The sequence below is a fragment of the Pagrus major genome, chromosome 7 (assembly GCF_040436345.1).
Source record: "Pagrus major chromosome 7, Pma_NU_1.0".
NCBI classification, from domain to species: domain Eukaryota; kingdom Metazoa; phylum Chordata; class Actinopteri; order Spariformes; family Sparidae; genus Pagrus; species Pagrus major.
Genome location: NC_133221.1, coordinates 13,857,467 through 13,972,114, shown reverse-complemented (window position 1 = coordinate 13,972,114; position 114,648 = coordinate 13,857,467). Strand labels below are relative to the sequence as shown.

Sequence of the window (114,648 nt, the reverse complement as noted above, 5' to 3'; positions counted from 1 at the left end):
TTGAGAGCAAAGGACAAACGTTTTGTCCCACGTCAGGCCTTCATCGGCGCAGATGATTAGCAGTGAAAAAAGCCTGACCTACAGGATAAAGAATGTTTGTAACTGTGCAGCCAACAAAAGGACAAAACAATTACCAAGAGAGACTCAGTTAGGGAGCTGGTTAGCGTGCCAGTTTGTGCCTGTTTCTGCGCCCTGGGCTTTAATCATTGAAACCATTGTTTATTCATCAGTTTTTAACCCTTTGCTGTACCATGAAGTTTTTGCTGGGCACATGCTCAGCATGCATTCATCTAGAAGCTAACTAGCATAGCCACAATATTCTGCTGCTGGCAATTTAACAGCTGAAGGGGGGATTAGGGCGATTGAACCTCAACATGTTTTAGTAATGCCTTAAGTGTCTCAGTATCAACACTTTCAGGTTGTTTACTTATACTTTGATTTGATAGTTCATGATGTTAATCTGAATTCTGCCAGTTTTACAGTTTTATTTAAGCATAACATTTGGCTTCTTTAATTCATTTAAAAAAACTTTTTCTAAAAATCATCTAACTATAAAGGAATCTCTGTATGTCTGTCTGTATGTTATTCACATATCTCAAGAACCTTTTATCCAGTCTTCTTCCAGACTACACATTTGTCAGGTTTACTGCTGAGGACCCACGGACCCAGTGTCGAATTTGGTGCAATTTGGACGTGTGTTGCATAAATTTAAAAAAAAAATCTTATATAAAAGAATAAAGAGCGTTCACCGATCTGTGCAGCAGCTGGGGGCATGACTTCAGCGCTCTGGCTTCATGGCTCTGCAGACTGAAGCTGGGCTCACATGTGGTCCCTCTCACGTGATCTCATGGGGAAGCAGATGTAAACAAAATGGAGATTAGCGTGGTGGTGCTTCAACTTCCTGTAGTAGTGTGTTGCAGTGAGAAAAAAAACAAAAGCTAAAGGTGTCTGGATGAGTGGGGAGACGTGGTCAACGCAGGTTTTCTAATTCTTCGGCGAGAACTCCAAATATTCAACGAGACCTGGAGGTGAGATTTCTAGTTTCTGTCAACAGTATTATGCTAGCTAATGCTAGCCTCAAGGGCTAGAATACAAGGGGATTAGCATGGCACAGCAACTTGCTCAGTAAGACGTAGCCGTGATAAAAAATTAAAATAAAAAACAAAAGCAGAAGGTTAAAGGAGTCTGGATGAGTGGGGAGACGTGGTCAACACAGGTTTTCTCATTCTTCAGTGAGAACTGAAAGTGAGATATTAAGTTTGTCAACAGTAGTATGTTAGCTAACATTAGCCTCAAGGGCTACAATGTTGACCGTTGCTTGGCAGCATCTTCAGCTGCTCCAGGATGCCTCTCTTCTTGGTTGTTGTGGTGCGGCTTGGAAAGTATCCAGATTTTACATTGTAAATATCAAACATGTTTGATATTATCAGGGTGGCCCCTATGAGTTTGTGAGCAGTTCAGGAGGCTTGATCTGTAAACCCCTCACATTACCAGATAATCTGTGCCAAACTGCATGTTATAAACCGGTACTGCACTAATAATTATTAAAGTCAAGTATTGTTTGGCACTGGTACTGAAAATCATGTTTTGCAGCTGCACTTGTATCAAATTTTAAACAATACAGAGCTTTACTGGGGAGTCATCAATTCACTGCATTGATAGTGGATGAAAGACTGATGACCCCCTTTTCACAAGCCCACAGACTTTAGGATATCAGAGTTGTTGCGTAGATTATTTTCCACCAGCAAGCAAGTCTGAGTGTTCACAGGTCTTTGCAGTTTGCATTCAGCCATAATCTAAATACTCAGAATTCTGGTTGAAGTACTACAAATATTTTCAGGACGGGCGCTGATCATTCATACAAATACAAAAGTCTTTGCACCATCACTGCAGCACTGCTCTAAATCTTCGCTTGGTATTATACTGCAGAGTGAAAAAAAAAAAGGAAGCAGCGGTGTAATTTACATCTGTAAGAATAAAAGCAATTCAGGCAGATGAATAGAACAAATACATTATGATTTATATTCTATAACACACATCTGAGTCTGGGGGGATAAAGGCAAAAAAAAGGGAAAAAAAAGATTCTCAAGGTTTTGTTTGTCTGCACATGCCTATACACATTCCAGGAATGTGGAGAATGGCGAGCGGGCGACAACAGAGGCCTTGTATTTTGTAGGTCTATCTCCTGCCCACCCTGTAGATTAGCCTCTTATCTGTTAAATGAGACAGTGCCGACAGATTTGGACAACAGGACTTTGGCATCGGCCCCACGCTCCCTGCACTGAGAGCTTTGCTGTATCACAGAGAGTCCCTGTGCCAGAGCTAAGCAGCACAGACAGCCTTGGACCAAGCAGTGGGTGGATACGGGGAGCCACATAATAGGCAGCTACAGATGCTGCTATTCCTTCTCCTTGAACGCAGCTGATGATTTCTTTTCTCCTGGTCGTCTCTTATCATAGATATGACGATAACATGGGATTATGAGTGATACACCTGAGAATCTAGATTTAATTCACACTTTCCCCTATATCACCTGGATGGACGTGTGGCTTTGATTTCCGTAGCTGTTGCCTCGTTCAATCTCACTCTGCGCCGTTGCCATGTGACCAGCCAGGTAATAAGGCAGGCTGAAATGCATCCTGCAGTTCTGACTCATGATTTGATCTAGCTTGTAGTCTCCCTCACCCTGGGCCAGAATTGATAGGTAGCATTAAGTATACACCTGGGACCCGAAGTTGGGTCTCGGCGCTTTCTCCCTATTTCCATCGTCCCCAAGCCCAGGGCGACATTAAGCAGGAGCGCTGTTCCACACACTTGGCAGCCCATGCAAACTAAGTGAGACAGAGCTGCCTGCAACGTTAGGCGTGAGTGCCAGTCACCGTCAGGTTCAATGGACAAACGTGGAGCACATTCCTGAGACCTTACACGTTGTTTGCTAGTTAATAAATCTCAGGCCGCCGAGGACAGAAAGAACAGGAAGGTGATGATTATCTCGACTGGAGGTAACAGGAGAGGACACAGAGTCAGGTTACACTGAACAGGCTTGTCACTCTGTGCAGAGACATGACTCCCAGGATATACCAGATATGTAGGCCACACACTGAAGGTAAGTCTGACAGGTACAGTTACGTACCTGTAAGGACTGTATGAAGTAAGAAGATTTAAGAAGTAGTAAGTGAGAGATCCTTTACTTACACAAAAGTACTAAGTACATACCCTGCACGCAAAACCTTATTTGAGTAAAGTATTATCAGCTAAATTTACGTAAAATATCAAAAGTAAAAGTACTCATTGTGCAGTATAAAGGTCACGTCACTGTTTTACAATCGGATTAGTACTGCTACATTAATCAGTTTGCTGCATTTTGCTGTAGATGTTTAAGGTTGGGCCAATGTTAACCACTTTATATACTACTGGTTAGTTTAATCTGAAGCAATACATCATATTCTATAAGATCATAATATGTTCTGATGACTGAGTAAGTAAGAGATTGAGTAAAGTAAGTAGTAACTAAAGCTGTGAGGTCAATGTAGTGGAGAGGAAAGTACATTATTTTCCTCTGAAATGTAGTGAAGTAGAAAGTATAAAGTAGTATAAAAAAGTGTAGTACAAGTACCTTAAATTTGTATTCGAGTACAGCACTTGACAAAATGTACTTGGTTACTTTCCACCCCTGGAGTCTACAACCATGCTAGCATCTCTGTGAGGCTCTAATCGCCTCCAATGATGTTACCCAGTGGCTAAGCTGCATTGTGGGTAATGTAGGCACCAGGTTTTGAAATGTAAGACAAAAGCGTGGAATAAAAAAGGAGATATCTCTGTTTCTGCTGTATTGATTTTCATCAAACTGCCCACAATTTTATAGTGCAACGCTAGACCAGTGGACTGCTTTTCAAAATCTGGCGGCTACATTACCCACAATGCAACTCAGCTACTGAGTGACCAAATTGGAGACTTCCTCTGGAGACACAAAGGGCTTTATACTACTCGTATGCAGTAATACTCCCCAAGACCTGTAAACACTCTTCAATGTGTAAAAGTGATGGCAATCCATCAAATATTTGTTGAGATACTTTAGTCTGGACCAGAGCAATGGTGCTTGCAACGCTCATGCATGCAGATTTGTTTTGTTCACCCGCCATGTCACAGTCCCATCATTGTTATCCTGCCAACACTCCATTCAAATGAATTCTTTCTCATTGAGGAAGAGTCATAACTGAACTTAACTAGGTCATAGCTATTAAACTGATGACGTTGCTCCAAGTAGGGAATTGCTGAGAACTGGTATCATAGTTGATATGTGTAAAGGGTTTCCAAGGACTAAAACTCAGGGCTGTGTAATCACATTACTGCTGATGGATTGGGTTAAGGGTATTTGACACGACTGGTAAAGAGACACAGTACACATTAAGGGGGTATTGAGAAGGTTTTGATTTGATTTCTGCTCTTCATTGGGGTCATCCTGTGGCCATTCCATTTGCTGATTTCTATATTTGCTGATGTGTCTGAGAATCATTACGCCTGTTTGTCTCTGATAACAAAACTATTACCCAAGTCACAGAGGCCATTAGGCGCTTTTCCTCAGACTTCCATTTAGCACGAGGAGCTGCATGTTTACCCTATAATGGAGTGGCCTGATCCGCCACTGGTCAAACGTACAGACCTGCTAATGACCAATCCCCTGTAATTGCCTTCCGGGCCTGTGATGGTGGATTAATTATGCAGTCTCATTTTGCGAATTACCAGCTAACTTGCCTCAGCAGAATGGATTTAATTTAAAGAAATACATGTGAATATGACAAGATGAAACTACAAGTCCCAATTTGATTTTGAATAAGACACATTTGGTAAATGATTAGGTTTTTTTTTTTAACACAACGAGGCTGTTTTCAGAGAGCACTGTCTAGGCCACACACCTTATCAATAAAATCCCACAACTGGTAGGATTGTTTCCTCTGAAGTTTGATTTTTCACACATGGCATAATGAGTATTGATACCACAATCAATATTCCTATTGACAAAGAAACCTGACTTGAAAAGACATGTGTTTTGGAGGGGAATGAAGAAATGTTTTGAAGATAAAATGTAACACCGACATCTCTTTTCACACGCACAAACAGAAAATGAGTCACACTGTTGTTAATCATTAAGGGGGCTCTGTGGATCTTCTGCGTTGTGCTGGAAGCCGGTCATTAGTTTACGTTAGAGGACTCCATTACTAAACTTAAGTTAGCTTCTGTTCCTCTCTGTTCACGGAGCAGAGAGAGGCACTGAGACGAGGCACTTAAGAACGTGAAGACGTGGGCTGTTGCGGAAAATCTTACCCAAGTCATTCACAAAGAAATCCCAGCGCTGTCATCCGGATATACTGTTAGCAGTTAAGGTTTTTGCAAACCACAGATACATCCAAGGTTGTACCAATCATGGCATCTCACATTCATATTATATGCTTATTAGCTGACTTTTGGAGGTGGAGGGGAAGGTGGAGGTGTTGTTACAAGGCTGCCAAGTGAGCAACTGCAGTTCAACTCTGTGGGGAGATTTCGGTCTGTGGGGAGACTTCCAGACGTTTTTGTGCCGACCAAAGCCAGCTATTTTACACAGGAAGGAGGACCATCTCCAGTCACTGTTGTGGCGACAAACCTGGGTTTTTTAAGGAGACCTGGGGACATTTCCAGCTGTTTTGTGGCGACTAAAACAGATAGGCTATTTTAAGACAAACCATGATGTTTTCCTAACCCTAACCAAGTGGGTTTTGTGCCTGAACCTAACCAGACCACAAGAACAGCGTTGTGACAAGAGATCAATTGAAAATGTAACCCAAACAAATCACGCTGGAATTGGTAGCTTCCCCTGTTCGGCCATTACTGGTGTGGGTGCCAGAACAGGAGGATCCTGCTCTCGTGTCTTCTTCGAGCAGACAGGACTGCCTCTTTATGGAGTTCTCTGTCCTGATTGGATAAAGTGAGCAGGGATACCAGAAAATGTCTTTTTTCTGACATGGGTTACTGACCAAACACTCTATAACACTGATTATACAATAAAACTATAATGCAATGATTTATTTAGGGGCATGTTAAATATGTTACTTATAGGGGTATAGCCACTGCAGGACGTTAATGTAGGTGGAAGAACCATCATCACAGAGCAGTGGCTCACTAATAGTCTATTTGAGTGTAAACATGCACAAGTGATGATGGTACCTCTTGGAGAGGCTTATTTGTGCTGAGCAGCGTGAACAGATAACTGTGGGCAGGCACAAACAAGAACAGTACTCTGAAAGGAAATCCTCCGTGTTCCTGTTCTATTATGAGCTCAACATAACAAGAGACAGACTGAGCGGACATCCACTGCAGACCGAAAACAAAAGTTTTATCAGGTAAATAATGTGTTCCTGGTACATTCTTTAAAGCTTTTCAATGCTCCTGCAAATGACTGTAGCCCTGTGCCTTTTCATGTGAGAGCTATACTTCAGGGCAGCTGAGTTATGACTGTGACAAAAATTGTGGGTGAAAAGGAAAAAGGATCTGTGAGCACAACGTATTAAAAGCAGAAAGGGTCTTTCCATTCCTTATTGAGCAAAGCCGAGAAGGCTTGTCTAAAGTAATCTACCATTGTGAGGAAGGGGAGATTGGCTCCATTGAGGGCCTCACTACTCAGCCAACCCCCCTCAGCGGTCCAACGGTCCGCTCACACTAACCCTTCTAATAAGTCACTTGGAAGAAAATGTGGGGAGTCAGCTGATTCATAATCCGCTCTCTTTCTCGGTCTGTGCTCACACATCAAGAGTCAGATTGATATGTGCAATCACATGAAAGCCCACCCTGCGGTGGGGCTATCATGGTCTAGTAGAGCTGCAGGTGTTTTTTTGTTTTTTTTGTTTTGCTTACTGTATGTGTGTTTTGGCAAATTGAGAGCTGGGTGATGCATTTGCAATTGAAATCCCTCATCCATAATAAGCCTCAAGTGTTAAAAAACAGGCTGGGAGGACATGGCTAGGAAATGCATGTATTCTCAGCCTGTGTTGATACAATTTACATATGATGTCCTTGCTAATGGTGTTTTTATTAGATTTAGACACACTTAAGAGGAATAATACAATTACAACGTGCTCCTCATTACTTTCAACGGTTTTATGATGATTTTTTTTTCATGAAAATGCAATAATTTATTATTTACATGTATCTGGAAACAAATCTGAATCTGAAGGAATTTCATCATCTGTGCATGCTCACTTTAAATGAAACATTTATTTGTACTCTATTTCAAGTCTAAGCGCAGATTCTACATGCATGCTCTTTTTATCATACTGTCGCCTTGCAGGGGTGAACATAGAGTCAGTGCGCTTCAGATGATTGACGGGTCTGTGAACTATTACAGACAGGCTCCATTCCTCTATCTTAAAATCCTAATCATGCTTGCCAAGGGGTTTATTAGTCTATGAAGGCCCTTTCTTTGTTGCCATGAACAGAGTCAATTTTGCTCTGAGATATTCACGCAGCTTATAGTTTATGATAATGTATGATGATGGCATCGTATAAATGACAACACATATTTCACGCAAATATTTTCCGCGGAGTAAAAGACATCAAATCATTTGTAAGGAAAAAGCGAATTATAAGAATGCCCATTTCCACTGTGTTATTTGTGAGTATAATGATATCTATGATTATTGTTTCATTTTAATTTTTTTTTTTTACTGCGCCTCCTCTTCAACACTGACTGTCAGTCTGGGAGATGTTCCTCTTTCACCAAACTTTTCCCTCCTCTACAATTCTTGTTCCCAGTAGAGCTCATGCCCCATTTTAAAACCATAATAATGCAGACTAATATAACCAGTCGTTCATATAAGCTAAAGGAGATTTCAGTAAAGAAATGTCACCCTCTGTGTTTGACTCTGTCCCACCTTAAAAGGGAGAAGGAAGTCATCAAGTTGAAGAAAACGCATCTCAAGAAATCTTTTGCAGGTTATTTCCTTGATTGTTATAACACTAATTAATTAAAGGATAAGTTCACCAAAAAAAACAAGATTTCGGTCAATATCTACTCGCCCCCATGTCGATGGAAAGTTGGGTGAAGCCTCATAGTCAACAAAACATTTCTACACAGCAAAACAGTGTTGCAGCACTCTTCAAAACAAATGACGTAAATTGATTTTGAAGACATTATTTCCAACCTTGAGGAGCAGCCAAACTCATACACCCACTTCAGACAGGGCGCGCGCTAACGCCTTTAGCTTAGCAGCTACAGAGACTATTTCAGGTGTAAACAACTTCTTCAAATCAGTATAGGATCTGTGGGCTTCCAGGAGACTTGGATTACACTGGACCAGAAGTATGGAGCCATTTTATGTTTTTATTTGCCATTTTTAAAAAATATTTTAAAACAAGTCCCCATCTACTTCAGTTGTTTAGGAAAAGGCTGTAACACTGTTTTGCTGTGAAGCTCCAGAAGTGTTTTGAGAACTACAAAACTTCCGTCGGCACAGGGTCGAGTAGAATAATGACTGGATTTTCATTTTTGAGTTTCCTGTTCCTTTAAGTACTAGTCAACTTTTTTGAAGCGGAGTTCATACGCAGACTAGACCTTGACTAAACTGAACTAAAATTTTAAATATAATCATTTCACCTGACTGACAACAGCTCATCCGTGACCTTTTGAACACTTCAACCACCACATGCTTGCACCTTGTGACTAATATCACAGTTGCCTTCACTCAGCAATCAAGTGTTTCTGTGAGACTGAATGCACTGATGCAAACGCACACGACTGCAAACTCTGTGCAACATGGTTGTTTGATGATAAGCCTTCCTTGCTAAGGTACCCTACACACCCCACAATATTCCTCATCGGGCTGACGTTTGCTTCCTCTGGAGTTTGATTTTCACACATGACACTGTGTGTATTGATGCCAGAATTGATATTTTTGTATTGACAAAGAAACTCTGAATTTACATTTTGGGAAATATTTTGAAGATAAGATTAAAACTCCGACACTATTTTTCACCTGCACAAACAAAATTAGTCACTCTGTTGTTAATCATTTCAGCACAGAACAAATATAACCTTTAGAACGTGAACGGCCTTCATCTCAGCTGTGACTGGAGTTTTTGTTTTCAGAAAACAAGAGCAGCACTTGACCTCTTTTTCCTATAAACGCACTTGAAGACGGTATAAAGCACAGACGCGGTATCAGAAAGATCTTTTCAAGGGTGTATTTTTACTTGTTACTTCTGAAGGCACCATCCCTTTTCAGTTAAATATACGTCCCCCTACTTACATTAAATACAACTTTATTAGAAGACTGTCTTTCCACAACATGTCGACATACACCTATATCAAAAAATAAAGCAACCACAGATTCTTTCTGGACTTGTAGTTTCCTTACTTCAGTCCAGACATTAGTCTGGATCACTACTTTCTTCTTTTCTAAATAATAATTAGCCACCATACCTTTTTCTTCCAAAAGCACCCTAATAACTTACGTATGTACTCTTCTGGCTCTCTTAACGGGACAAAGACAGTTTCCTTCCACCTCTTTTGGTGTTCGCCCTTCTTCCAACACTTTATTGTACAGCCTCAAAAGCTTCCGGAGTCCGTTTTCACTCAAATTCTTTAACATTATATAACATACGGCATTTGATCCGTTCTTGCATTCTTTAGCTCCCCCGAGATAAATGGGACATTGTACTTGTCGCTGTGTTATGTTCCCGTTGTAAAGCCTCAGCATTTTGTTCTCTCTCTTCTTCCTTCATCTGACCAGAACCCTACAAAAAGTGTTTATGATTGATTGAGCTCTCTCTATATTGGAGGCTGCAGTTTGATCTCCATTTGTTAGGATTGGATAGCTCCTGTCCCTTCTATCACCCATCTCCGCTACGGGTGTAGTGCTTCCAACTGAGTTGCAATACTTCCTGAAATATGCTCTTTTTGTCTGTCCTATAGTCCCTCACACGTACTCAATCACCTGCTGGTAGTTATGACTTCTCTTCATTACCATGAATGCACGTTTTTCTTCACCACTTGGCTATCCAAAATTTTATATCACAATATTGTCCCGATCAAGTATCGTCAGGTGAGACTGCAGATTTGTGGTGTTGCCCCAGTTAGTTAACACCAGGCGACATGTAGCCTCATTCAGGTCACTTGGCTCGCCATTTTCTCACGCTTCAAACCTGAAACGCTGCAAAATAGGCAAACTGGCATTCTTCTTTGAAACTCTAATGTCTGTATGTTAAAGTGCTGCATACATTCGGATTCGTCAATATCACAATATTCGATAATATCTAATACCTGCACAAGCCTATTCACCATGTCTTTGGACTTTTAGTTCATTCATCTCATTTTCAAAGGTTTTCTTCCTTTTAATTTCTTTTAGTTAGCTAGAAAAAATCCTGTACCTTACAGGCAACCATTAAGGCAATCTTATTAGAAACAAGGTCTAACACAGACTCCTTACCTGGACTAACATCCACACCAAATTACCTTCATTTAATACCTCCTCTACTCGTTCACTGCAGTCTAACTTTTTATTTTCCCATAAGGTGTAATTAAGTCCCTGCAACAAATAAAATTAGTTTCTATTTCTTACTCTCAAACCACACCTCTACAACAACATATTCCTGATCCTGACTTGTCCCAATACTCTGCATGGTATTTCTTTCTTGTCAGAGTGCATCGTAATCACATATAACACAATTGAACTTAGTTTTTGACCCAGTTTCTCTGGATATGTAAGATATCTGGCTTCTCTCTCCTGCTGTCTATGAATTGTTTAAAGTCTTCCCCATTGCGTTCCACTGTCACTATCATCATCAGTAGTATTATCCCACACATGTCGACTCTTGGCTTGACTGGATACTGAGACCATCTCATATTTCTTCCCATTTCATGCCAAAGTGGTTCACTGCTGCCTTTACAATGATCTGAATCCTTTCTGTGTTGGGTTTCACGTCCACCGTTGCATTTTCTACTCTTGCTGTAAATGTAACCTCACCCTTTCCTCTGACCTTTGTTATCTCCATTGCATCTCGCTCCCTCCTGGCACTCCCTTCACTCCTCAGCTTTTTTTGGACAAGCCCTCTTTACTGCCTCTGCATATGACACCTTTTCTATCACTCTTTGGATTCCAACTTCACATTTCATTACTTAATTATGCCACACTGTGCTCCCATCTGCAACTACAGCACTTTGGTCTCACCCTCTCTCAACAATGGCCATCATAATCACCCCCTCCCCTCTGCACATTAGCAATATGCCAACATTTCTGACATTTTAAACACTTTATTCTTGTACGCTATACTGCATGAATCCGAAATGGAGCTGAGAAAAAAGGGGGAGTGCATGGGCTTACTTTTGGCACACTCACACCGAGCCAAGAATGCAGTTAAAAGGCCTTGATTAGTTTGGGACATATCTGAGTAAAAAAAATCATAAAAGGAAAAAAACTCTGACCGGTTTCATCCCATACTGGCTCTTACTAATGGCTACATGAGTTTCTTCTGTTTTCTACACCCTTGGTCATTCGTTTGGCACTCCCAATTAAGTTAAGTCAAACCTCTTTCTTTTCCATAGATCACCCACCTACAGTGCACCCTGCCGCCCAGACTTGCTAACCCTCATGATTTTCCCAGAAGACTCCTTTTTTTCAACCCCCTCCTCTCCCTGTTTCCTCCCAGGTTCACAATGCACTCATATTTCTCCCAATTTTGACAATTTTCACACCTTTTTGTCCCTTTTAGTTATTTCTGGCACTGCACAGCATGTAGTCAACTGAAGACATTATCGGCTGATGAATCCCACAGATGTATCTGTGATAGGCTTTCTGGTTTTAAAGAACACAGTTCGGAAAACGATGCTCGGGGAGATTTATAATCATTGATTTCAAGTTTATTTCAGTTCACTGATGTCACTTTCGAGAACAACGTTGATTGTTAAACTGTAAAATATCCTGCGTTCATTACATACCTTCGTCACAAGTGTTTGATAACCACATTTGAGGGATCACAGCAAAAAAAGCGTGTGTTTATTGGCCGATATATCCATACTGGAATTTTTAAAATTCCGATATTGGTATAACATTGATACCAGCCCCAAAAACTGCATATTGGGCGGGCTTTATAGTCTACGGCACTGTTGCGCCTCGTTGTCCTCAATAGTTAGAGCCAGACAGAGAAATGTAGAAGAGAAAGAAATACTCCTGAGGACAAGAGTTGTTGTTTCTCGCTCACATTTTGTAAAGGAAAGCGGCGTGCATTTTGTATAAATGAAAACTGATGAATAATAGTTCATGCCAGAGATGCTTGCAAGTTTTTTTTACGCCAGAGGGGCCAATTATTCTGACCCTCTTACCTGAGAATGAAAAGTAAAATAAAAATGTACCTATTGATTTGTGTTATTTTCATTCCTTTAAAGGGGCACTATGTAATTTTGGAGAAGAAACACAAACTCAGAAGTTAAATATTTGCAATATTAATGAGGTAAAAAATGCAAACACACTATCATTTCCCATCCCATCTGAGGATTTTTTGTCAATTTCAGTGGATTTATGTCACCAGCCATTATCTTTCTTCTTCTCTCTCAATGAGGCCTGGCCCCCTTCTCCCACCACTTCTTCTCCCCCAAAAAAGCCCAAAGTTTTATCCAGCCTGTAGCTCGACTCCACTGTAAGAGCAGATCCAATCTAACCTTCACCCACAGCTCCTCCACCGTTGATCTTTTCACCTGCCTGTCTCCCAAATAAAAGGGAGGCGGAGTCATGCTGGTACACACGATTGGCCTCAACCTGTAGACCTGTCTGCGAGGAGGACAGAGGCAGCCGGGGAGGGGTTGCCATCGACATAATTACAATACAGAGCAGTGAACTATATGCCGACTAACCCAACCGGGGAGATATCTCTTCCCCCTCGACTGTGCTCCGATACTCCGCTTACCAAAAATCCTAGATATGTGTCTGTGGCGCTGAAGGGAAAGGCGCATGTTTAATGGCATGTTGGAAGTCTCCGCGGCGCTCTCCGGCTACAAGAGGAGACGTTACGGCGCGAGTTAGCTAACGTTAGCTCGCTAACAAGGTCAGTTTGAATTTTGGGTTATGTCGCTGTTTTAGCGCTAGCAGCGTCAAAAACGCCAGCCTCGTCATGTTCGCTAACTCGGCTCGTTTGCGGAATTAACACGGGACTCCCGTGCCGCTGACAGGACAGGTAACGAGCCATTTTTTTATGTCATCGGCGTTACTCTCTTGACGTTAGCTTGTCGGCTAGCCTCACTCGGTGGCTATTGTCGCTCCGTCCACTTCGCTCTTATTCGACTTTGCTGCTCGACGTTTTTGTAAAGTGATGGGAGCTGGGTCACGTTAACACGCTCACGGTGGGGGGTGTTAATGCCAAGAAGCGAGCTTTTTTCATAGCAACAGCAGCCGGACAGAGTTAATGTTAGCTGCATAATTTTGAGCGAGGCAAGGCATTTGTTTTGTGGATGCCCCAGCGGCGGCGGTAGCAGCTCGTTCCGCCTAGAATAAAACAGGTGCATCTCTGCGCTAGCGATGAGCAGATGTAGGATAGCACTGAGCGCAGCCTGTTACCGGATCTGCGGGCTTTTCGTTTTGTGGCAGGTTAAACGATTAATATTCCCGTAAAGACTGAGTTTACACAGCGTGGGCTGATACATGATTAATGAAGGTTGAACGTCGTAGGTGGCGTTATCATCTATAAAGGCCTCGTCTGCCGACTCCGATGTAGCTAAACGGGGGCAGAAACGGGCCCGGTAGCTAACATTTAGTTAGTTAGCTAGCGTTAGCTATGAGACAGTAACTGGGTACCAATCTGGCTACTGGGACACTGATTTCTGTCAATCCTGAAAGATTTGATTATGATATCGGTGTTTTTGTTTAATTACACGTCATAAGCTACATCAACCATAGTGTTTTTAATGGTGTTTGTGTTAAATGTGGACGGGTTGGTTTAGCCTAACTTAGTATTGTGTTAGCGTGGATTTCCCAACGTGTTTAACGTTACAGCAGCCTCTGTAGCTTTTGATTTAGCGTCAACCTCACGGTACATTTTGTGGCCAGTAACCTCACAATCATAATCAGCGATTTTTAACTGGATATAAGTTTACACGGATTAAGAAAATCAACCTTTTTAACTACATCGCAACAACTGCTAATCTTTTCGGATACACATTTCACTCGTTGGTCAGAGATTTTGGCGTTGCTCTCCTTTTTTTTTCTCTTTTTCACCTCAAACTTTACATTTTCTTCATGCTTCTGGCTCCTTCTGAATTCACAGGAATACACAAAAGTGATTTGTTGACCTCCAACACTTGGTTTTTGACAGCATACAGTAGTTTTCTTGTAGCGTTAAACGAGTTGCTCTCGGGTCATCATGCCAGGTTAGACTTTCACTCAACCAAGGCCGATTTTGTGTTTTCTCTCCTCCACACATTTCATCACTTTGTCGAGCAAGTGTAGAGGGCAACACAAGGGAAACATCCAGTTGCAAAGCAAGCTTGTCTTGTGGATATGTTTGTTATTCAGCTCATGCACTATCTAGAGGCTGCTGGATGTGGTACGTCAATTCAATTGGCCCTGAGTGCCACTGTGCATCGGAGCCCTAATTATTTTTGATGGTTTTCAAGTTTTAACTACTGTTGAACTGCAGACAGTGTAGATAGCATGGTTGTAAACGGTTTGGTTCCCCCCCCCCCACACCTGGTAGTGCAGGCCTCAGTGTGAATTGGGCATAAATCAGCCTGTGTCATTGCACTCGGCTTGTCATAGAAACAATGAGGTTTTAATAAGTGTTGAGTGGAAAATTAACGCTTTTTTATTACACAGGACACTTTAATTACCTTTTTTTTGTTTTAGCACTGGGGCTTTTGAAACCACATTTCTTAAGTGTTTTAACAAGAGTGGCATACAGCTCAGCCCCAACGCTGGTGTAAAGAAATGATCATGATGATAACAATGAGGCATAATTATCCCCTCTATTGGCAATGAGAAATATGATTATTGCAAGTTGTTTTTACCAAAATAAATAAAGAGAGGCTTTGATGTGCGCCCTATTCTTAGACTACTCTACAAGCAGAGTGATTGTGATGAAGTAAAGGCTTTTAAGGACAATCCTCTCTACAACAGGCAGTATGGCGTCATGCATACTCTTTTGTTAAGCCATGTTTTGATTTTGCTCAGATGACATTCCCCCTACCACTGAGGTTTACTCATCTCAAAGAGACTCTGTTATGCAGATGTTTGATTTCAATATTTGCTTTGTTTATCATTTCGACGGCACGTTAGAGCGCTGCAAATCGACATATTAAAACGTTTCATATTTCTTAATGAGCTGTTGTTTTAATTGGATTCTGAATTACTCACACTGTGAAATGAGAACGTGATAGAATCTAGGACACATTGTGGAGAGCTTACTTTGATGCTCAGATGTTGCTTTTTATCTCCGTGTGTGGCAACAGCCTGAGGTAAGGTGTAGTGCTCATTCTGAATTAAATTAAGCATATGGGCAATACCTATTTTCATGTTAATGTTTGGTTTACATATAAACAGGAATGGACGGATGAATCAAGCAATATGTTTAGTCTTTACACTCAGTTTGCAAATTGTCAGTCATTGAAGATTCAACATTTAAGTAATCTTGTATAACCGTGTGTCTGAAAGAGATTGCTCAGTGTTTGGGGTTTTTATGTCAAAGATAGTCAGACTCAGAAGAGGGCTGTACATGGGGTGACGGGCGTGGGGTAAAAAAAAATCCCCTGGAACTGACTCAGTAGATAAAGATGTCAGATAAGGGGCATGTCTCAGCCTGGTTAATGGGTTAGGTGAGACATGATTCAATACTCTGTATTTGTTTTAGTCTGCAAAACGTCAGAATAACAGAACAGATAAACAGTGTGTCACTGCTTTTTCCGGTTTAAGAGTGACTTGTCTTGTTTTTATTATCTTAAGGTTGAAATCGCTGAACTGAGCGCAGCCTATATGCTGTTACCATAGTTATATCTCTCTCTCCACAGCGCACGGCACAAGAAAAATATAGCATGTTATTATCTGAAAGAACACATTAAACTCTATCAACAGAGGATGCATAATATTTCTTTCTTGTAATGTTACAATGTGAACAACAAATCTGGTTTGAAGTCGGCAGGAGGCGAGCTGGTTAGCTGTTCGCTAGGAGCAGGCAGCCAGCAGAGCCCTGTTTTGTGTTTGGCTAACAAAACTAACAGCTAATTGGGCTAAAACACACAGCAGGACTGAGCATTTCTATTCAGAGAAACATGAAGTGTTACAACGTGAACTGCAGTTTAATGTGACAACACAACAAGTTTACTTTTTTCCTGAGTTGTAATGACAGTGGACAAACCAGCTTCAAGGTGCATGGTGGACTTGAGTGTAGCCGTAGACTGGCAAAATAAACAAAACTAAATTGATAAAAAAAAAAAAAGACTGCGTTCTTTCCTTGATGTATTTTCTAGCAGATTGCCCAATGTAATGTGTTTTCTGTAAAGTAGTACTGATATTAATTCCCTTCTTTCTTCTTCATACCTGTTGCAGTCTATAATTACATGTTTGACAGTTTCTGGTTTATTACGGTGTGTGAATAGTCCAGTAGGATGGTTGCCTATTCTGTCAAAGTTTGTTGATTGGAGGTAAAAATACTTTGAATGTTAATACTTTGAAATAACAAGTAAAGATTAAGATGCCGTTTTTTTGGGACAGTTCAGGGACAGTGGTGGAAAAAGTTAGTCTGAAGCCTTGCCATGCATCATTTCAAATATGTGCATGATGGTGGAGGGAACAGGAGCCCTGTGGATGTGAATTGATTGTATGTAGTAATTTTCCCAGCTGGCAGTCAAGTCATAACTGCCCACTTCTGTGCCAGAAAAATCCCCTCCATACCTGCAGTAGATACTTATAACATATAGGTAACACAATATGATTTCAGTTGTTTTGTCGTGCATACGTTAGCCTACATGTTTTACAAACCATAGATGATCTACTGACACAATTGTTTTTCCAAGCAAACAACTAACTGCAGCTGCCTTTGTATGATTTTTTTATTTTTTATTTATTCTTTTGGTCTAGTGATGAATCATACATTTTTAAATGAAAAAGCAGTGGGTTGGCCTGTCTCAGTAGCGCTGGCTGAGCTGCATACCACTGTAGAGATGTTGGCTCCTTACAATTCTATGACTAGATCAGAACAATGTGTGTAGGTATTGTAAAAGGGAGTGAAGGAGTGGGAGTGTACTTGCATCCACACAAACCAAAGTTGCAAAAGAAGCAGTTGTGTGAATTTAGCAGGTTAACAGCAGGCTAAATATTGACTCGTCAGGTCAGAGATAATGTGAACTAGACAATACGTGATATAGAAAAAAAAAGATAATTAAAAAAGCGTTAATTTTCACAGATATTGCATTTGCGATATAATTCATGATTAGTGGGAATGACAATTTTTCATCATAGTTTTCATTTTCAAAGTTGCCCAAAAAGCACACAATGGGTTTCTGCCCAAGTACAGTCTGTGTGTCGGAAACACGGTCTGTACCAAACAAACATGTTTTGTTTTATCTGGAGAACAAGAATCGTCGGCCAGCGCATATCTGCAGCTCTACAGTACATCATTTTAATACTGTTTTGTCACACATTTTACCTTTATCAAATAATCACAGCTTCTGCAGTTTGGATTGCACCTGGCTGTGATGCCATCTTGATAATATTTCGATTAATTGTACAGCCCAAAATGTAGGCTATTCTCTTTATTGGCTTTTACAAAGGCTGGGCTGATTTTGGTTTTAAAAATTTGACTGACCGTAAGTTCAGTATGTTAAGGCATAACTTTAACAGAAGACTGTTTTGGTTAGTCCCATAGGAGTTCTATCTAGTCTATAACAAAATTGCTCATTAGGCCTCAAAAACGTGTTGCCCTTTGTTCACATCCTTTTGCAACATTAAATGGGCACAGGTGCTTTGGTATTGTAGCTGAAGGTTCTGAAAAACCTGAAAGTTGGTGCATGTGAGGACGTTCTTTTTTACTTTGAGAACCAATTTCAGCTACTAGATAGAGGACTGCACAAAATCTTCAGGAATTATATCTATTACTGACAATTCCCACAGAGATTTTGATCACTCCCACCTGCGACAATGTTTTCCATTGAAAATCTTTCTGCCCCATTCAGCAGGGAAAATACAGTCACTCAACTATTTGATAAGCTGCCTTTGGAGTACATGACTTTTAAATGAGGCTTATTAAATGAGATGTAAAGGTTAAAAAGAAACTGCTTCTGACAGTGGGAACTAAAACTGAATGAAAAGGTTATGAATTTGGCCATTGTATTTTTTAGATACCTGAGTTAGAAACCAGATGCTTGAACATCAGAGCAGCAGTGCTAATGTTATTGTTAGGATTAGAATTGTAGTGGTTATTTTAGTGTTGAGTTGGTTTTAAAAATATGATAAATTGTCTGACTAGAGAGAGAGAGAGAGAGAGACAAAGACAGCGAGTGGGTGAAGGAGAAAAACAAACTAATCTTCTGAAACTTGGCTGTACTTGTTGGTGTATTTGGAGTTTATTGGAAGTGCATGCATTCGCCTGCATGGTTGATTTCAATAATGACTGCTGTCAGTTTGCTCATTACATTTTGTAGCTTATCCCCAAAGAATGAGGCAGAGTTCCCATACATGTATATTTTCTTATTGCAACATTAGTGTTTGGTTCCCACGAGATCCCTATCCCATTTTATCGCAGCCCTCTTGTTACTGGCCGTTTCTTCTATGAATCATCCAAATATTGCATGGGCAAATTCAAGCATTGTATAAATTAGCCGTTTTCATGACACAGATTCTCGCCTAAACTGTTTTCCAGTGAATGACAAGTATTTCACAAGATCCTCTTTAAGAAAAATCCTCCTTCTGGGTTTGGAGCGGTTTAGAGCAGGCAGTATTTTGTTTAGTGTATAAGTCGACGTCAAAGCCTTGTGCCAGTCAGGCATTAGGATTCCAGGCAACTGGATGACCCTCCTCTGCCCGTTTCTGAGTGCTACAGGATTGGGGTTGGCTGGGTCAGCACAACGGAGACTCTTATTCCAACCCCCAGGGCACCTAATTAAAACTTACACCCAAGACAAACAACCTTTGACACTCATGCGTCCCGTGAGAATCGCTATTACTGAAAATGCCATGACAGAGAAGTGAAGATCGGTGGGAGATCAGCGTGTCCTTTTTCATAATAATGTTTATGACTTTGAAACTACAAGTGTGTAATCTAAATAGAAAATAGAAATATATTTTACGCTACTGGCACAAACAACCCTGTGATTTGGGTATAATTTCAGTAGATTTAGATAATTGTATTCATCCTAACATTTATAAATGGCATGTTTTGAGTTCCGTGTTTTTACGGTCTCCAAATATTGCCTCTGTTATAAATTATACTTAAAAAAAAATGCACAAAATGCTCTAAAATGTTGGGTGTCAATAGGCAATCTGATCCCAAATATAGTGCACTAGATGATAAATGGGGATTTTGGACACAGCACAAGTACGTTGCAGTGTCAGTATCAAGTCTTTTTAAATAATAGAACCATATTCTTTGGCACCATACACCATTTTCAAAGTAGAGTGCTTTTCCATTTGTCACTTTGTCACACTAATGTTTGTTTTTGTATTTTTTCTGTTTTCTCACACAGCTGGCTGACATGGCTGTCTAACGGGCTGCCAAAGATCTCTTCATGGATCACAGAGGACAACAAAGAGAAACAACTGCATCTGTGAGCAAAGCCAATAACTAGGGGTTTTTGACCCACAAGCATATCATCAGACTGACTACAGTGCATGTGGCCTCTTAAGTTGTTCACAGACATCTGTTGGGCAGCCCAAAGGCCTATTGCTATGCACTATAAACGGAGAGACATGAGCTGTGGGGATGCTGGGAGGAGCAGGCCTCTTTCGTGCAGGACTATCCCTCTGGTACTAGGGCTTCTGGTGACCATGGCCCACAGCACCATGCCCGAACAGCAAGAGACACTGGTGGAGATTTTATCAGTGGAGCTAGAGGCTTCTATGCAGTCCTCTGTGCTCTCTGAGCTAAAGGCTGCAGCGTCTTCGGTTGGTGAAGGGCCGCCTACAGCTATCCCAGATTGCTCTGCAAAGAATGGGGGAGTGCACACTGGCATACCTGATTCCTCGGCAATCGTGGGCCAGGTATTCCAGTTGAAGGTTCCACCAGGACCTGCCAACGCAACCTGTAGTGTCCATGTAAGTACACTGAAGATTAGACATAACGGGAGAAATTCAATGTTGAGATAAATGTGCTGCTGATTTTATGTTGGAAATATTTGGCCCGCAGTATTGAATCCTCATAATAATGTGTTGGTATTTACAAATAATAGCATGTAAATTATTTAACATGAATTAAATGAGGTCGGATTTAATTGGTGCATAATCAGAACGGCATTTGTGCTGGAAAGAAAGACTCAGAATAGCAAAATGGGAAGTATAGGAGGACTTTGTAGTGCTGATGGGTTGATTTTATATAGCCTCTAACCTGTTATCTATTCACCCTGTACACGTTTTATATCTACTAATGCCAAATAAAATATGACACGCATAGTGGGGTTCCCTGGGAGGTATTAAATTATATTTTTAGGATACAGAATAAAATCAATAAAATTCTAAAAGTTGAACTTGAGGTTGTTACAGTATTAGGTTTTTCTAATTGTACTGAAAAATATGTATTTTGGACTCAGCTACACTCTACAAATATATGATACAGATATAGGTGAACTTTAGTGTGGTGAAAGAATCAAAATGGTAACTGAGAAGATGCAGTATGTGCAGTTTTCTGAACTTGGAACATTTACTACCTTTTTTATTGTTCTTTTATGCACCTTATGTGGACTACAATGGCCATGTAAGCCGGAGTAGTTTTTCTGTTTAAATGCATAATGTATGGTATTTATCTCTTCAGTTTTGATCACTGTATCACTGCTGATTGAAGCAGACTGGTGCAATTTGCTCCAGTCTGACTTATGAATGAGATGAGATTATTATTGGCCAGAGTGGTGATGCAGAATGATATCCTGTCACACTGTAATAACTAAAAATGAATAGTGATGACTCACATAGTTATTATGAATAGAAGCTCACTTTGCTTCCTGTTCATATTTGGTGAGATTTGATTAGCTGAATGGGGAGATGGTGAAAGCATTTCTTCTCCAGATATAAAGATTTGCATTAATCTTTTTGTTCATTTTGTGTGTGTTTTCTTTTTTCTAGTTGCTATTTCACTGTCATTATCAAAAAGAGATATTAATTCAACAAACTATTTCTTGTTACAGCTTCACGGCTGCCAATACTTACCTGTGCTTCTTTTTCTCTTTATATTATAACATTAGAATTCCTGGTCACACTAAAAGTAATTTTAAGACATCACTTGGGTCCTGGTAACTTTTAATAGCAATTCGTAATCATTTTTGGAAATGAATTATCACTTTAATGAAATAAGTAATGAGTTTTTCCTTTTCAGACTCAACTTAAATCTCAGAAGTATCCCTATAGTATTAAAAAAAGTAAAAGTGTTTCTCTTTTCCTCCCATAGCTCACAGAGATGGGAAAGGAGACTTTACCCTCCTGGCTATATTGGGACAAAGAAAGCTGCATTCTGAGAGGTTTAGCCCTGGACCAGGATAAAGGTGTGTATCATATCTTGGTGTCTGGAGAGGAGATAATTGAAAAGACTGGCAACCAAGTGTTCCCCAGTACGGTCTTCTCTATTGAAGTATACCCAGAAGAACGAGCAGACTCAGAGCCAGCCCTGCTCACTCTACAGTCTGATATCAGTGGCATCCAACCTTTCACCTGTGGCTCTGAAGAGCCTGTCACCGTCCTAACTGTCATCTTGGATGCTGACTTGACGAAGATGGTTGCTGAACAGAGGGTCAACTTACTTGGCATTATGAGAAAATTCTCACATGTGCCCTTGGAGCACATGAGGGTCGTCCCTGTTGTCAACAATCGCTTATTTGACATGTCTGCTTTCATGGCTGGACCAGGGAATGCCAAGAAGGTGGTGGAGAATGGGGCCCTACTGTCATGGAAACTTGGATGTGCCCTTGACCAGGGCAGTATCCCTGACATTAGCAGCGTCCAATCCTCAGCAAAGGATGGGACCATGTCGGCCAGGCTGGGATACCCAGTGGTTGGCTGGCACATTGTCAACAAGAAGCCCCATGGAGTGAAACGGGTCAGACGGCAGTTGTACAATACTCCTACTCCAGTGCCCTCCTTGCTTCCGCCGACTACTCATCCAGAGCCCCCTGTGCGTGTTGTTCCCACACCAACATCGCCCTCTATTGCCCCAGCAACAGACCATTCTGCTCCCCCTGTCCGAGGCCCTTTGCCTCTTCCAGTGAAGCCCACTATGAGGGTCAGAGACCAGATAGCCCACACACCTGTCTTTGGACCTCCCCAACCCACAAGAGTACTAGGAACTACAAGCACCATCCCTATTCAGCCTACCATGACTCGGCCTACATTTGTGGAGGCCACTGCTTTGCCAACACCACCAAGCACTACCAAAAGACCTAAACCGTCTGCCACAAGGAAACCCAAGAAACCCAAAACCTCCACTCCAGCTCCCCGAGAACCCAAGTCCACCACACCTAAACCGCCCAAACGCACCACTGTTTCTACCACGCTGTCTGTGGTTCCAGACATAAATCGAAACCCAGAGATCCGCAACGCCATTGATCAGGTGAACGCATGGGTCGGCACATACTTTGAGGTTAAGATTCCTCCTGATACATTCTTTGACAGGGAGGATGGTACTACTGATAAGCTGCGTTTGACTTTGAAGAAGACCCCCAAAGAAGCAGTGAGTGAAACGTCTTGGATCCAATTCAACAGCACTATCCAGCTGTTGTATGGCCTTCCAGAGGAGCAGCATGAGGGGAAACATGAGTACTTCATGTTGGCCACTGACAAGGGTGGGAGGAGCATCATGGATGCATTTGAGGTTCAAGTCAACCGTTGGTCTGGTAATGACAAACCGTCAGTTGTGTTTGCTGCTCGTTTCCATGGTGACCCTAAAACTTTAAGCAATGATGTCCATAAGAAGATTCTTTTGACCAAAAAGTTGGCATATGCCCTCGGTGATCGCAACAGCAGCACAGTAACCCTGAGAAACATCACTAGTGGCTCCATTGTGGTGGAATGGACCAACAACAGTCTCCAGCAGAGTCCTTGTCCAAAGGACCAGATCACAGTTCTCAGCAACAGGATCTCTGATCCCCGAGGAACACCTAAACTGGCCTTCGTCAAAGCCATGGAGCCTGAATTCAAACCCATTAACATTTCTATTCGTGGCACCAATAAATGTCAGAGCTACACGTTCATCCCACCAGGAGAGGTGCAGATGCCTGCTCTTCCTACAGCTACACCTTCACCTGGGACAGGTCGTAGGAGCACCGATGATGTTTACCTGCACACTGTCATTCCAGCTGTAGTGGTAGCAGCCCTGCTGCTCATAGCCGGGATCATTGCTATGGTGTGCTACCGCAAGAAGCGCAAAGGGAAGATGACCATCGAGGAGCAGGCCACTTTTATCAAGAAAGGAGTCCCTATAATATTTGCAGATGAGTTGGATGATTCCAAGTCGCCCCCCTCTTCCAGCATCCCTCTTATACTTCAGGAGGAAAAGCCCCCACTTCCCCCTCCAGAGTACCCCAACATGGCTGGCCCGCACAGTACCCTGCTAAACCAGGATCTGCTGGAGGAGTATTCTGTTTATCAAGATGATGATCCTAATGCCCCTCCTTACCAGCCCCCACCACCATTTACTGTCCCGATAGAGGGCAAAGGCTCTCGCCCCAAGAACATGACCTCATACAGGTCACCACCTCCCTATGTGCCTCCCTAACGCACACTCGAGCTTTCAGTTTGGAAAGCAGGTGCAATGTAGGGATGCTTGTTGAAAACTACTACAGGAGTAATTTTACATGTGTTCAATGAAATGGCTTTGACTTTGTAGAGGAGCAGGCAACCATACCCATATATTTGACCATCATGGCTAAGAAACAGTATCGTAAAATTCTTCTACTGGCACAGGGCAAACGGATGGGGAACAGTTTGTAATTCCAGCACTATTTTTTTTTGTTGTCCTTCAGATCTGCTTTTCACTTCTTGCATATTCTTCTTTGTCTGTTTTTGCCAAGAAGAGTCAATTTTATCTTCAACAATGTTCTATTTCTATTGTATAGAAAATAATAAAGACGCAGGAAAGACTGAAGCCCACAGGGCCTCTGAGCAGATGTCACCATGACAACAGACTTGAGGCTCTTCCTCACAATGTTAATCTTTATGAGTTCAATATCACTCTTATCTGTCCTTCAGCTAGGTTTACTAAGATTTTGCACCTGTTATTTCTAGAGGGGAATGAAATACAAAAAGCCAAACTGAAAGCATGAAACACTTTATTTACACAAAATCTGTTTGTTTCTTAGACTTTGATCTTTCCGTGTTCTCTCCTATGCTTTGCTCCCTCTTGACAATAACATGCAAACCTTGCACTTATGCAAATTCTTGTTAAACCTTGCACTATGTGTCATGCGCAGAATTGAACGCAGTAAGTGGTAGTTCATTAAAGAGGAAAAAAATATTCTTTTGGTATCTTTGAACTCACGACATGACTGAGATTCCTCTGGTACTTGATCACAAAGGACATTACACTGATCACGCCTGTTGTACATGTAGCCTCATTAAGTTACAAAACAAATAATGACTTTTTTTTTTATTTTAATTTTTTTTAAAATGTGTGTGCCACTGAACCTGCCTGTGAGATGACGAGGCAAACCTTGTGGGGTTGCTACAACAATAATGAAGGGGCCAATGGAACGCTGTGGTTCACAGCAGGGTGAGACTGGCATCATAGTTGATGAGGTGGATCCACTGTCTTATATTCAGTTGGTTTTGTTGGTATGAGGGGTGGGTGGGCTTAGAGTACTGTATTATCACTGCTCTGCCTCTAGGTTTTGCACTTATTAGTGCAGTGCCTGTTGTCAGTCCAGACGGGGCATGGGGACAAGGGGATGTACATAATTGTGTGCCTGTGAAATTAAACAACTCCATAATGTTAGTGTTTTATCAGTAAACCTAGTCGGGATTGGGAGGGCCAGAGTGGGAAATAATTTTATTTTTTAATTGTATGTCTAGATTTCTGATCACAATCATTGAAGAAAAAAAAAGACTTTATAGTTTGTGAGGGTGCAAAAGAACGTTTCCGTGCCCATCACAAAAAAATAATGCATTATCTCAATATGATGGGGAACAAAGAAAACCACAACATGTGAATTATGTACATTTCATATCTGATATCACCATAAGAAAAAATGGTTAAAAATCTAATGTTTTTACTGAGTTTTTGATACAGTCTTAAACTTGTTTTATGAAAATATATTAATAAAATGTAATACTATTTGTAAAGCCTCAAAGATGGTGTAGAGTCCTTTTTTATTTGAGAACATGGAGCTGGATTAAACAGTATGTTTCAGTATATACGTCTGTGTGTATAGGTGTATGAGGGGCTGACGAACACTGCTTACCTGTGTCATCAGAATGTAGGGCTGCACAATATGGTCAAAAAATCATATTGCAATTATTTTGACGGATATTGCGATATGATTTAGTGGGAATGATCATGTGTGTATCACAATTTTTACTGAAAAAACTTAAAATCATGATTGTGTGACATTTGCTGGCGTCTATTAAACAAACATGTTTTCTGGAAAACAAGATGCAGCACTACAGTACTTTACTGTAATGCTGTTTTGTCACACGTTTTACCTTTATTATCAAACAATTGCACACCTCAGCATGTGGATATTGCACGTGGCCATATTTCGATTATATTTGATTACTTGTGCAGCCCTAATAGACATCAAAATGTATGAAAATGCAAAAGCAGTAATAGGCTTTGTTATCATAATATTGATTGTGAATTATGAGATATGTCAGTGTTTGTAGTTTTGAAAGTTGAATAAGTAAGTTTGAAGTATCTCGCGCCCCACTTTGCCTTCCAGATTTATTTTCCCTCTACAGTACATAATAGCAAAGACCTGTGACCTTTTTTGTATCCTTGCTTTACGATATGTCACCACGTTCTTGACAGAGTTTTATAAAAGCAGCCACCGACAGGGTCCAACGCTTGGCTGGTTTTGGCTATAACATGAGCTATACACTCTTTGTCGTAATAAACCAAATACGCAGCAGGCAGCCCCCCGTGAGACAGTGTGATATTTTAAGAGAAGTGCTCTCGTTCTGTGGCATTTAGGTGGGCAGTTTTTCTTTCTTTCTTTTTTTAGGCTCTTTGCTCCTACATCTCTCGAAGAAATATCAATAACAATGAGTAATCTCTGCTCTCAAACTCTTTCAGTATGGAGTTTGTGTAATAATGGCTTATTCAGGAGGGGTCAAAAACACTTCTATTGGTTGGTGACAAGTTGCCCACCCGTGCAGCCTTGACAAATGTACATTTTCACTACAAATTGCAATACATCTGTTCTTGCGTAGTCGTAGAAAGAAATCACTGAACTGCTGAATCTTATTTTATCAGTAATGTGTTTTTGGTGAAAAGTCAGTCGAGGACTCAACAAGGGACAGAATATTTTTCCTTTTGTACCTTTTTAGGACGAGCATTCAAACCCTGAAACTCAATTGTGGTGAGGTTAAGTTACTCTTCGAACTCATACAGATTCACTGATGATAATAGACTCATTTTTCTAGACCCTGACTTATTACAAAGAAAGGAAGGTCTGTCTTATCAAGGTGTATGCAGAATGCGTACCGTTGTGACTTTGAATCAGAAGGACTCAGTTTTTTATTCTGTCATCATCAGTGCTGTAATTATGTTCTCTGCCCTGCTTTCATTTGCTCAGTCTTGCTTATTATAAGATAATTGCTAATTATGAGTGGTTTTATATTGCAAATTGAATGTATCATTTATCAATTAGCCAGCATCCATCTAACTGTGGGCGACCGACTTATTTACAAGAGACGCTGGACTTAAAAGGCTCTATTTCCCCACAGACGCTGACTGTGTGATTAAACACAGCTCACACTGTTTATAAACAGACTGAAATACTGACATTTTCACCGCTTGTTGCATAAATAACAGACATCAGGTTTTTATTGACATGGTTGTGGAGTACAATCAATATATACAGTACATTACAGTAATGGCACCTGGGGAGAATGAAGTGCAACATAAAGTACTTCAAGTTGCAGAAAAAATGTGGTTTATCCAGCTGTAATAAAATAGATTTTGAGCTGCAACAATACGTCAATTAAATCATTAGTTGACAGATGAATAAATCATTATTCATCTTATTGTTAAAGCAACATTATGTAGAAATTGGCGTTTTGTGCAACACCGCTGTCGTAAATACAAATCCCAGGTCTGTAACAATTTGTCATACGTAATGTAGGTGCTAGCTACAAACAAAACTCTACATCATTACAAAGTTATGTGTTAAAAACTTGTATCTAAAGTAAACATGTATGTGATGCTGTGATCCTACCCTCTCACTGAAGTTACATAGCGCAGAAACAAGTAACATGGGGGCGGAGTAGCTGAGACAGAGACACCATTCACCCTATTGTGAGACACTGTACCATCAAAATGATTCTGAAGCTGATATTTTAAGGTAAATAAGTTACATCATGTTGCTTTAATGGTATTTTTCAAGCACAGATCACAAACATTTGATGGTTCTGGGCCCTCACATGCAAGACTTATCCTACATGTCAGATAATGTCACCTTGGGACAATAATTGAGACAAAATTCAGCAGGCAAATAAATAGGTTGCAGCCCCAAAACAAAGATGGTGGTAAATATCCCTATTATTCATCATGCTTCGTCCACATCACTCAGGTAGTTGTCAGAACAAAGGTTGCAGCATTATAAAGGCTGTGATTTTGACAACATGCAGTGTAATATATCAGCCCCTAACAACTGCAGAAATGATCACTGCTATCTTTCTCTGTTTGACACCTCTGGCACAAAGTGAATAGGCAGTTATAGGATGATATTTTAGTCTGGGAACACATGGAGGAGTTGCTGACCACTGACAGGCGTGAGTCTCATCATATGAGGCGACTGACAGCAGCTCTATGAGGTTGAGTTTGGGAGAAGGCACAATAATGTGCACCACTAATACCAAGTACAGTTGTGATTAGGAGCACGGTGTGTGCCTGGTTCTTGCAGCGACCTACTGTGAGCTTTAAAAAAGGGATTTTATTGTTCAAACTGGATCCTGTCAGATAAAATGCATCAAATGACGAGTTTTAATGTACCACAGCCAAGGTTTTATAGGACTTCTGCAGTACACAACCTACCGTAGTTTTTGGAAGCACTTCGACTGTATCGATGTATGAGTATGCCTTCTATTAATACTTTCCGCAAAGGATGATCTAACCGCTTCAACAGAATCTACAAATGGAGTTGAGCGAATCGATAACAGCAGCCTGTAGTGGGTAATGAGGCTGTATCAGAATGGGGAGTTGTGGCTATTTTATGCCCTGCCAATCTCTCACTTCATCAACTTCCCCTCCAGCACTCATTAATAATGTATCAGGAATGAAAGTTAATGTATGTAATGAAAAATGTATAACCTCGTGAAAACCTATAGGAAGAACTGACCTTTCAGTTGTTGGTGTGTCTGACGCACTTGGAAAACCTGCTGTTGTGGATGCTTGAAACCACCAGGCTCATCCGTCTCACGACTTTTAATTTCTGAAATATTAGTATACCAGATGAACTACAGACGGAAAGTGCATTGCTTTGTAATTGTTTGAAATTGCTTTACAGATTTCTGCATTTTCCACACTCGGTGTTTATAGAACACCTGCTGTACCTTTTGTAATTTCAGATACTGGCTGAGCACTAATCAAAACTGGTGTTTTGTAAGCATGTTTATAATTCCTGGGGTCATAACAAATTCTAATTAGGCTTGTAGCCATGCCAGACCAAATTCTCATTGCGAACAGGAGAGTAATTATTTCCACTGCACAGCATTATTGACGCAAACTTTTCTTTTGATTAAAAATGGAAAACTAATCAGTCTTTGTGTGTGCTCGAGGAGGCGGTAAGATGATCTCCTACTTAGCTGTGGAAAAAGGAGAAAGGGTATGACGGTGGGCAGCACCACATGATGTGGACAACTCGGTAATAGGCCTCATTAGATGCCTAGAGCCCAAGAAATGTGGCACTCTGTTTCCCATTAGGCTGAAAGCACAGTGATAAAAAAAAAAAAATAATAATGATGAAGGATAATTGTCAGGGAGGCAAGGGGGTATATATTTCATATTTTATTATAACAATCCATAAAAATGTTTTGCATATTATACCATTTCAGACTATTCAGAATGTCCTCTTAGAGTCCATCCGTATTAATACAGAAAGACAGACTTAACTTGTACGCTGGAGACATATTGATATAATAGAAAGTTAAAGAAATCTTTACCTTATTAATTTAAAAATATTAAAACTGTTCAAGACCAAACCAAGCACTAAAATGTGCCAATTTCAAGCAAAAAAGTGTGGCACTGTTCTGTTAATAACCCACATTAAGCCAAGGGGGGAAATGTCCACTATTTCTAATAAATATCCCAATTTCAGCGAACACTGACCAGCTTAAATAGAATCTCAGCATTAGCTCATCGATTAGCCGTCGTTGCACTTGTAGGGAACAAAAAAATAACTGCTCCATTAACTCTACACTCTTGTGTTTTTCGTTAAATATTTATAACAAACAAAAACATTATCAACTCTCTAAAACAGGAGCAGGGATATTTGAATTTAGGAGGCTAGATTACTAACTGTCTGCATCCTGCGAGCTAACTGCACACTCAGAAGTTAGCTTAGAAGTTAGCAAACTAAATAAACAAACTCCCTTCCTTTTTATGACTGAACAAACAAACTGATGTTAAAGGACAACACAATTTAATACTTTTAAACGTGTCCATATTTGGCGGACCCTGCCACCTTTCTAGCTTCAAACAGCATCCTGGGGACCTAATTTTCCTCTGAGAACAGCTTGTTCATTCAGTTATGGAATAAAAAAAACTACGTATTGTAGTGCCCCTTTAAATATCATCTTAGCATTAGCTAATCGATTAGCCGCTGTTGCACTTATAAAGAAAAACAACAACCTGCTCAATTAACTCCACACTGTTGTGTTTCATTAAATATTTATAACAAACAAAAACACGATCAGTTCTCTAGAACAGGAGCAGGGGCGTTTCTTTATTTGAATTTAGGAAGCTAAGTTAGCTAACTACTATCTGCGTCCTGCTAGCCTACTGCTAGTTAGTAGCTTTTTGGCCAGCTACATAGAAAAACCCCAAGCTAGATTGAATTAGTCATCAACTGAGCCGCATTCGATGAACCCAGTGCTTCAGTCTTTCTTCACTGAGGAGGTGAGCTTCAACTGTGAGTAACAATAACACATTATTAGATTAATTAATAGAATAAACTTGGATTATCTCTCTGTTGTAGGTTTTATAAGTGTACACAAGAGGTTCAGTGGTAAGATGTGCTATCTCAACTAGCTAGTTGCTTGGCATGTGTGTGTGTGTAGATTTTTGTTTAACATGCTGTGTGTTTACTGTGTATGCTTTTATAAATCACACTGTTAGGACAATAATCTGTTTACATGTGGATAAAAAGACGATTCCCATGAGATAATTCAGGTTATAGTAAGGTAGAGTTAGGCATGTAGAGTTTTAAGTTCAGTATCCAGGGAATTAACTAATGTAATTCACTATATTGCTCTCCCAGGTGATAAAAACATGTGTATGTGTGTTTATATTCTCTTGCAGTTACTGTGAATTATCATGATGAAGTGATCTCAGGATGCATCTTGTCCCCCCCCAACCAACAATGACTGCAGCGCCATCTTGTGAAAGAATGAAGTAAGTTCATTTGAATGCTTTGTGAGGCTGACACAATGTGCCTGCTTTTGCCCTGAGCGCTGAACAGGAAGTCTTTTCAGAAGTACATTTTGTCATCTGTCAGTTCTGCTTGTACAGATCTTACATTTTGAGACAAGGTAGGGAGAATGCCGGGATGTGAGGCAGGAGGAAACAAGAGAGAAACACAGAGGTCGCTGCAGTATCAGTAGATGGCAGTAGCATCACACCATGGCAAAGGCACTGATTAATAACCTTTGCAAGAGATCATAATATCTTTCATAGACAAATAACAAGTAGCCTTAAGCTGTGGTAAACAAAATACAAACTGCAATTATCATTTATCAGATGCAGCGTGTATAGGCAACAAGAGCCTATTATAAGATGTTTGACTTAGTTTAAATTCATTACCTTCCAGGAGGGACGTGGTGAAGCTGCATGTGGATCAGTGAGTAGTGAGTGTATCACTGATGTTTGCTATTTATTATACAGCGCATCTGCAAAGACGCGATCCTTCAGTTAAATCCCCTCCCGATAATAAAATGTGTCGTCTCTCTCTCAAGTCACACTCATAATTAGAAAGTGAGATAACTTACAACAACTGCAAGACGCCATAATTCAGTCACAGATTTAGAAAGTGTGGACTAATTGCATTTTGCTTCTTATCTCATAAATTGGATCCGTCTCAGAGGTGGAACAGGAAATCCCCGTCTTCAGTCATGGAGGGCTGCTGTTTGCGTGGATGCTGTTGATTTTCAGAGGCGTTGCAAAACCAAAGAAGTTGGGAGGAGGTTTGAAAATCACCACAGATGCTTCGCTCCTTGCACTGGAGTTAATGGTGTGAGCAGCATCTTAAAGCTCAGGCTTGCTGCAGGCGCAGTGGGCAGACACTTGACACATGAGAGGTTATTAGGAACATTTACATGACTGCATTTGAGTGTGGAGGAGAAACAGCAGCAGCACCGAGGTCAGGTGAAAAACCCTCTCGCTGCTCCGTCATGTCATGTTGAAGCAAACCCTCCGCCTGACTTGCAGAGATCAAAGCTGAATCAACACGTTGTTTTTGCTCTAAATTATACACAACGCAGCAGTTGGGATCACTGCCATGCACCATACACCGTATTCCTCTCTGCGGTATGCATTTAGCTGGAAACACTTTGCCCTCTGACAACACACAACATCTCAAAATAAAAACATGAGGGTTGCTCTGTATGCGGTGGCTTTACACCATTTCTGCCTTTTACGGGCATTGTCTGATCTGCCAGTTTCATGTTAGCACAGGATGTTTGTGCAGAGCTTTGGTCTCTGCATCCCGCATGCTCCCTGCTGGCCCAATGACCAGATGGGTCAGTGACTGTGTAGTCGGGGCCCCTTCTGTTCTCTGTGTGGGTCCACTCATGGGATCAAAACCCCAGAGACCAGAACGATAGGAGCTGGATCATAAGGTAGATGGACTGCAAGCTGAGCTGAGCTGAGACGTGCACACACACATATGCATTCAGCGCACACACACAAAAAAAAACCCCACACAGGTACATCGAGGAATATGTGCATTACATTTCACACTCCTGATCTGTCAGAGGACATAATGTTTTTACTGATTAGCGGAGGAATTAACAAAGGAAAATGTGATTTTATTTAATAAGCCAGAAGCAGACCGGATCTTTTATCACTTGTGACAAGCTGTTCAGGAGGGTTACATTACCAAAGTGAGATTTTTCTTGCCATGTCATGTGGAAATTTAGTCAAGTCATCTTCAACTGTTATTGCAGTCCATTAACTCCATTGTGAAGATACATAATTGATGCAGCCTTTGGGTAGAGTTTAATCAAATGGAGAGTGCTCCGCACTCCACCGCCAACTGAAAAATGAGACGCGCGATCCTCAGCGATGTAGTTTGCGTGGTAAGACTATAATTCACACTCGGAATTGATTTATAATCATTTGACTGCACACTTCCCGCAAGATGCCCAAAGCCAAAAAAAAACTCTTGGCTTTGTCAGAAAGGTGGATTCATGTAAAGGATTTATGTGCCTGATTTATGACCCAGTTTTTTTAAGAAGAAAGACTGAATAAAACACCAAAACAGCTGTTTTATTTTACTAATCCGCTCCCAAACAAGCCAACGAGTGTGGTATGTCATTTATTCTCTGCACCTTTTTATTTGATGTGGATTTCTATCACTCACCCTCAACTATCCATTTACATTCCAATGTTTTGTTTCTCTTTAGGCATTTACTTTTCTTTGAAATAACAGTGATCTGCGTGGGATGTGGAAACGCATTGTTTATGCCGTGCTCCTTGAAATCAAGGGCTTAGCTCTCTAGTTAAATTTCACAGCCAGCCAGCACTTATCTCTGTCAACTCCTGTTCAAGCCACAGATGATCTGCCGCGGTTTAAAATGCAATTGGCTTCTGTTTGTTGCCGCGTACCTGAGCTGCGATTCAATGCTAAGAAACGTGCTACTTTTTTCTAAAAGTAAGTTGTATCTTTCATGCAGCCAAAGCCTAACAAATATGCAACATATTTGCCAGCACTCTGTACTTCTTTTCTCCATGAATGCATTTTTTCTGACAGGGGAAATTGGGGGAAAGCAGCAGATTAGTGCACCTACTCAGCTGCGAATTGTGAAGAGCATTCGTCTCACTCAGCCGTCTTAATAACACAGCAGTCAATTAAAATCCATGAAGTCAAGATATGTAATTTTCAAATAATCATTAGCTGGGGGGAAAGATGGAATTAGAAGTTTGGATATCGGATGAAGATGGGAGGGGAAGATGGCGAGAGAGAGAGAGAGAGAGAGCCATCGCAGTCATTACAGTGGAGGCAACACGTACTAAATCCCCCAGCCAGAGATGAGTGAAGATAAAGGAGGTGACTGAGCTAATTGTGTACTGTCAGAATCCATATCTCTAACGACTGTCAAATGAGCAAATTTCAAATGTATTCACTCCACCCACCCAGCTCCCCCCAGGAGTAAAAGTGGTGAGAGAGAGAGGAATAAATACCAGGAGACACTAATGTGATGAGAATGATGCCTGGTCTCTTCTGCTGATTAAAAATGCAATAACGCTGTGGCAAAAACACACACACACACACACATACACAGTCATTGTGCAGCCTGAGCAAGGCTAGGTCTGTGGACCCACAGATATCAAACAGCACCCGGTGACCCCCAGACTAATTTGTTCCCTCAGAAAACGAGGCACTGTATCTTTTTCTTGGATCGCTCGTAGTAAAACAAACATTTCAGCTGCAGAGTCTGTTCATAAAATGTACTCGTGAGCTTCCTCTAGATGATAATTAGTGCCTACAGTATTAGTAGATGTGGATGTTATGATTCATGTCTAACCAATGGCTATTTTACTGTAACACTAATTATAAGTCCTAGTGTCATTATGTGCTGGTAACAGTAACTGGCCTGGTTTCTGGAGAACGGTGTGAACACAAAGGAAGAGGAGGGAGGCCGGTAAACACAAAGTGTCATAAGAGGGTTTTGAGTGCAAGGTGCAGTGGGGAGGGAATAAGAATAGTGAAGAGTGTCTTTATCCAGCCCACGTTTATATCAGGCCTCAGTTGGTTACTGACGGGAAGCAGATACGGCTTCACTCTGGCTAGAGTTGGATAATTGGACATTTATGGAGAGATAGGAGAGCCCAGGGCCCAGGAGCCATGAAACAGAGCTAATCTAGACTCAGCATCAGTAAATTGTCTGTGAAAGAGCGCATCAGGAGTTCTGACAAGATAAGAAAGGCTTTCTTCAAAGCCGAAGCCGGACCAAAGTGACACAAAAACTCTGATAGAAGAAAGCTTGAGTTTTTTTTTGTGTTGTTGGTGGGACTTGTGCATGTCACAAGAGGAAATGTATATGACATGTAGCAGCTGTGTCACCTTGTCACCAAAACTGGGTCACGCAGACTTGCGATTCTTCACAGTCCTCAGCACAGCTTTGACAACCTCAGCGAGCCCGCCATGTTCATTTTTTTAAGAGTCTATAAATTCTATTTATCAACTTCAAATGTTCCACGCATAAGAGCCTGCGACTGAAAGAGAGTTTGAAACATTTAAGTCCTGGTGGAGTGCGGCGCGCTTTCAGTCCACCATGATTAGTTTCCTCCCTTTGATGTTCTCCCTGTTTGATTCCTCACAGGAAACTGCTGCCTACAGAACAGGTGCATACCGAGCAGGTGGGCTCTTACGTAGGAGCCCTGAGAGTTTGGAGCTGCAGCAAACCATCCCTCACAGTATCAGAGGCAGGTAGAAACCATTACTGAACATGCCATGTTTCGATTTTTCAATATCTGATGCATATGAAAGAGCTTGTCCGGATCCAAAATTCTATTTGCTGCTTTAATATATCTTCTCCTTTTTTGCTGAGCTGTGAATCTAAAACTCTGTGCAGCCCCTACTGATTACTTGCACACAGACACTGACACACGCAATTAATTTGGTGGGGGAGAGGCTAGTCTTAATTGGGCATAAGTGGGATTTTTCTTGGCCGTGTGCAACAGAAAATGACAGACTGTGCGTATGAGAAGTAAAGACCATCTGGTCCCACAGGAGCTGAGTGAGATGCCAGACGAATGGAAAGAGAAACAACAGAAAACCTGTGTGGGTAAGTTATCTCATTCCCTCTTTTTCCCTCCCTCTCTCTTTGCCTCAGACACACACACACTCACACACACACACACACACACAGGCCAAAAAAGAGGAATCAGCATCTCTTGGTCATATATCATTTGCCCATGTAACAGCCTAGAGGGAGATGCTTACCGCACGAAGAAACAGAAGTCTCTCATGCGTGGCCTATTTATGTTTTTATATAATAATCAATATTGAAAATAGTAACATTATGCTTGCAGGCAGGCGCGGGGAATAAAGAGCGGTTAGCTCGTAAAGGCCCGGTCATCAGCAGGACAAATTGATCTGACATGTTAGATTATTCATGTAGGGGATTGGTGGGGGAGACTTGGAGGGAGCAGCAGCGAGAGAGAGAAACAACGAATGAGACAGAGAGGGCGCAAAGGGTGAGTTAAGGAGTCAGCCAGTGGACATCGTCTCCTCTCGCAGGGTCTCATCTCCTCTGCATGACAGCGCTGCTCAGCGAGCTCGCTAATGCGCCCTGTCACGGGGGTGAGACAGTAAACGAGCACATGACATTTCCATCAGTTTACAGAAACCCCTAAACAACAGCAGTGATTAATTGTACTTATTCAAACATCAGTTTAAGCTGTACGAAAGACTCACACTCACAGACATTCACAGAAAGAACTATGATATGCTGCCTGGTTTAATTGTATAAAAGATAACAAAATGATTTTATTACATGTTCATAATTTGACAGACATCACAAGATACTTGCATGATTGCTCTGATATTAATGCTTCCCACACCATAAGTAGGCAATATATACCCAATACGAAACTATATAAAACAAACATGCTTGCAGGAACAGCGGGGGGGTCAAGTCAACACACAGATTAAAGCCATATTCTGTCATTCAGTGAAGTTCAGTTCTGGTAAAGAAAACAAACTGCAGAAGGATGCTGAAGCTCATTATCATTTTTCAGAATTTATTTCTCTTTTTTTTTTTTGTTCGTTTACATCAAATAGAACAGACATACATTGGCACATGCAAAGTGAACACTTTGTGGTGCTTTTCGTTACCATCCAAACCCCAAATCAACAAAGACTGGATATCTATTTTTTTTTGTACTCCAAACATGAAAATACTCTCAAATATTTACAAAAAAAATATACTTACAATGCCCATCACTCTAACATAGTAATCATCTGGGACTGATTCGAGTCGGTAAAACAAAATACTGTGTGTGGCAGAGCTTGCTGTTCAAGGTAATTAAATCAACTGCAAGAAAAAAGAGGCACAGAAGAAAAATCACTTAAAAACAATACAAAACAGAAATCAGATAATGGGAACCCCAAGAGAATATGGCTTTAATGACATTTCAAAAGAAAATATCTTGAAAGCAGATCCACCGTCCCTTTTTTTTTTGTTGCGGTCGTCCTCGTTCACAGTGACCCCTTTTAGCAGGCAAGTTGTTCTCTGTTGGAGAGAAAGGGGGGCCACAACACAAGTTTAAAACCTACAGTTTGGTCTGTGAGGCCGACCCAGCCACACTGGCCTACAGCTGTGCTAGTCTCTGTCAGGACTCATGTATCATGTCTGGATGAAGGTCGGATGCTATCCACAGTCCTGGAGTGCATAGGTACTGCAGGTGGTGCTGGGATGCCTGTGCTCGCTTCTCCTGTTTCTCTCTGTGCCTCTAGAGCTCCCTTTTCAATCACAGATAAAGGACAAACACCACTCATTTTCAAGCAGATCAGATCCTGAGGTTGTTGTAACTCACATATGTTTTCTTGGTTGCCTGACCTGAGAACAGAGCAGAAGAAAAGAAGATTAACATTTACTTTGAGGATTACTCAAACAAGACAAAAGAAGAAGGAATCTTGCAGAGGCAAATAAAAATCATCCGCTTTTGTAAATTCATCCTACTGTGCCGTGCATTCTTATCACCAGCTGTGTGCAATCAGTAGCAATATTTTCTGGCGTAGCTTATCATTTCGACTCACTATTCCCCCCGTGTAAAGCCTTAGTTTCTATTTTCAGATGCTAACTAGAAACACAAAAAAAAAACACAAACACCACACAAGTGAGCACCGAACAAATGCTAGGGCATGCAATGTGATCCCAGTCTGGATTGCCATGGAAACATATCAGAATGTGGCTGAGTGCCTGGGCGCTGTGTGTGTGTGTGTGTGTGTGTGTGTCCTTGTGTAATATCTGTCGTTATGAGAACCAATTTGAGTTTCAAATCCACCGAGTGACAGCGTCTTTTCGTGAACGGAGGTCATCCTGGCTCAGCGTGAGATCTGTAAAAAGGCTGTTTTTGGGTAGGGATAATGTCTGGAGTTAAAATGAGTCTTTGGTTAAGGTTGATTTAAGTACAGTAATTACGCTGAGAGGTAAAGTGGCAGTAGGCAACATAAAGTGTGATGTGCAGACAGTACAGGAGTCTGATGGTACAGAAAAGCAACAAAAAAAAATCCCTGATGCATTGAGGTGAGGTTTCTTTTTATTTCAACAGGCGGAAGTGTTTTAGTTTGTTCCGCCTTGTGTTCACCTGAGGTAGTTGGTACAGCCTGTAATGCATTAAGCAGTTAAGCGTGACCATACTCTTGCATAGGTCATATTTTTATGAAGGGCTGATGAAAAACAAACGTAAAAATGTGATGTAAATGCCAATTGCTTTGGTAATGTCTGGCCCTGACTGTTTTCACATTTAGAGGCTGCTTAAAAACAGCAGGGATATAAGTTGTTCGCCTCAACTCTGGTGATTGACACATGTGGGGGAAACTTCTAATATTCATGTTCAACGTGCTGCATGTAACACTATTATTATTGCTTAGCCCACTTAGCAAACGCTTCTAAAGCCTTGAAAGTGCCGCCGGTACATCAGTTATTATAATATTTCGCTAGTTCCGCCGGGCACCGGAAGTATCAGCCAAAGTCGTGTCCTCAGTGACCTCCCCGGTACGCCAGGGGATATGAGATGTTATTGACCGTCATAAGCAATATTATATATATCACTCCATCTCTGTGATTGGCTTGTTAGATCCTGGCTAACTAGCTGATTGGTTGTTTCAATAAGACCTAGCAGGCACTCACAGGAAACAGGCAGGCAGATTTTTTTTAATTTAAACAGGAACCCTTACATGAAAGTCATTTTTTATTTAAACTAAATAAATAATGAATGAATCTCGCCTACTGCAGCTTTTAACATTAGCCTTACGTTCATGTTGCTTTTAGGGCAGGTGTTGCTGCTGTGGTGGTAGAGACTGGGATGTGTCTGTCTGCAGGTGCGTTGTCCTCTTTGTACAGTGGAGAAGGTCGATGCACACTTTCTTCATCACAGACATTGCTATAAATTCTCACTCTACTGCTTTAATGTTGCTATGGCGACCAACTCCCATGGGCTACGTAATTAAAGTCGGACCGTCTCTTTACAGCTGCATTTTGTAGTCTTGGCCGATGAATAAAACATTAGTAAATGTACAACAGATTCTTCCTGTTAACCATAAATAGTCTTCAGGAAGATCTGTCTGTTTTTTGAGGCAGGATGCTGTGTGTGTTTGTGTGTGTGTGTGTGTGTGTTTCTGACTAAGCCTAGTTTTGAGGACATAATTCATTAAAGACGAGTGAACTGGGGACATCTTCCCCAATTGGGGACAAAAACTGTGCCTCGAATCGGATAAAGCAGATTTTTGGGTCAGTGGTTTCGGTAAGGGTTACGCAATTAGTTGTTATTGTGAGGAGGTCTCAAGGGAAATGTCCCCGAAAGTAAACATTTGTGTGGGTGTGTGTTTGTTTACTTGTGTGGGGTTGAGAGATCTACCTACGGTCTCATCTTAATTTGTAATATCAATAGCCAATTATTAATCTCATCCCTTAACTTTTCTTATCTTTACTCCCTTTTTTAAGGTTGGAATGAAATTGATCTGAAAGGCATTAACTCATCCACACATGCCTGTCTTGGTTGATCTGTATTGAAAAAAATAACTACTGTAACACAACAGGACAGTGAAGAACTTTTAGCATCTGTGATTTTGCAATTTAAATCTGTCTGTTAGGGGCGTAATCATAAAGACATTATACCATATCAATACCAATGCAAATCTGCAGAACTGTTAATGCTCCTAATCCTATAAATCACTCAGAGCCATCTCATACAGAGCTGATGGGCCCTGAAAGGGAGGTATTTGGCGCTCTGACGGTTACAGGAATTGACGGACAGTCTCCAGGGATGGTCGAGGCACAGTTCAGGTTTCGGGGCGGTCATGCACATAAATTCGCCATTAATAAATGTCACTTCTCCTGCCGCTAAAAAAGAAGGGCAAGGGGAGGAGAGGGTGTGCAGAGAGGGGAGACGAGGCGAGAAGACACTCGTGTAGGAGAGACAGAAGGTGAGAGACACACGACGCAGATGACACCGTGCACGTTTGGGAGGGCCTCCCGAAGACCACGTGCCTCCTCAGGGACTTTTTGATGTGCTGCTGCGACAGATGTTAAGGTTTCACCCTCAATGCAGAGTATTTTGCTCATTGAGCCACATGTGTGACTGGCATACTGTAGGCTCCTCATCCCCTGATACACTTGCATCAGCTCTCTGACTTATACGTGCGTAGCTCACACATTCAGTCACACACAGATACACACACTCAAAACGGCACGCACAGTTGCACATTCGCAGTGGTACGCTCACACACACACACACACACACACACACACACATGCGCAAGCTCATTCGGCTCATGACAGATGAGTGTGACAACTGTTCGGGTGTTTGGAGAAATTCCCGGGAAAATCTGTCATTTCACAGGCGTAATTCAAAGAGGGGTTGAGGGGCTGGTGCACCTGTGGGTGCCATGATCGCTCTGTGTGATTAGCAGCATTGCGGGAGAGGAGGCCTTTGGAGCCTGTGATGTGTGATTTGCATGAGCTGTCAATCATCTCTGTCTTCCTACTGACAACTACAGAGGAGCAAAGAGCTTCCATGGCAACACTGGTCTAAAGCCTCTAAAAACATTTATAGCGCTGCCGTTTCTCACCCAAAACAAACACTATAGCACCTAACTATGGAAGTATGTAGGCTTCCCCACTCACATACTAATATCCAGCATTATCTTTGCTAACAGGATCACGCTTACTGCTTCAGATGAAGGGTGGTATGAGTAACACGCAGCTACAGGGACAGATTATCTCCTACCCTTCCCGGCAACAAAGCCCTTCGTCTTCAAGTCTCCTCAAAGAGCAAGTCCCCCATCTTTTTTCATGCTGACCGCCGTGCACTTGGGGTAAAGGTCCAACCATTTATCAGGAAACGAGATAACTGGGTCCATTCTATAGTACATTATACATACTTTATACCCAAGGAGCCATCCAATTAAACTGCTGGAATAGGACTTTATACTTCAAGAAAGGGAATATGAGAAAGATATGAGAGAGTACAAAAACCCTCATTCTCTGTTCTTGGGAAAATAATAGTTGAAGCCGATTGAAAAGTCCATAGCAGACATATTATATATATATATATATATATATATATATATATATATATATATATATATATATATATATATATATATATATATACACACATCTGTACATCTTAATTCCTGGTTCTTTGTGGTCTGATTAACACCTTGATCTCTATACAAGCCTTATCACTTCATTGTAGACAAAATGGACAGTCACTGTGCCTACTGTAACTCATCAATACATAATGAAGTTCATGTGTGTGATGTTGGCTTTGATTTTATTGCAGCCATTTTGACAAATGGTGCATAACTTGGGTTGAAAATCTGAAAGTTTTACTTACTTATTAGGTGAGCAAGCATTCATTTAAGGTAACAGAGTCTTTTTTAACGACAAAATAATCAAACTTAATACATTCAACAACCTAAAATTACCTCCAGCAGGCTGACATAAATATTAAGTTGATTTTAATCTAACCTTTAAACTGTCTCTGCCTCCACAGGTAGTCCACCAAGTGCTGACACACTTTACAAAACAACACTCCTCCGTCCGCATAAACATCATCGGAGTATTCATTCGCCTGATCTCCTGCAGTTATCCGTGCTGACAAATAGCCCCTCCCTTAGTCCCCCTGTGGTAAATCTAATTTTTGACATATTGTCACACTGCACCGCTAACTTTGATTTTAACGCTAACTGAAAACAAAACGCTACTGTCTCTCACAAGCACAATGGGGGAGGAGATGTGTTAATGTTAGTTTTACCAGCAGCGTCTCTATTACAAATCACTAAAAAGATATGCAGAGGCGTCGTAAGAATTCTGTGGGCACAGATTCTGTGTGGGTTTATTGCTAACTACACCGATCACAATGTTTGTTTACAATAACTTCCGGGAAGAAACCTCCCGCATCAGGCATTAGCTTACATACAATTTAACTGGCTTTTTTCACAATGTTATTCCAAAGTGTATACTAATAAATTATCTAAAATGGATGTTTAATGCTTGAATATATCATTAATAACAACACTTTCACTCACGTAACATTGGAGACTGTCAGGCCACAGATTAAAGATAGAGACAACCTGAGTTTACCCCAAACTAGCAGTCTGAGATGTCGTTGTTGTGTAGATATCAAAGATGTATCAAAGACGTTACAGTTCCGGCTGAAAATGACAACAGAAATGAACAAGTCTGCTGATTTCATGCATCTCCACAATGCAAATCAATTACACGTTTTCCACCTGGAAGTGACTGATGTTGTTAGCGCAACATCACGGTGATTCAGTCTATTGCATTGTGGGCTATAAACTAGTGGATCCCATACTCAAAATGAGCATGAAATGTGGTCCGATGTAAACATAAACGAGCTGGGTTCTTGGTGTGTACGTATGTGGCTCTGAGGCTTTGTGACTCTTTCGCTAGGTTACTTACTCATGGGGTCAGCAGCGGGGTTCTCACACAGCTCAGTCTTAGCCTCTCCGTTGGGCCTCTCATTGGGCTTCTGGGACAGACGCGATGACATTGTGGCAGCTGTGACAACAGCCTTGAAGCTACGCTTCCTCTTCTGTACGTTGAGCTCAGGGTGGAAGATAATGATGTACACCTTGGGCATGTAGAGCATGCCCAGTGCTACTGAGGCACTGAGGTTCATGGAGATGGTCAGGGTTGTTGTCTGAATGTACAGCTGAAAGGAAGCACAGACAGGTGAAAAGTGATTTTAATGCAGACTGAAAAATGTAAGTGGACAATTCCTATGTACTTTGATTTGACAGCTCTATGAGGCAGTTAAATCAGGAGCAGCATTTAAACCCTTATCGAGAAAAATGAGCGACAAGACAGCTATGATGGCTAAACATCTGTAGCCAATTACAGAACAGTCACACTGTTGTGCACAGTGATGAGGCAAAACCTAATAATATCCATCGCCCGATAACAAAATATGAGCACCGAGCGAAAAAAGTTCATTGGTTGTGTGGTCCTCCTGGAGTGTAAATGTAGACGTGTCCTGATCTGCATTATTAGATGATATATATTGTTTTATATACTAATATAATACAAAACCTCCTGATAATAATTGAATATTTTTCAATAATCTAACATTGTTATCAGATATGTAGGTGGCTCACATATTTGCTATGTGTAGCTGTGGGAAAAGGAGCAGCCATGCGTACAGTAACATAATCCAGCAGCATTTATTAAAGCCTGACCTACAGCTACCCAGTCAAGTCAAAGACGGTTCAAGCGTATTAATGACAATTGCAGAGGCATCACCATGACTTTATCAAAATGTCCTCACATGGCCTCCTTTCTACTTCCACCCGGACCCTTGACTAGATTGATAGACTGCTCTGTCGGGCCGAGGATCTGTCCGTGACACGCCGCCGTCACCTCGCCTTTCCCTTCACATCAGATGTTTTATCTCACCGCTCAAGCATTCATCAGACCAATCTACAGCCTCTGAGCTACCTCTTCCTTCACTAACAATTTGTGTAGCCGGCTGCATTTTAATGTAAATTCCTCCTCGAGTACAATATACTCATCTCCATGGACTAGGAAGACTGCATCTGCAGTATACAGCAGGTTTGTTTTCCTGCAGCTCTGCACGCAGTGGAGTGCAGCCTGTGAAAGGCTCTCAGGGTGTCAAGTGGTAAGATCATTCAGAAGATTGCCATTCATGTGAGCCCTACACAGGTAATTTCTCTCAAATGCTCCGTCCACGACACTCTTTTTCAGGGGTTACATAATGCCTTTCACATTGTCAGGCTGTGATGGCGGGCTTACATAACACAAATTTTATATACTGACTTCATTTAAAGGTAGTGATTTCACTCAGAGGTGGTGAAGTTAGTTATTCCGACACGCAAGAGCCTCTTGTTTCATTTAAGGGTCTTGGAGGAGAAAAAAATCACTCCAAGTGAGGTTTCAAGAGTGGATCATCGAAGCCTCCTCGCTAATCTTCTGCACTTGAAAGCATCAGATGTCACTTACACAGCCTTCCTTCCAGTCAGCCGCTGGTGATGTGGATGGGGGAGAGGAGACAATTGTAAACACATTAGCCACCACAGTGTATCTGCAGAGCAGTGAAATGCTCACTGATTCAGTGAGAGGAGGAAATGTCACCATTTGCATACAGTTTTTCTTGGTAAATAGCACGACTAATGGTAATTTCTTTCATACAAGATTCCTCATTTACATGGCAGCCATGCCTTTTGTCTTCCAATCTCCACCAATAATTCAGCCGCCTGATATCATCAACATGCCAATACACTCAACTGCCTCTTTCTCCCCTCCTGCTTCTCTGTAGAGCAGCATCAGAGGCACTGATCTGACTGGCGCACCGTGCATTAATAACTATATGAATATCACAATGCTCTTGGTGCACTCTCTGTCGCTCGACGCTCGGGGTGAGAGGAAATGTTTGTGCTTCCTCCCGTGCCGGAGCTGCGAATTAGCTGCGTTTATGATTGGATATTGGTGCGACCGTTCAAAGCATTTGTGAGGGGTGCACATAGCGTCAGATATAATCACCAGAGAATCTCAGCCCGGCGCTGTGTGTTTCCATGTTTGGTAGTTGTTAACCTGTCTGGTATCCATAGCAACACAACAGAGTTTGGTGCGAGCAGCTAAACACGGCTTGGAATAAGCTTTTAATGAGATTCTGATACCAGAGACGCTGCAATGCTGACCCTATCAGAACTGATTTATTGACCATGCAGGGGAGTTGGTTGGGGTGCAGGAGCACAAATAAGCATTAGGTGCTTACTCATACTCATCACACACAAGCAAAAACACACACATACCAACACATGAGAAAAAACAACAATATGGAGATGTAAGCATTCAGCTACACATGCACGCGCGCACACACACACACACACGCCAAACCAAATCCTTTTTCTTACTGCCTCTAATCAGCGAGACAGCGTTTTTTTTCATTGTGCCTCTTTATGAGCTTGACCCAAATTCGTAGCCCCTCTCACCCACCACTCGAATGTTTAGCTTGTCACAGAACATTCATAATTAATTCCTGTTGCTTTAACATAAATAAATACATGAAGTCATTTTCCCAACTGCGTGGCAACCCTCTATTTATAGCCGCGGTAATGATTTATTAACGTCCTCATCAGGAATCAAACACTCGCATTTGAATTTTACATCTCATTGACAAGCCAAATGCCAACATCCAGCCACAACAAACGACATGTCTTCCATTTAGACAAAAAGCCGTTGAGAGTAATTCTGATAATTATACCCACCAGGGATATACTTACTGCAAAAGCAATTTAGTTGGGTATGGCTGAGCACCATAAATGCACGGAGCTATAAGGACTTGATTCACTAACTGACAATTGGGATGCTCTCTGCCCCGTTAGAGCATGCCTTCAATAATGGATCCAGGGGATTTGCAGTCTGCTCTCGACTACCTGGATGTCTCTCGTTGTTTTGGGTGGCCTACTTTCTAGCCCAGCTCACATCATGAATAACAGTCTGGCTTTGTGCTGCAAAGCCCTATTCCATATTGGAGACTCTGCTCTCCAAGTGGATGGTCTTCCCTTCATTTTGGCTCTGCACAGGGGGTCCCTATTACCAGGCTTGAAAACTGGTAGATAAAGAGGTTGTGACGCATACCCGTCCAACCAGCTCTGCACATGTGAGAGCAGGTCATTAATAGTCCAAAGAAATCTGAGGACGTCACTTTAGATGTTTCCTTGAACATCATTTGTTGAAATTTGTGTTGATATCTTTGCTGCTGTAGTCAGGGTATGCATTAATCAAGCGTCTCAAAATTGGAAACCAGCACTGACTAGGAAAAAAAATCAAGGGGCGTACGGTGCATTTTTGATCGAATATTTAGTGCCAGGACTAAAAGCATGTCATCTTTCTTAACTTAGGAAAAAGACTTCTATCTGGGCCAATACCAGGAGATGGCGCTCATGCAGAAACAATCTGCGAGATGTGACATTTTGGTGACACTTATTAGAAGATACTATTATTTATAAAAATACCTTTTTGTGACTGACTTTGTAGAAGTCAGAAAACACATGCTGTCTCTGCAGAAAACCACTGTCCTTACAAGGGTTGATGTAGTATATTTCACGGTACGATAACCGTCTTAGAAAATATCACAAATATTATTATATTATAATCAGTAGCAATGGCCCTTAAAGGAATGAAAACAGAAGGGTTATTCATAAATTATAAATTCACAAAATATTATATCCTGGCAGACATGAAACTTGAGATAAACTTCAAATATATATATATATATATATATATATATATATATATATATATATATATATATATATATATATATATATAGTATATAGTATATAGTAATATATATAGTATATATAGTAATAAATCTAACTTTGATCGCATTATCTTCATACGGTGAGATGATTGCTATAAACGGCAAGACAAGAGCGCTTGTATATCAACACAATTCTAGGGACGGAGAAATTAAAGATTTTTTATTGCGAATAGCAAATAAAAACACAATTTCCAATATCAAGATACTCATAAATTGGGATAATCCTTAATATCCTAAAAAGTATCCTAGAAAAAAAACACCATTTGGTTCTGTTCGCTAAATGGTTTGTTTGATTTTCACGTAAAAAGATGTCGACTGAAAAAGTCCTATTTGTGATGGAATGAAAAATATTTGTTTGTAAAGGAATTCCAGTATGTTTTAGTGCCATCGGGATAAAACTGTGAATCGCAGTTATTCTTGCCACGATTGTCGTGACATGAAATTTTCATATCGTCCCATGCCTTCACAATTCTGACCCCCCTAACCGCTTAACTGTCTTGAAGGATCTCTCGATGTTAATGCAGCAGGTAAAATCTATCTTGTATTTCAAATTACAGCAGAGCTACAATAACCAAGAGATTTGTTCATATTGTGACAGTATTTCCTGAGACTGGGTGACATTACAGAAATAGATTTCCTCACTCCTACAGGGGACCTGAAGAAGAAGATTTCATGTTCTCCGTGGAGAGGCGTGACACAGCCCACTGCGGAGGGTTACCAACATCATTGCAGTGTGTGCAACACTGAACAATACATAGACAATGTGGCATGTTTTGTCACGATGTGGTTGGATTGGGCTGATATGATAATTTCATGCAGCTGAGTCAAATTAACTGCTGTTCTAATTTGCATACAATTTTGTAGGACAGACGAGTGGCTTGTCTGTGTTTACTTAAAGTCTACATTGTAACTGGCATATTGGTAAATACTACAAGGTTTAAGCTATTCATTAAGTTATTCGTCTACACTCATTAAAAACGTGTTTTTTTATATTTTCTGCTTTTCGTTACTCCAAGCTTGAACTATCAGAACAAGTACAAAACATCATCACAGTTTCTACTTTGTTGTCTCTGAGTGTTGTACAACAGCGACGTTAGACTCTCTCAGGCTCAGGTGAGCGTACCCTTTTCATCCTGAGGGATGTTCATCAACTATCTTCAAAATATTAACTACAATCTTCCCTTCTTTCCACTGCTTGTGACCAGTTTTAGCCTTTTGCCTCCAGTCTGCCTCTGGTGCGATCTGTTTAAGGTTTCAAGCATAAAACAAGTGATAGGCAGGGGAATTTCGCACAGAATTTTCAGAAGACTGCACATCTCCAAAATAAGTGTCAAGTCCAACTCCCATCAAGTATTGTTTTTTTTAACAGAGAGACAGGAGGATTAGAAGCTGCAATTTTCATTGTACCTGCTCAAGGCTGGAATATAAAAATTCTTGTGTAGTGAAGTTAGAAATAGTTAGTCATTACTAATGATACTTGGCAGCATGGTCTCTGTTTAAGAGAGCTTGTGGGTACAGGAGACATCTTACAAGAACCTAAGTGGTTTCCAGACGTGTATTGAGCAATGTAAGTTTTCATGACATGAAGTTCTCCTTTAAGCGTGACTGAATCTCATGGGTGTCTCCGTGCCTCAAGGACATTTTTCCTGGTGTCTTCATCCTACATTTTTTTAACCGTGAAAAAAAGGTTCAGTTGTGTGGTCGAAGACGCTGAAGAATAAGAGAGTCCTCGAGTTCAGAGACACCTTTAAATCTATCTGCTAGTTTCTTCTTTTTCTTACTTTATTAACACTGTTCTGCACATTTCCGAGTTGCCTCGCAGGCGTGGAGTTTGTTTCAAAAGTCTCCAGGCCTGAGGACCGCAGAATTTGAATGCTTGTGACTCTCACACTAATTAACATGAGAGTGTTGAGTAGCTGAATGAGCACATGCAGGTGCACAGGAGGCTGTGTGATCTTTTGTTACTGTTTTTGCATGACTTCCCTTAACATGAGTTTGAATGGAAAAAACAGAAGGGGAGGGGGGAGAGTCACAGGTGTGGAAAATAAGGGGGCATCTAAACGGCGTTGAGTTAAAGAAATTCCATTCAGTGCAGTTACAACTTCTGCTACAATACCACACGGCAAAACAACGTCAGGGTCAAAGAGCCACCTGAATTGTTTTGGATTATCGCCGGCAGCTGGCGTCATATCATCTCAGTGTTTTCATAAATCTTTTGATATTGGACGACCTGGGGTGAGGGAGATTATTCAAACCTGTGTGGGTGTTTTGCCACATCTGCACTTTGCTTCTAAGGTGCTTTTTAAAGTGTGGATACAGTGGGATTCATTACATTTAGCCCCCAACTGTTCATTCACATGAGGATCCGTGCACATTATTTTTGTATTTTTGTATCTGAGTAGGGATCCTATGAGCCAGTAAATACATCTTAGCAGAAACAAATGTGAGGGATGTGTGTTTATACTGAAAACTTAAGTATAAGTAGGCTGGAATGGTGGCGATGATTGCCTCATCTCACCTAAACTAGAGTGCAGAAGCATGTTATCAAAACATGCAAAAGCACTTCTCACCAGCAGCGGCCAGGGAGTAAGTCATAATGCACCCACAGAGGCCATTACGCCAGGATGCTGTGGTTTGAACTTTAGGTGAGCGTTAGTCAGGAGCTGGGGTGATGAAAGAGTTAACTGCATAAAGGGGAAAGATAAACACATTACTGCCTCACTAGTCGCCGCGAGTAGCATAATGAACTCCTAATCACTGCTGAGGGTGTAATTCATCTATGAAATCAGCAGCAAATTGAGATGGGGAAAATCAGTTTCTGATCCATCTCATGCCGTAGCTTAGCAGGAAGGATATTGAACGGTGTGCCTCTCAAAAGGTTAGGAGTAACACTTTCCTGTCAGCATCGATATTCTGTCAGTAGAAAACTTCCCCCTCCGCGCCGTCTTGTAACCGTGGCCTGGCGAGCAAGCACGCGTGGCTCGTAAGCCCGACAGATGAATGCATCTGTATTCTGCCCGCTGCTGCCCAGATAAGCAATGACTAGCACATCAGGTCAAAATGTCAGATTCTCAATCAACTCCAGTAGCACCCGGTGTCAAATGCTTTGTTGAGTAGAGCGCAGCTGTCAAGAGATGGAATGTGTTGAATCAAACTTCTATTTACCCCCTATTTCTCTCTGCCTTCCTCCTCCTCTAGCTCCTCATTCTCATCTTCCTCCACCTCCTCAACACGCTTGTCCCACTCTCCAGAATAAAGCACAATAGTATGTATGGAGCCCAAGGCATGAGAACTAAGATAATGGCTTCTGGAGCTGCTGGCACCCCCACCCGTATCACTCCTCAGGCATTCTGGTGCTTAACATCAACCCTTCCTCTGGCTTTATATCCCTATTTCTGTCCGTGGTGGTCCTAGTGTGGGTTTCAATGCACACTGAAGCCATGTGAATATGAAATCAAAAGAAAATGAACCCATAACTTATACAGTCTCGAGATGGGTGTGTGTGTGCTGCCTTTATGTACGGTTTGTGTTTGTACAAATATGCATGTGCGCATGTGTTTGGACAAGATAAAAACACGGCCGAAGGAATGAAAGGGAAAATTTGTGAGAGGAGGGAGAGAGACAGACAAAAGAAGGGTGGTGACAGAGAGAGAGAGGAAGAGGAATGACTCACCTTCTCTGCCGACTGGGCCGTGCCAAAGAAGATCGGGATGAAGGCCAGCCAGACTATGCAAGTGGTGTACATAGTGAAGCCAATGGGCTTGGCTTCATTGAAGTCTTCTGGTACATCCCGTGTCTTGATGGCGTAGATGGTGCAGGTCACCATCAACAGGATGCTGTAGCCCAGTGAGCAGATTATCTGCAGGTCTGTGATGTCACACTTCAGCACGCCACGGGCCAGCATGGGGTTGATGGTTTTCTGCTCATCGTAGTCGACGATGGTGTTGGGAGGGTCCACGGCGAACCACACCAGCACGCCCAGCAGCTGCACGCAGATCAGACTGGAAGTGATGGCGATCTGGGAGGTGGGGCTGATGAAGCGTGGGGCCGTGACCGTCTGCTTGCCCTGCTCGAAGATTCGATAGATGCGGTTGGTCTTGGTGAGCAGTGCGGCGTAGCTGATGCACATGCCCAGGCCCAGGAAGATCCTCCTGAAGGCACACACGGCTACGTCAGGCTTGGCGATCATGAGGAAAGTGATGATGTAACACAAGAAGATGCCAGTAAGCAGCACGTAGCTCAGCTCTCGGCCAGACGCCCGCACTATGGGCGTGTCGTTGTAGCGTACAAAGGTCGCCATTACGAAGATGGTGGCGATGATGCCAAGCATTGCCAAGAAGACGGGGATGATTGCCCACGGCGAGTGCCACTCCAGCTTGACTATGGGGATGGGCTGGCAGGCGGTTCTGTTGGGGTTGGGCCTCATGTTGTAGGCGCACAGTCTACAGGAGGTCTCGTCGTACTGGTACTGGTAGCCATCACACAGCTCGCAGTGCCAGCAGCACGGCATGCCCTTTACCCTCTTCTTCCTCTCTCCTGTTTTGCAGGGCAGGCTGCACACAGAGATAGGCACCTCCTGCTCCCCATCTGGCCACTGAAGCTCCTCCAGCTGGGAAAGAGATGACACACAGCACAGGGAAAGAGGGTTAGCAAACGATAAGCAAGAGCTACCACTGAACACGAGAGATAATAAATATGTTCCAATAAAACCTATTAACCAGCCACTAATTACTATGTTCACTTTTTGATGAAGTTACATCCAAAAACAAAGTGCAATGAAATCTTAAAAAAAAAAAAACGATTAACCTAATACACTAAAACAGCTTCCTTGCCAATTTCTTACAGGGATTTTCTAATACTTGAAAGTAATTGAAATCACCATGGCAACAGAGCTTACCTTTGTTCGGCGAAATAAAAATAAAGAAATGTGAAATGCAGAAGACATTATGTTTTAATACAGGAGCCAGTGAGGTATGAAATATGTGATGATAAGGAAGGAGAATGGGATTTGGGATTGCAAAGTGCCTCTTTTAGACTGTGCAGAGCTTTTTCTATTTATGATCTTGTCATCAGAATGAAAAGTGCAGTATACAGACACACTAAAGTAGTATTGAAAATTCACTCCAAAGAAGGCCCAGAGGTGTTCAATGATTTAAGATCAAACTATAGTCTTAACATACAAGTCTGCTTTTAAAAGGCCATGAAGAAATGGAATATTTTAGGACTTTACTTACATATTTTGTTAGGCCAAGTCAAAAAGCTACGATAATGCTCCGAGCTGCTCTTTCGATTTAATACAAAAGTGTACTGATCCATGACTTTAAAGGCTGCAGAAGATTAAAGATACTTCAACATGGTTTAGGCAGTTGCACAACAAATCAGCCGAGTAACTAAAATAAATCACTTGGAGTCCAACAAACAAAAAGAAATGAGAAAACTACACAATCTAGTGCTTTGATTATTAAACTGATTTTATCGCCTTATAAAACTGTGCGGGTGTGACAGATTTAAAGGTGCTTTGAGACAATGAGTGTATAACAGCCTACATTAAAGTCAAAACGGCATAGCGTAAAACTAAATTATATTGGGAATGAACAGGAATTCATTTTGGTGATACATTTTTAGTGTGCATTTTGCCTTGATGTGAAGTTAATTCGTGACTCAAAGGCACCCTGTGGTGCTTCTGGCATCTAGTAGCACTATGGAGCGGTTGTTTTTTTTTTATGAGTGTGTCTGTTTTGTTTGTCTCATGCATGTTCACATGATGTTCACAAGGCTGCACATGCACATGACACGACATACAGTCCTGCCAATAGTTTCACATTATTCCACTGACATTAAGGTGGCAGTAATACGCCTAGAAACACAGCGACGTGCCAGCAAAGCCAGGGAAGAAGACTGCATGCTAGAAGTCACCAATACAAACAATGCATGATTTTAAATACTTTAAAAAAAAAAAAACACCTTTGCAAATGAGAAATGTGATTACACATTACACACATTTGCAACATTCTTTCTTGAGCAGAGGACGGGAATGTGGTTAATTGTCGGCTAACCAGCGTTGTCAGGAATTGACTCATAAAAATAAGAAATATAAAAATACCAAAGTACACCTGAGTTGGGCTTAAAACATAACTTTGTTAACAAGAAATTCCACAGGTTATTACAGTAAATTGTTTTCTTGCGAAGAGTTAGATGGTAAGAATGATACTACAGCTGATGACTCTAGCTTTAAATATTTAATGGAGAAACATTTAATGTTTCTCCATTAAATATTTAAAGCTAGAGTCATCAGCTGGTTAGTTTAGCTAAGCATCAAGACTAGAAGCAGGAGGAAACAGCTAGCTTGGCTCCAAAGCTAACAAATCCCCCTTCCAAGGTGTCTACTCATTACTCACTAATTAGTTATCTTGTTTGTGTCATCCGTTCAGAAACAGCATGCTGGCTACCTAGGGATGTCATGGTGACTGACTGACAGATAAAGCCCATGTCAGTTATTGTAAGGGTTAAACAAACAAGATATATTTGCTTATTAGTGAGCTGTTGAGTTGCTGGTTGGCATTTATTTTTTATTTTTTCATCAAGTTATTGAGCTACGCTATTGGTGTAACTTCATATTTAGCATAAAAACATGAGAATGCTATCAATGTTCTCATCGAACTCGGTAATAAAGTGAATAAGTGTATTCCCTAAAATGCCATATTATTCAAAAATGTACTGTTGCTCTTCACTGCTCATCTCACTGTATAAATATCCACCAGGTACAAATATCACCACATACAATGTGAGTGCAGCTACGGACACAAACAGCAGATACAGAGCTTCACCTTTGCAGCACGTGCGCGCGCACACACATTCACACCTACAGTGTGTTGTTTGTGTTGTGTGTACCTGTATGACAAATGTGTTGTTTCTGTGGTGTCTGGATAGATTATCATCTGCCATTTATCTGGGGGCATGAAGGTGCCATTTGTTATTTGGACAATGAATGGCGCTCTCTGGAAAACCTCCCGATTACACACAGTGTGGAAACACTAATGAGACCAACAGCTCTGTTGCCATGGAGACAAGAAGCAAGATTTTTGACACCTTGGACACATACCATAGTTTTCATTTTGTTTTCTGCTTTGGTTTGTAATTTTACACATAATTTGAGCTTCTGCGAGCTGGAACGGCGTTTTATTGTACTTCTCTGTCGATGATCGCAATGTGCATCACGGTGCTCGTTCTGGGTTAACCTTTAAATGAAACTGCTCTTTATGTGTTACTGAACAAAATAGCAATTGCATTGGAATATAATTGCGCTGTAACAGCATTTGGTTTGTAATCACACTAAAACAGAATGAAACACAAATCCCCAGCAACAGACTTTGTTGCACCTGTGCTATCAAATCCACTGGGTTGAGTTTAATTCTGGTGATCCAGAGAGCCATTATGCAAATGTTAACTCATCTGTATGTAAATATCATGTTTTCTTTTTTTTTTTTGTAATCTGAGTTCCAGAAAAAAACCTAGAAATTTCAGCTCAGGTTTCATGCTATCACACAGCATGCGCAATTTCAAACCATGTTTGCCTTGAAATGAAATCAGTCTCTTTATTGTCCACATGAATCACCCAAGCCCATTCTTGCGTTGTGACAGTGCGATCTATCACCGTGGCTACAAACCAACACCTTGCTCTTAAAAAAAGCAGCTCGGCAGCTGTCCCCACCTCTACACCAAACACTGATATTAGATGGTATTTTTTTTGTATGTAGATTAAAGTTATCTAAAGCTTGCATGAAATAAAAACTGCCTTATCCATGTTCTCATCCCAGGGGTTCTTCTAAAAAAGTGAAATAAATTACATTTTTGCACACTTTAGTTTCCTGCAAATCAACCAGAGCTTTCATATTATTTTTCTTGCACTCTTGGGGGTGTACCTTAAATTACATCTGACAAAATTGTGATCATAGATTTAGAGTTTCATCGTGTAAGCTAAAACCTGCACGAAAGCTACAAAGCACCCAGAGCAACATGGGAGGTGTGTATTTAGGTGTCAGTTTCCGACAACATCAACATCTTCCGCAGCTCCTCGGCTGCCAAATACTGAACATATACAGTCTGACACTTGGGTTAAAAACATGTTCTTCCTCTTCCTCCCACTCTCTTTCACCGTCAGCCCTCCAACCTATGCAGTGGGAGGAGAGCCATCTCCAACAACGGAGAAACGTCGTTGTCTTACTTATCTTACTTCTTTTAAGTGCTGAACTCTCAGAGCTCTTGCTGATGTTTTTAGTCCTGCCTCAACATCCTTTTACAGGTGGAAACACTTCAAACTTCTTTTTAATAGCATATGAAATATGACAGACTAAAATTATCGCTTTTTCAGGACCCCCTTCACACGCTGGTTTTAAAAATCCTCTGTCAGCTTAATTGCACGTTTTCTTCAAGCAGCCGTTGGGACATTTGATAACCTTTGATAAACCATGTTTCAATTATGGATAGAAATAATTGTCTTATTAAATGAAGTCTAAAACTCTCTAGGACTTACATTTGTAGGCAACGCATTGACTGACTGCGTGAGTGTGAACATGTTCCTAAAAGAAAATATCAAACCTGAAGAATTGTGAACATTCATCTTCCGAGTAAAAGATTAGTACTCCCTTTTTCTTGCTAAATTGCACAAACAGAATCATTTTTTGCATCTAAAGTACATCAATTATACTGAAAGTAAAACACATCTGCACCTGAGCTCTCTCTGTATTTGAGATGCAAATAATGTGCACCCCCTTGTTGCATAAGAGATTTCAATCTTTGAAAACACAGGAAGTATTCATGCTTATAAATGTTGAGCATCCCTCTGTCTAGACACCCTGTTTTGATACAAGCGTTTAAAACATTTGACATTCTGTGTCTGTATTCTGTATTGTCATACCCTGAGCTGAAGGGTCTCCACCCACTGTCCTACCACCTTATACTCTGGGGTGGAGGAGTTGGTCATCTGGAACTGGAACAGGTCATAGCGTCCTGGAGCATCGCCATTCTTGTTAAACACAACAGAGGTGCCGGCACTGCCTGTACAGAGCGAGAGAGAGAGAAAGAGAGAGAATGTAGCAAAAGGACAGCAGGGTAGAAAAATGTTAGACGCTGCTGTGACAAGGTACAGCATCCCTTCTAACAAGAGAAAAATATGTTCTCCTAACCTCTTGCCACGTACTGTGCGGTGGCCTACATGGACAAAAAGCACTGCAGCTTGTTTGCTAAACCTCCAAACACAATGACCTATATCTTGAACCTTTATGATAATCACGGCAGAGGGGCATGCTCCTAACTGACATGCATAGCACTTCCTCACCTGCTTCCTGTGCATCACTGCAGCTGCGCAACGGCCGCTGGAGGAATGTATTTTAACATGCAAAACATAATCAGGTATGTGGACTCTGAGCTGTGCTCTAATATTAGAAATTCAAAGCGATTCTCAAATGCACGCCTCCTCAGTAGAGCATCTCCGTCACTCAGTGGACAACAACGGGAGATATAGGGAGGATACACAGGTCAGCCAAAGCATCATACGGTCCCCATCTGCTCTCAGTGTGCAGCAGCCTGCCTCAAGCAGAGCCCTGAAGAGTTCACTAATTAGCTCAGAGAGGACGGCAGACACCTGAAACATTAGGTATGAGAAAACGAGTTGTTTAAATATGTATTTGTGCGAGCTCTCGAGCCTGTCAGTTGTGTCCACACTAGTATGTGTTGTGGATGTGTGCTCAATTATCTGGGCCTGATGGCTGCAAAGTGTCTGCAAGGCAGTGTGTTAATGCAGATGTCAGTCAACATCAGATCTCCCTCGCAGCAGTGAATGCTGAATGGCATTAATGGGAAAATCGGTTGTACTTTATTTTATACATGAGGTCTGCATTGTTGATGAGGTCATTTTTTATCATCCCACAATGCTGGAAGAGAATGAGAAACTGCTGCATTACACGTCCATTCACCTTGGCACTGCATTCAGTGGATCACGAGCACGAGTGGAGATACCATTTTTGAAATGGGACGGGGGGAGTCTGATGACACTTGGCATGGGAATTAAGTACTTTAATAGCTCTGGCTATAAAAAGTGTACGGAAAGGACCAGGAGCATATGTCCAAAACACTTTTGGGAACATGTTGTCTTTTGTATCTAGAACAGAGCTTGTGGCTTTTGGATGGAAGGCCGTTGCACCCTTTCCTTAGTTTTCAGCCAGAAGGGAATTTCATCTCCCTCCAGTTTTTTTTTTCCAAGGACATTTGTCATTGAACATTCTACAAAAGTTTCAGGCTGAAATACTCTTGTAAAACAAGAAAGGCAGAGGGAGCAAGAGAAAAAACCCATTTCAGGCAACAGACTGGGGGGTCGTTTTCATAAAATACTGTAGACAGTATTCCGTTCCATTTTAAAAGTGGAACACTAATTCGTAGGTATCCATGTGTGTCGGCAGAGAAAATGAAGCAGGGGGGGTGTTCGGAATCTATTCAAGCGTGCTTGTGAAGCCTGTAGTGAGAACTGTCTTTATATGAAAACCAAACCAAAACTCGGTGGGTGGCAGTCACCGTCCTGTCACTTCTGCTTCCACCAAACAGACAGTAGACTTGTTGACACAGTGTACAAAGATGTTGACAAGGTATTGACTCCTGTGAGCGAATGCTGTGACAGGGTTACCATTCTTTCTCCACGCCCCGGCAAAAACATCCGCAAATAAACAAACACTCAGAGTCATTCAGCAAAGCGACATGACTGATTGGGCACTTGGCGCTCTTCAGCTTTAGAGCAAATAATTAAGTGGCGTATCTGTGTGCGCAGATAAAAAGGCATTCGAAATTCCTTTATATTTTCTATTGACTGATATTTTCAGGGGAACAAAATGGTCTGTGTAGACGCCTTAGTGAGAGCACTGTCTAAGATGAAAGATTTATGCATTTGCATGTGGCTCTGAACTAAGACATGACAAAAGTGCACTGCTGCTGAGCTGTGCCGAGCAGTGTGGGTGGACTGGGGATCCACTGCTGTGTTTCTCTCGCATCATTATTCTCTCCTTTTTTTTTTTTCTCCACTGCCTCTCACTCCTCAGCTCTGTGACTCCGGCGCAGTGGGGAGATCAACAAAGGAGGCTTACACTCCTTCGCTCTCAAACATACATTAGCAGTGGCACATACACAGGATAATGTGCGTGGCTGCGGTCTAAATGCAATAAGGGGCAGTGAGATATGCCTGAGCCACAGCACAACATCCTTTGCCTGCCGGTAGTGAGGTTTGAGAATATAATAGCAAGACAAGGCGAGGTAGAGGAGATAGAGCAGGTAAGGATCTTATTTTTGGCTCAGGTGAAATGAACCTATTTCTCTGTCGCTGCCACGCTGAAGTGAATGTTTTTCGGAAGCTGAGAAAAGTCATCTCAAACCCAGATGGTTATAGAGATTGGACAGCAGATTCTCAATCCCATGAAAGAGTCTACACTCACTTAAGGTCTCCTTGAAATCTCGGAACTGCTCAGGAAATTGCATATATTCTGCTTCTTTAGTTCCACCTTAAAATCCCAGGGCTTCTCGCCTGCTGGAACTCTGCACTGCTGCCATAGCGACAGAGTTATAGAAAGGCACGAAGCTCTTTAGCCTTTAGATCACTGACTGAAGTTTGTTTTCACACATATTTGTATAAGTAATTTGTTTATTCGCCCTGTTAAACATGATCAATGTGTTGCTTGCACCAATCAGCAGCACACAAAATGTGCATATCAAATAAATCTGCAACAAATTGCACTCACTCATAGATACCAGCCACTTAAATATGCCTGATTTTATTTTTTTTCCCATCAAGACCCATGCATTATTCCCTGGCAAATGAATACAAACGTTGAAAAAAAAAACCTGCACCAAAAATGAATGGAGTCTATCCTGAGCTGAGACACATCTTCCATCCGAGTTTAGTGGAAATCTGTTCAGTAGATTTTGTGTAATCCTGCTGACAAACCAACAAACCAACAGACGAGAGTGAAAACATACATTACCACGCAGGTAAAAACATTCCTTGAAAATAGTCCCAAACAAATAAGCTGTTTGCTCCTGTTTGAGTTAGGTTTGCTGAAAACTACAGTCCTTTACTGTTTTAGAAAATTACTGAGGCTCTTTTCAAAACTATATTTTGACCTGTTTCAAAACATTTCCCTCTTCAGTGGGAGGTAATGGGCTTAGGGAAGCTGCAGATGGTGGTAGGAGAGTCAGAATGTATCGGCAATAACAAAAATATAGATATATTCCCAGCCTTGCTAGAAATTTCAGAGGCCGGTTCCAGACCTCTGAATCACTGCCCACATCTTTGGTTTTTCAAATAGGTCGGTGTCGTTGGCTGGAAACTGACCAAGCCAGTCATAGCTTAGTTGGCAGAATTGCTAATGGGGAATGGAGTCATCTTAGTGTGCCGGAGTCAGACAAACAGCTATGCCCATGAAAAAGTGACTGAAATAATGGCTACAGTACAAGCGTGGAAGGCATCGATGCGGCTGTACAGCTGTTGTAAGTCGATAACTCTTGCCCGCTAACGTTAGCTTGCAGCTAGTATACAGTAAAGTAATCTTGATGTCTGGGGAGAATAAACATGAATGATCCTGCAGTCAAACTGGCTTCGCTGGTGGTGAACACACTATTAAACAACCACCATCGCTGATGAGTCAATCTGACATGTCAGACCTTCTGTCATGAAGGTGACATGACTCTAGAGAGTATATAGGTTACAATATAGTATAAAACTGGGTATTTATAGTGCATAGTTTTGAGTTTATTGTAGTACCGAGACCACATCGACAGAAGGGCGGGATTGGAAGATAAAAGCACAATCACACATCTGTCTAAGTTATTCAACTAACAACCCCTTTCCCCCTGCACTCTCTCTGGGATGGAGGAGGGGGATTACATCTCCTCCTCAAATCACCTACTGCATCTATCCCAGTAAAGTACATTTAAATAAATAAAACACACACATCGGAGTGTTATTTTAATGCTTAAGAAAATGACAATGAGCTGGGTCCACCTCTGAAAGTAGGCCACTTTTGTGAGCAGATTACGCTGATTCTTTACTTTTAACAGCTGAATCTTATCTAGAACATTTTGTGAAGACACACTGTACCTCAGAAGAGCCTCTAATGATCAGAGGCTGACATACATGCCGCCACATTTGTAATGACAAAAGGCTTCTCTTGTTCTAAACTCATCTCCCATTTGGCTCTCTTCCTCCACTCACTTTTCAGAGCAGTTGTCATTAATAGCTATATCCATTAATTGTTAAGTATCTTCCACATCACTTTCTGTACGGGACTGAATAATGTAGAGGTTCAAGTATGGGCAGACCCATAATATATCATATTGGCTTAAAATATTTCGCAGATCCAGAAAGTGTTGTGGCGCTTTAAGCTATGACTGAAACTGAATGTAAATTTAAATCGTAGCCAGCGAACAAAATGCATATGATGAATAAAACAGAGCAGTATCTACAGTATCAGCTAACCCTACTTTTTAGTATGAACCAGAGATGACTCTGGCTCCTACATCCTACTACTTTTTTGTTTTTCTTGAAATTAAGTTTTAAATTCTTCACACATATTTTATATACTCTAACTGTATCAGATATGTTGTCATTGTAGTCTGTATTCTCTGTGATTTTTTTGGTCCGCTCTGTACACGCGGCATCTATTGCACGTCTGTCCATCCTAGGAGAGAGGAACCCTCCCCTGTGGCTCGCCTTGGGTTTCTTTCTTTCCCTGCTACAAGGTTTTTTTTCCTTACTTGAATTTAGGGTGTCGTTCATTGTGCACATTGTGAAGCCCACTGAGGCAATGTGATTGTAATTTTGGGCTATATACAAAAAATTTACTTGACATGAAATTGACTGCAAGTTAGACTTAAATACTTGAGTATAAAGTAGTGGTTCAGTAATAGTTAGGGTTACACAAAGACTGAGTGGTAAATGGCATTTATCTACCGACTGCTGAAAACGCTTTACAACACTTGTCACATTCACACACACGCTCTTACATTGATGGCAGACGCTGCCATGCAAGGTGCCGACCTGCTAATCAGGAGTGATACAGCGCTTCCTATCCAAACCACCCCACGATATTTCTACGCTCAGTCATTCACACACACTCTCACTCACACACACACACACACACACACACACACACACACACACACACACACACACACACACACACACACACACACACACACACACACACACACACACACCAGTGAATAGCCATCGGGAGCAATTTGGGGTTCAGTATCTTGCCCAAGGATACTTTGACGTAAGCCAGGGAATCCAGGGATCAAGTCACTGACTTTATGATTAGTGGCGACCTGCTCTACATCCTGAGCCACAGTTGCGAGACAGCCCTTATCACTGGCTCCCCTGATGTTTAATGAGCTCATACCAGAGACTCAAGCATGTCAGGGTTTGCTATATTTTGAGCTTAATGCCAACATTCATATGCTATAGTTAGCTCGCTAAGATGTGATTATTTGGGGCGATCTGCGTAGAGCTTGATGAGAAGATTGATACCACTCTCATGCCTGTGGAGAAAATCATTCGCTGGCACCAGGAGACCGATGGTTTAGCTTACCATAAAAGCTAGAAACGAGGAAACGCCTAAGCTGACTCCGTCCAATAATTAAAATATCTGCCAGCAACTCTCAAGCTAATTAACACATTGCATATTTTTTGTTCAGTCTTTACTAAAATGACAATTTACCATTATGCTGTAAAGGAGGTTATGTCCTTAACTACGTCTCCGCTTGTGCCTGGCAACTGCCAAGAATTACCTCAGTACATAACCTCTCCGTAAAAACCACAACTCCTTTCAACACTTTGTTTCCAAACAAAATATAACATGTTAATTAGTGAGCTTTCAAGGTGAGCCACGCTTCTTCTAGTGTTTCCCCCGTGTTTTCAGTCTTTATGATACGCTAAGCTAACCAGCTGCTTGCTGTAGCTTCATATGCAACACACATGAGAGTGGTATCGATCTTCTCATCTAGCTCCCGGCAAGAAAACCAATATATTTCCCGGAATGTTGAACTATTCCTTTAACTAATGTAGTAAGGACAGAAGCCTCATTTCACATTCATGTGATTTTTTCCCTTATGTTTATAGGCGGTTCATCCATTAGTTCATGGATGTTTATACATTAATTTAATCTTTTGTATTGCTCTTATCGAGAATCGTTTGTTCTTATTATTAATTAATTTTCATTATTCTTATCTCCACAATACGCGTTGAAACATAGTCAGATGTCCTCCAAAACTCTGACTAAAGTGATAACGTAACTAATTTAACTTTACTTATCAACACATCCTGTCACTCACCGTTGAAGCTGGTGTTGCGTATGTACTTGAGCAGCGTCTTTCCTTCAGCAGTCTCCATTTGTGGACAAACGCCAGGATGATCAGGACATAAGTCCCTCTGCATGTTGTGGAGAGCGTGGGCCATGGCGTACACCGCGTCAATCACAAACTGCACCTTCCCTTCCTGCTCGTACTTGGAGTCGATCCCGATGCGCTCCTGGCCTGAGGGAAGAGAAGGAAGAGGAAGAGATTTACAGCCAAATGCACCATAAACTGTAAGACATTACATCCTCTCAGCGCTGACTATCATCTCCGGCTTCATTTTTATTCCTCCGTTTACTATTCGCTGCCAGTTAGTTTAGTTTGGATTTTGAGGGAATTACACCCAAAGGTACAATGTGGCATAAGAAATAAGAAGACACATTTAGTTCCCACGTGGAAAATATCAAGCTGAGCTGTGAGACAACGTGTTTGTGTCAAATAGAGCAGACTCAGATTGAATTACTGCGGTGCATTTCAGAGTAATAGGCAGCAAAGAACGGACCTCACTTGTCCCATCTTTAAGGTGATGAAGATCACCGTGAACTTTAGTAACATACTCTTCTACAGTGGCTTTCTGCTCTTTTATATCCTCTTCCCACTGTACTGCCCTTTCACTTTGGGCTGCAGTAAAGGTTTTGCCTCACACTGCTGATACACTGCCTGAATACGTAATGTACATCCTCTGCTGGGTTTTTGTTTTTGTTATAATTTGAATTAGCTTTTTTTCCGAAAGTGGCACTTCCAGGAGTGAATGGAAATTAAAAACAGCAAAAATCCTACTATTATTTTAATAATAATAATCATCATCATCGTGATCACCATCATTATCCTTGTGATTTTAATATTCAAGCTCCCAGTAAACAAAGAAGCATCAGTGAGGAAATAACAGAATACGAGAAGACAATTTTCCCCTCAGTGATAGCTGTTCATAGTTCACATGGACGTCTCAGCGGAGGAGCACATGGTGTTAATAGGAAACATATAAGAATGTGGGAGACTTGCATAAACCGAAGGAGGTCAAAAGCAATCTGCGCTGACATTTCAGCCCATTTCTCAGAGCTAAACATACATTTCAGCACACATATAACCTTTTTTTGCCTTTCGCTGCTCACCATATGGTGCTAAATGGACAGTCTTTGAATTCAAAAGCCTCCCGTTTGTATTTAACATTCATAAATATCAGCTCGGCTTGTGTTATAAAAAGAAAAAAAAGAACATAAAGGCAGTGGTGCAGCCATTTTCAGTTGAATCGAAGAGAGGATAAAAGACGTTTACAGTCGTTTTATAGAGGGTTTGCGGGGCTCACGGAGTGGACGAGCATCTTCTGTCTTTGATACATGATAAAAGACGGCAAACAGGAGATTATAAAGGAAACGAAATCCTTTAGCAAACAGTAATTTGTGTCACGCTGCCATTACCATCATTACGTATGCAAGCAAGATTAATACAGCATCCCACATCACAGGCATCATCCTTGCAGATAATACATGCAGTGTAATGCCTGTCACACCGTTGGCAGTCAGAGTTTAGGTAATACGAACATGCATCACTGTTAGCAACCACGCAACCATCAATGTTACCGCAAAAATGCAAATAAGGAACGGGGGCATAAGCAGTATTCACTTAGCTGTCTGTCATTTTCCCAACCTAAATAAAGTCTACCTTGCCTCTGCTCAGTTAGTACACACTGCACGACTGTGCTGAGCTTTCAAGGTGACTGGGTTAAGGGGGAAAAGAGGGAATATGGGATTTAAGAGTTACAGGACATTAGCCACAGGAGCAGACGGTCTGTAACTGTAGCATGACTAAGAACGTGGTGCATTATTATTCTAATAATAAACTCTGCCTGTCCTGCACCCGCTGGGTAGAAACACCTGGTGTTAGACTTTCTGGCTGTGCCGCAGACATGAGGGCTTGAATTAAAACCCCCAACAGCCTATCTGCTGCTTCTAATATGGACAAAAGGTTGAGTTCACATCGATTTGACTTAGGAGGGTGAAAATATGCATCATCTATTAGTGTAAAACATAAAGGTTCCCACTTTGTTCGTGTCAAAAATCGTGTACCTGTGCATTTACGGCTGGTGTCCTCTCTCTTCGAGGCACTGAGGAGCCTGCAGTCAAAGTTTTCCTCCCAGAACTCTGCAAACCACACGTTTCTGCGATTGTTCTCCAGGGTGAGCGCAGTAAAGTATTCATCAAACCCTGGGAATAGAGGAAACAGGAGAATGGCTCAGTTCCGGACCAATTACCAACCAATTCAAACCTGGAGGAAATGAAGCGAAACTTTTGTAGCAGTGATGTTGTGGAGGTGGAGGTGGTGTGGCGGAGGTGGCCGCTAGGTGTTGGAAGCACACCAGCAAGTACTACTTCATCAAAATTTGACCACAGTGGTTCCTCTTCCTCTCAAGCCCCATGGAACTTTAATCACTTCTTTCATCCAGGAAATTACATTAATTAAAAAACAGGATGCATAATAAATAACGATGGGATGTAAGTGGTGCCGCAGCTTGGCGCCTGAGGCTGCGAGGTCTGGTAGGTGCTGAACAGGTTTTCTTCACTTCATAAAATCCATTACAATAGAGATGATTGAAAGCATGATGTATTAGCTCAATGTTAATTTCGACAGGGGCTTAGGTGTCTGTATGAAGCAGTGGCTCGAGGAGAGCGCCAAACAAAGGGAAAAGAAAGCCTGTGTGCCCAAATTTGTTCTTTTGTTTGTGCAACTTTCCCACCCAATGTGGGTCAGGAAACTGAGCTGGGACAAAACTTGACTGCAAAATTCATTATGCAGTATTTTTTTTTACCATTTGTTACAGAAAGACAATTTTCACATTTTAAAGCCTGCGTCTGTCTGCGTCTCCTGTTATCCAGTCATATCAGCTGAGTCGTGGGTAGAGGTGATAATGGCTAATCAGAGCTGAATGACTCAGCTGCTTTTCTTTTCAAAAGACCATCAATGATGCATGGAGGATTAATAATATTCTCACAGTCTCCGGAGTGTACATTCGTCCTGGCCAAACCTTCCCTAATTAAGGAAAGCTTCATAAAACTCCGACTTTCAAATTTCCTCGATTGTGATGATGAGCGGTTATTAGGATTGTGACACTGGACGGAACTTAAAAATAGATGGTACATGCAGAGAATATTCTATTTCTGCTGTGAATTTGTACACGTCTTTCCAGGGAGTATGATTCCCTCGTTTCGATTCCCCCTTTTTGTTGTGGGTGGATTTATTTAAACTCGAGTTTTCAAGAGAAATCCACCCCTAAGCACTTAAAAACAACTCGTAATGGTATTTCTTTTGGAGTGTAATTACAGAAAATGTTAAAACGATCAAAAAAACCCTATGCTTAATAATAAAAACGTAATTAAAGCGTTCTCTCAGACATATAATTCTGTGTCCCTTTCAACAATGGTACAGCAGAGAGCAGAAATAACAATTTCTCCACAGACAGCAGGCGGAGAATGGATATTCTCAGCCTAAACAAGGAACACCACTCTGATGAATATATCTGCGCCGAGTGCAAAAGGTGACACAGTTTACATCTAAAGCAGCCAATTTGTCCGAACTGACTTTAGTCTGGTCATGTGCAACCCAAGGCCAAATGCAACAAGGTCACACTTGTTCTCTGAGGAGTAAAGTCATTCTGAGAAAGGTAGAAAATTGCCAGCTGGAGTAGAAATAGATGAGGCAGGTACATGAAAAAGTAAGATGGGAATATGCCATCATAAAATATCGCATTAAATGCATTCATTGTCACTGATGTTTGTTTATTACCTCCGCCGAGGAGGTCAGATTCATCCGTGTCCATCTGTTGGTTGAATTGTCAGCTGCATTACATAAAAACTACTGAACAGATTTCAACGAAACTTGGATGGAAGATGGGTCTCAGCCCAGGACAGACCCCATTAACTTTTGGTGCGGATCAGGATAAAGGGACAGATCCAGGATTTTTTCTCACTTTCTTTAACATTAAAAGATAGGGGGTTTTTCAACATTTTTGGAAATTTATCAGGGAATAATGCATGGATCTTGATGAAAATAATCTATGAGTGAGTACAATTTGAAGCAGATCCAAATAAAAATCCAGATCTGGCCAATTGAAGTAAGAGAGCTGAGTCTTAATTGAAATTGGATTAAGCTTGATTGAATTAAAGGGGACTGTTGGGCCTTGGTGAAGGTATGTGCTCTAATTCTAGTTTGTTTGTTGGTTTGTCGGCAGGATTTCACAAAAACTATGGAACGGATTTCCATGTAACTTGGTTGGAGGTTGCGCCTCGGCCCAGAAGAGACCCGGTTAACTTTTGGCGCTGATCCAGATACAGGGAGGAATCCATACATTTTTTTTCACTTCCTATAACATTGCAAGTTTTTCAACAGTTTCATTAATTTCTCAGGGAATAATGCTTATATAATAATGCTTATGCTTAATAATACTTTTACTCCCTACATTTTGAAACAGATATCTGTACTTTACTTCTTAGATCAAAGGAGGCAAACAGGCATGTTTCTTTAATGCATTAGAGGGGAATCAGCAATTATCTACAACGCTTTACCAACCCCAAATGTCAGTATTTGACGTCCTGGGAATGAGACTCAATAATCAACTATCTTTCTGGTGCGTTTATTAACAGCTCAGACAAATCCTACTGATTCTACCTTTAAGTTTAATAGTCTTTGAATCATATTTATATGACGTGAGGTTCAGTTAGCTTTGCACAGAAATGGCTGGTAGAACTGTCCTTCAGAGGGATACTTATTACTTTTATACTTTGAGTACATTTCAGAGCCTGTACAACTAGAAATCGATTCTTTTAAACAAGTATCTGTACTTCTACTGCAGGAAAGAATGTGTGTACTTTTGCTGGTATTTATGAGTGAGTACAAAAGGGGGACTTTTTGGGGTTTTTTTGGCGAGGTTTCATAATATATGAATATATTTTCAATATTTTAGGCCTTTGTACATTGTACAGAAAGTGTACACTTGTTTAAGTGAGTCAATTATGCATGTTAAGACTAAAAAGAAAAAGAAAAGTTTACATTTTATTTCAAAAGTTTATTTCTGGGGGGTCATGAATGTGGATTTCTAAATTAATGAGTTTTTAATGGGTGTTTTACCAGTTTTGAACTACTTCTAAATCTCTTATGTATATAATTTAATTACACATCTTATTGCTTAAGATAAATGACTCTTTATATAATTCTCTTTAATGCATTTTCAGTTGTATATGTTGTTTTCTAAGGTGTCAATAAGCTAAAATAGTGACTAAAAAAACAATTATTGCAGGTTTATTTAATTATTTATGTAAATTTTATGATCACACACACAAACAGGTAAAAAAAAACAACCTTTAAAAAGCAATTACACCCAACAAAACAGCAGAGTAGAAAACAATACAGTAACACAGCATGTGGTGAAGAGTGCAGAGTGCATCTCTTTGTGTGTACTGGTGTATGCGTACCTTCAATGGAGGAGCGTTTGGGCAGTATAGTGACTGCCCCCACCGCAACGTCTTCGAGCTGGTGGATCGGGCTGCTCTTGGCCCCCCAGCTGTCAGATCCAATCCACAGGAAATGGCCCACCTGATTGGCCCTCTTGGTGGCATTGAGAACTCCCCTGCAAGGACATCCGTGTGTGAATTTGGAGAAAACACAGGAGGTGTGTGCAATCTAATATCTATTACACAGAGGCACAGCTAGCTTTAAGCGGTTGTTTGGACATTACAGCTCATGGTCAAGTATTGTTCTCCGGTTTATCTCATTAAAGCTGAGAGGACACCGAGAATCTTTGGATATTGTGTTTTAAGTGGTGCATGTTTTGTGTTATTTTTATCTTTTGTTTGAAGATAACAGCTCCGTTTTCTCACTCATCTACTTTTTTTCCGAATAAATCCACTTTTGTATTATTCATTCGGAATTCACAGGTACTAAATGTTTTATTCTGTGTTTATTTGCAACAATTCCCATGGGCCATTGAAAATGAAACATATCTCTGTTGTTTTGTTGTGATCTGTATTCCCACCTCTCCTCCGAGGCCTGCTTGTATTTGTGTTTTTGGAGGTATGTTTGTGTAGTACACATGGTAAATCTGTGCCTCGAGCTTGTCTTCAGGACCTGCTACTCAGAGATTAAAGACCACAACATGGCAAGCCATCAGCGCGCTTGAGCAACATGGATGAAGCCAGAATGAGATGCGCTCCTCACCGTATGTCTTCCTCACTGGCGAAGATGATGACTGCCCGCGAGTGCTGCGTTTCCAGCAGCTGTTGGATTGCTTTGTCATAATCCTCCAGCTTGGGGTTGTGGGGAATTTTCAAAGACTGGGCGATGCAGATTCCACCTTTTTAATGGGAAAGGAGTAAGAAATGATCAGGCCTCTGGGATGATCTCACGCATTCACTCACTCGGATACAAATATATATGCATATATACAAAAGCCTCGGGTCACAATAGCTGCTTTTTTTCCAATGGAAATGGAAAACATGCGTACACAATAGCAAGTCTTTGATGATGCTGTCATGTGCGCTACAGTGTCTAAATGATAGTCTTACAGTGTATACATTTACATTTTGGCAATGATCTGAAAACCACAGCAGCGTGCAATATAACACTCAGACTGCGCCCTCCGACTGAACACCAGAATCATTTCGCAGAGTGGGAGAGTTATAAACAGATCGGCAGTAACAGATTCAATGGTCCACTTCAACAGGGACATAAAGCTACAGATTTCACATTATGGATTCCAGAAAATCCAACAGCGTGCCATTGACTTTTCATTTAAAGTCATTATCAAACATCTCTTGTTGGACCCTGAACCAATCAGATAGTACAGCCGGTGATAACAAACAAAGAGGATATTAATACTGACAATAAATCATTCTCAGACAGGTCACCGCTAATGAGTTTGTACAGGATGAAGGGGACTGATTGCTTCCGTGCGTTACTAAATACTTGCTAGACATTTGGCACAGTATATTATTACAATTGGCTTTTAGCAGTTTCCCAGGTATTGTTGTGTTCGGGGTTACATTCAACAGCTCATTATCGGGTAGAGGAGCTAAATTATATCCCGCAAAAAAGAATAATAGAGTTTTGCTTCACTCTGGTATGGTAATGATAGGTGTGGAGGACAAGCTAACCTCAGAGGCACTTTGGATAAACAGATAATATGATCACCTGTGCAATAGAATATCTTCACTACTGTAGGCCTAGACTTGAGGCAGTAGCCTGTGTCAACAGCAACGCTCAACCCAAACCAATTAAAATTTCTCCCACTCAAGCATTTTAATAGCCTACCCAATAACCTTTCAGTTTGAGTTTTCCTGAGTACACGGAGAAATGGAGGGAAAAGGAATCTCCTAATTGCCAGTCTCCTCAGGCTCATTACTTTGATATAAACAGCTTTTAGCTGGCAGATCACACATCTCCAGTCACGGTTTACTGTGGCATTTCTAAAGGCAGAAGATAGCGAAATGACGACTGCTGAACCTCCTCTTAACCATCCATTTTTCAAGTATCAGCAGGCAGAATTAGGAATTTTTCATAATGCTAGAAAACATCCAGGATGAGCCAAAAGACCTCTGGGATGGCTGCTGTTATCCTCCCTAAGTGGACTAAACATAAAAATGGAGATCCCGCAAATGGCCTATCTGTTGCTTAAGGGTTTGTGGTATCCTGTTAAAATGAAACGTGCTCGGTGTCATTTGTGCAGAGCAGCCAGCGTTGTAGGTCTCCAAGGGACGACACTAAAGCTCAGAGATTTCAGTTGATTTCATCCAGAAAGCCTTTGGTATGACATACTTTAAGGTTTCTGTTTCTAGGAAACACTAGCACTGTAAAATATCTGATTCTGGCGTATTAGCAGCACCTTTCAGTTCCAGGTATCACACAGATTACTTCTAGAAAGGAAAAAAAAAGGAAAAACTGTCTTTTTTTGCTGAGAATTTAAATCTCATGAAAATGCATTAACTCAATTTTGAAAGAAAAAAAAACCCTGCAGGCTCGTGTGAAGAGTTATAATGGTATAAAAGTCTTGGACAGAGATATATTATAGGTCACAACAGTCGATAATACAGTCAGAGACCACAGGAACCACTGATGAAGATAAGAAGCATTTGGAGCAGATCCCATCTTAAGAGAGAGAGAAAGAGCACCAGAACTGAGCACGCTGCAGGCTTAAGACTGCCGTACAGGCTGCGGACCAGCAGCTAAATTATTGAATGCCTGCAGAATACCTTATCTGTCCTCAGTCAGGTGGTCAGTCAGTCAGTTTGTCAGGGAGGCAGGTATGATGGAAATGTAAGTATTGTATCTGTACTTCCAGAGTGCTGCGCTGTGGGTTGGACCGCCTTCACCTGTCACCAGAAGGCACTGTGTGGACTTGAAAGAGTCCTTGACTCAGACAGTGGGTTTATGGAAGAGCCGCATGTCTGTCTTGGCTATAGATATTTGATGTGAGGAAGATGAATGTCAGGCTCTGAGAAAAGAGAGTGTTTTACTCCAGCTCATTGAAGGCTTATCCAAGAAATAGGATTGTATAGAAATACAGTTCTGGCTGCCACTTAAGTCACCATTATACTTGATCACAACTGCTTTGTCAAATGGTGGAACAGCGCTGGAAACCCACCACCACCAGCTTTCTGATGGAGGCAATTTAAATGGGAACAACTGAGTGCAACACTGAAAGCCTTTCGGGAGAGGCTGTCAGAAAATGTGCTCCTTTATCCACATGTTTAAACGGTTCTGAATAGCTAGACACTCTTTTTGCTTTCCAATGTGGTCCGGAGGGTTGGGCTTATGAAAAATGTTTCAAACCAGTATGTTATTAAGCCAAATACCGGACCAGTAGTACCAGACTTCACCACTTGGTTTTGTATGTGACTCGCTCTGGAGCCTGTCTACAATCCATCAGGACAACTGTGACACATCGTGTTTTTTAATTCTCACAATCATTCAACATAGCTTTTCTTCTTCTAAAGTTTAACATCACCAACATAAAATAAGACTTTAGCCTAGATCACATTGAGAAAAGATGGCAGCAGCTATATTTCAAGTGCTAATGTTAACTTTGCAAGTCAATGAGTTTCTGCAAATGTTTCAAAATTAAAGCTGTCTCAAGAAATTAAGGGTTTCCGTCTACTTGATCGGGATAAAAAATTCACACAGCGGCCATTTTCCCATGGTGTCACGCTAAACAAACAAATTGTTGCCATTTTACAGCATCCTGATGGATCAATAACTGACAACGATGGATAGTGAAAATCTGGAGGGACATCGGGCCACATTTCAAGGTAAAAGAACATTTTTGATAACCCACTTGTTACCGTTAGAGCTAAAATTGGCATACAACCACTTCTTAGTGTATGAGCATTACACAGAAATATGTGATCCACTGAATGTCACATAACTTTACTGACTAAAGCAGAACATTTCTGAGGTCGGGGGAGGAAATGGCAAGACAGCTAACGCATAACCTAATGGGTTATCAAATATGTTGTTTTACCTTGAAATATGGCCCTATCGGAAGGCACTGAAATGGTAGTGGTTTGTCAGATTCCTTATATTTATATGACTTTCAACCTAGAACACAGCAGTACGACTTTATATCCTCTGAATAACTGCATTTGAGCTTTCCACCCTTAGCGAGATGTCAGAGGAAGATGGTCGCCGTGTGAATATGGTCTATAGGGCTTGTAATTTGAAATGAATATCAGTAGTAGAGTTTGCATTAACAGCATAAAGTAAAGTAATGGGAACGGATCAAAATGAGCTTTCGTACTTAAGTATTGTAGCGTGTAACATATCATAAACATCATCAACTCATTACTGATGTTGTTAGCAGCCCTGTGTGCACAATTCTCAACTCTATTACATTACAGCAAAACATAAGGTTAGGGTTAGGCTAATCAGCTACCTCCTGCTAACTAGCCACATCCTGCTAGTGCTCTCCACCTACATCTGACAAATGCTGGACCAGTCAGTCATCATAAACTCAAACCAGTTCTACACTGGACCTGACTGGGAAAGCCACGTTGTACAAAAACAGTCAGGAGCGTGAAAAGAAAATGGAAGTTTGTCTTGAATATAAATACTAAAAGTGGAGAATATTTGCTCACATTAGAAAATGTGCTGGTGTGTGACACTGAAAGTTTAAGCTGCACTTAATTAATTTACCTCTAATCCTACAACATAATATCAAACCTATATGCACCGTGAACCCCTACCCTCTGCCCCACATTTGATTAATATATCAAAGACAGCTTAATGATCACGATGGCCAAATTCATCAGGCTCTTGGAAGTTCTCTGCTTATCTGTCTGAGTGCCATAGGTCATGCACTGCATTAACTGCTTCAATTATTCATCCTCTATGCCCTCGGTTCTGAAAATGCACTCCAGGGCGAGGAATCCTACTTCCCCATCTTGCTTAGTAAAATACAAATCCCTTTAAATTAGAGGCTCTTGATGGATTCGACCCCCAAACCGAAACCTCCAGGGGATCCATAATGCTGCAATTATATTTATCACCTCAGCAGTCACGAGGCAGACCTGCCCTCCCCAGAGTCTCCTCGCATGAACATGTGGGCGCACATCAAAATGGGCTGACATGCAGCTGACATTTATATTCTACTTTTGTGTGCCCTTCCATATACTCTGTGTCTTTCAATGTCAAAATGGCCTGTGCAAGTAACGTGGACTATTTTACAGTGTTTGCAGATGCATCAGGCTTCCTCCCCAATTCTGTCCTACTGCTGAATATGAGTGCTATATTTTACTGGTACATTTATTTCCCCCCCTCACAGTGTCAGACTGAATCCAAGAACGCATTGTGTTGGCAACACGCTGCAATCAATTCCACAGTGATACTTTGTGGGTGGTTTTCCTCAAATGCGAGCCTTTTTATCAAATGGGAAAACTGAACTCCATCGCTCTGGCTTGAGTCCAGACAGACACAGAAAAATACAAACAAGATTAATCTCTGCCAGCTTCACCTGGAGCCAGGATGAAGGTGCACAATGGAGCAGTGCCTAAACAGGAGAGAGAGAAAGCAGAGCAATATATATATATATATATATATATATATATATATATATATATATATATATATATATATATATATATATATATATATATATATATACTGTATATGTGTGTGTGTGTGTGTGTGTGTAGAAGAAAAAGAGAAGAGATCAATACAGGCTGGCCATCACTCCAGTCTCAGCTTGGGGTAATGGGCAGCCATATTGCATTAGTCCGCTAGATGGTTCTCCTTGAAGTGGTGAAGCGAGAATCCTGGTAATGCATCTGACATTTCACTGCAACCAAACAGAGCAGCCACAAAAAAAAGGCTCATGTCCTCAAGGATCAACTTGCATCGATGCTAAAACATCCACCAAACAATGTAGTTGTTGTTCCGCAGTTTAGCAATTTCTTAAAAAGGATGTGTGTTTAATACATCTTACAGTATTTTCCAAATATTCTCTATTTCTATATTCACTAAGATGTTTGCTTTTTATGCTGCTCAATTTATTCCAGGCAGTTCTGCTGCAGAACTACTGCCTTTGAATGAGACCTGTGAATATACAGTTATGCTATTACATAAATAATGTGTTTATTAAAGATAAGATGCCTTGGGTACCGGGGGCTTTCCTTCAGAGGAAATAATTCCCATTTGTATACAAATACAGAATATTGCAAAGTGACTGCAGCTCGGTAGCAGCAAGATGAGTCAACAACAACAATGGCTTATAATTTCATACTCTTCGTGTAGCCGTTCAAAAGTCGTAATAATATCAGTGTGTTTACTGCTCTTTGCATAAGAAAAAAAAGAAGTTAAATCAGTGGAAAATGCATCTGAGAAAACCAGCTGGAAGAAACTATGTTAATCACAGGACACAAGATTAATTAAAACTTTCAAAATAAGCCTTAAATCAGGAGTTTTCCTTATTCGCTCCTGCACAGCTTACTTTCTCTTTCTCTCTCTGCCGATGCAAATTTCACAGCTACAAACAGCGTCTTAAAGTTTTAATGAGTGATTACACTGGACACAAATGTACACGGATAAAATATTAATGCTTGCTGGACTTCTGATCGGTGCCTGTGGGATATCATTAGCTTTCTTCATTTTCAAGGTTTCCACACATTAGTCTGTTAGAAGAGACAGAGATCACTCCCTGCAGATTCACGGGAAATGGACCGGGATCCGAACAGTTTCAGGTGAGAACTTGCAATAGACTTGTCGTGAGTTTCATGGATGTGCCGTCATGAATCATGGAGTGGGTGATTTTTGCAGCTCAGCCCAACATTCCTCTGAAAGTGATTCTTTCACAAAAGGTGAAAAAGTGATCCTGAACACACAGCTACTGCCACCTCTTGTGCATGGAAAAGGTTCTTGTAGTCATGGTCAGTCATTTCAGACTGATTGCAATAAACTGTAAAAATGTATTCCTTTCCTCATCTTGCAAACAAACGGGAAAGTCTCTACAGCACGTCTCAAAAGCAGCGCACAGCAGACCACATGATGCGACAAAGATAGCCGACACATTGTGTCGTATAGCAACTGAGTGTCTCCAGGCGACAGCGATGGCTGCTGACACTCATGTACCACCACATGCCAACAGCATCAATGTGGAAAATACGGGTGAGTCAAGCAAGTGCCCAATTTTCAGCCCAGTTAGAGGCAAAACACCTTGTCTGAATGCAAATTTTGGTTGTAAGCACTCTTCAAGATCCTTATTCTAACCTCCCAAAGCCCAAATGTTAACTTAATAACGTAGCTGTTAGGCCTGGGAAAAGGATCATTGCCACTTTAAACAATCACCATTAATGTTACATTACAGGACCCAGCAAACAGGACTGATTCTAATAGCTTGTCTTCTAGACCATTCAGCGGTTCGTCTCTCTCTGTTTAATCATTTGGTTTCTGAGAGAAATGTCTGGAGACATTCACTGAAGAAGGCCAGCTCCTTTTCAAAAAAGACTAAATATTTAAAACCCTGCTGCCTCTTGCACACCACCAGACCAGAGCGGTTTGAACCGACTGACCACAAAACTGACTGACCATCATTATCAACCCTGCACTCTCACTAGCAGGGATAAAAAATGAGGCTGACTGAAACAGAAAAGGCAGAGTGTAAAACAAAACTCATGTCTCCCAAACGACCAGTTGGCAGACCGATCTCTCTCCTCTCTGTTGACTAAAGAGAACACATCAGACATTTCCAAACAATCCTCCTTTTAAGTGTGCACGCAGCAAAAATCTAAAATGGTTACATTTAAAAAAGAGTGGGTACATGCAATGCTCATTATTGTGACATGGAATCCTCTCTACAAGCTGTTTCTCTACATTTCCAGTAACACTCAACAACTCACAGGGGGACTGAGGCTGAAGCTGCCAAACAGATCAATAATTCATCCGCCCAAAACAGATTTTTACGACGAATTGCAAATGCAAAACTGATCTGCCTCTGGAAGAAAAATGCCTGTGTATGTTTACATCAAACAAAACAAATAAAAGATTAAGATTTTGTTTCGTGCCCATCACTGGTCACCTTTCTTTACCTGCTTCTTTGGAGAGTTGTGTGAAGGCCTCCACTCCCTTCTCTCCATAGCTGCCCTCTGAGGCGATGGTGGAGACATAAGACCAGCCCAGGGCTCGGATAATGTCCACCATGGCCTGGGCCTGGAACGAGTCTGGAGGAACCACCCGTGAGAAGAAGTCGTAACGCCTGTCGTCACTCAACTCCGGGGCGGTGGATGCGTAGCTGATCTGCGGGATCTGGAAGAGAAGAAGGGAAGGGAACATTGTTGTTGGTACTATTCTGGTGCAGCGTCTTAGGCGGTTGCTCAAGTGAGTGCTCTAAAAACACTGTGCAGATGTGTCAGAAATCAGGTGCACAACATGCCCTCATTTAATTGCCAACAATGGAATAAAAAAGTAGTGTCCATGGCATGTATGCTACATTTTTGCTAGCGATCCAAGATTATGTGTCACATGTGATAGATGCAGAAATTACCACACCTGCCAGGGTCAGCTTTTTATGAGCTCAGAGGAAAGACATTTTAGGAAATGTGCTTATTCACTTACCTGCTGAGAGTTAGAGGAGAAGATTGAAAACACTCTCATTTCTGCTCCTGGCGAAGAAATGGTCCAGAATATGACCCGGTTATAAACTGCTACTTGGCGTTTTTTACACTTAAACAAACGAGATACCAAGTGTTAATTAATGAGCTCTAGTGTTGCTGACAGGCAGATTATTTTACCTTTGGGCAGTCCCAGGCTAGCTGTTGTTCCCTGGCTTTGTGTTAAGCTAAGCTAATTGCTGCTGGCTGTAACTTTATATTGAACAAACAGACATGAGAGTAGTATCAAACTTCATATTTAGCTCTTGGCAAGAAAGCTACTGTATGTCCCAAAATATCAAACTACTCCTTTAATACCAACATTAATTTTACTTTACAGCTTTACTTTTTTTTTTCTGAACTACTTTCCCATGGTTCTCACTCATATAAACAATATCTGTCCCGTTAATAAAAGAAAAAGTCTGACTGAAGACACGAGCGGCGCTTCTTTTGCCGCTCACAAAGGCAGATGAAGGCTGAGGCTGACAACAAATGAGGGATACACTGTTCATATGTTTCACATTATCTCGTCAATTATTCATCTGAGAATTTATTCATATTATGTAACGCTATATTTCACATAGCCTATATTACGTCTGTTACCCGACCAACCTGCTCTGCTGTCACTTTCTTCTCTTAACATATCACTGAAGACTTATTGCAGAAATGTCTTTGCAACACTTTTTACGAACCAGCAGCACAGCCTTGTATAAGCACTCTCTTACACTTCCCTCCTGATGAGACCCACTCTGTCTTCATCACCATACAGCATATCCAAATATAAAAGAATTCAGGGTCTGTGCTACTTTTTGTCTCTTCCATCTCATTCTGTATGATCTACAGAGGAAAACAGCAAAGCTAAGCTCACATGAAACCGACTCCATAGTCTGTGTAGATCTGGCCTTGAAACTTTCAACCACATCTCAAGGTCTTTTTAGGAGGATGGAGTGCTCAACAGACCATAGTCACATGGCGGCCATTTTGCAAGTTGTCTTGCTGAAAAGACAATAGTGAAGATTAGGAGGGACATAGGCCATATTTAAAGTTAAAACAACATATTTGATTACCTATTAGCTTCGGTTAGACAACACCTAACATTAGCATTCAGCCACTTCCTAGCAAACATTACTGTTTGAAAATGTTACATGATGTGATAGGAAGTCGTAAATTAACTCTAAAGTCTAAACACACATCTTCGACACATTTATTTAAACCTGTAAGTAAAGACCATTGGATGTAATCAAACAATTGATTACATCCAACAATTAGCGAGGAGGTGGGTAAATGCTAATGTTTGCTAAAGGGTTATCGAATATGTAGTTTTACCTTGAAATATGGACCAATGTCCTTCCAGATTTTCATTATCCATTCTCTTTTAAATTGCTGATCAATCACGCAGTGGTGAAATAATAACGTAAAATAGAAAAAAAAAGTAACTTATGGTCCATTTACATGCCTTTCTAGAGCTTCCTCTGCATCTCCTTCTGTTGCCAAGCTCAATAATGAACCTTCATGCTCACTTGATTGATATTTTTGTGGGGAACTTGTGAATTCAGGTTGCATGTGTTGACTACTTTCAGCAGCATAATCACACTTAATTACCATTATCATTCTAACAACTGACACATACTCTACTATCAACTGAACGGTGGGCATATAGATAAAAGTATCTCATAAGGATATACAACAGGCTATATCAATCAAACTCTTCAGAAAGATGCAACATAGTCACTTTTCTTAATGTTCAGGAAACTCCTTAATAGCCTGCAGGTGTTCTTCTTACCCCCAAACACCCTCTTTAAATTGCTCAGGATTTTTGGGCAAAGTAAGCAGTATTGCTCTGGGATGGAAATGCTGTTCAGTGAGATGGCCTCTCTGTCTGTTCCCTTTGAATGTAATGCTACTAGGGGGTTAACATTTATGGCTTTGAATGAACTCTGGTGACTCTTCTAGAGGCCTCATCAGTTTGTTTTTTGTGCTAATTAGCAACGGTTAGCATGCTAAGACACCTCATACCTGCTTTGCATTAGCATATTGTTACTGTGAGCATTATAGCATGCTGACATTAGCATTTTGCAAAGCACCACTCTAACCCAATGATAACTGCATTTTCAGACAGAACTCCAAGCAAACTTTAGAGGGGTGACTGCTTACAAAGTCAGTGGATAAATGCAAAATCACTTAGTAGTTTGAGTTGAAAATGTTTCTACATGAGTCAAATTAATCTGTTTTATACAGACAGGAGAGGACAAAGGAGGCAGACTGGAGAGAACCAACAAAGAACCAAGGTTTCTGGTGAGAGGCTGGACTGAACAAAAACAGGAACGTTCCCACAGACACGGTCGGTATGCCAGTTATTAGCTAACTAGCTTACTAGTTAACATCTGAACAATTGGTACAACACATTGGCCATTTAGGGCATAAACACAAATGGTTCAGTGGTCATCGGCCACTTTTAGGCCCCATTGCAATACACCGCTTGCCCCTACTACTAATCTCTAGTCGTATAAATGTATTATGGTCCTTTTCTTTATAACAAGCATAAAGCAATCACTAGTTTGCTGATGTCTAGGTAGCTCACTAACTAGCAAGCTCACATTACATTATTATTGTTGATTTGTGCATGTCTCTCTGTGACAGTGACACATTTTTTGTTGACTTTCCCCCACTTTGATGGCATATGACACCCGAAATTTAATTTAAGTGCAGCAGCAAGGTTGCTGGACATGGTACCACTCCTCTAATATCAGTGCAGACTGGCAGGGTAGGAGCACGGGTTGCTAATGTTAGCCTATAAATCAATGCTAGTGGCCAGTGACCTATGAAGTAGTGTTCTTTTTTGATTGAAAGTGTGAAGTTGTGAACACACTGCAGTGTCCACCTCCATTAGATAAATGGCAGATGGCACTGTGATAATACCAGGATTGAACCACAGATGAAACCAAAGCTGAATTTTGATAAATGGCATCAATGACAACTGATGAAGTATGAGGATCTTGAAGGGTTACCCCATTTGATAGGTGGAGATTTTAACCGTTAAAATTGGAAATGGGATTGAGCCTTATTTTTGTTTCATACAAGCTAAAAGAAAAGTAGGAGGCAGGATCAATCTAACTGACTGCATTCAGGAGCACTAAAACTAATAAATCAAACACCCAGTATAAACTAAATCAGTTGATAAAGGGATCTAGTATTAGTTTGTTCACAAGGCTGCATGATAAAGGCCTTAACATCTCAGCAAAGTTTATTTAAGGCTTTGAAACTGCAATCCCAACTGGTTGCGTGTCTGGGATCAAAATGGCTACCTCCCAGACAGGTGGATGCACAAGCAAGGTCAGACATCATTTTCTCTTGAACCCTGTGCAGAACCTCATCACACAGTCTAATCTAAGCACTGTATGAGTGCCATCCATTTCTGTTAGAGTGATCAAAAGGAGCCGGACACTGGGGAAACACAGGAATGAGGACACAGCAGCTCGCTGATGGGATTGCTTCAACTCACAGAGTGTGAGTTATAGCTTTGACCCACAACTCAAAGGGAGTCAACCGCTCAAAGCAGACAAATTGAGGAGCAGAGGAAGAGGTCAAGCTCAAGATGACTCAATATGTTTCATGTTACCAAAAAAGATACCAACTACAACAAAAAAAAACAACAAAAAAAACAAACAAAATCTTTGATGCAATTAAACAAATTCACAGGCAGGAAATCTGCTGCGATGTCACAGGTTAAATCACTTCAGGGCTGCCTAAATTGAGTGTACTGGGTCAAAGAGGGAATACAGCGCAGTAATGGAAAAGCAAAAGCAAGAGTGATTTGCATTTAAAAAGACTCCACTTTCCAAAAAGTGAAGCCTCTATTTTGAACATTTCAAATGGGATGTATCTTACCAGAGCTGCTATAGTAATACTACAGAGTCAAAAGGTGTTATAGGTTTGTTCAATCGCGTCGCATCTCCGCCCCAGCTGGGAACCGAAAGCTGCCTGAACATTTGTCTCTCTGGAGCTTATTGCTGCAGGAAACCATTTAAGATGGCGATGTCTTTTTGCTTCATACCAGGCTTGTACCCTGTTGATATAATTTCTCCACTTCTTATTCCCCAGGAATCTACACCTCCTTGAAGTACACACATTAACGTTTTCAGCCGGTGCGTTTTTAATTACCATTTTGACCTCCAGGTAACAAACGTGCTAAATCATGATTGAGAAAATGCTGAGGTGTGAGGATTAAACCAGCTGGAGTTACGATACAGGGAGATGCTGACTAACTTATGATTAGAATCTAAGACACCTTTGTATTTTTCTCTTTGGTCGCTCATGGGCTTAAAAAATAAAGTGAAATGCAAGTTAGAAATTCAACCATCTCTCACCATGAAATAATTAAATTGAAATCTTTTGAACTTGATGTCTTCCTCTGTACAAGTACAAGTGACAAAGTTTAGCTTTTCCACTTGAGTTGCATGATTGATTCCCAGAATGATTTCAGCCAAATAAGCTCTTGTTGCAACAAATTGCAGCAGAGTTGATAGTGCAGAGATAATAAGGTGGGGAGAATGGGTGTTTTATCAACTTTTTTTAATCATTTTCTGTAAATAATTAGTTTGGAATGAGTGGAGGATTAGTTTGTCATAATCCTTCATCTATATTTGGAAATTGCACGTCTCACAGTTACACTTGACACTGCTTGCAAAAATCCATCCATTTTCTTTCACCTATCCGGGGCGGGGTTGTGTCGATTTTCCAGATCTTCCTGTCCCCAGCAACGTTTTCCAGCTTCTCCTAGGGATTCCTGAGGCGTTCCAAGGCCAGATGAGATTTAAAACTTGAAATATATAACATGTCATGGCATCACAAATGACAAGATGCGCCATGCTCCAGTGCCAAAGAAGTGAAAAGGTGATGCAAGCAGTAAACATCCACTTCAGTGGTCATGAACCGATTATGAGCAACAGAATTCAGGCCAAGAAAGAATGATTAATGATGCCCCCTTTCAGTATCACAATTACCCAAAGCTGATGTCTGGCACCTGTCATCTGTAGTATAGATCAAAGTTAGGATTGCTGAGGGTAATCGCCTCGCTTGCTCTTGAATGTATCTGAGCTGACAGGATCGATGGAAGGAAAACACAGAGGTCTGTTATAGGGGACACTGTTCTATTGATTTACCACCACAAAGTGCTGCGGCCGCCCTGAATAAAATTTCTCTTGCTGAAGTCCAAAGAAGGTTAAGAAAAAAGAAGGCTGGGGTGGGAGGTGGCAGGTACAGGGAGGAGGGTGGTAATCTGCTTATTGACATTAAATGAGACTTTCAACCTGGGTGTTTAAGAGGAAAGTTGACTTAGCGAGGTTGTGTAAAGGTTAGACACGTTCACAGTAAGCGGGAATGCCAGGTGAAGTTAATTAGAGCGCCTTGGCCTTTCCGTTGTTTTCACATACAGAAGCAGCCCACAAGCACCATGGGCAGCTCTAAAGAAAGGTGAGAGACTGTAATGTCGGTGCTTTAACTGTCCTGCTCCGCTAATGTGAAGGTGATGGTTCTGACTAGCTGAGAGCAATACTTGAGATACAGCTTGCTGTGCTGCTCTGCCCTGTATTTTCTCTCATCCGCTTGATGCAAAAAGAAATGTTATTTGAAGAGAAAAAGGCAGCATATGGCGCACGGCGACTCTCAGTTGGGGTAATGGCGACCATCTATCCTTGCCATCTGAGAGGAGGAGAATCCGCAGATATGACACGACAGGTTGTCTCCACAGAAAACAGAGGGGTATGACAGTCGCCGGGTTTTTAAACAGAAACAAAGGCCATCTTTCAAACACAGGGCAGGCAGCACTGAGTCGACATCGTCAGTGTCAAAAATTAGGCTCAGAAAACTACAGTGTGGTCCGGACTGGGTTTGGTACCCATTAATCCAAAAGTCGACACTCAAAAACATTGCTGCAAATGAACTGTGAGTGGCAGAGCTGAAATGTTTCCCATGAATGGCTTTAACTGGAGGGCGGGGAGCCAGCCAGTTTCTGTTGCAGGGATCCCTGTGCCTCGATTTGCTGCATGATTGGCTTCTAAGTATATCTTGACATCAGTCAGCTCCACTCGGCTGTTTGCAACAATCTCCACAGTGATGGCGGAAATGACAGCGGGTTCTGACAGACCCGAATCAAACCCCACGCAGTCTGTGGCCGGACGCCAATGCACAGATTGTCCTCGTGACACCAGCACAATGACATGCACACACAAACTCTATGTATGTTCCTGTGAACTAGCCAAGGGGCCATTTTGAGAACAATTCAGAAACTACACACCCCACCCATAATGGGATAAATATTTGCTCACAAAAAATATCCCCAGTCAGAAGATTTATTTGTGGCTCCGCTGCTCAGCGTTGTAAACCAGCAGCGGTCGATATCCTATAAACAAAATAATACAGTACGATAAACGGGCCTATAAAGATATTGAGCAGTTATCAAGTTTTACATCTTTCCTGTTAAATCAAGGCTCAGAAGCTCTGAGACGAGAGGCAGATCAGACAGCCATCGGTTTGTATTCAGACAGCAGTGCCATTTGTTAGCAGGGCAGAGGTAATGACTGTGTCCGTACATGCAACCCCGGGCTGGGCTTTGGTAATCTCTCTTCACCAGAGCACGGCGCTGCCAACACAGCCGAGGAGGCAGGGAGGAAAGGCGGGGGAAAACCGACAGCTTTCCCTCCCTCGCTCTGTCACTTTCTCCCCCTTTCTTCCTGCCCATCTGTGTTTCTCACTCTCATTCAAACTCTCCCTTTGTGGAGGCTGCGTTTCCTCATTGTGCCCTTGCACAACCTGTGACTTTTCCGCCTCGCTCCATTGTTCTCCGCCCCTCTGTGAGTTCCATCCCCGTTGGAGAGAAACAAGTGAGTCTCATCTTCCTGTGCGTGTCCCCCTCCCTCCCTCATCTGTCTGCATGCAGACACGCCCACACAGATGATCAGCAGACACTTCCTGCCCAGAGAGGTCTTCTGGCTGCCAGTTTCCCCCCAAGCCGATACAATCTGCCCTCAGTCATTTGCTCACATGCCATCAAAATTTCCTCTACCTGCTGGTCTTTGTTTCTCTTGTCTCTGAAATTTTCTGCGTTTATTTCATTTAAATCCTCACTCCTAAAGAGTACGCACGGATATGACTAATTTGCATTAGCATATACTTTTCGTTGGAATTGTAATGCCGGCGGGATTATGTTTAAAAGTTATTTTAATCAACGTTTTATCTGCAAACTGTTTACTGCCAATGCAAAATCTTATCTGTAGACGGTTTAGTGTCAGCGCATTTAATTGATTTTCCCTATAATATCCGCTTGTGGCAACTCAAGTGTGATTAACAGTTTTATTATAGTCATGTTTAAGGAACTCAAAGCACGTGATTTAACCGGCATTAATAGATTTCTTGCCAACATGGGAGGAGCACAACAACCAGTGAACACAACACTGTCATACTATCACCTCATTAAGTTCATATAGAATGTGTCAGGAAAGAGTTGCGTATTTACACATCCAGCAGACACAGAGCGACGTTTACATTATTTTCTAGCGATATTGGATCACGGGGATGTAATTTGCAGACGTGCTGCTCCCTCCGCACTCCTTAGATTGTGTTTACCACTCAGCCCTGAGTTGATTACCGGTGATAGCTACGATACACAAAACTGTTTCTTCTATAATAAGGTCAAGAGACAAAATAATCACTGGTATCTGTTTGTGTTTAAAGCCCTGAGGGGAAAATTACAATCGTATATCATATCTATGTTGCACTGGTCCACTTTAAACTCACTCCAGTGACTGGCTGGTTCTTCAGGTGCCTCGTAGCAGGCTTGACCTTGATGGGGCTGCTTTTAGTGATACTGCCTCATGGGATTTCTTACAAAATGACCTAAAACTGTATTTGCTTGGTACTTAAGGCTTTTACTTAAAGTGCGTAGGTCCAGTGCGTGCATCCAGTGTGTAGGATTTAGGGGGATCTATTGGCACAAATGGCAATAATATTCCTAATTATGCTGTTTTATTTGTCAAACTAAGAATTGCTGTGTTTTCGTTACCTTAGAATGAGCCTTTTATATCTACAGAGGGAGCAAGTCCTCCTCCAGAGTCCACCATGTTGCACTGCCATGTTTCTACAGCAGCTGCAGGGGAGGGTAAGATGAGGGGTCTTCAGTTGTGTTCACCAATCTGCAACCAAACCCACTAGATGCCGGTAAATCATACACACTACAAATGTAATAATCATCCACTATTGGCTGGTAACTGTTTAAGTTAATAATGTTGGTTGTTTTCTATGCTTGTATTTTGACTTTGACTGGTTTGCTTTGATTGTTTTGTTCATGCTCGGCTCCCCTCAGTTGATTGTCTTAAAGGTTTGAACGAGTTAGTTAATGAATTTGGAGCCCTGTTTAAGTTTTGGTTCCCACCAACCACCTGAGAAAAAATATCTCGCTCTTTACCTGATAAATGCTTCACTTTGTTCACCGGCTCTTCATTAAATGTGTCTGTCTGCTGTTTGGTGTTGGGCTATAGAGTGAGGGTCAGGCCACATTTTTTCTGTCCAAACCTGACTGAGTCCGAGATAATAGCATCCGAGCCCAAAACAAACTTGTCAGGCCAGCTGGCTCCTGACATCTGAACCCGACTTGAGCCTCACGCAGTTAATGCAAGCTGAAGCACTGATTTTGGGTTACCTCGTCACGAGGAGTCCCACACAAATGTTTGCCGCCTGGAAAGTAACAAGTAATAGCAATATATTTTCAACTGAAGAACTTCAAAGCACCATGTCAAAATTGGCTTTTGGTTGGGTATTGATGCTTTTTGATGCTTTTTGATGCAGGAAAAAAAAAGAGTCATGGTAAAATATTAAGAAAGCCTCTACTAGAAATCATTACCAACATCGTCCCTAAGACTTGAAGGAGAGGAATGTCACGCTTCCTGGATTGGAAAAGCATTACTAATGAAAAGGTGTGTCACAATTTCCAAAATCCTTTTTTTTTCTGTACCAGACTAAGGCCATATGGGAAAATTCAAGTAATTTATGTAAAATGTAATAATATTTCACAAGTCAATTGGAAACCAACTGTTAAACACAAAAACTAAAAGAAGAGTCCCTAGAAAGCTACTTTACAACAACAGCTTGAATTTCCTCCCCTGCAAAACCCATGTTTTGCACAGTTTGTGTTGTGGTAGTTTTCTTCAGACACATGCCGGACACATGCAAGTAGGCGAGCAAGGTGAGAAAAAAATGCTAGTGGGAGAATTGCTGATCCTGCTCTGGATTTAGAAAACTGAAATTCAGTACTTACTTGGATTGATTTTCCATTTAGAATTAAAATCGTGACACCCCAACTAATGAATATAACCCAGACTGTAATTCTGTTTCTCCAGTCGTAATTGGTAAACAAAATAAGGCATAAATAGATGTTTTGTGCAGTAGATACTTCCTTTTTAACTCCCTCTCCTTGAAGCTCTTTTCCAAGACCAGCCTCTCACATCACACTCCTACTCCATCGCTCCTCCATTTTACTGCAAGTTATTCTACAAGACCTTACCTGATAGTGTTGAACCAGCCTGAATGTTTACTGTAATTTACAGCTTTTTGCTACAGGAAACACAAACACAGCCCTTTCAGAGTTGCCCACACCACTGAACTAGCCTCAGTGTTACATGACAGAAAGTTAGGCTTTCATAATCCTTTATCTAACATGACCTTCCACCGTCTCCTTCTTTCCACCCACTTCTCTTTTCCCAGTCGATTCCCTCACCCTCCGTCTCTCCCCCTCGCTCCATGCCAGTCCCCTGGGCAACTGCGGTGCTTGGTGCCGGGCCTGAGCTTTTGCATGGCTGCCCTGCCAGAGTGTATTTTAAGACAACCAGCATGTTCCTCCATGGGTATAGAGGCTAGGTATGACTCACAAATCAGATATTTGACCAGGAGAGCCACACAGTAGAGTAGAGCCGGAGCGTGGGAGGAAAGTGTGGATAGCTCATAAAGGGAACCTGACCGACCTCCATCTTTCCATCTGGTAAACAGACTGCTATTTCAACTCTATTGGTGTTTTAAAGAAATAATGGTTTCCCAACACCAAAAAGCTCTCAGAGCCTCATCTAAGACGAGTCTGTAGACAAGAAGAGGCTCAACATCTGCGCGGTTTAGTGTAAAGGTGTAGTGTTGCTGTTACAACACATGCCATAAACCGAGCCTACTGACTTAAGGATCTCGCCTTTCGAGCTGGCATGACAGCTGAGCTTTTATGCTGTCACTCACGAGGGTTATTTTGTACAAACACAGAATCTCTTCAAGTCATTTCGCAAGGCTTCTTTTGACTTAGTCTTCACACAAAGCGAGGCCCTGCAGAGAACAATGGAGTTCAGCAGCACAGCCTTGATCATCGTGGCTGTGCTGTGCGCTCTCTCCAGGTGCGACGGAAACTCACGGAGTCACGGCAAGAATAAAACATAGCCTGCAGAGTTATGACTAAGTGTTATCAAATGTATTCCTTTGTATCCACAGGGTCTCACATTACAGATGGCTGTATTGATTTTTCCTGACTGCAAAGTGCACTGGACTCAGCTCTGTTATCTCGACTGTGTTCTTTCACAGCCTGCATTATAACTTTCTCTCTCGGAAAAATATGAAATATCAATAAACCAATACACGCCATCATGCCTTAAGTAAGAGAAATACAAGAATGCTCTTTCAGGAGAGACATACAAATACAAACACCCGCGTTTTGGGAATTGTTGTTGTGTGCAACATCTCTGCCTCACTGCTCTATCCAGTCCGAATGTGGTTCTGACATATTATTCACCACAGAGCGACTGTCGGTGCTTCTTTTCCCCCACCTACACCTGAAGCATGCAGTGTCTGACACATTTCATTGTCAGTTGAGCACCTGCAACACTCTGACCTGCATCCCAATGATTCCCTCTGTACTACCCCCCATCTCTCCCTGTATAGCTCTCTCTTCAGACTCGACGGAGCATCATCGCCAGGCCCATTTCTCCCCTAATAGCGCAGACAATGCGGGTGAGCCTCCTCGATCTTATCTTTCCTCTCCGTCTGCTCCTCACAAAGAATTCTTGAGCAGGGCCATGTAATTACGCACTGATCACAGCAGTGGAAAATATCACAGAGATCCTATTCCTTCTGTTAGTGCGACTGAGCCCCTACTCGATACTATGCACTTGAGACATACAATATATGCACTGGTTTAGAACAGAGCATTTTATCAGGCAGTTATCCGCTCATTTGGCATTGCCTGTAGTGCTGCCTTGAACCTCTCCCACAGCTGAGATTATAGTATCTTATCAGCAACACCTGCATTCACAACACACGCCAAATCCACTGTCAGCCCGGATTCATCCGTGTGTTGGAGAGGTTGCAAATGTGGACAAGAATGCACAGATGAATTCACTCTTCTTTAATAGTCTCAAACGCAAATTTGAATAGCTAAATCTGATGTAATGCATGCTGTGTTGTTAAATCGATTATACTATGCCTCATCACGGGAGGTGTTTGGAGATGAACATAAGCGGCCATAGTGCAATTTACACAGAGCTGAGATTCTTGTGTTGAGGGAGAGATGCAGAATTAGCTGCAAGAGATATTCACACTCATCGACCTGGGCTTTACAAAACAAAGAGCATTAAACTCTATAAAAAGGCAATAAAAGAAGAAAACACGTTCACAAGAAAAGTAGTTAAAATGAAATGAATAAACAGATAAAATATAGCAGCATAAAACCAAGAGTGGGCAAAAACAAAAACAGTTTAAAGCTGGTGATAAAAGTGATTTGAAAGACAACCTTGAGTGTGCTTTAAAAAAAACAAAAACTTCAAGGTAGGGCGCATCACAGTCTCTAGCTGCACAGGAAAGACCTTCCTCCAAGGCTTTGTACAAATCTCGCCTCCTTCGATAGGATTGGCAGAGTCTAACTGGCCCTCACATTAACCATCTATAACCTGAAGCATCTGATTGTGGAAGTAAACAGACACAGCCTGGGAGGTTTCGGTCAGGGAATTAAATTCCCCCTTAGTCTTCGGGTCCTAATGGCAAAAGCACAGTCACTTTTCCTCTTCTGTCAAGATGGGGCACTGTCAGGTCGAGGGTGAGTAATGAGGAAATAAAAGCTCTGCGAGGAGTTGATGTGATCCGAAATTCAAAAGAAGATTAACTTTAAAACTTGTAGCCACTAAGCTGATGATAAAATAAAGGATGTATGGCCTCTTAATGGTTAAAATTCTGACTGTGTGCACTGTTTTAATGACTTGGATGCTCGAGGCTAGAACAGAGTGAAAAAGTTCTATAAATGTAGAAGCTAAATGTCTGTGAAGATATGGTCCTGGTTATTCTCGCTAATTATAGTTTTACTTTTAGCCACTTTCTGGTCGTGCTCAGTCTACCGCGTCGGTCCTGACAGAAATATCTCAGCTATTGGATTAAATGCCATGAAATTTTGTACAGACATCCTCAAGATACCAAGATAATAAATCCTACTGATTTAGTGATAGCCTGACATTTCCTCTGGTGCCATCAGCAGGTCAGAGTTATCACTTATCCAGGGAAATATCTCAAAACCTACTTGATTGCTTGCCATGAAATTTTGTGCAGACATTCATGGTCCACAGAGAATGAATCTAAGTGATTTATTTTGGTCCCCTGACATTTGCTATAGCCTCGCTATGATGTTGACATTTGAGATTTAGGATCAACAAACTATCTGGTGGATTGCTATGAAATTTGGTAAATTCAAGTTCCAATCAGGATTAATTGCAACCACCTGTCCCCTGACTTCTCATCTAGTGCCATCACTAGGTGAAAAGTTTGCTGTAATATGTCTGATACTTAGTGGATATTAGCATGCTAACACGCTAAACCAAGATGAATTATAAAATACCATGGTATTGATAAGCTTTGACCTTACTGGTTCTTTTGTCAGGACTTTTTTACGTTTTGGTGTCATTTCTGATGTAATGTAGGTGCTACGTACAAATAAAACTCATTACGTCGTCACAATGTTATGTGTTGAAACTTGTATCTTGAAGTAAACATGTATGTAACGTTGTGATCCTGGCCTCTCACTGAAGTTACATAGTGCAGAAACAAGTGTTGGGGGGCGGAGTGGCTGAGAAAGAGACACCATTCACCCTGTTACAAGACACTGTACTGCCAACATGATTTCGAAGCTGATATTTTAAGGTTAAAAGGCAAAAAAAATATTTAATAATGAAAAAGAACCAAACCGATAACGAATAGTAGTATTGATAAAATCTTAACGATACCCATCCCTATTTTTGAGACTTTATTTCAAGCTTAATTTAACAACTCTAGTAGTTGACTGAAGGGATTTGGGCTTCTCATTATGTTTATTCACTGCACTTTGAAGGAGCATACCAATGGTTTTGCAAGCACATTTACTACAAATTATGTGTATTTTTTAATCACAGCTAACCATCAAGCAAACCCAAGTTTAACTGCTGTGTTTTAGAAAGTATTTCTGAAAAACAGTTTTTAACAAAATGCCTGATGAAGGTCTGATACCAAATCCTGGCAAATAAATTTAGTTTTGCAAGTTACTGTGCAGGAGTTTGCTTGAAACTCAAAGTATTTCTTTTTACCGTTACAGACATCCATCTCTTCTATCTATTTCGTACAGAAACTTTCTTGAGTCGTGTAATCCATCACAGTCAACATCAGGTCTGCAATGATTCTTGTCAAAGTCACATTATGGTTATGTGGTAACACAGTGCAGACTCTACAAACTAATCTGCACTACACCTTTGAAGCATTTTGTTAGACTTTTATTACTTTACTACAGCAGTGAGGTATAAAGTAGAGTAGCTGTTTTCTCACTTGAAGTAAAGCTTATTATAGTCTCTGTATGTCTGGTATCTTCCCACCCCGCGGCTCACACTGACTAATAAAAATGATCCCTTGTCCAGTCATGACCTGGCCACCCATGGACTCTCTGTTTCTCTCTGTGCTGCTGGTCTGGTGCATCACAGAGGTCATCTGACCTGGTATTCCTCTCAGCAACACACTGCTTCTGCTGCAGAGCCAGAACAATGGACAATTGTCCACTGAGCAAAAGAAGCTTTTTCCTGTGATGCACCGAATAATGTGCCAAGTCTGAAAGAACTGGACACAATCCTTCAGATAGAGCTATTTCGTGTAAACAGACTCTCATTCTCACTGAGATCATGATTCATCAGAGCCAGTGTCTCGACTAATGGATCGGGGAGATTTATGTGGAATGTGTTTTTGTGACACGCACATTTCACATAACTTCCACTCACAGTGAGACAAAGTGTCAGAAGGCTGCACGCTGACATGTATTTCAGAGCCAGAACCAGAGATGCGCAACAGACGCCAGATCAGACAATTACCCTCAGACAAGTTAACCAGCCGAAACAGGAACGGGCCCGGTCGAATACAATGTAACTGTCACACACTGCTGCTGAAGGGTTATCTTTATTTTCAACCAGAGCATGCAACTTTCTCAAAACAACTCATGTGGAGCTCAAGTATGCCAACGACACAATCTGTCAAATGAGCTGAAATAAGACAAATACCCCAGAGAAGTTCTGAAAGCAAGATTTTTAAATTTGTTGGTTCATTGATCATCCACAATAAAAAATGTAAGAAATGTTCTGATCTATTTTACTAAGTATTTCATAGTTGAGTTATACTGAGTAGATATTTTCTATACAAATTGTGTTTTTCAAGAACTTCAGCGCCAGCGATTTGATTCAAGTACCAATATAAATGAATTATGGCATGGTTCATAGAAAGAAAACCCTTTGACGGTGGTATTATTGAAGCTAGACCTCTGAATACAATAGCAAGAAAGCATTATGTGAACCACATACAGCCTAAACAGATAAAAGTTGAACATCATCATCGCAGTGTGTATTGGTACCTCAACGGCTAAGGCTGCTCCAAGCCACAGACTGAGTGCATTCAAGTGCCTTGTGTTTATTTATTTCTTTATTTCATTTTCAGAGAGCATTCAAAATCATAACCTCTGTGGATGAAATAAAAAAAAATGTGTGCTGCCCTTCCAACCGTGCACAGGGACTGGGAAATTGCTCGAGCACTGAGAGTGTAGGATTATTGCCACCCTAAAACACACATATACACAGGTTTTTTATCACTTAGGAGGAAATTGCGTGGATGTTCATTCTTACCCTGGAGGCTCCAGCCTCACCTCAACCTTTACCCCAACCTTAACCTGAGCCAAGGAGGACCCATAACTAAATATTAAACCTTGTGGGGACCAGCTTTTTTTTTTTTTTTCTAAAGCAGGCATCTTTAAAAAATTTCAGGCCAAGGACAGTTTAGCTGATAGATAAATGGATCAGGGACCCCCGACTGCATATACAGTATGAAATTCTGTTGCATATTAAACTAGGCCAACACAAACGTGTAGAGTGGCCTATAGTGCCATGTATAAACAAGTCGTCAGCAGTTGCAACATAGCTGATGTTATCTTTTTTGAAAACTATTTTACTCTACAAAACAAACGTGTCTTTGTATCTATTTCATTATTTTTAAAATAATTGCTAATTATATGCAGAGGTTGGAATAAACAAAGTACAGATAATTTGTTTTTATTTTCACTCCCTAAATTTGAACATAAATATCTGTACATTTTCAAAACAGGCTCAATACTTTAGTTTCAATTATTTTTTTGCATTTTTGCTTCCCAACATCACAAGTCTGATTTCCCCCCCATCAATGCATACCACGCACAGCGGACGTAGCGAGATGAAATGACGTAAAAGATATAACAAGACAAAAACAGACAGAGACGGGGAGAGACGGCGTGTTAGTGTGTTGTATCTGCAGAGACCCTGCAGCCCTCTGCCTGGATTTTCTTATTTTCTCCTTTTTTTTGCTCTGCTCGGGACACTTTACCAACCTGAGATGTCAGTAATTTGACCTACTGGGACTGAGACTTAACAATCAAACAATCTTTCTGGTGTGTTTTTGACCAGCCCGGATTAATCCTACTGATTCTACCTTTAGGTTTAATCATCTTTTATTATATGAATGTGACGTGAAGTGCTATCTGTCCTATCTAAGTATCTGTACTTCTACTAGTAAGACTGGGTTTACCTTTGCCACCTCTGATAATATGTTGGATGTTCTTGTTAATGTGTATTTTTAGAAACATCTGAATTAAAAAAAAAAATTACAACTTTCACAATACCATCAAATATTAATGTGGTGTCCCCCCTGCAGTAACTCTGAGGAGACCCCAGGGGTCGGGTACCCCCTGTTGAAGACCCGGGACCTGAACAAATAATCCCTGTAATGATCAATACAAGTATATACTGTATTTAAGCATACACACATGAACACACACACTTGTTTTTGTCACATGCCCTTCCCTGATCTTGATTTATAGTTTTACATTAAGGAGTTAACAGCATGTAGCCGCAGAAGCTCTGCTGTAGGCGACGCCAAAGGCTATCTGATGCGTGCCTCTTCCACAATGTTGGGACTACAGAGATATCATGCGGGGACTGCAAGAACAGTGGCATGTCAATTTGAGGTGCCTTTGTTTTTGATGCTAACGGAGATAGTGAAGGCAAAGTTAAGGAAGTTAAAGACTCGGTAGTGTTCCTCAGTATCAAACATCTAGCTAAAGACATTTCCACTCCAAACCCACTCACCTCGACCCTGCTGTGTATCACACTGAATAAATAAATGTAAACGTGGCGACTGAGCCGGGAGAAGTCTGCTGTTCAGTAATGAGACAAGGCAAAATAGACATTTAATCCCAATGTAACCCCACCTCCACTGTACAAGTATTTGCATAGCCCACCATCGCTCTATATCACAATGAGATTGGAGGAACAGCAGTTTCTGTAGGGAATACAAATAAATCAATATGCAGCCTGAACTCATACAGTACATCCATGTACCGCAGTGGGGACATCAACAAATTATTCTGACACTGATATATAAATAAAAACCTTCACCACAGGTACCTACAGCAGGTCGTTAACCCCTTGTGTCAACTGTAAATCTGGCTTTACAACAATTCTCTTGAGACTTGTCCTAACCCTAACCACAACCACTACAAGGCTAACCCGACCCTGACTGTCACCTGAGCCAGAAACCAGATCGCAGCCCTAAAATTTACTGGTTAATCTTGTGAGGTGCAAATTTATGTCCATATAATGTGAATATTTTATCAGCTTTTAGTCCTGATGACATGACCATCAAAATCATACATCAACAAGAGTATTTGATCAGAACTGTACAATAGTAATCTTACAATAAAACGTATGCTCTCCTTCATCTTCCTTTTTAAATTGGGGCTGCAACGAACAACTAATTTTTTTTTTACCATCGATTAATCTTGCCAATTATTTTAACGATTTATCGATTAATTAAGTGTATAAAATGTCATAAAAATGTCAAATCATTCGTCACAATTTCCCATAGCCTGAAGTGATGCCTGACTTTTGACTTTTCATCCATCATAAATCACAAAGAAAGCAGCAAAATGACTGAAATGATTAACCCATTCTTGTTTCTATTCCACTGCTGTTTGTAGCATTTATGTAGCACTAATTTATACTATTTACCAAATTGCAATATTACTCAATATTGCAGTAGTACGAGGCCCATATGCCAAGGAGGTTATGTTTTCACCCATGTCCGTTTGTTGTTTGGTTTGTCAACAGGGTACACAAAAATGACTTAACAGATTACGACAAAACTTGGAAGGAGGATGGGTCTCAGTCTGAAATAGAACCAATCAACTTTTGGTGCGGATCAGGATAAAGGGACTGATCCAGGAATTTTTTCTCACTTTCCTTAACATTGCGAGATAGGATGTTAAAATTTTCGTTAATTTCTCGGGGAGTAATGTCTGGATCAGGAGTATTTAGGTGGCTGGTATCTATGAGTGAGTACAGTTTGATGCGGATGCTAGATCTGTTGAGCTTAAATTATGGGTTGTTTAACATTTAGAGTGATACTGCACTATTGAGTTTGATACTGACTGTTGGGCTTTGGCGGAGGTATGCGCTCTACTGAGTGCCATTCTGGTCAGAATTGTATTCAGTGGCAGGAGTGCAGGGAGAATGATGTTTGACTGGCTGATGCAACACACAGATGTTTTTTTTTAATGTCTCAGTACCTTAGCAAATATCACATTTGATTGGCCTTCGACCTCCAGGTAGAGAGCGCATGACAGCTCAATGCATAATCCATTGATAAATGACACGCTATTGATCCTCCGAGCCTCAATGTCGACCGCACGTGAGTGCTCGAACACTGATAAGGCAGTTAAAAAACACTCTGTCACCGATAGCTCCTGTCCGACAGTCAATTGTAGTTTAAGCAACCCCATCTGAAAGGAAAGAGCTTCCCTAATTTGCAGAATGTCAATGGTGATTGAGGTCTTCCACAAAATCAATGTAACTGTCAGATGCAGGCGTTTCAGAGAGCACTTGAAATCCTAAGGGATTTGCATCTGAAAACAGTTATCCCGTCAACTGATTTTTTATGTATGCTCCTGCTGCTGCAGCACGGTATACATTTCAAGCTCAAAAGAGCAGAGACACACAAAACTTGTTCAAACAGCACTCACACACCACTGCACAGCCAGCTAGAGAAAAGACAAAAAAAAAAACCACATACACACTCGCCAAACATTATCTCGAGGGAAATACAGACAAAATGAAATTGAAGCTAATGAAACTGCAAGTCCCACTTTTTCATTCTCACATGTAAAATCAACACGTATTTTTACATAACTACCCGAGGCTCATGCTGCACTCTAATAATTTAGTCTTCATGTAAAGGTCCAGACTGTGTTGGCTGATATAATGGTTATATATTACTATCTGTTGTTAGCAACTGATGCACCCTCAGGCCCTGCTGTAATAACACAACCGAAGGACAAGGAATGAATCCCGATGACAGTTTATTATGTATACTGTGAGAGAGCCCACTGGGCCCTGACATCTAAGATACAAACAACACACGCCGAACACACACACAAACGCACGTAGTGAAACACACAAGAACAAACAAACACAAATGTTGAATTCTACATATTTTACATGCATCAGTTCACTGACTTCGAGCCATATTCTACTAAGATTTACCTTTACTACTACTACTGTATGCGATTTTGAGCGACTCCTTCCTTAAATTATCGTACTTTTTACTTAACTACATTTGTTTAATAATTTTATTCTCCAGTTACGAAGATTTTAACACATAACCAACTCGGATAGGTCCTCCCAGTTCATGTCATGGGTTTTCTTGAAAAAAATCTTATAAAAACTTCTATTAAATCCACTGGACCTTGCAAAATCCTGTGGCTGTACAATTACTTTTGAAGTCATGAATTTTTGAAGCTCAAGCCTCTGAGCTAAATTTAATAATTTTTGTGTTTCTTTGTATGTGTTTTCTAAGCCTCACCACTTACTTTTCACTGGACTGGGTTGAAATTTGTCCTGAACATCCAAGAGACCCTAAGGATACTTGGAAACAACTAACAATAGTTACAATGATTCAATTATTAACAATAAATCATTTTTTACCCAAGTGAAGAATCTTTTATTTTCAAAAGTTCATGTCTCCTACAATTTCGACTGGCTGTGATATTACACTCAGTGGTTTAATTTCATAGCTACATATTTGTATTGTACAGCTACATCATTTTTCATGGTCCCAGGAACTTAATAGCACCTTCTGCATATTGATTTTTCAATCATATGAACTTGGTAATATTCTGAATTCTGGGTTGGTTGGCATGACCCGTAAAACATATAACCATCTTATTGTTTATATTATTGTCTTTTTCGTAGATTAAACTACCGAGCAAAATATAAAGTAGTTCAAATTAGCTCCACCTTAAAATGCTTTTTTAATGCATTAGTAATAGTGATCTAATAATATGATACAAACACTTGCAGGACGAGTTTTTTTTGTTTTTAATGACTATGTTTATGAAAGGTTTTGATACTTTAAATGCATTTTACTTCCATAAGTTTCTTAATGCAGTATTTCAACTTGTAATGAACTATTTTCTGCATTGCGGTATTGCTCCTGTTTTTAATGCTGCTTAGATAATCCTTGTGCATACTTCTTCTGCCACTAACATTTCTGCCTCCACCCCAAAACAATGGATGTGAACAGGATTTCGATTGTGGTGCTGACTGAATTAAACAATTACTTAAAAGAAAAAACAACAAATACCTGTTACCAGAACAGTGGAGAAGCTGGAGCACATAAAAGTGAAACGACCCTACCTGCATCGCTCAATACCACTCGAGGTAACTGAGAAAATACAAACACTGCAGAAGAAGGACCATTGTGGTTTCTCTTCCCTCTCTTGCAGCTCAAGCTGCCGTGCGGTGACTCCCTGTCTATTTCTTGCTGCTCTTCAGTGGCATGCCTATCTACATTAGAGCCCTCACATGGATATGCAGTCCAAACACAGCCTCGTGCCACCAGCCTCGAGGGACGGCAGGGAAGCCATGTGAGCAGTGCTCCTCCTGTCCCTTTAAAGTTGGCAGCACACAACAAAAAGTTGACTGTGCTTTAAGTACATTGTTGCATAAGTCTTCTTTTTGCATATATTTGGCTGTTACCCTTAACTGTGACACTGAAAATGTGCAGAACTTGAACACGAAGTTGCTGTTTATTAGTCATGCTAGTTTTCAGTCTACCACTGAAATATGTCAGCAACCATTAGATTTCCATGAAATTTTGTACAAATATTTGTGATCCCCAGTTGACTGAGTCCTCCTGACGTTTCATCTAGTGCCACCATGGGGTTGACAGTGAAATTTCTTAACAGCAATTGGACAAATTGACTTGCATTTCTATAGAGCTTCTCCAGTATACTGACCGCTCAAAGCGCTATACAACTCTTGTCACATTTACCCATTCACACACACATTCATACACTGATTGCAGAGGCAGGCCATAACCTGCTCATCAGGAGCAATTCGAGGTTCAGTATCTTGCTCAAGGATACTTTGACCTACAATTACTGGACAACCCACTCTACTTCTACCTCCTGAACTACAGGTGGATTATCATGAAATTTGTAACACATATTGGTGTCTACAACAGGATGATTAATAACCTCGGTGATCTCCTCTAACACCATCATCAAGTCAACACTGTTAATTTGTCCAATTTGCTTTATGGCCAAATTCCTGCAACACTGATGACATTCCCATCAACACCTGCTGTAGATTATACTGACATTGCAGCCATTTTCCTCTGATGTCACAGTCTGGGTGGGAAGCTAATATTATGCGGTTGTGTTTAAACTTTTAAGTCATTTCAAGGTAAAGAATCTGACAAATAGTTACATTTCACCACTTGCTGATTGATCTGCAACTGAAAAGATAATGGATAGTGAAAAAAGGGATATATTTCGAGGTAAAACAACATATTTGATAACCCATTGAATGCTAACTTTAGCTAACAGGTTATCAAATATGTTGTTTCACCTTAAAATATGTCCCGATCATGATTTTCACTAACCATTAACTTTTCAGTTGCTAATCAATCAGTAAGTGATAAAATGACAAGAATTGGTCAGATTCCCTGTGTTTATATGACCTGTAACCTGGAACACAGCAGTACGACATGAGCTTCCCACCTTGAGCATGGTGTCAGAGGAAAATGGCTGCAAACACTAGCATGCTTACATGCTAAACTAAGATGATGCATTAACATTATACCTTATAAATATTAGATGACAATGCACAACATTAGCATTTAGCTATAATTAACACCGTGCTTAGGTACAGCCTCACAGAGCCACCAGCATGGCTGTGGTTTGTCTTATCGTGTCTAACTGACACATGGTGTCGGCTAATTGTGGTCACTGATTCTTGTCTTTTGTGCCAATTAGAAAATGTTAGCATTAGAGCCCGACTGACATATCTGTTAGCTGCTATTATCGGCTGATATTGGCGTATCACAGATATATCGCATGGGTGTATATGTTGTCCGATTTGCGCCCCACTCCCTAATATTGGTAATACCACAAATTAGGTATTGGTTGGGCTCTAGTTAGCATGCTAATGTGCTAAACTAAGATGATGAACGTGATTAACAATACCTGCTAAACATCTGCATGTTACACTGTCATTGTGAGTGTGTTAGCGTGCTGTTAGCATTTAGCCAAAGCAATACTGTGATTTACAGTATGCAATTTTTTTTTTCCCCCAGGAAGACAAGGTCAAATCACATCATCTATCCAATTAACATTTTTGACATGAAACCCTTTAATGCCCACCCGAACAGCCAACCCTAAGCTTCCTTGCACCCCAACTGTTCTAGCACATGGCTGTAGAATCAGTTCGCTCCCGTTTTCCTTAAAATACAACACCTTTTATCTGCTGAGAGGGGATTCTCCCTGACAAGTAGATCCACAGGATTAGTCTTAAGTACAATATAATTTCTAAGGTGCCATGTGATTTCAGAGCCAGATGGGGAAAGTGTTGAGAAAGCGATAAAACCGAGAAGAAAAAAAAAAAAAAAAGCACAGAATCCAGGTCTGAGAGGAACCACAACACATGCCTCCTTTTGAAGCAGCAGACACTCTCACTGGCAGGCTCAAAGCAGCCTTTTAACAAATTCACTTAACTCATTTAGCAGGATTTGAGGAACTGTGAGAAGAGAAGGAGTTTGCCTGGTGAAAAACAGATCATATTTAAAAGGCAAATTTTCTTATTGATCTATACAGACATTTTGTGCAATTTTTTTCCGGCAGAAAACAGACTAAGATGTTTTTTAATCATATAGCACAGAAGTCTACTATGGCTGAGTGACTTTGTAATTCAAGCTTTGTCCGGAATGTGGCACGGATCACAGATCACTGCATTGAAACAAACTACAATGAGCCCTGTGATAATGCTTTTCAGCCGACACTAGAGCATTTTCTGCTGAAGCAATGGGGACAATTCTCCTTTTGGAGGGATGAGTGAGCGGCGACCAGCAGCCAGCAGAGACCTCCTCATGCTTCTCCACTCATCCCCATAAGAGGATCGGACGTAATGGGGTTTCCTCTTCTCGGGCTCCTTCTGCTCTCCAGATAAACTGCAGAAAACTTCCAACAAAGTCTCAGAGTGCTATTCTGGTCGCATTTTACAGTCATACCGACGACGAGGTTTGAAGGAACACTGGTGTGACCTCATGTGAGCACAGCTAAGCTTTTAAGCAGGTGCCCTCTTCCCTCCTCTGATGCCCTGTGAGGAAATGGGCCTGACTCGGGAGTGTCAAGTCAAATCTTCTTTGCTTGACGATTGCAGCAGGGATGACACCTCATTTAGGAGACTGTATCAATATTTACAAGCTATAAGTGGACTTAAAACAAGCTAGGAAACGTCTGAGAACAAATAAAGAACGGAATAAGAATGTGCTAGCTGCGTTTTCATTGAGAAGCATTTAGTCATATAACACGCTACCAGGAAGGGGAATAATAAAGTGCACCACCCCCTCAGGCTTGTGGGAATAGCCGAGACATTATTATCAGGCTTGCATGGTTTCTCATATTCTCCCTCCCGTGGCGGGATGCTGACCCAATGACCTCATGTCAGCAGCAATGACAACGTGTCTAACAGGGATATTTTATTCATTGTATTAATATTGCATTAGTTGCTCACACTGAATAGTGTTGGTATACCTGCTCCACTGAACATGAACTCTCTTCAAAACACCGCCTCTGCCAAAAAGACCAAAAGGATGAAAATTTTAAAAATCAAGCTCGCAGTCAACGTTTCCCTGTGCAATTATTTAATTATTGCCTCTGCAGGTCTGAATTTTTCTAGTGCATGCTCTGAAAACAGTTCACAGTTTCTTCATCTCATACAATGCCAAAATCAAATCTATGAACCTTATCGCTCAATCCTGGCGCTCAGACTCGGACCACTGGCGCCGTTCTGTCCAACCAGATAACTAAATGCATCAATATGCATCTCCAGGTCTTCACTGCCGCGTTCGCACCCAAAAATCACTCCCCCTAACACATGTGAAATTCATTTGCTTCTTGTCATGAATTGATCTTGCCTTGTTCAAAGTTCAATCTGACTGAACTCTGACCTGCGAAATGGCAGACTCACTGGTGTCCATCTGATTGGAGAGGGCAGTTGGGATTGACCTCTCCTTGAGTAAGTATTGATTGTTTGTATCCTTGTTTGTATAACTGCATGCCTAAAGAACATGAGCAGCAGCAGGAGGTTAATGCGGAGAGGCTGGCCTTGAGTGCAAGGAGAGCGGAAAACAAATTATAAAGCAACTCAACTTGTGGAATGCTATTCTGAGCCTGCTAGTCGTGCTAACACCTGCAGCGTACACTTGTAACCCTGCCCACATTATTTCCTGTCCCACCTGCTTTTTGTCACAGCATGCGAGTAAACTTCACCTCGGCAGTTATGGTCGGAGCACGCCATAAGTCAGCATCAGATTAAATGGCTGGAATGAAAACCAGCGGGGCTCTCAGACTCAAGGACCAGAAGTGAGAATCACTGAACTATGAATAATATATTCAGTATTTCCACACATGAATAAGAAGGGAAAAACATGTTTGTTTTTAAAGGTCCTTAATCCTCTCTGCCTCCTTTTATTTTATTATCTTTCTTTTTATTCTGGGAGCAGTAAACGTTTATTGGCACAACAACACTTTGCAAGTATAGTTTTTAAAAAAAGCCTCATTTGCAACAGTTTTACAGGTCTGGGTAGTTATTCCTAACTTTTAATGTTTGTGCAAAAGGCAGAATTTTTCATGAGCTAGACCAGTTGTACTATGAGTTGTTGTTGTATCAGTTGTTCTTCAAAACCAGTACAAATATGTGTAACTGATGACTCATCAACCCTCTAAAGCCTGTCGGGCATTTTTGTTATTTGTGGGTGTTATTAGAGTGCATTGGTGTTCATTTTGAAGATAAGTGTTTCTTCTGCACAGTGCTAGCATGTTCCCAAGGACATGGCAACATTTCCACCACATCTGTCTCCTTCAAGGACTGAGGTGCTGTACTCCTATTGTAATGCTGATGCGATGTTCACATAGGTACAATGCTATCATTCCTACTGATTGTGTAATTGGATACATGGTCCTCGCGTGTATTTTTTCAAGGACCAAATTCACAGATACATGCGTGACACGTCAGCAGAGCTCATCTTTGGACGCGGGTGGGTTAACAGCTTCATTTCAATCATGTGGAAGACCACCGGTGGTCACAATGATGGTGTGTGTGTTTGTCTTTTGTCGTGTGAGCAGGTTATTGTTACTGCAAAAAATTAGGAAATTGTACATTTGAGTATAGGTGAAAAATCAAACTCAATCAAAACCCACTTGGAAAGCCAGACAGGCAGAACATTTTGATTCATATTCTAATTTTCAGTAAGCCTTTTGTTCTATTGTGAATATTTCAATAGGGTAGGGTGGAGATCTGTTCATTTTGGTAATTAACATTCAGTTAAGTCTTGAATTCAGTCCACAAGGTGAGTCCCACTGAGCTTCTCTCAATATCTGAACATTTGAAAACTTTGCCTTTCCTGTTCTTGTATGCTGCATATTATACTAGATCATTCTGACAGAAACCTTTTGTTCAACTTTTGCCCTTGCTGATTTTCCTCCAAACTACATACAGTAGTATCTGAATATCTAGATTGTCACACCCTTAGGGCCCCCCATGACGTATTGCTCACTTCTGTTTGACAATCTTCTTATATCTGTACTTTTTTCAATCAAAATCTGCATAAATTCTGATATTTTTCTTGCTAATTATCATGTGTGGCCTGTCCTGTTCCAGGTCACCATGTTGGTGGGGACGTTGTGTGGCTCTGGCACCACTTGGCAATGCTTTGGCCTGCATAGTCGTCCTCCTAGATCCAAATCCTTTACATATATTTTATATAATCCACTTGTATCCGATATTTTGACATTAAAATCTGTATACACGCGACATCTATTATATGTCTGTCCGTCCTGGGAGAGGGATCCCTCCTCTGTGGCTCTTCCTGAGATTTCTTCCATTATTTCCCTGCTATATGGGCTTTTTTCTAGTGAGTCTTTCGTTACTCGAATCGAGGGTCTAAGGACAGAGGATGTCGACTGCCCACTGAGGCAATGTGATTGTGATTTTCTGGCTATATAACTTAAATTGGCCTGACTTGAAATGACTCATCACTTCTTTTGCTTTACTAGAAACTGGAGTTGTTGGAGCAATGTCATTGTCCATCGCCGACTGCTGACAGCCATACACTACTAAGCCCTGACCATTGTAACGTCATGATTTAAAAGCTGCCCCACCGGACAGCACAATAGAGTGGTGTGTCCCGTCAGAGTTGGCGTACGGCATGAGTTGTAGTGTTTTGTGACATGTTAAAGAGGAAATGAAAAGAAGTTTGTTGCTGCTCATTGCACTAGCTTTACGTGTCCATGTCCCGTTTATTAGCTTAGCTTCCTCAGTATAGCTAGCTGGCCAACTTCATTTCAACTTTCTGAGGCTTCTGAGAACACTGTTGAGTTACGGACATCAGACATCTCTCAACCCTATCATATAATACACATGTGCCAACACAATATCCAAAATCACAATAAGTAATTCCTCTTGAAATCAACATAATCATTTGTATATCCACATTAACTATGATGTTCAACCTTAGTGTGGAGAGAAGTATCATGTTGGTTGAGGAAGTGGAATCCATGTTTCAGATACTTGTTATTTATAATGCACTGACTGGGGTCTCTGTGTCACACTGAATAAAGCCAATTAGCAAGTGATGGAGAGAAAATGGAAGAGCCAAAGTGCTGGTGTGGATCGTGAAATATCCTCAAGATAGCTGTGTTTTCCCTCCGTCAAGAATGAATGGTAATGAAGCTCTTGGTGCATACAGTATGCAAGTGTGCATGTGTTCACATGCTGCACACTTTACATACCAGCCGTGCCTCCTACGGCTGAAGGCAAAACTCTGCTGTGACTAATTGACCTGTGCTGTTGCCTGCATCAATGTACCGAATGGCAACTGTGTTTGGGAAAAAAAGAGGCATACTTAACCTCTGCCATTTTGTGTCACTTTGAGAGCTTGTTATGTAACACGCAAATACACACAGCCCTCATATTCCTTTGGTGTCCGTCTTTACCGCCGTCAGCTGAATAGATCACACTGCAAGGCTTCAATCTCCTTCAAATCAATCACAGTGATGATTCTGTGAAAAGGGAGAGATAAAAAGCCGACCGGAGCCTGTCAGGGCTCTGAGAGCAGAGGACGTCAATGCCTCACTTAGACAGCTAGTCTGAAGGGGCCGCTTCCCCCGACAGGAGGACAAGACGGAGTTCACCTGCATTCAATACGAAGTTTTGCCCCGGTCTTTGGGAGAGGAGGTGCGACAGAGAATGGCGAGCCGCTCTCCCTGATGTAAATGTCATCTGGAGAGAAAAATCAATTTCATGATTCATTCAACAGGCCAGGACTTACAAATGGACAAAGTCCCCCCCGTCTTTTTCAACCGCAGTGTCGTCCTGCTGGCTGCTCATGAGCAGACAGTAAGGACTGGATGATTTTCTTCAAAAAGGTGCACAACATCACAGCTCCCGGCAACGATTCAAAACTTTGGCTAATTGATTTTTTTTCTTCTTCTGGCATTGTTGCCTTTCATTTTCCGACACAGCATGAAAGGCAGCGAAATAAAAACATCTTAGCAGCAAATCGGCCTCACCATGGCAACAGTATCGATCAACCCTCCTGGGTCCCCAGAAAAATCCATCCCTCATGTCAATTTCCCTGCATTAACAGTTCAGCAGCTACTCATGTCCTGAATAGACAGCCATGGTATTTAGCGTGTGGCAATAAAAATCTACAATCGCTATTTCGCTGCCTTGATGATTCATTTATCACAGGGGTGAGACACGAAATGACCTGATGATATTTACCCAGAACAATGCGGGAAGTGGGCTAGGAGGACAGCCTGGGAGAGGTCACTGTTCACCGGCTTGAAGTGTAAAGATTTAACTTCAAGGTGTATTAGACTGTTTAGTTACGGAGCGCATACTGTGATTGACTAAGACAAGTAATTGAACACAAAATCACACATCTTTCTCTTTGATTTGAGCCAAGAAAAATCTGTTTTGCTTCTTTAATTACATCTGAACAGGTGTTCCCTCCAAGTTTTGAAGCTTTCGACTAAAATCATTTGATACTTGATGGATTGCAGTTGAAAATACTTTCAGAAACTTGCTGCCACGCACTCGTCAAACCGAGTAAAACTAATGAGAGTGAATAGGCCTGGAGTTCTCACTTCTGGCGTGTATTGATTATGCAGCATCATGTGGCCTCACGTTTAATTTATCACCGTTTATTGAAAGTGCTATCATCACTGCGGTGAAGGAAAAAAGAGGTGTGCTGAAGGGTTCAGAGGAGGACTGAGTTATTTCTTCAACTGTGGTGATTAAATCCACCTTTCTGGCAACCATTTTGGGGATGATATGAGACAGCTGATATGCAGAGTGACGGACGGAGCTGCGTGACAACTGCTGTCACTCCACAGACTCCTCAAGCTTGATTACAACATCACACATGCACTACACCTACACTCCCACAGCTTTACACTTAGAGACATGCTGCTACACCTGGTGTGAGGAGGAAAGAGGAGAGGGACTTAAGAAATCCTCTCACTCCCCTTAAACCCTCTAAATTTCACAAATGCATACATATTAATGTTACACAGCTGGCGCAAGGAAACAAAGACAAAGGAAGTCTCACAACCTTCGCATTCTGCAGCAAATAACAAGTGTATTGAGGATGCTTCAAAGTATAACTTCGGGGGTTTTACCAACTTGCAATGATAAAAATTTAATTGGTTAACTCAGCCTGCAAAAAGTGAATAGGAACCAAAGCCAGGCTGAAGGTTGTGGTGGGGAACATCCGTCTAATTGTCCAGCTAATGGAGAAATAGAATCCCAGAGGATGACTTGCTGTATAAAAACAAGAGTGTTGCATGTGTAAGTGTGTGTGTGTGTGTGTGTGTGTGTGTGTGTGTGTGTGTGAAAACAAAAGGAAGGATGGTGGGGACTAAAAGCATGTTAAGCACTTTGGCGCAGTTAAACAGCTACTTAAAGCCAGGGCCACGGTTTGACTAATTGAACTGAAAGACAACCCAACATGATGAGACTGTGACTTACAATCTGCAACCACATATCATTAGCAGCAGCAGGAGCGGCAACACTGCAGCTCTGATGAGCCTCCATGGCTTTAACACTGCTGTACTCTCAGGGGAGGGGGGGGGGAAACTGTGTGGAAGTCTGCACATTTGCAAAAGCATCCACTTGGTATTCCAAGTAATTAGATATTTTGCTATGGAGATGTGTTTTAAATAATTAATCCGTTGTATTGGTGCCCATGCTGCGTTTCTCATTCCACTGCAGCACCAGCAGTGGGTCAACACTATCAGTTGACTCTCAGCCAACAGGAATGGAGACGTGTTCCCCTCATAAACCCGAGCTAACTCATTCTGAAATTTGGCCGCGCAGATTCATTTAATTTACTTGCAGCCATCGAGCTCAATTAGGGTGCAAAGAGTTTGGAGCAAGCTCATTTCTAAACGCCACCCCTCCACACACATGCACTCACACACCCCCGCAGATAAGGGCAAGCCAACTCAACCATAAATCCAGGCTTTCAGGTTCAAAACAATTCATAAAAAAAAAAAACGCCTGCAGTCTCTCCGTGTAAGAGGCTCATATAATCATGTGCAATCACATGAAGCGGGGCCTGTTATTCTCAGGAGGGGGTTGTTGAGTTTGGGTGTGATTGTGTCAGGCTGTCAGTGCCCACTCATCCAGACTCCGGAGTGAGACTGGAACAGACGGGAGCTGTTCTTTCAGCACCACCGGGGACATGCAACAGCACGCTCAGCTGTCTCATCCGCACAGTGTAGTGGAGGGGAAACTCTCTCCACCTATAGCTTTTGTTATTTTTTTTTTTTTTTAAAGATTTTAAAGTCTAGATATCAATTACCCCACATTCAATTGAAAACCGAGAGCAGGCACACACATATAAACCCTGACATCAGGTGGAAAAACGGCAGATTTCTTTTGTTAATTTACATTTTTCTCTATGGGATATGGTGCATTTGTTGCTTACTACTTATCTGCTCCCATCATGTGGAGGATTTTTACCACAAGCTTGCACCCACTGTGTGGGGAAAAAAAAAAACACTATTCTGAAGCCACAAAACTATTGCACACGCTCAAAGACTTGCCTGAAAGAGGCGTAGGATGTTGGCAACCATAATCGATACCGAACTCGCCGAGGCGCCGATGACTCCCACCACTTTTTCAGGCTTGACAAACACCGGTGGCTCCCCGTTCGTGCACCTCACGTCGGAGGTGTCCTTCGTGATCAGGGCTTGGACGAAAGTTAAAGACTGCTCCAGCGCGTAGGTATCCCTCGAACAAGTGTCCAGCACCCGGGCGCCTAAGGTGATGTTGGGTAAGAGTTGCTCGTCCTGGTTGATCTGATCCAAAGCGTACATCATGGCCTCGAGCCGCTGGATGCCGTTCTCCTTTTTCAGGTCCCCGCACGCCGTGCCGTCGGCCCCTCTGGCGTGCACCGGGAAGAGTCCACCGAGGGTCAGGTGCCCCTCAGTCCGTATTGAATGGGGCGCGTAAGTCTCCTGAGGCAGCGCCAAATCCACCACAGTCCTCATGAGCCAAACCAGCCTCCATAGAGAGCTCAGCCTCACGCTCGGACCGGGACGAGCCATGATCAACTTTTAGGGCGAAGGATGGGGGGGGGGGGGGGGTCTGCAATCCGCCGAATATAGAGCCAGAGAGGTGGAGAAGTTTTTTTTGTTTTGTTTTGTTAAAACGAACCCATTATTGTCACCAGGGAGGAGATTCAACAAGCTGGGGTGGAGAAGCGAGACGCAGTAGATGGCTCAGGCGAACTGCGCCCATCGCTTTGCTGCCAGGAGTGAAGCGGTGCAGCTTGTTGAATGGCGGTAATTCAGCTCCCCCTGGAAGCGGGAGGCTACATCCATAAGTCAGAAAATATCTGCGAGAGAAGATCAACATCCACCGCGAGGATGAAGTGGCCTAATTTTGTCCATTTACGCGGAAGCCAAAGCGCGGAGCGAAAAAAACAGTGAATCCGCTGCTGGGAACTGACATATCTTCATGTAAAACGGCGAATCAATAAATAACATACACTGATTTTTTTTCAGTGAGGAATCACCTAGTAAAATCAATACTCAGATGTTAGGACCGGCAGAAGTGGGTGACATTCTTCTTCTTGCTCAAACCAACTCCACGGGAGCGCAGTGATGGCTCGGTCGGCTGTGCTCGTCTGTGTCCCAGGGGTGCACATCATCTCCACAGTCTCCACACACACACGCGCACACAAAAAGAGAGAGAGAGAGAAAGAGAGAGAGAGAAAGAAAGAAACAAAGAAAAGAGAGAAAGAAAACGAGCGAGCTTGAAATGCGGAGGACTGAGAAGAAATCCAGCTAATTAAAGCCCCGGCTCTTTCTCCGTCTCCGCAACCGGTCGCATTTATACAAAATGAATGAGTCACAGCGAGGGATTCACTGTGTGCGCCGAGTTTTCAGCCCCCTTTTTTCCGAGCGAGACGTCATTCAGCTCTCTGAGAGAGAGAGAGAGAGAGAGAGAGAGAGAGAGAGAGAGAGAGAGAGAGGCATCACTTCAGGGTAAGGTTTTCAGGAAGTTGGCATTCAGCGTCTCCAGACATCAAGAGATATCGAGAAGGTAAACAAGACGAGCAAATGCACTTACAGACTTTAATAGTACGACAATTGTTCCTCTGAGTGCCTCTCAGTGAGCGTCTCAGCATTCATAATCTCTTTCTCTCTGTGTGCTTCCCCTCCCTCCTTCATCCACACACAAACACGCACAACAACAACAGAAAAAAAAAGTGTCTCTCCTCGTTTGATGTTGACGCCGGCTGGCACGAAACACGAGATCTGTGGCTTTATGAAAAGAAAAAAAAAAAAACACGGCGGAGCTGCGGGTATGGAGGGCTTCACCCGCCGACTCAAGAGTGCCTTTTCCTGAAATAGTTTTGGATTCATTACTGATGCACCTTTAAAACGGAGGAGAGAGAGAGGAGGTGGAGGAGGAGGAGGGAGGAGGAGGAGGGAGGACGGCACACGTTTGGAGGGGTCCAGGCTGGTCTCCCAGGCAACCCTTCTTCTGAAGACACTCCTGATTCATCCTGTGCACCCCCACCCCCCTCACCCCACATGCACGCACAGACACACAAACACACCATCCTGGCACACAGACTAGTGAGAATTAACCACACCTTCAGGACCAAGGATCCCTCACATCTTCCTAACAAAACACTATCATCACCAAACTATTTAATTGCACAGATGGTGCATTTACAAACAAGCAGATTATGATAATTTGCTTTTGTGGGCATGCATTAGCCAGGGACTGGCTTGGCAATTTGTAGCAATAATTAAACGTATTTCGTGTGTGTTTGTGTGTGATTTAAAAGAAGCATCAATTAATGACTTCTGTATTTGTTCAGCAAAGGTGCCGACTGAGCACAGCGTGGTATACGTGATTCATGCATGAGCCTTCGTTTTCAAGTAACCTTAGAAACTGACCACTTTTAAAACCTGCCACCGCACAGCCAACAATAGCATCCACAGGGCTGCCGCTGTCGAAAAATTACAGCATCACTCTGGGAAACGGTCAAACAGGAAGCAGGGAGTGGATTATGGGATAAATCGGTTAAGTTGCTTGATCTTTGAGTAATAAACAGCCTCTGAGAGTTGCTCTATCGTGAGAGTGATTATGAGGCATAGAATCCCATTTTATGAACATGTTCGTTCCATTCGTTTCTGTTCAATTAAAAGATTAGAAAAGGCGATGTAGCTCTAATTGAAACATGTCCTATTGACATTACAGGCTTGGATGGACAAATTTCTAATTAATTAAGTTGAATAGAGATTAATTCAAGGCTAATCCTGCCATGTAGTGTATTTATCTCTATTAGTCGCACTGATTGCATGAATATCCTTCAACAGGCAAATCATGTCCCAGTCCAAGCATGTTAATGTGGTTTTGGGTGCACAAACCGTACACTGGGGCCAAAATTCATGAGATGCACCAAAAATACATTGAAAGAAACTGTGTGGGAACTGCTGGGGAGAGACTGCTGAGGAGAGAAATGAGGGATGCGAGAGGGGAGGGAGGCAGATGGCCTCCTCCGCTGTGAGCGCACTGAGACAGGCAGGCAGGCCTGGAAAAATGCAGCAACAGCCCCTGCAAATGACACCCTGAGAGACTGGTGTCGCCACGTAAGACACTAATTCCACGGCCCGGACTCTACAGCGAGAGCCTGACTCCCACTTACACTGTCAACGGAAAGGTTACTTTTGAAAAATGGGGCCCTCACCGTGATTTAATTCACTGACTAACCCCAGGAAGAGGGGCTTTTCCCCCAGGGAGTTCTGTGTGATTTAGACTGAGATTACACTTCGGTTTGGATCTTCTCTCTTTCTCCTTCCTCGCTTTCACACGGACACACAGTCATGCGTGCACCAACGCACACAAACACACTCGAATAAATTCCATTTCAATTTGATCATTGGTTGAAGTGCAAAAGCAACAAGCGAGTAGGAGTGAGAATGTATCCCGGAAGAGGTGGATGTTCAATATATAGCTGACCAAACAAATGAATACAGCCGTGGTTACCATATGCCAGGGGCGCACTACATTTCAATGCATCCCACAAGATAAATCATGGGCTCCTATGAGAGACCGGAGCTTTTGTTTCAAGCATTCAATAACACGTCTGCTCGATGCAGTCTTCTTTAAGTCAATTACACGACTGGCACTGAGCGCTCCTTTCAGGAACGACGAATCAGAAAACAATAAAAAGTCACCCTTCAGGACAAGAGGCAATGAGGTTTCCTTTTGGGCTGACACTAGGCACAATGGGGTCTGTCTGTCAAATTAATTAACCTGGAAACCTGTTTAATTCCCAGACTCAAATGAAGGGGCCGTTGTATCCACAGGAAAGAAATAACTCCGGCGCAGGAGGTAATTGCATGTCGAGGTGATTTGTTCGAAGGCACGCGGGCCACCAGCCTGTTTGGAGTCATGCATACTCGGTGAGGAGCGAGGTGTTAATGTTAGATCAATGTAGGGGCAATGTTAGATTAGCAACATGAAGGTCACCGAGCTGCTGGGCCCCCATGCCTGATTTCAACCATCTGCTTTGGAATAATAAAATCAGGCCTTTCTTCGTCACTGTGAGCACAATCGGCGCCTGTGAGGAGAAAAAAAATACCCTGTTTTGTCATTCCACAGGCATGCTGTATGAGAAGACAAATTCTTACCTCTTTGCTGTTTATGCCAAAGACAAAGCAGGTGCAGTGCAGCTAGGACGATAGACTCTCCATGCTCTCAATTATGATTGTAATCCATCTGTCATACCTGCTCCCTTCTAATTACGTCTCTGTAAAGATGCTGCTGTGAGCGCCATTCAGACTCTGAAATGTGAAAGATAGACAGATAATGCCCAAGTGACCACTGGAATACATAACAGCAGCGGGCAGCTTTCTAACAAGAGGTTTTTCTCCCCGGGCTATCTTTGAAACTCACGGGTTATATGACAATGAGTCTGCTCAGATGGTTATACAGAGATGTGGCCTATGAGAGAGAAAAAAAGTTAAAGCAAGAAAAAGGAATATTAACCCATGACTGCTGCTGTTTTTCTTCCTTACAGATGTGACAGTGCCTGCTCCTTATTGGGAGCCTGCTTGGTAGCCATAAAGATAGGAGATATTTTATGTGGCAGTAACGGGCCCAAAGGTGCTGACCTCACACCCACCCAGTCCTGGAGCCTTCCAGAGGCCCTATTAGTGGGTGACTGGGCCTTTGTTTTGATGGCTAACCTCATGGTCCACTGGACTTACGTGATAAGCGGGCGCAGATGTGTTAGTTAGCCAGAAGGACTTTCGCCACAAATTTGACTGTGATAGCAAATGCCTCTCGCCTTGTGTCAGCTAATTAGCCAACCTTCTGAGCAGCTCTGGACCTCTGTGAATTATTTTATCACAAGTGTCTTCATGGTGCATTGTGATGGAGGAGATTTTATCCACAGTCTTTTGTGAATGACTCATAACAATGCCTCACCGCCTGTGTGTGTGTGTTTGTGTTAGTGGGTGGAGGGGTGACGCGAGGTAATGCCTACGTAGGGAGGATGAGACAGGTACCGATGACCATGCTACCTTTCATAACTGTTTATCAGCCAAAAGAAGAAAGACATCAATATAAAAGCTGTGAATAAGCTCCAATAAATAAATGATTTTCATTAAAAATCATTGTTTTGTTGGTAACATCTTTGAGAGGAAACAATAGCAGTCATCACAAGGTGAGGTGATGACCTCACTGTTTCCCAAACGCTCCGTTTGACACATCCACACAGAAACAGAGTTTTAGAAATCTGCGCTTTATAAAAATCTCCTTTTTACTGGCCTAAAATGCTGTTTATGTGTGAGCGAGAGAGCAAAATGAAGAGGAAAAAATAGTTTTGCAAAATATCTGCACACATGGGGACAAAGCCTTAATGATGATTAAAAATAAGTCAAGTTTCTGAATAACTCTGAATCAACGACGATATAAGATTATGATAATTTAATTAGCAGACGGCAAGCTATTCTGCTAAAGGAATAGCTGAGCTTAGTTTAGTGTAAAGACTGGAAACAAGGGGAAACAGCTAGCCTGTCAGTCAAAATTTCACAAAATCCACCGACCAGCACCTGTAAAGCTCACTGATTATCACTTAACTTAATTTTGTTGTTTAATCTTGACAAAAACAAAAAAAGTGTAAGGACTACAATTTGGGGATTGTACAGGAAGTTATGATATCTTTTTACTGGGTGCAGTAATGTCCTAAAGATTTGGAGCGTGCTTACTTTCTGGGGAAACACAGGAAACACCAGATGATACATCAGAGAGTGAGGAAGGAAGTTTGCGAACATGACTAAACGTAGCGTGAATAAAAGTTTGACACATTACCTCGCCTGTGAACATTTCTGTCTGAGTCACGTCAAATAGATTTTCATCTACAATGGTTGTTTACCAATGAAGGCACCCATGATCCCCAGCTACTTTACGTCATCAAATTATGTCTTTTGTTTTCATTGTTTTGATTGAGAGAGCCCCCTAGTGGCAGAAATTACACACAGTGTGTGCTTTATTAAACTGAATGATTTGAATGTGAATCAACATACTGGCAGCTTTCTTAATGAATAGTTCCTGATTAACTCTGAATCAGCTGATGAGTGACACAAAACTAATAACAACTTAATAATCCTAATTACTAACACTGTCCCCGTTTTGAATAGAGTTTTGTCTCCATGGTCAACATCATGCTGCAATGTAGACATTTTGTAAAGTACAGACTGCGGTTCGAAATATGTTGCAGCTCTGCTGCAGTCATGATGCAACACAAAAGAGAGATGCACTGAGTTCAGCGAGGGGCCTGAGTGCCAAATTTCAGGATGTTTAAATGGTAATGTTACACATTAAAGTGTGTCTACATGTCTTGGGGAGTACTACTGTACATGTGAAAAAACTAGAATAAACCTTTTGTGGCTCCAGAAGAAGCTGTGTGTATTCTGATAAACTGCCTTCAGTGATGTCACTCAGTGGCTAAATTGCATTTTTTTCAAGGTTCAAGGTGTTCAAGGGTTGTTTAACAAAATGAAAATCTGTAACTACTTCATGCTGAACAAATAAAGAACATATATACATTTATTTAGGCTAAATATATATTTGTCTGGGTGAATGTAAACAGCAGCAAGAAGTCGGTGATGAAAATATGGTTGGCATATTCACATTAAAAGTTTGACATCAGGTTAACACTGTCCATCAACTTTGCGTGCTTGTGAGCAACAAGCATCAATGATGTGAGTCCACCTCTCCTCTTCCTGCCCTCTGTTGGCTCGGTCGTCCATCCCTTGGTTAGGGATGTGTTGGTGGAGACAGGTCTCTGTAAAGATGTGGGCACAGCAGTCTTTGATTTCTAGTTGTTTGGCCAGCCTGTCCATTTTATGCATTTCATTTTCCTGTGACCAGACATTAGCCAGGAGCAGCCTTACATCCAAGCTGGATTAGCATGACTTTTACCCCGACTCTTTTACCCCGACTCCCTGGGGCGGTCCAGCTGGTCAGGTCGGATGATGGTTGAAAGATGCCGTGGGCAGCGATCGTCTCAAAGTCTGCTGCTCTTCATCCAAAACCCACACTTTCTTCTCTCCAAGGCTGATTAATTTATTGCTGCCATAGGCAATGTGTGTTTCAGCAATAAAGCCGAAGTAATATAAGTTAAATAAACAAAAATCTTGCCACATTTGAAGGAGCTACTGGCCGCTGCATCAGCATGCGCCTCCATTGCATTGCAAACAGTCAACTGGTTTGGCATTGTACACTTATAACACTGCTGCTCATTATGGAAAGTTTAAAAACACATTATCAGAATCAATACAGCAGAAGCAGAGATATCGCCTTTTTAATTTCACTTATTCTTCCTCCTTGAACTGGCACCTGCATTTCCCACAATGCCACTGAGTGACTTCACTGGAGGCAATTTCTTGGATTACATGCTCCTTCCTCTAAAGCCCCAAAAGGCTTTAATGCTACTTTTTCACACATGCAGTCGTAATCCCAAAGACCTGTAAACGCACTGTGATGTGTAAAATTAGGGAATTAACCTTTCAAGCGTGCTGACATTTGGCACTCGGGTCTCTCTTCGAATTCAGTGACCTGTAAACACACTTAAAAGTGTAAAATTGGTGGAGTTAACCTTTGAATTGACTAGTTTGGGCAGATTAGGACAATCTTCATGTTAATGAGGACGCGGAGACACTGTACATACTGCAGATGGACATCACAAACTCATCATCCCTTTCACTTTGGCAGGCGAGTCGTCCAGTTTGTTATCCATTTCAATTTATTCTCTGGCAGCTGGTCACATACCACCACAGTGACTTAGTGTCTGACGTATTTTGCATTGCACAAGCCTTCAAACTTGCTCACTGTGTTATCGCAGAACAAATGAGCTCATTCTCCAGTTTTTTACCCGTGAACTTTACACTTGAGAAGAAAATGTTGTTGCTGCTGAAACTGTGTGAGTGGATTATGCCTATGCTGTTTGAATTAACTGCAGTGCTGTTTGTGTTGCAAATAACATATTTTCTTCATCTTACACAGCTCATTACCATATGGAGCTGCTAGCGAGGACTGCGGTGGAGGGCAGGCCTACTTATTTCAGATAAGTGCCCCTGCAGTCTTTACCACAGTTTGAAAAGCATCACAAAGGTACATGCACACTCATGCGCGCACACACACACATTTTAAACAAGAATTTGCTTAGCCTGACTGCTTGCCCGCTGCACAATTCATCATGCACATGAATTAATCTCCCTCACTCATTAGGTGGAAATTAACTCCAGTACAAATTACCGCACATAGCTATCACATAAGGTGGAACAATAAATCACTACCTTTACGTTTAAAAGCCATCCACTTGGATCGACACTTATGGTTGCTGCCTCCTACACCGTGCATCACCTCTTTTAGCTGAAGGCCGTACTCAATTAAAAGAGGTTCAAGTTAAACCGCTCCCCATTTTGACCATGTGCAAGCCGGAGCAGCGTGCAGTCTGACAGTAATCCCCTGGGTTTATCTGTTCCATGAGCTCAGTGCCTCCACGGTCCCCCAGTATCCCTGCTGTCTCTCAGCTATGGTCT

The 114,648-nt window shown here is 41.6% G+C and overlaps 2 protein-coding genes across 3 annotated transcripts; one reads left to right on the top strand and one right to left on the bottom strand.

Moving 5' to 3' along the window:
• Positions 1-12,811: 12,811 nt before the first annotated feature.
• LOC140999594 (dystroglycan 1-like) lies at positions 12,812-25,492 on the top strand. Its single transcript, XM_073470076.1, has 3 exons — positions 12,812-13,071; positions 19,694-20,261; positions 21,604-25,492. The coding sequence occupies exons 2-3, from the start codon at positions 19,839-19,841 to the stop codon at positions 23,920-23,922; spliced, it is 2,742 nt and encodes a 913-aa protein (XP_073326177.1). The 5' UTR covers positions 12,812-13,071; positions 19,694-19,838; the 3' UTR covers positions 23,923-25,492.
• Positions 25,493-37,197: 11,705 nt separating this feature from the next.
• LOC140999836 (metabotropic glutamate receptor 7-like) lies at positions 37,198-106,623 on the bottom strand. Of its 2 annotated transcripts, XM_073470381.1 has the most exons (11): positions 106,120-106,584; positions 75,294-75,510; positions 67,939-68,074; positions 67,197-67,351; positions 63,798-63,935; positions 61,711-61,911; positions 55,256-55,395; positions 50,012-50,947; positions 42,469-42,708; positions 40,769-40,780; positions 37,198-37,356 (listed from the first exon to the last, which is right to left on the bottom strand). In XM_073470381.1, exons 1-11 carry the CDS (start codon positions 106,564-106,566, stop codon positions 37,312-37,314), a joined length of 2,667 nt encoding a protein of 888 aa, XP_073326482.1. In that variant the 5' UTR covers positions 106,567-106,584; the 3' UTR covers positions 37,198-37,311. The 2 variants fall into 2 exon arrangements, with proteins under 2 accessions (XP_073326482.1, XP_073326481.1); XM_073470380.1 differs by lacking the exon at positions 40,769-40,780 and having other exon boundaries at positions 37,198-37,361; positions 42,456-42,708; positions 106,120-106,623.
• Between the last annotated feature and the right edge of the window lie 8,025 nt (positions 106,624-114,648).

Coding starts and splice junctions, on each gene's coding strand:
- LOC140999594 (XM_073470076.1), top strand. CDS start 19,839: ATGTGGCCTCTTAAGTTGTTCACAGACATCTGTTGGGCAGCCCAAAGG. Junction 20,262..21,603: donor ACGCAACCTGTAGTGTCCAT/GTAAGTACACTG, acceptor TTCCTCCCATAG/CTCACAGAGATGGGAAAGGA.
- LOC140999836 (XM_073470380.1), bottom strand. CDS start 106,623: ATGGCTCGTCCCGGTCCGAGCGTGAGGCTGAGCTCTCTATGGAGGCTG. Junction 67,352..67,938: donor GCCAGTGAGGAAGACATACG/GTGAGGAGCGCA, acceptor ATGTCCTTGCAG/GGGAGTTCTCAATGCCACCA. Junction 37,362..42,455: donor CCCCGCTGCTGACCCCATGA/GTAAGTAACCTA, acceptor CTCTGTTCTCAG/GTCAGGCAACCAAGAAAACA.